Source organism: Choloepus didactylus, chromosome 5 (assembly GCF_015220235.1).
Source record: "Choloepus didactylus isolate mChoDid1 chromosome 5, mChoDid1.pri, whole genome shotgun sequence".
Classification (NCBI taxonomy): Eukaryota; Metazoa; Chordata; class Mammalia; order Pilosa; family Megalonychidae; genus Choloepus; species Choloepus didactylus.
The window spans coordinates 162235203-162379381 of record NC_051311.1 but is presented as its reverse complement, the minus strand read 5'-3'; the positions used below and the strand labels follow the sequence as shown (position 1 = coordinate 162379381).

Sequence of the window (144179 nt, the reverse complement as noted above, 5' to 3'; positions counted from 1 at the left end):
ATCACTGATTTAAGGAACTCCATAACAAGCATTCACTCATTCCATTGATACTTAACTATAACCTACTAAATGCCAAGTGGTAAAGAAAGATTTAATTGTCCTTAAGGGTCTTAAAATCACATAGAGGAGAGAGCCACAGGTCAAAATAATTAATCATAAATAAAGCAAGGCATTTTGGGAATTTATTGAAGAGAGGTAAGATACAGCTCAGGTGATTGGGGGAAGATAAAATGGAAGACACTGATTTGAGCTGGTGCTGTCCATTTGTTTAGGCATCTGGTAGAGTGTTTCTGGGGCAGAATTCTTTATTACATATGTGTTTTAGTTTCCAAGGCTGCTGCAGCAAATACCATGACATGGGTTGGCTTCAACTGTGGGAATTTATTAGCTTACAGTTTTGAGGCCAAGAAAATGTCCAACTAAAGTCATTGTCAAGGTGATGCTTTCTTCCTGAAGATGCCTGCCGGTGATCCTTGGCTGCTCTGCCACATGGCAGGGCACATGACAGTGCCTTCTGGTCTCTCTCTTCTCTTCCGGGTTTCATTGCTTTCAGTTTTTTGTTTCCATAGCTTTTTTCTCTGTATGTGTGTGTGTGTGCATGTATTCATTCCATTTATAAAGGACTCCAGTAATAGGATTAAGACCCATCCTTAATGAGGTGGGTCATGCCTTAATTGATGTAGGTTCATCAAAAGGTCCTACTTAAAATGGGTCTGCACTCACAGGAATGGATCCTGCTTAAGAACATTTTTTTGTGGGGTACATCATACAGCTTCAAACAACCACACTATGTGTCAAGTATCTTTCAATAAACTATAGAATGTCTTGGCATCTTGAACTGTATCCCATTTATATCTATATTCTGTTTTGAAGGCAGTACTTGTCAAAGAGTGGAACACATTAAATTTAGATGAAGGAAGGAAGGAAAGAAGGAAGGAAGGAAGGAAGAAAGGAAGGGCAGTGGGTTCCTAGTAGAGGGACTGGCATTAGCAAAAGGAAACACAGCCTAGATCCAGTCCAAGTAATGAAAATAAAAGAGTATAATGTGAGTAGAGCATGGGATGCCTGTTCTTCATACACAAGAAAAAAAGGAAGAAAACTAAACCGAGGCAAAATACATTGGTCTTAGAATGTACATATAAAGAATCTGGATTTTATTATGGTACCAGAAAGGTACTTTTACATAATTTTAGATGGCTAAGACCTAATTAAGTATATACTTTGTTCAACTTTGAGTTAGTGAAACGCTTGTTCCCAGAACATGTATTTTATCCAAGTAGAAGAGCATATTGTGATTGCTGGCAGGGCTTAAGACATAGAAGCAATGCACATACATGACATGAATGGGTTTGTAACTAACACAGTCTGACTCTAACATCAGTGCAGCAGTTGGAAAAGATCAGGCAACTTGACCACTGGTGTAGCCTATTGCTCTACAACAAAGCGTGAAAACACAAGTGGTAAAAGGGTAGAACAACTGCCCATGACCCACATGGTCACACACTATAAAAGTCATCATGATGCAAGGAAGGAGTCTCAGAGACAAAGGGTTTTATAAATTTGCACAGTTTGGAAGCTGTTAAAAAAAAAACCAAAAAAAAAACACTGACAAATGGTTTGTGTAAAAATGATCAAATTTTGGAAGGGGAGAGCAATCACAGTTCATCCAATAGATGTCATTGTGTATGATTTCAGTATTGGGACCCTAGCAAATCACCTAGTTCCCTAGCATTCTTTTAATTTTCCTTTAATTTTTTAATAGTGAGATTCATAAATAAATTAAAGAATGAAACACATACACTTCTTATAATTCACCGTCTCTTCCTTACTCCAATGTGTTTACAATATGACGTTCAACAAATTTTCTTCAGCAGATGTGAAGAGAGTAAATAAACCAATACCATGCAAGAAATCATTCATGACAACATAGTCACTGTTGTAATACAATAATAATAACAATGCTTCAAGAGGTCTTTAAATTCATATCCAAGCCACAGCATCAGTTCTTTGATAACTTCTCAATGCTATCTTGTGGTTCAAGTTGAAAGGTTTACTTTCCTGATTTCACTCCTACATATGTGCAAGGCAAATTCCTTGCATGTTCCAGCAAGCAAAATTTCTTTGGTACCTGCTTGCAGTTAGCTTGTCTTGCACCTCTTGCTGGCAGATGGTTTGTCAACCCACTTATTTTAGTTTATCTTGTTGATATTGACACAAGAGTAGGGATTTTATCATTATTGCAAATCAGTTTTACACACTGATTAAACTTCAGAAGTGTCCCTATAGGGGCTCAAACATATGGAGAACATCAGCATGCCCAAGGTTGCTCCTTGGGAATCAGTGTGGTAACTGATAAACAGGAACATGAGCTGAATATCCAAGGTAAAACTGTAGAGTTTCTCAATCACATTTTCCAGGAACAAGAAAGTAATTAAATGGTCCTAGACCTCCCAGATAGCAAGAGTGAAAACAACTATGATATGTATTTACTCTTGTTTTCAATATAAGAAGACCTTTTTCTGGCAGCTAGTTAAAATTATTTAACTCCTTGGCCTAGTCTAAAGTGAAGATTCCACTTGTATCTTTCCTTACCTTTGATGGTATAAATACTGAACTATTAAATAAAACATTTTAAAATAATGTAACAAAAAATATATTCTTCATCAAAGATTAGTGTGATTCTCTACAGCGCAAGAATTTTATTATGGAAACAAATCTTTTCATGTGAAAAAATTGGGATGGAAATTTGTACCTTGCTTGATAATAATGCAACAATACACACAGCAGTGGTTGACACACAAGCACATTTCAAGTAGTATGTGCACCTGCACATTGCTCAAATTAAGCTGGATTTTAAATTTGAGTCTGGGTGGAGGTCAGGTGTGACACAATGGGAAACCAAGACAATAATGCATGAGAAAAGATAACTTGTTAGTCACAGGTACCATGGCGGGGGTGCCATAAGTGGTTGATGGGCAGTGCCATTAGCTCGGGGCAGCAAAGGGGGTGGCTCAACCAATAGATGAGAAGCAAACAATAAAATGAGAGGGATCCAGGGCTTGTGCCTTTAACGTGGTCCAAGGGTGGAGGTTTGCAGATTTCCCACAGGAGTCAAGGACTGGTTAGCTTAAAGCAAATGTGTCTGAAAAGGCAAAGGGGATGGGAATCCGAGGGCAGTGGAGATGGTGAGAGAATCATTTGGGACCAGCTGTCAGTTTGGGGTGAGGTGTGGGGATGGTGTTGGTGGTAGCTCCAAAGGCAGGCTTGGGTTTGGGCTCTGGGCCCCTGGTTGGGAAAGCGGCTTAGTAACTAGGCCAGAGATCAGTGTTGAAGCAAGTGGCTCAGCTGAAATAAGATGGATGCTGAGGCACACACAAAATATTTTTGTTTGTTTGCCTTTTGTCTTTTTTAATTTAATACGTTTACAGAAAAATCATGAATATAGAGTTCCCATATACTGCTCTGTTTTTAAAACCTTGCATTAATTTCATTCCTTTGTCACAATTCATGAAATAACATTTTTATAATTGTGCTATTAACTATAGTCCATTGTTTACAATAGGGTTCAAGGTTTGTGTTGTACAGTCCTATTTTTTGTTTAAATTTTTATTCTAGTAACATATATACAAGCTAAGATTTCCCCTTTGAATCCATTCACATATATAATTCAGTGCCATTAATTATGTTCACAGTATTGTGCTACTATCACTACCATCTATGATGAAAACTTTATGACCAACCCAACTAAAAACTGTACAATTTAAGCATTAATTCTGCATTCCCTACCCCCATTCCATCTCTAGTAACCTATTGCGGTGGTTTTCAGTGTACGTACCCAGAAAATTATGTTCTTAAATTTGATCATTCTTGTGGGTGTGAACCATTATAAGTAAACTTTTTGATGAGTTTACTTCAGTTAAGGCATGGCCCAGGGTGGGTCTTTCTTTTTTGAGTGCAAAGCATTATTTATTATTCCTTTGGCTTTTTAAAACACAATTTTATTGAGATATATTCACATACCATCAAGCATCCAAAGTGTACAATCAGTTGCTCACATTATCATCATATAGGTGTGCATTCATCACCACATTCAATTTCTGAACATTTTCATTACTCCAAAAAATAAAAAAATAAAAATAAAAGTAAAAAAGAACAACCAAAACATCCCATACACCCATACTTCCCTATTATTCATTTAATTTTTGTCCCCATTTTTCTACTCATCTGTCCATACACTGGATAAAGGGAGTGTGAGCCATAAGGTTTTCACAATCACACAGTCACACTCTATAAGTTACATAGTTATACAGACATCTTCAAGAATCAAGGCACTGGATTACAGTTCAACAGTTTCAGGTTCTTCTGACTACATTAAAAACTAAAAAGGGATATCTATATAATGCATAAGAATAACCATTAGAATGACCTCTCGACTCCATTTGAAATCTCTCAGCCACTGAAACTTTATTTTGTTTCATTTCTCTTCTCTCTTTTGGTCAAGAAGACTTTCTCAATCCCATGATGCCAGGTCCAGGCTCATCCCCAGGAGTCATGTTCCACGTTGCCTGGGAGATTTGCACCCCTGGGAGTCATGTCTCACGTAGCAGGGAGAGCAGTGAGTTTTACCTGCAGAGTTGATTTAGAGAGAGAGGTCACATCTGAGCAACAAAAGAGGTTCTCTGTGGGTGACTCTTAGGCACCATTATAAGTAGGCTTAGCTGCTCCTTTGAAGTAACAAACCGGATAAGGGCAAGCCCCAAGATTGAGGGCTTGGCCTACTAAACTGGCAGTCTCCAGTGCTCATGAGAATGTCAGGAATTTCCCAGCTGTGGAAGTTTTAATATTTCCACATTTTCCCCCAGTCCCTCAAATGGGCTTTGCAAATATTTTTTTTTAATTCTCTGCCCAAATTACTCTGAGATATATTGGGGCTTCACACTAACCTGTACAGACCAACCAGATCTCACTCCCTATTCAACGTTCCATGTAAGTATGGTTTTTGAATAAACTGACCATGCAAGTTAAATTATATAGTGTGCTACAGAAACTAAGGATTTTCTACCAAATAAACATCTCTACCTTTGGTCTCACACAGAAGTTGAAGTTTTAAAATAGTCAATATCATCCTTTACCAGGGTGGATCTTAATCCTCTTACTGTAGTCCTTTATAAAGAGGATGAATACAGAAGAAGAAAAAAGAAAAAGCCACCAAATCAGGAAGCTGAAAGAAACGAAACCTAGAAGAGAAAAGAGAGAATGATAGCTGGACAAAGTAAAGGTAAGCTGCCCAATGCAGTCAATGATCAGTCCCAGGACACCAGGATTTCAAAGAGAGAAAGAACTTTTTATTGTGATGTGCCATGCAAGGAGAAAAGAAGGTGAAAACCTCAGGTCTGTCTCTCCAAACTACAGTATCTTGAGAGTTTTATAGTATTCAAACAAAGGCAGGCAGATTTAGGATAATGAATGTAATGGCAGGAGATGATGAAATGATAGTCTAATTATTGGGCATGCGCAGATTGCTTACATGGTTAGTCATAGAACATATGTAAGGACATGACGGCCTTAACATTGTGGGCATGATTTTTAGTATTATGAGGTATAGGTCACCTATATATTAAGGTTTAAGCTACTGCAATGTCAGGGGGCCAATTCCAGCTGGAACCAGCTTTTCCTAGTAAGATAGCTTGGGAATTGAAGTGGCTTAGCTCTGGGCTGACACAAATTTCTTCATTAAGGTGTTGTCTCCATGATCACAAGACTTCAAAGTTGTAAAACAAGATAAGGGGGCACCTGCAGAGCCAGTCACAATTTATCATGAGGCTTTACAGTTACAAGGAAGAGATTATAAGGTCACACAATAAGGCATTGTGATCAAAGCATCGAGGCATCTGGGTTACAGTTCAGTGAGTTGTAACAGTTGCAGGTATTTGCTTTTGACTGCTTCAAAAGGTTAACAGACATCAAGACTATAGTTCAGTGGTTAACGACAGTTACAAGTATTTGCCTTCTGGCTACATCAAAAGGTTAGCATTTATCTGGCTTACAGTTAGAATTCAGCAATTTTTAGTAGTTTAGCTATTCTACTATATGCTGGAAAGTAAAAAGCATCTGTGTAATAATTCAGTGATGAAAATTATTTGTTAATTCTTAATTCTCAGTTACGAGACCAGCAAATGCTGCCATGTGCCTTGCCATGTGTCAGAGGAGTCCAGGGTTGTTGGCAACCATCTTCAGGGAGGAAGCATTGCCTTGATTTGGACATTTTTCTCAGCCTAAAGCCCATAAGCTTGTGTAATAATAAATTACCTTGTTAAAGCCAACACATTTCATAGCACTGCTTTGAGCAGCTTAGCAAACTAAAACACCTCTATTCCAGAATCTAACTCTGTGAGTTTGCTTATTCTAATTATTTCATAGCAGTAAGGTCATACAATATTTGAACTTTCGTGTCTGGCTTCTTTCATTCAACATGTCTTCAAAGTTCATCCATGTTGTTACATGTATCAGCACACAAAAGTGTTGATAGTTTGACACATGCAGTTTTTGAAAGAGTTTTAATGGGAAATTTATGAAGAGTGCTTCATACTTATCCAGTACATTTATAGTCATATTGCGCCAAGGAGACAGGCTCTACAGAGCTAAATTTGTCTTTTGGTAGCCTTTAATGCTATTGACCTACACACCAGTTCTTGTTCTTTCAGGATGTATAGGACTGTACTTCCCTGCTTCTTTGACTATAGCCATATGACCTGCTTTGATCAATAACTGTGGTCTGTAAGAAGGTGTTTCCCTCTTCTGGGCAGAAATCTTTCAGAACTGGTGCTCAATTCACCATGCTCGCCCCCTGGCACAGAGACCACTCCACTCCAGACTGTGAAAGCTCTGACAGTGCGGATCTCTGCACCAACATACTATGATACAGAGACTCCAAGTGATGTGGAATTAAAATATAGTAAGAGTAAGAACCAGATCCTTATTGTTTAAATCCACTGAGGGATTTTGGGGATGTTAATCACTATAGCATAATCTGGTCTGTCCTAACTAAAAATAAAATGGTACCCAAAGCTTGGCTTAATAAAGTCACAAAACATATGTGGGTGGCCTAACAGAGGAAGGATTGTCAACCCCATGGGGAGGGCTTGAAATTTTCCCTGTTCCCCAACATCCAACTCCTCTGGTCACTTTTCCTGTGAGCTATGGACATGGGAGGGAAAGGCAAGGAGCTTGGGCATCAGGTGACCTGGAAACAAAGTTGACTTCCCTCATGCACTGACATTGCGACTGGTCATCGAGCTCTGTATCTAGTTCTCATCTGTAAACTGAGGATAATAATATCCAACTGATATGGTTGCTCTGAAGATTAACTGATGCAGCATGCAAACGCACCACGTAGCCACTGGCTGCTCTTTCTCCTAGTTGGGATATTGGGGGGAGCAGGTGCAAAGACAATTGACCGAGTGGAATAGACCACTGCTGAGGGCCAGGTGGTGGCTGGGTAATTTAGGCATGGATACTTCCCCATATTGCCCTTGGCATGGTGTGTACATGGGTGTGTGTGTTGGGTGGTGGGGGAGTGGTTCCAAGGACAGTAAGACTCCAGGACAGCAGGGCCAGGGCAGGTATAGCTGAGGGCATTGAAAAGCCAGCAAGAATCACACCTGTGGACAAGATGGTTTTGGTCCCAATTTTATGTTGCAAGTTTTCTTACTGAGAGGAGAAAGGAAAACACAGAGATCACCAGGAGTAAAGCAGATTCATTTCCAGGTGTGCTCGTAGGGCATGATGCTCTCTGTTTTTTGCCAAGGTTCTGTGATACAGAACTTAGGTATTTCCTATGACAGAGGGAAGTTCCAGAATCTTTCCAATTGTGGAATGTGATCTGTTTAAGATCTGTGTGCTTGGAAAACCAGCTGTCAGAAAATCTGCCCATCTCCCTGCTGTACAGGAAAACCGGAGCACATAGATTTGCCTAAAAGTTAAGGTTTGAAAATGTTTGTAATTTTTTTACCAATAAGTATGTAGACACCATCAAAAGTAGCACTTTTGTCCTGGAAATACAACTACAGGAATATGAATTTGTGACATGCATGCAAAATGATTTTATACTGCACAGATCTTAAACAGGAAATGAATATTGCCCTGGAACTAAATTTGAGGTATTCATTTTAATAAATGACTGAAGGAGTAAAAGACAAACAACAAAAGAAATCTACTTCATGCTCCATGATTGATGAGGGAATGATAATCACTCCCAGGTCAAGGTTTTTCCAATGAACTTCCGTGGAATCCTTTACATGCACTCCATCAATTGCCCCAAGCAATTGTCATTAGCTCATCTGGCACTTATTTTTCTCTGCCAGTTGTTTCTGAAGATGAGTCTCTGGCTAAGCCAACCCTCTTTTCCATGTACCTGGTAGGAAAAATAGAAGACTCACACTTCATGTATAGCTCCCACTTGCTCTGTGTGATGGTTAGGTTCATGTATCAACTTGGCCAGGTGATGGAACCCAGCTGTCTGGTCAAGCAAGCACTGGCCTAACCATTGCTGCGAAGACATTTGTGACTGGTTAATAAACCAACAGGCTGGTTTATTAAATCATCAGTCAATTGACTGCAGCTGTGACTGACGACTCACCGAAGGGCGTGTCTTCCACAATGAGAGAATGCAATTGGCTGGATTTAATCCAATTAATCAGTTGAAGACTTATAAGCAAGACAGATAGGAGACCATCACTTCTTCAGCTGCCCAGTGAAGCGTTTCCTGAAGAGTTCGGGGAAGTCGCCGTTTTCATTTCCTGAGGAGTTCATCGGACATCTTCCTTGGAGTTGACAGTTTGTTGACGGCTCTACAGAATTTGGGCTCATGCATACCCATAGTTGCGTAAGTCAGTTTTATAAATTTTATAGTCATAGACACCTCTCACTGATTCTGTTTCCCTAGAGAATCCTCACTAATACACTCTGAAATCCACATCTGAACTGGGTAGGAACTGGTGTTTCACATGAGAGAAACACTTACATAAGGCCAAGTATCCAACTTTACCAGCAAGCAAAAAAGCAGATTAAAATAACCGTTTCATTTCACATTTACATGCCAAATTAGTAAGGTTTTTAAAAGAGCTAATACTTCCCCCAAAAAGGGGCGGCTATAGTTAAAGAGGCATTTCCAGACATTTGCCATCAGCCGTTCTAAAAGTGATTTTTCCTAAATTAATTTGGTGAAATATAGCAAAAGCTCTAAATTGTTCATAATCCCATTCTTGGAAATCTTCTCTAAGCAGGTAATAATATATATGTAGAAAAGCTGGTCACAGAAAAGCAAAATCAGGTATAGATGTCCATTACTATGTTTATTTATAAGAGAACACATTTAGATAGAATCCAAATTATGAAAATCATTTAGAAGTTAGGTGAACAAGTTCACAGCTATGAACTATCAAAATGATCATTTCAGCAACTCTGTAATAAGATGGAAATCTGTTTTAATGCTATGGCATGATAGGATATAAAATCACATACCCAGTGTTAATGAAACTATGATTAAAAATATACATCAATAAATAGAAAAATAAAATGAATGATAATTTTGTTAGAGTGATGAGGCTGGAGTAAATATTTTTTTTCTGCCTAAAAAGTCTAACTAACAAATATGTCTTATTTTTGTACCAAATAGACCTAAACTTAAAGCATTGAAACCTGTTAAGATATCCTTTCTGATTTCATAAATGAGGATCACTGAATATCAGACATGGGCTAAAAACCTACCTCTTTATGCTCCTCACTTCTGAAAATCTTTTTTGAGAAGATCTTTATATACAAAGGATTCTAGAGTTCATATCCAGGCAACAAATTTCCCATTCTTCTCGCAATTCTGTATCATATTAGGAAAATAACTGCATTTGTGTTATTTAGAACTCCACCAAAAATTTTACAAAAACACAACTTAACGCCATATTTTGGGTTTTATTAAGAGCTTGTACATATGAAATACTTATTCTTTTAACATTCAAAACATAATGTCCAATTAAACTTGTCAAAATGACTTCTGCTTTCCTTGGTTATATTTCACCAAGCATTTGGCAAATTCTCACTACAGGTAGAATAGAAAGCACAAAGTGAGCGGACAAATGGACTATACTAGAGTAACAAGAACTCTTACTATCATGTTGTAAAAGTTAATTAACTTTCAAATAAGATACATGTAAAGAGTTTAGACTGCAAATTATAAACCAAAGCTACATTTCTCACCTAATCCCTATTCAGTTGGGTTTGCAACAGACTTAAAGCAAGCAGTAAAGACCAAGAGAAGAAAGAAAAGGAAATGGAAGGTGATAGCATTCCTATTCATTCCATTTTATTTCTTCTTCCAAAATTGTTGGCTTGCATCCTGGTTAAAATGCATTTACTGGAAAGAAGACTTCTCCGCTTCTTCCTGGTTTCCTAGGACTGCCCAATCCTGTTTCTGTCAGTCTCTTTCTCCAGCTGTACTTTCACCGAATATAAAAGCACCCTAATATGTACAAGCAAAGAAGAATATTAGTGGAAGTGGTAGAAGTCATGCTGGCTTTTATGATTACTAAGGTAACATACCAAGGTTGTATTGATACAATGCTAATTACAATGTTTAATATTTATGAATCCTTAGCACATGTCAAGCGTTTGCCATGCATTGTTATTTTATTCTCATAAAACCCTAGATGAAGGTACTATTATCATGACCATTTTACAGAAGAGAAAACTAAGGTTTATGGAGGTTAAATACAAGATTACAAAGCTAATGAGTGACAGCCTCAAGCTGCTAGAAACCTCTCCCCCACCGCCCATCTTCTGAAACCATAATTGCAGGGAAGCACCTGGGCATTGTATTTTGAAAAATCTATACTGGTAGTTTTAAAGTATTCCCTAGTTAATGAACTTTTGCCTGATCAGAGGAATTATCTGGGAGTCACATTTCTCATCCCTCGCCTAAAGATGATTCTGATTTAAGTTTGTTTATAAGCATTCCACTGATGATTATGAAAGGCAAGGCTAGAGAATATTGTCTAGAGCAGTGGTTCTCAAAATTGAGTATATAATAGAAGACTCTTGAAAGTGTGTTAGAATGCAGTTTGCTGAGCCTCATCCCCAAAGTTTGATTTTGTAGTTCTGGAGTGGGACTGAAAATTTGTTGATATTGCTGGTCCAGGGACATCTTAAGAGCCACCCTATTAGAAGGATAATATGTCTTCTCTTCCCCAGTATGCCAAGTCCCTCAGTCTTGCACATCCCTTGGGATAAGAATTGGGCTTCATTGTTTGAGACTGACACTCCCAAAGGGCAACGCGTTTACAGTGAGAATGATGTCCCTGGAGTACAGGAACGCAGTGGCTGGTTATTTCTTCTCTGATGGATTCTGTTGACATGGATAATACATTTTCATTGGCATTATTTTGCTCACTTTGGGTACCAATAAAGCAGCTCTGTGTTCCTCTTGATTCCAGAGGCAGAAGGCTCAGCATCCCCTACCCTATCACCCTCTACTGTGGACCTATACTACACCAGGATGTTTTTAAATTCTACATAAACCTTTCTCAACCAGAATTAAAAATCACAATTTTATCTTATGGCCTTGATCTACTTTCCGAAGTCATCCTCCCTCAAACTTCCCACATGTCCCTTGATCCAATAACCACCCAGTATTCGGCTCCCAGGAGCCTGCAGCTTGCTTGGTGGAATGACTTGTTCTCTCCTCCCAGCACAGCTCTCTCCTTCTCCCAGGCCAACTCATCCTCAAGACCCAGCCTAAATGCCATCCCTTCCCCAGGTCTCCCTCTTTGTCCAGAGCCAGCAGCAGCCTTTCCCTGGTGGCCCTAGAACTTCATCCACACAGTCCTGGTAGCGCACTCACATGGGATGCTACATTTATGGCTATGATCACTCCATCCCTTACCAGGCTCTGTGTGTGTTCTTTTTAATGAATTAACTTGTTTGAGCAGCTGTCAGTTTTCTGCACAAAGAAAAATCATGCAGAAAGTACGGACGTCCCATATAGCCCACTTTCACACATACAGTTTCCTCCATTACCAGTATTTCACATGTGTGTGGCATTTTTGTTACAATCGATCAAACAATATTATAATTATGGTATAAACATTAGTCCATTACATATATCAGGCTTCATTTGTTGTGTGCATGTGTGTGTGGTAACTTATATACAGCCTAAAATTTCCCTTTTTATCCCTTTTAAAATACACAGTTCCAGTGGTGTTAATTACATTCACAATGTTTTGCCGCCATTACCATCATCCATTGCCAATTTTTTTTCCATCACACCAAGTAGAAACTGCATACTAATAAAATATTAGATTCTGATTCCTATCCCCTACCTGGTCCCTGGTAAGATGGATTCTATTTTATAAATATTCTGCTTACATCATATAACTGATACTATATAGAATGTATTCTTTTGAGTCTTGCTTATTTCTCTCAATATGATGCTTCAAGGCTCATTCATGTTGTACATTTTGTAAGTAAAATAGTACTTATAATTGTACTATTAACTAAATAAATTATAATTAAATGATGTAACTTAGGTTCACTGTGTAGTGTAGTTCCAAGGATTTTTTTAAATTTGTATTCCGCTAACATATATACAATCTAACATTTTCCTTATTAATCACACTCAGATATATATTTCAGCCCTGTTACTTGTGTTCATAATGTTGTACTAGCATCTACCGTCTATTACCAAAACATTTACATCATTGCAAACTGTATCTCTTTGTATTTTCAGCCTTAGCTTCCCATTTCTTATCCCAACCCTGCCCCTGGTAACCTATAATTTAGATTCTAAATCTCTAAGTTTGCTTCTTCTAATTGTTTCAAGTCAGTGAAATCACACAAACTTTGTTCTTTTGTGTCTGAATTATTTCACTCAACAAGATGTCTTCAAGTTTCATCCATGTTGTTGTATGTATCAGGACTTCATTCCCTTTTACAGCTGAACAATATTCCATTGTACGGATTCACCCCATTTTACTTATCCATTCATTGGTTGATGGACACTTGGGTTGCATACATCTTTTGGCAATTGTGAATAATGCCACTAATAGCTATAGTACTAATAACTATTCAAGTCTCTCCTTTCAATTCCTTTGGATATATACTGAGTAGTGGGATTGTTTGGTCATACGGTAGTTCTATACCTAGCTTTCTGAGGAACTACCAAACTGTGTTCTGCAGCAACTGCACCATTTTACACTGCCACCAACAATGAATGAGTGTTCCTATTTCTTTATGGCAGGGACAGAAACTGAGAAATGACTGGAATTGAAAAAGGAACAGGATTCCAGGTAAAAGATTCATTTTGAGGAGAAGGCATCACTCGTGGCAAATATCTCAGTTTCCATGAGAGATTTGAATGGATGAGGATGAAACTTAGCATCCTTGTAAATATCCTAGAATGGGAGCTGTGTGCTAAGATGGTGTTAGAATACTGTACCCAGCAAGAAAATGAAAATATGGCATGTCCTTGTCCACCTTACTCAGTCTAGTGGGACAACCTTGGATTGGGTATATAAATATGCCTCTATTTTTTCAATAATTTATAGAAATCTAAATTATGCCCTATTTATTTATTCTTTAAATGGTTGGTGAATGAACTACCCTCTACATGTCAGGCATTGCTCTAAGTGATGACAGTTCAATGATAAACCACACAGGAAAGACCTGGTCTTCTTGGATTACACATTCCTAAGGGCAAGGCATTAGAAAAAAAATTAACACATCTATAAATAAAATATTTCAAATTTTGATGTGCATAGATTTTGGAGGTAGACTTGAAAGGATGGTAGATGGTTTATATCTAGGGGTTAAAGAAAAACTGTTCAAAGATGTCCCCCCAGCTCCCAGTTTGAACAAGTTGGTGGTATTGGTACCATTTTTTGAGGTGTAGGAAATTTATTTAGAAGGGAGTAATATAAGGAGATTTATTTGGACACTGTGAGGTTGATAGTTCAAAAATACATAAATCAATTATGATGGCCTGAAAGTCATATATCTTCATTTATTTAAACCTTCATAACTAGGGTAAGAAACTGTACCCATATAGGAAATACTACATCATGTTCTGTTTCAACGGGATTGCACAAGTATTCCTTCCAATGAATCCCTCAGAGCAGCCCTCGAATTTAGGCATCATTATCTTCACTTTCCAAATGAGAAAACTTTTTTATGCAGCTAATAAATGCCAGAGCATCAAAGCCAAGTACAAATGGAATTGTTTGTTTCTCCAAGATTTAATTCATGGGTGGTTCATCCTCTGGTTTGGAGCCTCCACCACCATCAGGAGGCCTTGGCTTGGCTATTCAGATGGAGTTCTTTGGTCCAAATGGACTCCCCAAAGTCAGTGCATGTAGCACTAAATCGCAAAGCCATTCAGTGGAATTATGACCTAGCTTTAATATGATCAGGTGACAAAATAAAAGGAGGCATGCAAAAGTGCTTATAAACTGCAAAGGAGCATAAAAATGTAAGGGGATTATTATTTCTGGTTCCAAGAAAGAATGGGAACATTCTTTCAGAACAGAGTAATATTCTCAAATTGTCACCATGACCTTCCCTCTCAAATGAAAATGCTTTTTTATTTTTCTTTTAATGGGAAAACCACACAACCTTTCCAAAACTACTCTGAACCATTTTAGTTGTATAATCACGAATCGTGCACAGGAAAGATTTGGTCACACACTCTGCCAGTGCTGTGAGCTGATGCCAGAGGAGTATCATAAACAAAGGTCCCCAGGCCGAGTTAGCCTGCATAAACTTCTGAAATTTCAGTTTCCTAGGAAGCCAACTCAAAGCCTACTTGGGAAGCCATGTCCTCACAGCAAAGCTCTTTCCAAGAACAAGTGGTCTTAGCTAACCAGAACGCTCCCTGAGTCTCTTGAGATCCATATCAAGTGTTCCCTTACTCATAATTAAGTCGATACAACTTAATCTGGCATCAGAATTCATTTAATTTCACCCGAGTTCAAAATGAGCCCACAGAGGTACCATGTTCTTTCTCTTAGATCATACCCCATCAAGTGGATCAGCTGCCCAAGTTGTAAGAATAATGAGAACCAGGCATCTGGTTTTGTTTTTTAAACTGCAATAATGATACTTTGAAAACTTATAAAATGTTTTTTTCTACTCCTATCGCCTCCCTCAGCTCCCTCAAAATTTTGGAACACCTGACACGTGTGTATGAGAGTACCTGATATGGCTCATTCAGGTTGGGGAAAACAAGGAAACTGAAAGGTGGCCCACTTGCAAGGGATTTTTTTTAAGTCACCAATTCATTTTGATGGTCCCAAGACAGCCAGCTTAGGGAGTAATTATTTCAGCATGCTGAGCCCCTGAATTAGCTCAAAGAATGCATGCTTCTACGAAAAAGGCAGTTTCAGACCATGGGCTCTAGGGCAGCTTAGGACTTTGCCAATGAACCTGATTAAACATTCACCAGCCCTGTGATCTGGGTTAACCTACAGGATCCCTCTGAGTCTGTTTCTTCAATTGCAAAATGGAGATAATGACAGTATTTAGCACATTGCTGAAGAATATGAAGAGCTCAGCACCCTAAATGGCCCAATAGTGAGCACTGAATAAACAATTGTAATGACTATTACTTTTTGTTATTGCCAATATTGGTATTTTCTGGGATGCCCAAACTCTTTTCTTCCTCCTCCACCCAGTTTCAACTACACCAAGCATTACATGTGAAATGGATTTTTGCACGAAGGAAATAAGAATGGAAACCGGTCGGAACAAAAACTCATTCTTCAGTAAATGTTCCCGTGGGCCAGGCAAATGTGTCTCATGCTGATTTCATAGTTATTGATAAGCCACATTCCTGCTTCCCTCCACTGATGTTTCTTATTTGGAAACAGACAGGGTTGCTGACTGCTTCTTAATTCCACATGGAAATATTCTGATTCCAAAGATCTCCGATTGCTGCGCTTGTCTTCTAATCATCATCATCATCATCTTTCAGAAGAGTAGCACAAATGAAAAAAAAATATATATGTATATATATAACATCATGAATGTTTTACCCATTGAATAGTGATGGGAACTGATCTAGTTTTAAGGATCTAGAGAAGGTGGTGTATCTTTCACTCAACCCGATGATATACTTGAGTTAGATTAAACAGATAACAACTATCTAATGACTTAAAAACACTCAAGAATTGTTTAGAGTACTGTATGTTAAAAGCATCTATTTTGAATAATAACCAGATGACATCCAAAATCACTGATTATTTTTCCATGCCCTAATGATTAGGTTTTATGTAAGTTGGAAATCAACATGGGAAATTTTTCGTGCAGCAAATACCTTATGTGGTATTTCTAGGGTTTTGTTTGTTTGTTTGTTTTGTTCCAAAAAATCCCCAACAGTTCTTTTTCTTGTAAACTCGAATCCATTTATATTTCAAAATAAATCTAATCCATATGTTTTTTATTTATTTACACTTACTGTAATCCATCAAAGTGCTATTTAACAAGCTATTTAATATCCAAAGAGACTTTGTTACAAGAATTTTGTTTTTTAGCCTTTCATCTTGTGTACTAGGAAGCTTTGCTATTCTTTGAAACAAGGTTCTAAGTTTGGAAAAATGTGACCTTCCATTCATATTGTGAAAAGTTACTAGGCTTGTAAATTAAGCTAAGAGAAGTGTAGACTTGAGCAGTGGTAAAGTTGACCAATTCTCCCTAAAACTGGGTTCAATACAGTCCCTGCAAACTCTATATGCAAGACCTTATCCAATATCTATGAAATATTATTTTGACTTGTTTTTAATCATGCAGTATAATCACAAAGCATCATCTTCAATAACTGGGAAAATTATTTTGTGTGTACATGACCGTGCATGTGTGTATGCACATGTGTGTGTGTATTGTAGAGCTGTTTTTTATAATGTATCTGCTTTGGTTACTATAGACAATGCATTTTAAGGATAACAAAACCGCAAACTCATTTTCCCTCAAGTGCTTTGTTGATCACTCCACTAGAATCTTAGCTGAAGAGTTGTATTTCAAACCTTTTGGCCCAATGTGGCTTTTGGTCCAGAAGCCCTTCTCTCTCATGGAGCAGAATCCTCTTGACCACCACAAAAGAAGATGTCAAGAATAAAGTTCATGTGGTGTATGCATACAAAGGAATATTGAGTGGCTGCAAGAAGGAATGAAGTTGCGAGGCATACAACTGGGTTAATGAACCTTGAGGACAGAATGTTGAGTGAAATAAGCTGGAAATGAAAGGACAAATATTTTATGGTCTCACTAATATAAACTAACCATAATGAGCAAACACTGATAATTGAATTTGAGGGCATAGTTTATCAGGGGATAGAACATGGCCAGAGAGTGGGCATTAAATGATTAAGGAGAACAGAATATTCAATACGGCTCATTGTAAAGGTTCCTAGACTGTAAGCTTTTACAGCTTGAACTGTTATTTCTAAATTCTGAGATGTTGAGCTCTTCGGGTATAGCCTGGTAGTTCTCCAGAACTTTGGGTATCTGAGTGAAACGTGAGACCCAGCGTGAAGCCCTGAAAGTCAGCATTACTCCATCCAGCAACTGCTAAAGAAGCTGAATAACAGGTCAGACTTCAGTAAGAGATATGAATGTAAAGGACTTAGTTATGACCAAGGTAAATTAGAATACAGGGTAACAGATGATACTGACTGTGTTTTAAAACTTCACCTTCTGGGTGAGACCAAAGGAAGAGATGCTTATTTGGTACAAAATTTAAATTTTCTGTAGCATGCTATTTAATTTAACCTGTGTAGTCAGTGTATTTAAACAACATAATTACATGGAAGCTAGAATGGGGAATGAGATCTTGTGATTCTGTACAGGTTAATGTAATACCCCAATACATTCCAGAATATTTGGGGCAGAAAATAAAAAATTATTTGCAAAGTCCCCTTGAGGAACTGGGGAAAAATGTGGAAATATTAAACTTCCCCACTTAGGGAAATCCTGAGATTCTCTCAAGCATTAGGGACTCCCTGTAAGCCAAGCCCTTGATCTTGGGGCTTGCCCTTTTGAAACTTATTCTTGAAAAGGAGAAGATAAGCCTATACTTATAATTATGCCTAAGAGTCTCCCCCAGAGAACCTCTTTTGTCACTCAGATGTAGCCTCTCTAAGACAATTCGGCAGGTAAACTCACTACTCTGCCCCCTACGTGGGACATGTCTCCCAGGGGTGTAAATCTCCCTGGCAACGTGGGACATGACTCCTGGGGATGAGCCTGGCCCTGGCATTGTGGGTTTGAGAAAGCCGTCTTGACCAAAAGAGGGAAAAGAAGTGAAGCAAAATAAAAGTTTCAGTGGCTAATAGATTTCAAATAGAATTAAGAGATCATTCTGGAGATTGTACTTATGCACTATATAGGTATTCCTTTTTCATTTCAAATGTATTAGAATAGATAGAAGGAAATACCTGAAACTGCTGAACTGTAGTCTAGTAGCCTTGATTGTTAGTGATGATTGTATAATTAGATAGCTTTTATGTTATGAACATTTTATTGTGAAAACCTTGTGACTGACATTCCCTTTATACAGTGTATGGACAGGTGAGTAATAAAATCAAGACACAAATAAATAAATAAATAAATAAATAAATAAATAAATAAATAATAGGGAGTGATAAGGGGCATGGGATATTTTGGGTTTTCTTTTTCACTTTTATTTTTATTTTTGGAATATTGAACGTGCTCTAAAATTGTGGTGATGAATGCACAATTCTATGATGATACTGGGAGACACTGATGATATTCTTTGGATGGATTATATGGCGTGTGAATGTATTACAATAAAAATGCATTGAAAAAGGAACCAAGTTCAAATGATATCATCGAGACAGAGTTTTCATTGAATTGCACTGTCTGTACTTTAGGAAAACCTGTTTTAAAAAACAAAAAAAAATCGCGGTTCCATTGTGAATTTTTCTAAGGTGAGCACCAATTTTCTGGGCCATCTGCAACCCCCAGCTGACCCAATGGCTCTGTCCCAAAGGAGCAAGTGTGTTCAGTTTTATACATTGATTTCTTTCCTTTGTTAATTCAGTAAATATTTGTGGAAAGCCTAGGTGGCTGGCTAGCGATGCATATAAAAAAGAAGCAACCTGAATTGCCCCACTGCTGAAGAGGGATTTATTTATACAATAGGTAAATTTTTGAACAAAAGTATATTCTACCAAGCTACAGAAAGTGTTAGGCAATTTCAGTTTCATTATCTTGTTTAGTTTTTGTAACAACCCTTTGGAGCAAGGTCAAGACCTGTGGTTCAGCAAGGTTAACTAAGTTGCCCAAACCATGCAGATATTTGCAAATAAGCTGGAAAATAAACCCAGATCTCTATGACAACAAAACTCATTCTACCTTATCTCACTACCACAAAGTCCATGAGATTTCAGAAGAAGAAGGGATTGGTTGGGGTTTCGAATATCCTGAAATTGAGCTGTCTCTCCAAAACCACTTGGTCCATAAAACTCTTATTGTAGGGGAGTAACTATATCCCTGGAGCCAAGCCCCCCTTGATCTTCTTGAGACCGCTTGTCCATGAGCCTGGAGATAATTATGGTGACTTTCGGGGTGGGGAGAAGTTGGCATCTGTGCCAACCTGGTTACTGGTAGAGTCCTGGTCAATGAAGGCTAGTGAATCTGAAGGCTGGAACACATTAGAGATAGTGGAAAAGATCTTGTGCCTTGGAGCCCCAGAGACTTTTATTTAAATCTTGGCTCCATCATTGGTTATCTGTGTGACTTTTGGTAAGTCACATACATTCACTGATCCTTAGTTTCCTCATCTATAAGTAGATAGTAGCACCTCCACATCACGGGGTTACTGTGTGGACTGAATGTGTAGAACTGGCTGACCCTTACAGACAACCAATGGTTATTTTCCCCTCTCTGACTCTGTGTCCCTAATCCAGAGCCGTAGACTCTGTGTTCTCTTGTCATGGGGATGGCAGACCCCTCTGAGCTCAACCCTAACCTGGGAAATATGACTTTGCTGTCCTCAGAGCATCTGCATCTGAAGATCTTTGATAGATGGGCTGAGGATGGTCCAGAGAAGAAGCTGAGCTTGCAAAGCTGACTGGGCCTAAACTGGAGACTAGGACTGGGGAAATATGGGTCAATCTCCTAGAGAATGGAGAAGTCCAAAGTTGCCAACCATAGGGTTAGAATCATGGAAGAGAAATATTCGTTTGGGCATGTGGCACTGCATACGGCTCTGGGAGTTAAGGATAATGTCTGGGATAGTGTTAGAAGTGTGGTTTTCGTTAATTTCTCTAACAAAATTGGGTGACTATCCCATACTCCAGGCATCGTGCTAGACATCTCACATATATATATTATGAATCCACACAGATACCCATTGAAGGAAGGGGTGGAGACTTGATGAGCGACCAGGTGACCTGCTAGGGACTGTACCACCAAGGAAGAGTGGGATGAGAGGTGTCCTGTGCATGGCTTGAAGCCCACATTCTCTCCACTGCATTTCTCACTCATGATAAGTGAGCAGCCCTGCAGATACACGTGGGTGCTGAACACTGTCAGTCATTTTTGTAATAAATCCTACATCCAAATGCACTGTTTCGCCTTTTGGAGCAGTTGTCTGGGAACTCCCTTGGCTCCTGAATAGCTTAGGAACTCACTTACCCCTCTCATTCACTTCCTGCTTTATTCTCCTGCACTTGCTCATGATGATGCTACAAATAAACTCATATCAGATGCTCAGACCTAGATAATGACTTGGAGTGTGATGGCAGTGGACAGAGAGCTTGGGGAGGAACTAAGGAGCCCAGGCCAGGGAGATGGGAGTCAACATTGTCTGCACTGATTTTTGTTTTTTTAATTCAGTTTTATTGAGATATGTTCACATACCCTATAGTCATTCACAGCGTACAATAAATTATTCACAGTACCATCATATAGTTGTGCATTCATCACCAAAATCAATTTTTGAACATTTCCTTTATTCCAAAATAAATAAATAAAAAGAGTAAAAAAACAAGTAAAGAAGAATACCCAAAACATCCCATCCCCCATCCCCCATCCCCCCTATTATTTATTTACTTTTTATTCCCAGTTTTCTACTCGTCTGTCCATACACTGGATAAAGGGAGTGTGAGCCACAAGGTTTTCACAATCATACAATCATACTGTGTAAGCTACAATCATCTTCAAAAATCAAGGCTATTTGGTTGCAGTTCAACAGTTTCAGGAATTTCCTTCTAGCTATTCCAATACACTAAAAACTGAAAAGGGGTATTTATATAATGCATAAGAATAAATTCCAGAATGACCTTTCAACTCTATTTGAAATCTCTCAGCCACTGAAACTTTATTTTGTTTCGTTTCTCTTCCCCCTTTTGGTAAAGAAGTCTTTCTCATTCCCACAATACCAGGTCCAGGTTCATCCCCAGGAGTCATGTCCCATGTTGCCAGGGAGATTTATACCCCTGGGAGTCAGGTGCCATATAGGGGGAGGGCAGTGTGTTCACCTGCCAAGTTGGCTTAGAGAGAGAGGTCACATCTGGGCAACAAAAGAGATTTTCTGGGGGTGACTCTTAGGCACCATTATAAATAGGCTTAGCCTCTCCTTTGCAGTAATGAGCTTCATAAGGGAAGCCCCAAGATCGAGGGCTTGGCCTACTACAATGGTCGTCCCCAGTGCTTGTGAGAATATGAATAATTCCCGAAGTTGGGAAGTTTAATATTTCTACATTTTTCACAAGCCCCTCAGAAGGGCTTTGCAAATACATTTTTATTCTCTGCCAAAATTACTTTGGTATGTATGAGAGTTTCACACTAACCTGTGCAAACCAACTAGATCTCACTCCCTATTCAAAATTCCATGTATTTATGGTGTTTGAGTAAACTGACTGTCCAAGTTAAATTATCTGGTGTGCTACAGAAAATACAGATTTTGCACCAAATAAACATATCTTCCTTTGTTCTCACACAAAATTTGAAGTTTTTTTTTTTTTTTTTTTTTTAAGACTTTTGTCTGATTTGCCTTAGTCCTAACCAGATCCGCTTCATTTGTATCTCTAATTGAATTCTGAACTCTTTTCCAGCTTCTTTTAACATTTGCTGTATGGGATAGTACTGACATGCATAGTTGTCAAACTCTATTTCTGAGTCTCAGGTGTCACATAGGTACTCGAAGTTCTAGGGTCAGACCAGGTTATACACAAAGAGCTCAGCATCTCAGAATTTAGAGATAACCATTACAACTCAGGAATAGATGTGACTGCTGTAATACAGGGACCGTTACAATAAGCCTTCCCATGATAACTTGTGCTTTAAGATTCAATTCTCAGAGTTTACACATTACAGTTAATCCATGTTAGTGAGGTGTTACAATGTTTGTCTTTTCATTTCTGGCACATTCATTCAAAATGCTGTCCTCAAGATCCAGTCACCTTGCTGCGTGTCTCACAACTTCATTCCTTCTTGCAGCTGCTCAGTATTCTATTGTGTGCATGCACCACAGTTCACCATTCTGTTCATCAGTTGATGTACCTGTAGGCCACCTCCAGCCATTCTGCTGTGACTTTTGAAATTAGTAAACCTTTCCTGATTGTGGGATAGGAACAGGGGCTGCAGCCAGAGAAGTATTCATATCATTTAATCTGGTAATTCTATTCCTAGGAAACTGTCAAGAGAAATAATTCAGCAGCAACTGAAAAGTGTACATATGAAGATTTCTCCCTAAGTGTAATTTAAAATGAGAAAAAATGAACATATTTAACATAATGGAAAATGTACAATAAGTTAAGCATAGCTAAAAGTCGGACTATTAAATACATATTAAAAGTGGAAAATAGGAAGCTATATAAATATTTTGATTAAGGATTAAATGAAAAGTGAAAAATATCAAATAACTTTAATTCTAAATGTATAAAATAATTGGGGACAAAGTAATATGTAGATAATTATTTTCTGTTAAGATAGTATTCTGGGGATTTTGTGAATTTATTAATTTTTAAGGTTAAGAAATTACTTCAATAAAAATAAAAAAATAAGACTTTGGCAAATGCTTAATATAAAATAGATTGTACATTACAATAAATTTCCTGATTCACTAAAATATATTGTTTTCCCTTGAAGCATTGACTTTTTTTCAAGCAATGCCACCATTTGGGTAATTTTCTCCTTGGAATGTTAGATACCTTCTTTTCTGATACTGATTTCTCCTTTGTGACTCATGGGATTATGGGCACTTTACTAGCTTTAAGATAATGAGAAAAGATGGTTTCTTTTAAAAATAAAATGTTAATATTAATATGACATATTTTATTTATATTTTTATAAAATAATTTTCAATATAAACATTGCAATATAAACATATTTCAATAAAAGAATGGACTTCTGGAAAAAGTTAAGATGTGCATAACAGCAACTTCTATGAACATTTTAAAGGCCCATTTTTACATGCATCCAATTTTTCTGATTTATGGACTGCTAGCCTTGGAAGGCAGCAGTGGGATTCAGTAACAAAGGCTGCAGAGATGTAGCTGTTGTTGGGTAGCATATTTAGGAGTCAGAGAAGGACTTCAGACACTAAATTAGAAATTCCAGTTGAGCTTCCAGCAAAAGACTTGCTCTGGAGATCAGAAACCCAGCTGCATTTCCAGTCAAGACAAGTTGACTCGTCATGTTCTCTGCAAGAACGAGGAAGTATATATCACCCCGACATGCAAGATGAACTACGTGACAGGATGCTGGTTGCAAACTATCAGGGAAAATAATCCTTTGAAAAGAGATGTTGAGTGTTGTCACTTGGTTTTCTTTGAAGGCTTGCTCAAAATCTAATCATATGATCTCTTTTACCTTAAGCAGTTTGGCCTTTGGAAATTTGTGCTATTTTCCTGCAACCAGATTCATCTCATGAAAAGGTCTTTGCAAGTTAGTTATAAGGACAACTGGAAGATATTTCCCCACTCTACTTCCAATCTCAAAACAACCAAACAACTTCCAACACAGAAGAAATAAATATGAGAGAAGAGAAGATAATAACCCAACAACTATTTATTTTTTTAATGTATAAAAAATCTTTAATGCTCATGAGATAATCAATGACCATAAAATATTTGGGAGGCTTTAGTTTGTCATCTAATTATTGATACACAGATTAAATGAAAATATTTTTTCTATGTAGTTCATCTTAAAACCACAAGTAACTCATATCATCTTTAAATTTATATCAGAGCAAGTGATGAGACTTGGATAAACAGAGCACTGTCATTAACTACAGATATGTGCAAATTGCAGAATGTACACAGCGCCTTTGATGGAGCTGCATGCCATATATATACATATATATGTTTATATACTTATATAGGATATGTTAGGCACAGGTATATTAGGTACAGTTACTCAGCAAATCACTTAACATCACAAATCTTCACAAAATGTCACAAATCTTCAACTGCTTCATCTGTAAAAACTAAAAATGAAAGAAGTTTAAAAAGGTGCTCAGATAATCCAAGTCTCAGATGTTTTCTGAGCTATCCAATTCCAGCACACTATCTCCCCAGCCCATGATTCAGAGAGCCTGCGTAGTGTATAATGGTGTTTCCATTCACCTTCTAGATTTGGTTTCAGAGTCAGGGCTCATAAAAGCTCTGGTCATGGTCATAGAAAGGTTAACTGAGAGAAATGTGCATGGTTTCCTGATTATTTATGCTTTATAAAATATAAAACACTTAAGACTGAGAGGAAACATTAATTATTATTTTCCCAAAGTCATTAAACACTACTTAAAATGGCCTATATAGAAATGTGAACTACTACATATAAAAGATTTATTTTTCTTCTGCTTTTTGCTTCAATCAGAATTTGTATTTTTATATATCTCCTCTATGGATATACTCAGGGCAGTAACATATCAAAAGCCCTGAGAACCTAGAAGATGGTGGCTAGGAGAGACAGGGCTAAGGAACACCTCCGTGGAAAACACTAGATAAGGACCAGAGAGTGACACAGAATACCGGTTACAGCGATGTGCCAGCTGGATGAGATCTGCTAGTTCCCAGCGGCTGTATACTTGGTGAAACTGAGAGTCTGCATTCTGAAACAAGTGAGTAAACTGGCTGAAAGTCCCACAGCCGCGCGGCAATCTGGGGAAACCAGGGTTTGGCATCTGGAGACCAACGGGCTCTTTTAATTAAAAAAAAAAAGAAAAAAGGGGAAAAGCCAGGAGCGGCTGCAGGTGCGATCGGCTACAGGTGCGATCATGGGAAACACGCAGTAAAACAGCAAGAGGGGGCTGGGCCGGCTTCTGGGTGTCTGGCCTGGAAGATAGCCCGCTGCAGATATCCCTGGGGCCGGGGGAACGGAGCGGAGAGCCACAAGCTGAAAGAATCCCCGCGGCTAGCAGCTCGCTCCTGGGAGGGCTGGATAAACTCCTGCCTGTGGCCGTGCCCACAGCCCAGAGCCCCGCCAGTTGTCCCGGAGCTGGCAAGGAGGAACTGTGCGAGGGGGAGGGTGAGGAGATGCCCCGTTCGGCCATTTTTGCGTAAGGCTGGAAGCGAGCCAGCTCGGCCTGGCGGCCCGGGGCTTCCCTTGAGGGACAGTGTGTGCTGATGACGTAGCACAGCATTACCTCGGCAGAGGTCCTGGAGTATCGCGGCTGGGCGGGGTGACCCGCTCGGAGATCCCAGGGACACTACGCCAAGTCCGGTGCTTTGTGGGACAGTGAGAGAGAGCGGCTGGGGCTGAAATGAAATGAAGGCTTGGACTCTTGCGGTGGCCTTGAATCTCCGGGAACTGGGTGGATTTGAATATTGAGGCTGTCCCTCCTCCCTGACCACCCGTACAAGCGCCCCACATTCAGGGCGGACAGCTCCAGCAACACACCCAGGCTGAGTTCTCCGGCTGGACCCCACAAGAATCATTTCCCCATATAACGCAGGGACAAGGTGGAGAACCGACTTGAGAACTTGAGAGGTACAGGTGACTCACAGACGCCATCTGCTGGTTAGTTAGAGAAAGTGTATGTCACCAAACAGTGTTTCTGAAAAATTAGATGTTTTTTTTTTTTTTTTTTTTTTTTTTTTACAAATTAAAAGAACCCTGTCGAGCAGAGCAAATGCCAAGAGGCCAAAAATAACAGAAAATCTCAATGCATATGATAAAACCAGACGATATGGAGAACCCAACTCCAAACACACAAATCAAGTTATCAGAAGAAACGAAATTCCTCACAGAATTAATCAAAGAAACACAATCGAGGAATGAAAGCATGGCAAAGGATTTAAAGGACATCAAGAAGACCATGGCCCAGGATATAAGCTACATAAAAAAGACCCTAGAAGAGCATAAAGAAGACATTGCAAGGCTAAATAAAAAAATAGAAGATCTTATGGAAATAAAAGAAACTGTTGGCCAAATTAAAAAGATTCTGGATATTCACAATACAAGATTAGAGGAAGCTGAACAACATCTCAGTGTCCTAGAAGTCCACAGAACAGAAAATGAAAGAACAAAAGAAAGAATGGACAAAAAAATAAAAAAAATAAAAATGGATCTCAAGGAAACGATAGATAAAATAAAATGTCCAAACTTAAGACTCATTGGTGTCCCAGAAGGGGAAGAGAAGGGTAAAGGTCTAGAAAGAGTATTCAAAGAATGCGGTCGCAGTTGATTCGTCTGGGGGAGGGTGGCGGCCGGTTGCTAAATCCTAGGCTCCCAGGATTGCTCCGAGGGTACCGGCGGCGGGGGCTCTTTCCCGGAGGCGAGGGCGAGGCGGGGGACTTGGCCAGGTCCCCGGCGGGAGGCGTGCAAGTATGGAGGGCGGCGAGAAAGGAACAGGCGGGACACGTTTCTTTTAGGATGATGAAAACCAAGAGAGAGAGAGAGAGAGCTTTATTAGGGGAGAGTACAAGTTTATATCGGGCATTTAGAGGGCGGGGTAGCTGCAAGGGTTAAAGGCTTGGATTGGTTCTGAGAGGGCGCAGAGGTTGATTGAAAAGGGGCGGGAGTTGCTCCCGTAACGGTGTCCGGCAACAATGTATGCGCACCGGTGGTGATGGGAGTTGCGCTGGCAACGGGGAGTGTCCGGGCAAGATAAGGGGGTGGGGAAAAGGCGGTTCCCTCCGGCAAGCCTCTCCTAATATTGGTATATTTTGGGTGAGGAAATGGGGCCTGCCTCCGGCCTCACTTTCCCAGGCCCGGGGGGCTGTAGAGGGCGCACTCACCCGTACCCACTACCCTCCCCAGGGGTGGATCCGGTCCCCCAGCCCAGGCCCGCCAAGTTAAGGCACGTAATCAGTGTCCCGCAAAAGAAATTGTTGGGAAAACTTCCCCAACCTTCTACACAATATAAATACACAAAGCATAAATGCCCAGCAAACTCCAAATAGAATAAATCCAAATAAACCCACTCCAAGACATATTCTGATCAGACTCTCAAATACTGAAGAGAAGGAGCAAGATCTGAAAGCAGCAAGAGAAAAGCAGTTCACCACATACAAAGGAAACAACATAAGACTAAGTTGTGACTACTCAGTGGCCACTATGGAGGCGAGAAGGCAGTGGCATGACATATTTAAAATACTGAGAGAGAAAAACTTTCAACCAAGAATACTTTATCCAGCAAAACTCTCCTTCAAATTTGAGGGAGAGCTTAAATTTTTTGCAGACAAACAAATGCTGAGAGACTTTGCTGATGAAAGAACTGCCCTACTTCAGATTCTGAGGGGAGCCCTACTGGCGGAGAGATAGGGAAAGGAGAAAGAGATATAGAGAATTTTAACAGACATATATAGTACCTTACATCCCAAAGCACCAGGACACTCATTTTTCTCTAGTGATCACGGATCTTTCTCCAGAAGGGACCATAAGCTGGGACATAAAACAACCCTCAATAAATTTAAAAAAAAAAAAAAAATTGAATATACTCAAAGCACATTCTCCAACCACAATGGAATACAAATAGAAGCCAATAATTTTTGAACTGTAACTCCACTATTTACTTCCTACATGATATAAATTACACAAACCCTAATGACAAATCAGTGGTTTTGAACTCAATGTAAAATATATGATTTTAGACAACTATATAAAGGTAGGGGAATGGAGGAGTATAGGAACATAGTTTATGTGTCCTATTGAAGTGGAGGTGGTATCAAAGAAAAACAAGATTGTTATGGATATAAGAGGTTAATTTTAACCCCCACAGCAAACACAAAGAAACTATCAGAGAATGTAACCATAGAGATGAATTGTAGAGTTCAGGTTAAGAGAAATGGGGGAAGGGGCAATGGAGAGTTAAGAAATGAGGGTGGAGTTGCTGTTTGAGGTGAAGGGAAATTTCTAGTAATGGATGGTGGGAAAGAGCATTACAACATTCTAAATGTGATTAATCCCACTAATGGAAGGCTAGGGAGGGGGTGGAATGGGAAGATTTAGGCTGTAGATATGTTTTCACAACTGAAAAAAAAAAAAAGACAGTCTAAATAGATGATGATTGAATGCCAAGGATGAACTTAGATGGAATTAGAGGATAGAGGACAGGTGGCTCAAAGGGACACAGTTGAGACATAAGGTAAAGGAAATATAGAATGTAAGCTTTGTATCATTGTTGAACCTGTTGTACTTCTTAGCTGCGCTTAATGGGATTGCATAAAAGAATATTCTTCTTCATGGGAAGTGTATACGTGAATTATAGTGTATGTTCAAGGATGTGTGTAGCTAGCTCTCATATGTTCAGAAGACAGCAATAGATGATGGATGATAGGGAGGGAGGGAGGGAAAGAAATAGCATGTTAAAGTTGGATTGAGCTATCGGGGGAGGGGGGTCAGGGTATGATGGAATTCTTTGTATGGGGTTAGTATTGTTTTTGCAACTGTTCCGATAACTTTGAATTTATTTCAAAATAAAAAATTAAATTAAAAAAAAAAGCCCTTTGGCACACATTTCTCTTTTGCCTCCTCTCACTTATCAAAATGACTTAAATGTCAGTATCTATTTGTCCTGATCTTCAGTCAGAGTTGACAATGAGGATGGTTGAACTGGCTTTTTATTCAATATGTGGAAATCTCACTCTGCTTTCTTTCTCTCCATTAGTTGGAAATTGATTCTCAAAAGACAGGAGAAAGCAAAAAACGTAAAAGCAAGTTTTTGCCTACTGAAAGAAATTGGAGAGAGAGAGGTAGTTGTGATAGATAATGCTTACACTTTAACCCAGGGAGACCAAGAGAAATACCTTCAACAAATTGGATTTGGTGAAAGGACTGCACTCTCCAGTTATTGAACTCAGAACAAGGTATAACAAACACACAATTGCAGGGCTATCTATTTTTAACCAGCATGTCTCATAATTGAGCTTTCTGTCTGGAAATAATGACTCACTTGATCTTAATATAACCTGATGGTCCTAAGTATAAGCTTCAGAGTGATATGGAACTGGTTCAAGTCCAAACTCAGCCCTTGGTTCTATTAACTTTTTGAAAACCACTAATCCTATCCTCATGTTTAAAATGAGAATAGCATCTCACATATGGCAACTTTGTTGGGAATAAATGAAATGGTATGTGTTAAATGTTAACCCCACTGACTGGCATATAATAAGGAACAAATAGCATACATTTGGCTTATGATATATACCATTTTAATAATTCATCCTTAAGATTTAAAAACCTGAGGTTAATTGACTTTGTAGAACTATTTTCTTGGATAAACGTGAGCAAGGCCTCATGGAGAAAGGTCTAGATAGATTATCTTCATTGCTAGACTACTCAGTTCTATGCTAGACTAAGTATGCCCAAAGCTAAACGAGCCTACGGTAAAGAACTACCAAAAAAGAGGATGAAAACATGGTGTGAGATGATAGTCATAACTCTGCAAACGTTTTCAGTAGGAATCTGGAAAGAGCACTGGGTCAGTCGTTTTTATGGTTGCTTGGTTTTAAGTATACAGAAGACTTGCTTTAATTAATCCATCTCTCATACTCCTAACAAGTACCTCAAGATAAAAGTGGTTATTAAGATTTTCTGTGATTATGAATGTAAAATTATTTCCTTTTATGCTTTTGCTTTTCTAGTTTTCTCCTTGAAGTTCACCAGCCCAGTTCACTAGCCTCAACCTCAGAAATATCTGCATGCGAGGTCATCTGAAACACAAGTGTGAGTTTGTTGTTTCTTGTTTTATACTCCTTGCTTCCTACTAAAATACAATTTTAGTATTTCTTTTGCTGAAGGCCTTTGGAAAATTAAACACCCTCAGTTACAATGTATGGGAGACATCCTCATTCCATGCTCTCATCTAAATTATAGATTGGTAAGATATATGTATATTTTTCCTGAGCACTTTTTAAGATGTTATTCCACCATCATTGGCCTTTTTTAACTTATGAAGACAAATGACAACAACAACAAAAGTCTGGTGTCATTCTAAATAGAAATGTGTGATATGCTTTTAAATAAGGAATATGTTTCTCCCCCTGGTAGATTTCTGGATTTTTCTCTTTGTTTCTGATAATGCAACACCCCATTCCACTATGTCTAGATGTGACTATGAGTTGTTTGTTTTATTGTCACCCCCTTAGGACTCAGGGTAGTCTTTTAATTTGAAAAATTCTTGCCTTTCTTTATGTAATGGAAAATTCTCCTTGAGTACGTACAGCTCTTCATGTTCTACATCTGCATTTTCTATTAGCTATATTGTACCTTCTTATTCTTTCTGCTGTGAAAATAGCATTAACCTGGACCATGTAAATCTGCCCAGCCATTCGTTAGGTTGAAATAAAAAACATAGAGAAATCCAGCCTCAAAGTTAGCAGGAGACAATATTTCCTGCAAGGGCATGGTAATTTTGGATTATACTTTGTTAATAATTCAGGTTTTTGATACTCAATGTTACACCTTCTAAATAATTATATGTATGCATTTATTTTCTGTATCTGTTATCTCAATACCTGTCATCTTTGAAAATCTGATTCTGCTTTTCTTTTTTTTTTTCTGTTGAATCTCACTCATGGTGGCTTGATACCTCATGTGCTTTAAACCCACTTGTTATTGATGAATTATTTTGCTTGGACATTCCCTGGTAACTGTTGTTTTATACCTCCTTTAGCCTCTTTATTAGTCAGTGTTCTCCAGAGAAACAGAACCAAAAGGACATATGGGTTGGGTTGTGTGTGTGTGTGTATGAGTGTGTGTGTATGTATGAGATTTATTATAAGGAATTGGCTCATGCAACCATAAGGGTTGGCAAGTATTAATCTTCATGGAAGGCAACAAACTGGAAAGTCTTATAAAGGTGATGCTGAGGTCCGTAGTCCAAATTCCCCAGGGGCAGCTGGCTGGCTGGAAATTCTGGCAAGAGCCAATGCTGGTGTTGAGGCAGAAATTCTTCTTTTGACCTTTGAAATCCTCATTTCTGCCTTTTAAGACCTCCAGCTGGTTGGATGAGGAGACTCCATACATTGTTAAGGGCAATCTCCTTTGCTGATCAAGATGCAATCAACTGATTATACATGTAAATCTCATGTTGAAATACACTCACAGGAACTAGCAGGCCAGTGCTTCTCCAAAGAGCTGGACATCCAACCTTAGCTATGTTGACACATGCAATTAACCCTCATGGTCTGTATTCACTAAAGAGCATGTGCATATACTTTGACAGATGTTTGGGACTTAGGATAACTACAGTACACATTTTCTGCTTGTTTTGTTTGCTTGTTTCTTTAAGGAAGAAAAAGTGTGAATTCTTGCCTCAAGTGTGAGTGAGGGCAGGCTTGCAATACAAATCTCAGTGAAGAGTGTTTTTCTTCTATTCAAAGGCAATGCTCAGAAAGATCATTGGTCCCTCCACTTCCCTTGCAGTGTGTGCTTTTGCCTGGCCGACCCACTGAGCGCGATGGTGTTGGTTTCATGCAGGAGCAGCTTCCTTGACTTTCCTCCCTGCACAGGCTCCTGCTGCTGCTTTCTGTCCCCAGGGCATGGTCCATGCAAACTAAAACTCAGGATCACCACAGATTACACACACTTCCATGGCAGCAGGCAGCCTCCATGCCCTTGCTCCCCTTTCGGGTTCTATTTTTCTCACTTGGGACATCTGAAAATTTCCCCTGTTGTCCTGACCATTCACTTTTGCATTCATTTTTGCATTTTAGCCATTGTTTTCAGATTTTCCATGCTGTAAAATATTAGGGGTCAGATCTAGTTTGCAATGTTGTCAGAAAGTGATGCTTCAAGTCCCTCTTCAGATACATCCCATACCAGAGTCATGTCATCTATGGAGATTGAAGATGAATTTCTTTTAATTATATGAGTATTTTCTTCCTGTCTGATATTATTTCTCCCTTAAGTTAGACACACACACATACATGCAACTGGAAGAATGGAGCATGAGCTCTATTGCTGCAAATCTGCAGTCCCTCCCGTTGCAGCCCGTGGCTCTGCAGAATCAGCATTATGTGTTCTGCTAAGTCAGAATCCACAGAGGTGAGGCCAACAGCCTGTGCTTTAACAAGCTCTGCAGGGAACTCGGGATGCTAGGGGACACTGCTCTGCCACCCCAGAATTCTCACCATGGCGGCTCCTAGCTCTCAAATCACAAGGTCCTCCATAGAGTCTTTTTTTAAACTAACCTGAGTCGTGTGCTTTCTGTGTCTCAGACACATCAACTCTCTAATGGTAATAGCCGAGATTTTTAGAGTGCAATTGTTAACCATAATTCATTAAAACAGGTTTCAAATTCTCCTGTCCTTCTTACATCTAATGGCTTCAAAATGTTCCCTCCCATTTCCCTTGAAACATCCATGAGAAGATAGACCAAACAGAAGAACTCTCAAAACAAACCAAAAGATTTAGCATTGCTTCTTAAATGCTTGCTATTTTGCTATTTCACTTGATCTCTGACTAAGATCCTAAATGCCCATGTGTCTTTTCTAAGTCTACCAAAGTGACCATAAATATTGTGTTTTATAATGGATAAAGCTATATAGCATACAGATCCTCATGCTGAAATGTGTTTTTCAATTGTAGATATTTTATTATTATTATCATTTCAGATACCGTAGAATCAGTAAATCAGAGTATTTGAAAGGAGTCAGACAAAAAATCCAAAACAAAACACAAAACCTGTTCCAATTCCAAAGCAGATCAGGGGTTGAAATAAAACATAACTGTTTTTTACTCCTAGTCATCCTTTGCTTGTATGCCAGACACAGAAAATAGAAGCACTTAAATTGAGGGAGTCTAGGTTTTCAACCTTCTTGGAATTATAAACTTGTTATATTCCTGAGAGATACTTATTAACAAGGCTTGGAAAAATGTCTCTAAAATGTGACTGCCAGAATCACTTTTTTTAATCCATTGGCCAAACCGGCTCTTAAAGCCACTGCAGCTGGGACTGTCATTCTCCAAGCAGACGGCCCCTCTACACTCATTCCCAGACATGTGCCAAGAGGGTAAGAGAATTGCCTCATTCTGAAATTCACTGATGGATTCCCTTTAGCCAAAATAGTTATTAACAATCTTTAAAGAGATATTATGGAAAACTGTTGAATTTCAAACCAAGAAGAGAGAGAATGGAGTAGTAGAAAAAGCATTGTGGCCCAGTAAAGAGAAGATCCATTTGCAATGTGAACATTTTCTATTGCACCAGTCCAATCATGAGATTCAGGGAACGTCACACATTCTGTTGGCTTCATTTTCTTCCCCAATAAAATTAAGGGGTTAAACTATGCTACTAATAGGGTACTTTTGGCTCTATCATCTTATGATGCAAAGTTATCCAGATTTTACAAAAAATAAAAAGAACAAAACTATGAATCTCCAGACAAAGCCGAGGACATGAGTGATGAGGCTTCTCTTTTAGGTATATGGAAGAGTGTGAGAGAAACACCTGGGTCTGAATCAGAGGGACTCCAACCTGGATCAAGTAGCAAGACAAACGAGACAATCCCTTCCCATACTGGCAAATGATTCTTTACCCATAAAACCATAAAAACCAACAGGTGCATTATGAGAAGTCTTCGGACAGCTGGATCAACATAACCCGGACAGTTTTTCATGCTACTTGATAGCTCTTTCCAATCAGCCAACACTGCACGTTGGTGTTTTTGCTGAACCAAAAATATTAATTAGATGTTGCTCCTTCCAAAGTTCTGCTGCCTCTGGAAGGTCTTTTCATACCTCTCCCTCCCACCTCCAGTTTAAGGAAAGTCATCCTTCTCAGGAACTCTAAAGGTACTTTCAATACACAATTGACTCTCCAAATGTGGTGGATGAAGAAAAGAATGACAAAGGGGTGGTAACTCAGTCTGGTAAGAGACTGTCAGAACCCAAGCAGACATGGTGACCATTCTTCTAAGGGCCCTGCCTTTTCGTTTAATCAAGCAGATGTCCAGAGAAGAGAAATAATGAGTCCCAAGTCTTTTATGGTACAACGAGTAGTATGCAAAACCAAAGCTCAGAAACAAGCTTTTGTGACCATGCTCTTCCCTTTTTCCATGGAACTACGTGGCTCCTTCAGAAGTCTTAAGTAGAGACAGACATGCAAGTAAATAATTTCAATATAGTATGAGAAGTCATTTACCAGAAGAGTGCATGCAATTGAAGGAATATAAAGAAAGAGATGGTCAGGGAAGGGATTGGCTAGGTAGAAGACTGAATGGCGGAGGGGAAGAGAAGGGGAGGAGAGGGAAGGAGATTCCCAATTCCATGTGGCTAGAAACTGTGTTAACATATGGAGACAGGCAACAAGGGCATGTTTATGAAAGAGCTGGTTGTTTAGTAAGATTGAAAAGTAAGATGCGTAGAGGAGGAAGGATGAACGTACAAAATCATCTGAGACCAAATTACAAAGTGTTCAAATAGAAGGGAATGGAGCTGAAACTTGCTCACATTGACAATGGGTAGCCCTGATATTATTTTAAGAAAGTACTTGCATTTTAGAAAGATCCCTGAAACCCCAGTTCAGAGGTAAGCTGAAAAAAGGAGATCCAGAGACACAGATTTGTTGCAAAGATTTGTACATGAAGAAGATAGATTCTGGGCACTTTGCTGGGAACCACACTCCAGTGCCCACTGGCATGGAGATCCTCCAAGGCATAAGATTTGCTGTTCTGCCCTCCCTCAGCAGCAGGCTCATCTGAAAATAAAAATACCTGCTAGCTTGACCCGTGCAGAAATCGATTCCATATTCAGATATTCAGGAACTTTCAAACATTCAATAAGAGAAAATCTGCTATTAGAGCTTCACCACTGGGGGGTTGCAATTCAGTGGTAAGCACGGCCTACAGCTGTTTCCAACAGAAAATATGCATTGAAGCTGTCTCCTTCCTGTGGGCAGTATAGCAGGAAAAAGCCTTGGAACGAGTAGTACTGAGTTAGTATAAAAGCAGTGCCAGTTACTGGCTGCAAGATTTTGGACAAGTTTCCCTAGGTATAAAATGGGATTATAAAACGAAGCCCATGTGAGGTTGCAAGGATTAAATTTAAAAAATACACCCTACATTCAGTGATTGCACCAGTGCCTGGCTCCCAAAAGCATTTGCCCCCTTTCCCTTGTATTCTTTTCTATGATAGCATCCCCGAACTTAAACTTCCTTGCAGGTGTTTCTGAGTTTATCTCCTTACCTGTGTGCACACAGGTCCTCTGCCTCCTACCCTCTGGATCACTCTTGTTTCTTGCCCCCTCTGCATCTCTCAAGATGAGGTCATCTCTTCTAAGAAGTTATCCCTACACTCTATTTAAATGGGCATGGTCTCCTCTTATTATCTATTACATGTCCTGTACTTTCCCTTTGATGACATTCATGATAACATATAATTTTACATTTACCTGTTTCTTTTCTCAGGTACACCGTACTTCTACAATAAGGTCAATTGCCATGAACCAGTGACAGCCTACCACCTAGTATCTGCTGGGCACAGAGTAAGTAGTTGCTCAATAAATGTTTTAAATAAATAGTGAATGTGTCCTTAGGACTATATAATGACATGATGGACATTTGCCATTCTTGTTTTCAGCTTTTTTCATACTGGTTCAGTACCTCAAATATTTGTCTATGTTGGAGAATTACCCACTTCGTACTAAAAAGCTGAGCTTGGTAGGGTTAGTCTTAGGAACCTGGGTTTGATCAAGCAGACACAGCAACCCCAAACTGGAAATGGATTTGGGGGATGGACAGCAGAAAGGCAGCTACATGCAGTTTATAGCAACAGCAAAGACCACTATTCTGATAACAGTAAGAAGTGCCCACGTTCCTGGTGGCCCTAGCTGTGACATCAGGCCCAGGAATGGCACAGTGGTGTCTCCAAAGAGTAGATGCAGTCTGGGGAGCTGTCCCGGGGAACATAGCCTTAAACCTGCTTATCTAAACCCCTACAATTACGGCGAGACTCTCCATACATTTTAAGGCATTCTTTTGCTCTTTAGGGAATCTACACATGGGTTCTGCTGCTTACCCTTGAACGACAAAACTGGCTACATTCATAGACCGATGTTTCCAATGAGTGCATATGAGGGTGTAATTTGCCTCTTGCACATCCTGGGGCCAGCTGACAGGGTTACTCCAGAGTCTGACCAGGTAGATTTCAGCTCGGGTCACTTCTCAAGCTGTCTGTGTTTGGAGAAGTTGCCACGTCCTCCCTGAGCTTCCATTTCCTAACGTGTAAATGGAGACGATAATACCAACCTTATCAGCTTCTCAGTGTGAGAGGCGTGTTCCTTTGGATATGCCAGGAGATTGGTGTTCAGACATGGGTGCATAGTGGGAGATCAATTATTTTTTGTGGGGGTGGAGGGTGCAGAAGTGCTTCTGCATTTATAAACCAGAGACCTTTCCCTTCTCTGTGCAGAGCTGCCTTCAGCTGTCCTGAGGGTATCCAGGTGGACTGGTAATTTCCAGGACAGGGTGAGGAGGTGGTGGGATGTCTGAGCCCTGCAGCTGTTCTGCAGACCCCAGGTCCAGCTACAGCCAGCTTTTCTGCAGGACTCCTTTCAGCTAATCTCCCTCCTCAAATTTCTGTGAGACTTTTGCTTTGCAGGCAAGCTTTGGTGTGATTAAAAGCACCATCTACTACCCCAAATGTGGGTAGGGAATGAAGAAGAAAGAATAGGAAGAAAAAAAAAAAAGCTACTTAGACCAGAGCACAAGATCTTTTCACTGTGAGTGGAATTTAGCCTTTGACCTCTCACTTCCTCTTCACCCTGACATCACAAAGCCATTAATTAGGTCTTTTAAGTCAAGACTTTTAACAAAAAGCAAATATAAAAAGCATATGGCCATTGAAATGTTTGAAGACTCTAATGTCCTGCTAACTACAAACTTCCATTCCCACCCATCACATGAAAACAGTAAACTAATTCACTTCTAAATGGGGAAAAAAAAAAATTGGAAGAAATGTTTACCAATCTGTTTCTAAATAAGGACTTGCAGAGGCAGCAAGGGCTGTGGACATGGCCCCTCTGCCTGGGAATTTCACCTTCCGTGGGCAGACGCAGCAACTGTGGAGTCTTCCAGAACCTTCCATGTGCAGAGGGTGTCAGTTTCCCCGGAGGCCAAACATTCTGCACAAAGTGAGCGTCTGTGTTTTTTTTTAAAAATCATTTATTGTGGACAAATATTGGTTCTTTTGCTTTCTTGAAATTGCCTTGCTTTATCTTTACACCAACCCTTTGCTAATAATTATAGTGAATATTCACTGCAAACACAATGACCCATTGAGACAGGCATTATACACACCACCTACGAGATGAGGAAAACTAGATTCACAGGGGTAAATGCTTAGAGTGCCCTAGGGTGGTGCAGAGAACTGCAGCTCAAAAGAAAAAAAATCACTACGCAAGTTATTGGTTGAGTTACAACAACTTCTACCACAATCAGAAGGAGAAAATGCTAGTTATTTCAGAAACAGTTGTTTTATATTGAGTTGTCCTAAAAAGAATTGGTAATTCTCTGAACCAACTAGATTGCCTTTGGTATAATTGAGTATCCAGGGCCTCTTCTCTGGAAGGGGTTTGGGGACCACTTGCTCCTCAATGAATGTTAGACACCTAATATTGGGAGGATAATCATTCCATTTTACATGTAATTATGGGTTTCCTATGTATTCTGTAATTTCAGTATCACTGGGAGTCAGTAATCCTGGGTTCCAATCTCACTGGCCCCTCTATGGATCCCTTTCTTTCTCTCACTGTCTTGGGTGTCTCATTTCAATGGGTCTCTTTGTCCATGCTTCTCTGTCTTTCTTGCTGGAGCTTCTCCATGTCCCTATATTTCTCCAAGTTCCTCTGTTTTTTAATGCCTCTTAGCTTATCTCCTTTTCTCCATCTCAGAACTTGGAATTTCCTGAAGTCCTCAAGAATTTTGAAGAGCAGGAATGCTTGTCCAGCGCTCCGTGTCATTGGCCCCTTGCTCAGGTCAAGTTCTCCATGTGAAGTGACACTGGAAACTGAGGCTCAAAGAGACAATGGTTATGTCAGATTAATTTGAATAGACTATCATTAACCTATTTTCTCTCTCTTATGCACTGAACACTTACAGAACATCTTCTACATGCCAAAGATTGTGTAATCCACTGGGGACATAAGGACGGATGCGATGATATCTCTGCTCTTGAGGAATTCTTAGTCTAAGATAGAGAAAAGTTATTTACATACAAACAGGGCATACGGTGTGCTATAGAAAGAATAGCAAAAGTCTTTAGGGCATGAATAGGAGCTCCAGGATGGAAGGGGTCTCAGTGACTTATGAAAGGCAAGAAAAGAAAGGATGCTGATCAGAGTCCTGAGGATGGAGGACTTTCCACCACATCCACAAGATCAGTAATGGGAAGATGCCACATGTCAGATGAAAGGTTATGGTAAACAACAACCCAAAGTGATGGAAAGCATGAGAATTTAGGGGTAGTGTTAGGAGTTCAATATGACTGAATACACTACCATGTGTCAGCTTTTGAGTGGGGTGCACAGAGGGTTGGGTTGGATTCATAGACAGGAGAAAGTCTGTGGTCAACCTGATGAACGGCCCCAATTCATTGGTATTTTTCTTCAGGTAATGGGGAGTCACTGAAAGGCCAGTCAGGAGTTAAGATAGACCAACGGCAGTTAACAGAAGTTCATTTTAAAGATAACTTTGGAAGCACAAGGAATAGATTTGAAAATGACAAGGCCAAAGCCATGAGCCTGACAGAAGGCTGGAGAAAATAAGGGCTTAGGAGAATCAGCACATGGGGGAGCGAGGGAGGAGTCAGACATCTCTCTGTTGGTGGTGAAGGACTGGGGTGGGAGCCAAGGATATTGAGGAAGGAGTCTTAAGACAGTGGGACAGGAATGCCACTGACAGAGGAGTAGCCTCCAGGATAGTAACATTCTGATAAATGAGGCATGAGAATATGTGTAAACAGCATCCTCACGTGAGACTGTTCTAGATACCAGCCCAAGAAGGTCATGACTGATGGACAGGACTCCTCTTGGGATTTTACTGACTCTGCGATTAAATTGCTCCCCTTCTAATGAAACTCTTTATCTCTCCTGGGACATAGAGTCAGACCACACTCTGAATTCAATTATGATAAGAAAATGTTACCTTTCTCCAAAATCAGAAATTATTCATTGCTGGTTAAACACTGAGGGGACATGACTGTTGTGGTGGTGGTTGGGAGCTCTGTACCCCAGAGCAACCTGTTCTTAAACTTAATCCATTCTTATGAGTGTGAACCCTTGTAAATAGGATGTAAATAAGACATTTTGATGCGGTCACTTCAGATAAGGTGGGGCCCAGGAGGGATCTTAGTCCTTTTTCTGAAGGCTCTATAAGGAAAGTCGCAGAGGTAAAAAGCCACAGAGGGAGCAGACAGTAGCTGAAAGTCAACGGGAACCCAGGAAGAGAAGGGAGAGGCCAGGCAAGGCCGCCATGTGCATTTCCATGTGACAGGAGCCCAGGACCAAGGATCACCAGCAGCCAGACCCAGAACCCCACAGTCTTCTGGGAGAAAGCATCACCTTGATGACACCTTGATTTGGATTTCCTCTAGCCACAAAACTGTGAGCCAATAAACTCCCATCATTTAAGCCAGTCCATTGCATGGTATTTGCTTGAACAATGAGGAAACTATCTTATTAAACAGGTGTTAATAAAAGAAAGGTATGGAGAGTGAGAGATGCCCTCCTCAGGGAGAAGACCTGCTTGGCTCCTTTTTCCTTCTGTCTTTTTCTTCCTTCCTTCCTGCTTCAATCAGCACAGGGCAGTATTTTGCTTCCCTCGGGGCACAATTCACTACTGGAATTTTATGACGTATTTGCACAGTTACTGGATTCTTTTCTCCTTTCTGAGGCATAAACCTCAAGAGGAAACTTTTGTCTTCTTAAATCCTCAGTGGCTAGAAGAGTTTCTGCACACACTACAGCTGATTCTTGTTGCTCCTATAACCAATCACCTAAAATTCAGTGGCTAAAAACAATAAAGTTTTGTTATTATGTAGTTATGTAGTTATGTAGGTCAGGAATTCAGATTCAGATTCCCAGGGCTAAAATTCAAGGTGTTGGCAGGGCTGCATTCCTTTCTGGAGGCCCTAGGGGACCATCTATTTCTCTGTCTTCTCCAGCTTCTGGAGATCCCCTGCATTCCTTGGCTCGTGGCCTCTTCCTCCTCTTCAAAGGCAGCAGTGACAGGTTGAGGCGTTCTCACATTGCATTGCTCTGACCTTTTCCATAGAAAAATTTCCTCTACCACCCTCTTCCATTTTTCAGGACTCTTGTGATAACACTGTGTGTACCTATCTAGGATAATCTCTCTATTTTAAATTCAACTGACCAGCAAATGTAATTCCATCTACAACTGTAATTTGCCTTTGCCATGTAATGTAGCATAGCCACACAATTCAGGGATTAGGACGTAGACATATTTGGGTGTCATTTTTTGTGTGTGTGTGTGTGTGAGCCATACTATTTGAATGGTCAGAGCCCCAAAACTGACATGTCTGAGCAGTAGTTTTAAAAAAGAACTTTGTAGTTTTTCATGTTCAAGGGAAAGCAAGCAAGATTAAATTTGGATGAGAGAAAATCCATTTTTCCCAACAGAAAAATTATATGCCTATGTTTTGTGAGAAAAGAAGACAAATGGGACTAGAAAACTCATTATTTGCAGATCTTCCGCAGATGTTAGGTTATATCTAACAAAACCTCTTTGTGAGAAGCTGGGCACACCCCTTTGCCACTAATGTCACTGTGTGGGATATTTCAGGCTAACCAAGAGCACAAGGGTTAAAACAAAGCACACCTTCCAGTTGCTACTGGGCAAGACCAGACAAGGGAGGATGCGTGCATCAGCTGGGATCTCATTGGCAAAAAAAGAGAGAACCCACATCACACTGTTCAACAGGAGAATCTGAACATGGGGAACTAGTTAACATGGGCGTGGGAAGACCTCAAAGGAAGCAGAGAAGATTCTGGGAGGAATACTTGGTATCAAGCTGTTTTTTCTGTCTCCCAACGGACAAACCAAGCTGGAAGTCTTTTTTCAGGGCACCCCTGCAAAGATATAAGGGGTCTAATCATCATTGGTGCTTTCCCCCAAGCATCTCAAGGACACTTGGCATTACCCCATGAACACATGTGGTGTGTTGCTTCTAGGGAACAGGTTCATGGGCTCTTGGGTGACTTGTGAACCTATATCTCTACGCCAGGAGAGTAAGCAGAGTTCCAGACACTGCCATTCCTTCAGATCGTGTTTGAGAGTGCAAATGGCGAAACAGAGCCCCCACCCCACCCATAGTGGGCATGACCTTGAGCAAAATATAAACATGGGATGTTTCAGGTCAGTGGGGTTTGTGTCTGTCCTGAGTCCTCTGTAAAAATAACAACCAGTTGGTCAACAAAGGATAGTTTTCATATTGAAATCTCTTTTAAAAGATAAACTTTTTGCCAAAGTTTAAGAAAACATGCATATTCATGCTTTAAGTGGAATAAATCAAAATGGTAACATTGCTGATGATAATGTCATGAGTAATTTTATTTTTAAACTTTCCTCTAGTGGGCCTCTATTGTTTTTAAAGCAAATCCAAAGCAAGTATCATTTAACAAAAGGCTTATATTTGTAGAATATATCAGGAACAGAACAAAGGAGTTTGTATACAGTAATTCCTTTAACAATTATAACTGTGTGAGGTGATTTATTGTTCCTGAAGTACATGAAGTAAAATAACATAAAGAACTCACAATAAATGAAACAATGAAAATATGGGCAAACATTTTTATAAATACAGATGTGACAATAAGAAATGAAAATATCAGTGATTTGAATTAAACTGCATGTTTCAATAGTAATTGTCACCATCAGGTAGAGTTTCAATTAGGAAAGAAAAGGTGATTTTTATATTGATACACCATTTCAATGATTGATTTTTTAAAATAAGAAGGAATTTGAAATATCTTGATATCTAGTTGTCATTAAAATGTATTTAACCTGGAATCTGATTAGGAATGTCTGTCATAAAGCAACAGCCAACATCATACTTAAATGTGAAACAGTTAAGACATCTTTACTGTAATCAGAAAAAGTTATTTGCATGGATACTTATCTCCATTTAGTTTTATTCTGGAAGTCCTAGCATATGCATTAAGTTTGGAAAAGAAATATTGCAAAGAAACAGAAAATATTATCATCATTTGCAGATTATATGATGGTGTACTTAAAACACTCAAGTACTATTTGATTTCTAAAAGGAGTAGGATATAGTGATGGCATATTTCTTGAAAGAAAACAGCTCCCATGTATACCATGTATACCAGGAATAATTATGAAGATATTAAAATGGAAACAAATGGCATTCCTTATAGCAACATCACAGAAAATGGGTGTTATGGAATCACTTTCAATAGGAGAGTATCGGGCTCACTTGGCGAGTAGGGTTGGAGAAATTGCTAAAATTAAAATTATTCTAATGTTTATGTGGCAAATAAATAGTGTGCAAGTTTAAAAATATTTATAATGGTGCTATGCTAGATATTAAACTGCTCTATAAAGATATAAATACTCCAATTTTCAACAAGAAAAGAGAGAGATATTTATACAATGGAAGCCAAGCAATAGATCCTGAATATAAATGAACTTCAGTAAACATGACAAAAGAATCAGTGAAAAAGCGGAGTATTTATAATAGTTTCAGGAGAGTTGGCTAGCTAATAGTACATTAATTTAGAGATTCAACATCTACCATGCCCCAACAATAAGTTAATTTTAAAATGCAACAATTAAAAACAATGTTCTAAAAGAAAACAGGAATGAATATGTATTTATTCTTTGGTTGGAGAAACTTTTCAAGTTTAAAGCCAGGGAAAAATACAAAAATATTCAAAAATAAAATATGCACATAGCATATTCAACTAAATTTCAATAAATATTTTAGTTCAAGCATGTATCAATATTCTTAAGACATAAACATAGTTAAAATAAATAAGAGGGCAATGAACACCCCCAAAATGGGGGCACAAAAGAATAAACAAAAATGGCCAATAAATATGTGAATAACTTTAAGCTCACCAGAATTCAAAATTCAAAATTATATTCACTATAAAATTAACACTCATTGCTAGTGAGGAACAGACTGCCGCATGAATCAAGTGTCTTAAAAATTATGTCCTTTAGGCTCAATGAATCCACTTCTAGTTACTTCAGCTAAGTTAATAGGGAGAAATTTTAAAAGTATATAGAAGCATATCAAAGAGTTATTCTTAGTAATCAAAAATTGTAAAATCCCTAAAATCCAGTAACAGGAGAATGAAGGGCAAATTAATTGGTAGTTCATTTCTGTGAGGGGAGGTGGGAGTGTGATTCTTTCACTCAAAAATAACAAACTGACTCCTTTACATATTATTTCCATGTCACTATATGTTTTTCACCTGACTGTAGACAATGTGACTCTGTTTTGATGATTTCAAGATCATATGTGGCAGAAGCCAGATTCTTGAACTTGCTAAATTCACTAAAGTAAAAACATTTTAAAATTCATGTTAATAAAATTAATAATGGCCACTATTCATTGAGACCCAAATGTACATAGCAGACACTTTGCAAACATCCTATAATTTGATCTTTACATTATGACTGTTTCTCCCTCTATAATTCCCATGACTTGCAAATATCACTTGGAAGTGTCTTCTCTCTATCCAATTATTTCTCTCCCTCCCTCTTTCAGGCTGCTTCCTGGAGCTCTAGGTACATCATTCACACAGATGGATTTATAGTCTCCCATAACACTAAATACTGTTAAAGGGATTTAAAAAAAAAAACAAAAAACTGTATGAGTCAGTGAAAGATAAGCAGTTTGATGAGGTTGGAGGTGATGTATGCTGAGTACATTCAGAGGACAACCTGTTCTCCTGATTCCAAAAAGACCCAAGGAAGGAAATGTGGTGGAAGACAGTCGCTTCTTGAATCATAGGTAGGACTGGAAAGGATGGCATTTCTAATAGAGAGAACACAATGAGTAGAAGGGGGTAGGTAGAAAATGTATGAAGCCCAGCTATCCATTATTTTTCAAAAGCACCTATGATAGTCATAAAGGACTCCATTTAGCTGTGCTCTAAAAAGTGCACTCACTTAACTAATTCACAGTTATGAGAGTATTGGTAATAGCTAACATCAGGTACTCACTGTTCAAAAAATGCAAAATAGTCCCTGCCTCCCTGCATGCCCCTACTCTAGTTAGAGAGCTCCTGAAATTGCTCTAGACATTCAAAGCCAAGGAAAAACCAAGCCAAGAATGAGCTGTCCTTGAGATCATGCCAATTCAAATTTATTTATCCCCAATAATTACAGTAATTTTCACATCATAACTTTACTTGACATGCCCATTGTTTTGTTCTTTATATAATCCTGATAACACCTTTGAAGATGACCTTCCTCCACTACTTATTCATTCTCTGAGCACTTAACTCATGAACAAACTATGCATGCATCAAGTATTAAACACAGTCAACATGACTGCATAAATCATTTAACTAGGAAAAATCACAAACATATCAGTCCCTCTAGGGCACAGTTTGTGATAGAATTTTTCATCAGCCTCACAAATCTTCAAAATGCAAATCCAAAGATGGGTTTTCCAAAAAAGGAATGATCATCCCAGAAATAATTAATGCAAGAACCAAGGGGCTGAAAAAGAAAAAGAAAAAAAAAAAAAAAGAAAACCTTCTTTTCTTTAGGAGCCTTATTATATTTTGTTTTAATTTAAGATTGGATATTTGAACCTAAAATGCTTACCATATATGTGTGTGGAATGATGAAACAATGGGTCTGACTCTGGCTTTCTGGATCTAGCTCAAATGAGTGAATTAAAAGAACATCCCTTCGATGTCCAGATAAATTAATGGATTTCTTTTCTTCAAATTATTGCACCAATAAATGTGAATAAATACAAAACTATACCCGACCAATGTACCATAAAGTTAGAATGTGCTATGATGGTTATAAAGAGGCACTAAGAACCCTCAATCTAGGGATTCCAGAAAAGTCTTCCTTGAGGAACTGTCATGTATTAGATCTTGTCCTGAAAGAACAAATGGTGTCAAGTAGCTGATGAGAGGATGAGGGGGTGGACTGGAGAGAGGTGTGTTTGAGGAGGAGGAAAAAAACACATGAAGGCCTGGAATGAGAGCATGAAGAAGGTACACAGGGAACAAAAGGTGAGCAATGTCTCTGGAAGTCCGTAGAATGGAGAAGTGGAACAGCATCTTGTGGGACATTGCAAGAACTGTCTTCTTTGTCCTAAAGCTATGTAAAGTGATAGATGAGCTTATAGGGGGACTATAGCACACTTTGATTTGTACTAAAATGTTAAGAGCTACAATAAAGAGAAGGAATTGAAGAGGGAAATAGTCTATGTAAGGAAACTATTTAAGAAACAATTGCAATCTTAGAAGAGTGACTTAGTGACCTGAATGAAAGATAAGCTTTTGAAGAGTGAATAACATAGGCATGTTGGGTAGATAACCTAGGAGTCGAGTTTTTAGTACTTGAGAAGAGAGGTAATGTTAGGGAATGAGGGAAAGAAAGGTGTGGGCATCACTTTTGAAAGGTTTTCCATGTGCATGGTTGTTTGAATACTGTTGCCTTTCCTTAGGGAAAGAGATGTGAATAGGAGGGCCTGTGCTTTTATTGACAGTAGTATTATTGCAGGGAAGGTGTGTTGGAGCAAGATTTCAAACCCAGTTTCCAGCATACTGAGTCTTGAGATGATTGTGAGTCATCCATGTGAGTGGTATGAACTAGCATATAATTTTGTGAATTGTGCCTTCATCTGGAGTAATTGAAGCCATGGACAGGGATGCGAGTTAAAAGCTGTGAGAAATGCAAACATTTAATGGGCCCATGGAATAGTCTGAGCTTTCAAAGGAGAGTAAAATGGATCAGTCAGAAAGTTGTGAGTGTAAGGAGGAAGAGTGTGTGTGTGTAGGAAAGGGGAAATGGGATAGTTCAGAGATGTCACAAAAACAAAGGGAAGCTAGCATTTGAAGCAAGATCTAGGCCAAAGGTCAATGATGATAAAGACTGACAAAAATCCAATTGATTTATTATTATTATTAAGTTTATTGTTGACCCTAGAAGGTTCCTTTAAGGGTCTTTAAAATGTGTGTGTGTGTATGTGTGTGTTTGTCATGTTAAAATTTTGACAGTGTGGTAAAGTCTGTGAATCCCTTCAAGGAATAATATTTTTAAATATATAAAAAGAAACACACATAAGATTACAAGAGAAAACAATTACATCGTAATTGCATTTCAGTTATAGGCATTTTAAATTGTGATATGGTGATATTGCTTCTTCTTTATTAACATATTAAATCAAAAGATCTATTGGTAGGGCTAATAAGTAATCATAATGTGGGCACAATGGTGAGTGTAAGTGATATTTTGAGGCATTTGCAATAACTGTAAATGTGATACAAAGGCATCTATAATTTATACTGATGACAAAAGCACAGGTAATGCTAATAACCACTGTTTCATTCCCCATCTCCCTAATTGAAAGATGCACTACATTTGAATTGGAGGTTAATGAAAATAAAGGTCTGATTTTCTCCACCAAGTTCATGGACTCCTCAAACTCTTTCCATGGATTCCTGGAATCTGTGGACTTAGGGTTAAGAATAGTTACCTTAGAGCGAGTCATTTTTGTGGAATAATGCTGGTAGCTAAGTTGAATTTGGGTGGGTAACAGAGGGCATGGAAGGCAAGAAGTCAGAGACAGTGACTATGAAGAGCTTGGGCAGGAGTTTGATTATGAGGGGAAGAAGAGAAATGGGGAGGGTTCTAAGAGGATGTGTAGTTGAGTGAGTGTTTTACTTTATAATCAGGAAAAAATGAGCATATTTGAAAGCCATTAGAAACAATCTCATTGGGAGTTAGATGCATGGATAGTCTGTGGTACCTGAGAAGACAGAAAGAGTGGCTTCCAAATCTTGGGTGAAAAGCCCATCTCCTGGAATAGAGGAGAAGAAATGATAGGTTGTGAGTTTTACATGTTGCATTAGAAAAATGAGGGATTATCATTTTCTCTGGGCAGTGGGAGGTAAGGTCATGCATTGAAAATGAGGGGTAGATGAGGTATTAAGGCTTTGACAAGAATGAAGGAGGTTTAAAATGGTCATTGTGGAGTGGACTCAAGAGGCACCAAAATTTTTTAGGTGATGCTTGTAGCCAAGGAGACCAATCTGCTCTGCATCCAGCTTTCCGCATCATCCATTAACATCTCAGGTAAAGCACAGAGAAAGCATATAGTTGAGTTGATTTGGTTTTTTGAAGTATCAAAATGATGCAATAGAAAGAAGTATAAAGGAGTTGGGCTATTAACCATAGATTTATTTAAATTATGAGATACGGCATCCAAATCAATTCCCCTAGAAAATAAGGAAAGTAAAGAAAGAAGGAGGCTTATAGACAGTAAAAACAAAAGATGTGTCAGTGGACCATGGTGCCTGATGATATTGAATATATTAATAAAATGAGTAGGTGAATAAGTCAGCTGGAAGGAGATAAGATTGTGACTTACAAAGCCTATGTTTGCATTACTAACACCAGAGATGAAGCAGCTCTAGGTGGTGACAATATCTAAGAGGTGACCAATGGGCAATTGAATAGGAGTGACTGAGAGGTTCCTTGGAGGTGAAGATTTCAAGGACCTCAGAAATCAGAGTCCTGGATGGGCTATCTGTATATGTGTTAGACTCTCCCCAAGAGATGGCAGGACATATGCAGGGGCTAAAGTCATCAATGAAGGAGGGGGCATGACATTTTAGGAGTTGGGGATTCAAGGGGAAGGAGGGCACAGTGTAGTCAAAAGGCATTCATGTCAAGAATTTTTATTTTAAGAGGGTGGGATGAAGAGGCTCAACCTGACCCCACTTTCTGACCCTGAGATATGTTGGATATAAATTAAAGCCTTCTCTTGAGAGGGCTGAGGGTGTAACAGCGTCCTCAAGAGAGAGTCACTTTTCTGATAAAACAAGGGCTTGGAGGAAGGCTGAAATTTGAGGATGTTGACAAAGAGGAGGTTCTGATGAGATCTGGGTGGTATCAGTGGGTTGAGTGGACGGTTTTCAGAAGAGAATAAGTAAGACAAGGATAAGCAGAGTATTTGGGGGTTCTGGGCTGAAGAAGAGAAGTTACTATTTGGGAACTGATATTGAAGAAAAACATGAGAGCATCCTGGACATTCACCTTTAGAAGAAAAGTCTTCCAGAACCAGGGACCAGGATAGTTTTGCAAGTGGTGAAGTTTCCATGAGCTGTGACTTCTACCTTCTCTGAGAACTGTTGTAAACATTTGGGGAAGTAGATGCTGATAAGTTATTCTAAGAACACGAATTCTTCAGCAACTAACATTTATGTTTTTTTTTTCCTTTATTGATTTGTGCTCAATTGCAAGCTTTTTTTTAATGCAATTTTATTGAGATATATTCACATAACATATGATCCTTCAAAGTGTACAGTTGTTCACAGTATCATCATATAGTTGTGCATTCATCACCACAATCTTTGAACATTTTCATTAATCCAAAAGATAAAATAAAAATTAAAATAAAAAAGAACATCCAAAACATTCCATTCCCCTCTTGCCCCCATTGTTGATTTACTTTTTTTAAAATTAAATTCTGTTTCATCGAGATGTATTCACATACCATATAATCATCTATAGTGTACAATCAACTGTTCACAGTAACATCATATAGTTATGCCTTCATCACCCTAATTTATTTTTGAACATTTTCCTTACACCAGAAAGAGTCAGAATAAGAAATAAAAGTAAAAAAGAACACCCAAATCATCCTCTGCATCCCACAATATTTTTCATTCAGTCTTTGTCCCCATTCTTCTACTCATCCATCCATACACTAGATAAAGGGGATATGATCCAGAAGGTTTTCACAATCACACTGTCACCCCTTGTAAGCTACATCATTACACAATCATCTTCAAGAGTCAAGGCTACTGGGTTGGAGTTTGATAATTTTGGGTATTTACTTCTAGCTATTCCAATACATTAAAACTTGAAAAGTGTTATCTATATAGTATGTAAGAGTGTCCACCATAGTGACCTCTTGACTCCATTTGAAATCTCTCAGCCACTGGTTTTCTTTTGTTTCATTTTTCACATCCACCTTTTGGTCAAGAAGATGTTCTCAATCCCATGATGCCAGGTCCAGATTCATAACCATGAGTCATATCCCATGTTGCCAGGGAGATTTACAGCCCTGGGAGTCAGGTTCCACATAGCGGGAAGGGCAGTGAGATCACCTGCCATGGTGGCTTAGTTAGAGAGAGAGAGAGGGCCACATCTGAGCAACAAAGAAGCCCTCAGGGGGAGACTCTTAGGCACAATTATAAGCATTTCCCTGTTAGGCTGTGCTCTAAGATTCAATTCTGAGTTTACACATTGTAGTTAATCCATATTGGTGAGGCATTATAGTGTTTGCCTTGGTTTCTACCATACTTTACTTGAAATGTTGTCTATAGGAATATTTATGATTTTTACACAAAATCCTTTCTAATTTTTTCCTACCTTCACTGTGCTTTTCTTGTCTATCCTGACTTGGGTCTTTATTGTTCCACCCAGACCATTGTATTTTCAACTGGTCTCATCATGGCTTATCTTTTCTTGTCCACATCGTTCATACTCTCTGGCACTTTATTACTCTCCATGAAGTATGGCTCTGATCACATTTCTCCCCTCATTAAATTCCTTCTAGGTCAATTTGGATTTCCCTTTCAACCATTATGTCCACTTTTAATTATTTAGCAATTTTGTTCATGAAGAAAGGATAGAACAAATGATGTGAGTGGGTAACTACTTCTAACATAATGATGAAGGTGGTTAGGAAACAAGATTGAGTCCAGGTCATACATGTGTTTTGTGTGGTTAGATCATGTTTTGAAAACACATACTAGCAGTTCCTTTAAAGAGAAGTAAGCACTGCTGTTGGCTCACACTGACCACCTTTTGTATTTACATTAATTCTGGTGGCAATTAAATGTACCACTCCTGTTAAGAAAGCACGTGTATTAAAGTAGGGGAGTTTGGCAGAAAGAGATATCAACTGAAACTAAAATATTCAGGGAAGTCCTTTTGGAAAAATATTAAATTGTGTCCCAAGTTGGGAAATATTTGAATGTGTATTTGTGGATGAAATAGATATTCCAAAGAAAAGAAATGATTAGGAACAGTCTTTTTTGAGGAAATAGACTAGTTTGTCAAAGAAAGAAAGTTATACTTGGGAGAGTACCAAAGGTTGACAAAGGCTATAGAGCTATTCTTTTCATGCAGTCAGTAGAAAGTAACTGACTCTTCTGAGAAGGCAAGGACAGCACAGTTGGGGGAAACAGAAACATGTTATACATGTTTTGTGTGGTTAGTTTACCAGCATACCTCATTTTATTGCACCTAACTTAGTTGTGCTTCACAGATAATTGAATTTTTTACAATTTGATGGTGAGTGGCAACCCTGAGTTGAACAAGTCTATTGCCACTATCTGTCCAACAATACATGCTCACTTCAGGTCTCTGTGTCACATTTTGGTAATTCTCACAATATTTCAAACTTTCCATTATTATTATATCTATTATGGTGATCTGTGATCAGTGATCTTTGATGTTGCTGTAGTAATTGTTTTAGGGTACAACAGAAAACACCCATATAAGAGAGCAAACAATAGGTAAATGTTGTGTGTGTTCTGACTGCTCTACTGACCAGCCATTCCCCATCTCTCTCCCCTTCTTGGGGACTTTGTCTTCCCTGAGATGGAACAATATTGAAATTAGGCCAATAAATAACCCTACAATGGCCACTAAGTGTTCAAATGAAAGAAAGAGTGACATGTCTCTCAGTTTAAATGAAGAGATAGAAATAATTAAGCTTGGTAAGGAAGACATGTTCAAAGCCAAGATAGGATAAAAACTGGGCCTCTTGTGCCAAGTAGTTAACCAAGCTGAGAATGCAAAGGAAAAGTTCTTGAAAGAAATTAAAAATGCTAATCCAGTGAACACATGAATAATAAATAGAGTGAGAAAGCCTTATTGCTGATATGGAGAAAGTTGTAGTGTTCTGCATAGAAGATCCAACTGGCCACATCATTCTCTTAAGCAAAGCTTAACCCAGAGCAAGGTCCTAACTCTCTGCAATTCTACGAAGGCTGAGAGAAAGTGAGGAAGCTGCAAAAGAAAAGTTTTAATGTAGCAGAGGTTGTTTTATGAGGTTTAAGGAAAGAAGCTGTCTCTATAACATAGCATCCTAGTACAAGGGGAAGCAGCAAGTGGTGATATAGATGCTGCAGTAAGTTATCCTGAAGATTTAGCTAAGAAAATTGATGAAGGTGGCGGTGCTGAACAGCAGATTTTCCATGAAGATGGAGCAGCTTTTTATTGGAAGAAGATGCCATCTAGGACTTTCATAGCTAGTGAGGAGAAGTCAATGCCTGGCTTCAAAGCTTCAAAGCACAGGCTAATTCTCTTTTTAGGAGCTAGTGCAACTGGTGACTTGAAGTTGTAGCCAATGCTCATTTACTACTCTGAAAATCCTAGGGCCCTTATGAATTATGCTAAATCTACTTTGCCTGTGCTCTATAACTAAAAAAAAAAAAGCCCAAATGAGAGCACATCTGTTTACAACATGGTTTACTGACTATTTTAAGTCCATCATTGAGACCTACTGCTCAGAAAAAAAAGATTTTCCTTTCAATATTTGACTGCTCATTGACAATTCATTTGGTCACCCAAGAGTTCTGTTGGAGATATACAGTGAGAGGAATGTTGTTTTCACACATGCTAACACAACATCCATTCTGGAGCCCATGGATCAAAGAGTCAATTCAACTTTCAGGTCTTATTATTGAAGAAATACATTTCATAAGGCAATAGCTGTGATACATAGTGATTCCTCTGATGGCTCTGGACAAAGTAAATTGAAAATCTTCTGAAAGGAACTCACCATTCTAGATGCCAACAAGAATATCCATGATTCATGGGAGGGGGCCAAAATATTAATATCAACAGGAATTTGGAGGAAGTTGATTCCAGTCCTCATGGATGACTATCAGGAGTTCAAGACATCACTGGAGGAAGTAACTGCAGATGTAGTGGAAATAACAAGAGAACTAGAATTAGAAGTGGAGCCTGAAGATATGGCTGAATTGCTACAATCTCAGGATAAAACTTTAATGCTTGAGGAGTTGCTTCTTATGAATGAGAAGAGAAAGTGGTTTCTTAAGATGGAACTGCTACTGGTGAAGACACTGTGAACATTGTTGAAATGACAACAAAGCATTTAGAATATTAAATCAGCTTAGTTCATAAAGCAGTGGCAAGGTTTGAAAGGATTGATTTTAATTTTGAAAGAAGTTCTACTGTGGGTAAAATGCTATCAAACAGCATTGCATGCTACAGAGAAATCTTTCATGAAAGGAAGAGTCAATCTGATGAGAGAATTTTTCTTGCTGTCTTATTTTAAGAAATTGGCACAACTATTCCAACCTTCAGCAACCACCACCCTGATCAAACAGCAGCCATCAACATCAAGTCAGACCCTCCACCAGCAAAAAGATTATGACTTGTTGAAGGCTCAGATGATGGTTAGCATGTTTTAGCAATCAAGTATTTTTAAATTAAGGCACATACACTGTTTCTTTAGACATAATGCTATTGTGTGCTTAATAGACTCAGTATAGCGTAAACATAACTTTTATGTGCACTGGGAATCAAAAAAATTCATGTGACTCACTTCATTGCAATATTAGCTTTATTGAGGTGGTCTGGAACCAAACCTGCAATATCTTGGAGGGAAGCCTGTATGCTAAGCAAGATCCCCATTTCTTTTTATCCATCAACATGACTTTCTAGAAACAGCTTTCATGTTATGGAATGAGTATTGAAAACGTTTGGCAGAAGATGTGTGTGGGTAGTTTTTCTTTCTCTTCGATTCTGGATGACTTGTACTTGCCAAATCTCTCCAAATTTCAGTTTTCTCTGGTTAAAATGGGGATAATTTCCTACCCACTTCTTAGAGTTCTAATGAGATTGAAAAATATATATATATATAGATGTATATATATGTATATATGTGTATATATATGTGTGTGTGTATATATATATATATATACACATATATATATGAAAGGCTTTGCCAGCTAAACAATTGGAAGGGTGTGTTATCAATACTGATGTTAGAAGGAATATTTTAGGAGATCAGTTATTTTGGATCTCCACTTTCCCATGGGAAGTGTCAGAATCAATGGCATTTAACAGCTTGCTACTCCTACAAGATGCTTGCTAGATAGACTCATAGTGCCACTTGGGGAAATTAAGACCTGTGTGTGTACGTGTGTGTGTGTGCATGTGTGTGTGGAGAACATGCCACCTTTGAGGAACTCAGTTTAGGCTTTACCCTAAGAGCAAGGTAAAATATTGGCAGCTCTCAAAGAGGTAATGACATAATATGACTCAAGGTTTTCAAAGGTCATGCTTGCTGTTTGAGGGAAGGGATTGTCAGGGAAGGCCTGTGGGTCCTTAGAAGCTGACGATGGAAGATGACAGAGCCGGAGATCTTTGTGCTCTTCTGCCCTGACTAGCCCTCTCACTCTGGAGATTTTCTTTGCCTCTGGATTCTCACATCCTGCCAAGAGGGCTGAGTATTGCTAGGGTTTGGCTGGTTGGGGAAACCTGAGTCAGCCCTAATGAGCTGATCCACAGGCTGCTAAGTGACCTACAAACATGTAGTCTGACACGTTCCCAGAAACTTCTTCTGGGAACATGAGATGAAGAGAACCAATAGAAGCTGCTAGATCACAAAGAGTCAGGGTCCAGAGGGAGAACCTTGTACCCTGAGGTGAAAATAGAGTGCAGACTCCAGGGGACAGTTCCCCGTTGGAAGGAAAAGGAGATGACCATCAATTGTAGAAAGAGTTACATAGCATCTATGATTTAGATAGCAGATGCAAACTTAAATTATTTAGAACAATCATTCTTTTCCATTCACTGGAGCAATTGCTTAACAGGAGCAGTACATAGATTTATCCTGCTTTTGCAAATTAGCAGAAAAAAGTGGAAATGCAGAGTAGAAAAGAGCACCAAGGAATATCAGATTTTTCTTTAAGCTTCACCATATTCCAACTAGTTGGTCAAATCACATCCACTTCCTCTGCCTTAGTTTTACAATCTGAAGACTCAGAGGGGAAATAATGCTGTCTAAAGCCAGTCCTGCTCCACGAAGATGCTATTATTTCTTGCTAATGATTGAGATTAGTAATTGTTACCAAGTTGATAGTAGGGTCACTGCAGACTTTAAGGAAGGAGATGCTTATGGAGCAGTTAGGGAGTGAGAGCTGTAGCCCAGAGTCTCAGCTGAAAACTTAAGAAGAGATGAACCTCTGGAGCCATTCGTTTCAGGTCAGAGAAGAGATGAGCAATTCAGAAGCTGAGTACAAGAACCTCAGATGCCTGACAGCAGGACTTAGGTAACCCCCAATCTAGGGACTACAAGGAGTAAGAATATTTAACAACGGTACCCCAAAACAGTTTTTGGGGGTCAGGATCAAAACATGATTTTGTTTTTCAAAAGAGTATTTCTGAAATATGCATTTATTGAGCAACAAACATGAACCACATGCAATGGAGACAGAGGCTCTGCTTTTGTGAGCCTCAGTATCTGGTAGGGAAGATGCACAATCATTAGATAAATAAATGTAAGCAGTGGTATGTCTGCATACATTTTATGAAGAAAAAGTAGTAAACCAGGTAGAGGGTGGTGTCAGACCTGGGATTGCTCATTTGGAAATACGGATTGGGAATTCTTTGTAGAAAAGGTGGTATTTGGGAGACCTGGAGAAATGAGGAAGGAGCCACGTGGGGTTCTGGGGGAGGAGCACAGCCTGGACAGAGAGCATAGCATAGACAAAGTACTGAGCTAGGAGAAAGCACATGTGGCACAAACAAAGCCACGAGTCCGGTCTGGCTGAAGGAGGGCAAGTTCTGCAAAGGCAGCCAAAGGCCTTAGAGTTCTTGAACATTGTTCTAAGGGACAGGGAAAGCCTTTGAAGATTTTTAGCCAGGCAGCAACATGATCTGATTTTTATGTCTAAACACTCCATCTGCCTGGGGTGTGGAGGACAGACACAAGGAGGCAAGGCTGGAGACGGGGTGCTCTCTAGGAGGAGACCACAGTGGCCTGAACAACAGATGGTGCAGCGTGGACTAAGCTATAGTGAAGACAGAATGAGAACAATCAAATCGGAGATACATTTTGAAGGTGGAGCTAAGAGGCTTGGTGAATATATGTGGATATGCAAGGAGGTGATTTCAGGAAGCCAAAGAAGACATTTTCAACAGGATGAGATATCCTTCAAAAAAGCCCACATTCTATCACTGGAATTATGAACACACTGAACACTTTATCAAGTCATAACCAGTTTTACTGTGAAAGGACCACGCATGCCTCCATGCTGCTCTGGTGCCTTAGAAGCAGAGCTCCTCTAGGGCCCTTCACCCACAGATATGTGCATAGAAAGGAGCAGGAGATGTCCCCCTTCCTCCTCATCAGGCCCTGTCATTGCACATTGCACCTTTAGGGAGGTCGGTCTCCAAGTTTAGCTACGGTCACCAGAGGGAAGGGTGGGACAACCTAAGAAAAAGAGATGTATAAATAGTTCTTACTAGGAAGAGCACACACTGCAGCCCCGGGTTTAAAGCATGCCTTTAAGATTAAGGAGGTGAAGGTCAAGGCTTGCCTCTTCTGGGAAGCCCCTCCTGTCCACGCTGGGCTCTCAGGCATGGTTGAATATCCCCAGTCCCTTTGGGGACAGAACACAAGCCTGGAGGCTGAGCTCAGGGAGAGGAGGCAAGTCCACAGCAGGGCTGAAAAAAAGGAAACCCTAAGGTTGATTCCTCACTCCCTTCTTCTCAACCAACCCAAACATATCAATGTTTGCTGGGAAGTGCTTGTTGCTACATCCCTTCTTGGCAGCAAGGGAGGCTCCACCCTGGTCAGAGCTTAGATGAGAGAAAATCTGCTTCTGTCCAAAGCGAGGGAGTCCAGGAAGGCTGGGCAGAGGCAGAAGAGAGACATTCCCTCCTGCTGACCTAAGGAATTACCATGTGGTTTTGTTATTTATGTGGTTTGTATAAACGTATTGCTGCTTTTTGATTTGTCATTTTGCACATCCATAATATATGGAGTATGTATGTATGTTAACATAATATACAATGTGTAACACAAAATATGCAATATATAATGCACACTGCATAATACACAATACATAATACATTAATACATAATAGAGTATATATAATGCATAACGTATAATACATAATACACAATATAATATATAATGTAATTATACTGCCATATCATGTATGTATACATAATGGAATTATTATATGTTTATGCATGTGTGTGTGTGTTGTCAGAACACACACTACCTTGACAAACTTGGAAGGTCTTAGCATCACAAGTTGCTTCATCCCACTTCCGTTCCCACCCTTGTCTTATGCTTAAGCCCTTCGCACATATGACTTCATAAGGATGTCTGTGGTGGCCCGTAGGATGACTAGGATGCTGGGATGGGGACTGGCTCACCTTGGCAACTCCCCTGAGGCTACGGGCAATGGGCAACAGACCAAGAACACAGGAAGAGAGGCATCTGTAGCGGGAGATGCATCGCTAATTGCCCTGTGAGCTCAGGATCTCCAGCTCAGGAGAGTGGAGTCTTAACTCCACGGGAGTCTGTGTGTCTGGAAGAGGTTGACATCCAGGAATGTGATCACCAAACTGCAGGTCAAGGAGTTGCTTTACATTTTCTGTCTTAATATTATATCTAAAACTCTCACCCTTTACACTCCCGCAAATGTTCAAGAAGCCATCCAATCATACCATTTTCTAGACCCAGAATAAAACTTAAAACTTTTGCTTCAGCTTGAACTTTATTTTGTTGGCCAACATTCTTACCCTAAAGATAGACTATCTGGATTATTCCAAAGAAATGTCCCTTTTGTTCTCGCCTTTCGGCCTCTCCCTGTCCAATCTACTCTCTGTCCTGAAATGGAATGCTGAGCAGATTATTCTTTTCTTATACCTGAGAATAATCCCCCTAATGCCAAAAGGACAAATCAGCATCCACCACAGCTTCCATGGCTCCCTGTCTCCCAGTCCCAGCTCTGGTCACCCAGATACCCTTGGCTCCATCCTCAGGAGAGCCATTTGATAAGCTGCCACCTAGTCTACAGCTGTGTCATTGCCTGGAAAGGCCTTTCTTCTTTGATGCCCTCCAGGCTGTTCTTCAACCAGCAGCTCAAATGTCAACTTCCCTCTGCAGCTCCTTTGCTCTGTGCTATGACCCCTATCAGATGGAAATGTGAAAAGTGCCTGGAACACAGAATGCATCAGTTTTGTTGTTTTCACTAGATGAAGACTGTTTAGCCATTGAAAAAGAGAAGTGTTTAAAGCAAAGAAGGTAACAAATTTGATATAGCTTATAGCATGAGAGATGACAAATACAATCATCAAATTTCATTTGAGAAAGTTTATTTTCATGTGCACATTCTCATTTTTAGCTTGAACTCATACACTCTGCTACAGAATCTTAAAAATACTCTATCACGGTTTTGCAACCATCAACTAATAATTAACGTAAGCAATAACTGCAAATGGATGCTAAAACCAGGCATGGGACATTGTTGAGAACAGTCTGTACACAGGGTCTCAATGGTTCACTAACATTGTTTATTAATTGCAAAGGAAATTTATAATAAAGAAAACTGGTAGACACTGTTGGAATTAGGAGATTATAATTATTTTACCAAATAATGGGACAAACAAGCCTTATACGCTTGCTGATGTGATACAATATAAAAGACACAACATCTCCTATGAGGTTTTCTTGTCAACAGTTTTTAGCCTTGATCAAATCATAAGGAGACAATCATTCCAGATACTGGGGTATTCTACAAGAAACCTGGATTGAACCCTTTGGAAATTTCAATGTCACAAAAATTCATTTGTCTGGATGGGTCTCATGAGGCATTTCAGAACACGAATTGAGATTTTGAAAGCAATAAGGGAAACAGAAAGTCATTATTTCAAAAGACAAAAAGAATAAGTGAGAGGTGTTTTCAGTGGATGGTGTCCATTTGAGGTTCTTGAGAATCAACTCTAAAAATCTTAATTTCTGCTCCATGGGTCTTGGCTTCCACTTCCCCAAAGCAGAGAGGATAAAACCAACCTTACAAATTTATGTGAGGCTTAAACATTAGCACCTAGCTCTGTGCCTGATCTACCACTGGGACATGCAAGCTGTGCCCCCAGAAGACCATGACCTGACGCTTCTGTCTCCAGGGCTGTTGAAGAGCCCTGTGCTCTGATGGACATTCCTGGAACACCCTTGGGTCTTCAGGCTGTGCTCACCACATCCAGCAGGTTAGATTTCTTGGTTAGATTTTTTGGAGAAGAGTCAGTTCCTAGGAAATCTTGCACAACACACTGATTCAAGGAATGATGAGTAATGAATCTTTTTTTTTCTCCCAGAGAGTTAAACGAACGTCCTCTTCGTCCCTCTTCAGGGCCCTCCATCCCCCATTCTATGGCCTCAACAATATTATGAAGATACTACTTGTAGCAGCATGTTCTCCTACATATGTCTGACAGATGCCCTCGCAAATGTCATAGTTGTTCTGCAGTTTGAATCATTTGTTTGACTTTTCCAACAATGCAAGAGGGCAAGAGATGACTCAAGGGGTCTGAAAATGCTTTATCCTGTGTCCAGTCTTTTCTGTCTTCTAATTAAAGCTCCATGATGTAGGTTTTCACCAAGTTTAATTTTTTTACTGAACTAGGAAAAAATAAAATTTAAAAGAGCAAAACAAAAATGTCAATTCAAATCCTAAAACCTTCACTTACTGGATGGGTGTCCTTGGGCACTCTTTAGAAATAACATGATTAATTTGTCAGAGCCCCATCTAGGTGCTGGGAACTGTTTTAGGCATTCCCTGCAGTTGTTCAGTCTTACAAACAGCTCTGTGAGGTGGGTGTTATTCCTTCCAAATTGTTGGGCTCTGGAGTGTTACGGTTTTTGATATTTTTTTTGCACATGACTTAGAGAACAGATCCTCTCAGACAATTCTTAAGATTTATGATAAATGGGTCATCTGGAATCTAAGACAGTACAGAGATGCTGCAAGAACCACTCCAGTATCTTGCTGGTAATTTCCACAGGCCAAACCCAATGAGAGGACAGAGGGCAAGGGAAATGGGTGATGTGTTCCAGTGAGGTTTGCCACATGAAACAAGAACAAGGCAGAGAAAGGCAAAGAACAGATGAGGTGGGCAAACTGAGAATGGTCATTGCAATGCTACGGAGTTTTTTATATAAATGAATGGGCATAGAATCTGTCGGGCCCCTGTCCAATAAGGCAAATCCCATAGTCCTTCTCTTGTTCATACATTCCTTACCTATAGACCTGAGCCCACTTTAGATTTTTTTCTTTTTTTTTTTTAACAGGCAAGAGCACAAACACAGTCCCTCACTACCACAAATTATGCAGTCGAATTTCCCACATTTGGGGAAATCGCAGGGGTCAGCACATCTGGATTGCAATGGATAAGCCTCGCCCTGGGAAAACTACCCTCGTGATCATGGTATCTCCCCTGCTAGGTAAGTATTTAGATTTTTTTAAGTAAACTTTTGTATGAGAAAATTGAAGATTCACCATCAGTGTTAAGAAATAATACAGAAAGATGCCATGTGCTCTTTACCTGTTTCTCCCAATGGTGACATCTGTAAAACAATACTGCAATATCACATCTGGATCTTGAGATTAATATGGTCAAAATATAGCACATTTCCAACACCCAAAGGATCCCTCACATTGCTATTTAATAGTTACACCCACTTCCCTCCCAACATCACCCCCATCTTGTCCTTAACTATCAATATGTTCCCCATATCTGTAATATTGCCATTTCAATGATGTTATCTAAGTGGAATCTACAGTATATAGTCCTTTTAGGATTGGCTTTTCTCATTCAGTGTAAGTTTCTGGAGACCCACCCAAATTGTTTTGTGTTAATAGCTTTTTCCTTTTTTTGATGAGTAGTATTCCAAGGTAAGGATGTTTCACAGCTCATTTAATCATTCACCCATTGAAGGGTATCTGGGTTATTTCCAGTTTGGGGCTATTATGAATAGGTCTGCTATGAGCTTTTGTGTACAGATTTTTTGTGAACGTCAGATTTTTATTTCTCTGGGATAAATGCCCAGTAGGGCAATTGCTGATTCTTATGGTAGAAGCATATTTGGTTTTTTAAGAAACCATCAACATGTTTCCCAGAAAGGCTGTACCATTTAATTTCTCACTAGCAATGCATGTAGTGATCCTGTCTATATTTCCACAGCCCTGAGTCAACATTTGTTGTTTTTCACAATTTTGCACTTCTGACATCCTGATAGTTGCATAATGGTATCTCATAGTAGTTTTAAATTGCATTTTCCTAATAACTAATGATTTTGAGCATGTTTTCATGTGTATTTTTGTTATCTGTATAGCCACATCAGTTGGGGATATACAGGTAACATGAAGCACCTGTCCATGTCTTTTGCCAATTTTCCCACTGGATAGGTTAGATTTTTACTGTTGAGTTTTGAGAAATCTTTGTATATTCTATATACTAGTCTTGTGTCAGATGTCTGGTTTGCAAATATTCTTTCCCAGTCTGTAGCTTGTATTTTCATCATCTTAACAGTCTTTGAAGAACAAAAGTATTTAATTGTGATAAAGTCCAATTTATCTTTTCTTCCTTTTATGTAGCATGCTTTTGATTTAAGTCTAAAAACTCTTTGTCTAGCTCAAGATCCCATAGATTTTCTCCCGTGCTTTGGCTAAAAGTTTTACAGTTTTATGTTTTACACTTAAGCCAGTGATCTTTGTCAAGTTATTTTTTGCATAAGTTGTGAAGTTTGGGTCGAATTTCTTTTTTTTTTTTTTTTTTGCCTGTAGATGTCTACTTGCTCTAGCACCCATTTGTTGAAAAGGTTACCCTCCTCCACAGAACTGCTTTCACACTTTTGTGAAAAATCATTTAGGCATATTTCTGTGGGTCTACTTCTAGGTTGTCCATTTTTCTCCACTGATATTTGTGCCTCCCCCTCTACTAAAATCACACTGCTTGATTATTGTTTCTATATTTTAAGTCCTGAAATTTGGTAATCTAATTTTTCTTACTTTATGCTTCTTTCTTAAAGCTGTTTATAATGATTTGGTTCCTTTCCATATAAGTTTTCTAATAATCTTGTCTATAAGTACAAAAAAATTCTTGCTTGGATTTTGATAAGAATTTTGTTAAATATGTGTATTAACTTGGGGGGAATTTATATATTTACTATGTGTAGTCTTCCAATCTATGATCACAATCTCCATTTACTTAGAGTTTCTTTTATTTATTTCATTGCCATTTCGCAACTTTCTGCATACAGGTATTGACAGGTTTTCTTATGTATGCACTTAAATATTTCTTTGCTTTAATGACTAAAAGTGGAATTTTATTTAATAGCTCTGTGTCCACTTATTTGTTGCTAGGAGATAGAAATGCAATTTATATTTTATGTTCATTTTATATCCTGTAACCTTGCTGAATTCACTTATTGGTCTATAAAGTTCTTTGTAGATTCCTTGGAATTTCCCACACAATAATATAATGATCAAATAGGTACAATTTTTTTCATATTTCTAGATACTTAATACAACCATTTCGTTATGTACATTTCAAAACACTTCCATGATTTTTATACTTAAAAAAGGTTATATCATATGGTACATACTGTTTTTTAACCTGCTTTTTCAGTGGAATAATATTTAGAAACATGTTTATAATGTTCAGAAAAAAAAAAAAAACACTCCATGTAGTGATATTTTTTCCAGTTTAGGTCACGAACCAGCTCAGAACAGCACACTCTGAAACAACCAGTATGTCAAAGAGGACGTCACTAGGGAAAATAGGCTATATCTTGAAGCACAGAAAATTAAAACACAACATACCAAAATTATGGGATGCAGCAAAGGGAGTTTTGAGAGGAAAATTTATAGTTCTCAATGCCTACATTAAAAAAGAAGAAAGATCTCAAATCTAGAGCAACTAGAGAAAGAAGAGCTAACCAAACCAAAAGCAAAAAGAATGAAGGAAATTATAAAGATTATAATAGAGATATATGAAATAGAGAGCCAAAAAAAAAAAAAAAAGCAAATAGAGAATAAATGGAATCAGAAGTTGGTTTTTAAAAAGGATCAATAAAATCGACAACCCTAGAGTTAGACTGACAAAGTAAAATAGAGAGAAAAAACAAATAACTAAATCAGAAATGAAAGGGGAACATTACTGAAGACCCCACAGACATAAAGGATCATAAGAGGATGCTACAAACAATTGTATGTCAATGAATTAGATAACCTAGATGAAATGGAAAATTCCTAGAAACACACAAACTACCTACACCGACTCAAGAAGAAATTGAAGATCTCAAAGAGATTGAATCAGTAATCAAAAATCTATCAAGAGAGAAAAGCCTAGGACTAGATGTTTTCACTGTGAGTTCTACACAACATTCCAAGAAGAATTAATACCAGTTCTGCTCAAAGTCTTCCAAAGAACTGAGGAGAAGGGAAAGCTACTTCACTCATTCTATGAGGCCCATGTCACCCTAATACTAAAAGCCAGATAAAGATACTACAAGAAAAGAAAACTATAGACCAATATGCCCTATGATTATAGATGCAAATGTCTTCAACGCAACACTGGCAAACACAATCCAACAGCACACTAAAAGAACAATATACCATGATTGAGTGGGATTTATCGCAGGTACACAAGGGTGGTTCAACATAAGAAAATCAATTAATGCAATACACCACATTAACAGAATGAAGGAAAGAAGAAAAAAGATCATTTTGACACAGAAAAGGCATTTGACAAAATCTAGCACCCCTTCTTGATAAAAATAATAAGAAAACTTGAGACAGAAGGAAACTTCCTTACCATGTAAGAGGCACGTATGAAAAATCCACAGTTAATATCATCATACTCATTGGTGAAAGCTTAAAAGCTTTCCATCTGAGATCAGGAAAAGACAAAAGTGCCCACTGTCACCATTGTTATTCAACATTATACTGGAAGGTCCAGCAAGAACAATTAAGCAAGAAAAAAAAATAAAAGACATCCAAACTGGAAGGAAGAAGTAAAACTCTTTCTGCTTGCAGGTGATATGATCTGCAGATGATATAGAAAATCCTGAAAAATTCACAACAAATCTCCTAAAGCTAATAAATGAATTCAGCAAAATGGAAGGTTCAAGATCAACATGCAAACATCAGTGGTGTTTCAATACACTAAAAATGGACAGTTTGAAGAGGAAATCAAGAAAAAATTCCATTTACAATAACAACTAAAAGAATCAAATAGCGAGGAATAAAATTAACTAAGTATGTAAAAGATTTGTACATGGAAAGCTATAAAACATTGCTGAGAGAAATCAGAAAAGAAGTAAATAAATGGAAAGACATTCTGTGCCCAGGGATTGAAAGACTAAATATTGTTAAGATGTCAATTCTACCCAAAGCAATCTACAGATTCAACACAATCCCAATCAAAATTCCAACAGTGTTCTTTCATAAATGGAAAGTCCAATTGTCAATTTCAAATGGAAGGTAAAGGGCCACGAGTAGCCAAAATCATATTTAAAAAGAAAAACGCAGTTGGAGGACTCACACTTTCTGTTTTTAAAATTTGTTACAAAGCTACAGTAATAAAAAAGTGTGCTATTGGCACAAAGGCAGACATATAGACCAATGGAATCTAATTAAAAGTTCAGAAATAAACCCTCACATATGGCCAGCTGATTTTTTAAATTTAGTTTTATTGTGATACATTCACATAGCATACAGTCATCCATGGTGTACAATCAGCTGTTCACAGTACCATCATATAGTTGTGCATTCATCACCCCAATCTGTTTTTGAGCATTTTCCTTACACCAGAAACAATCAGAATAAGAATAAAAAAATAAAAAGAAAAAAGAACACCTAAATCATCTCCCCCATCTCACCCTATTTTTCATTTAATTTTTGTCCCCATTTTTCTACTTATCTGTCTGTACACTGGAGAAAGGGAGTGTGATCCACAAGGTTTTCACAATCACACTGTCACCCCTTGTAATCTACACTGTTATACAATCATCTTCAAGAGTCATGGCTACTGGGCTGGAGTTTGGTAATTTCACTATTTACTTCTAGCTATTCCTATATATTAAAACCTAAAAACCTATGTAGTATGTAAGAATGTTCACCAGAGTGACTGAACTCTCAACTTCATTTGAAATCTCAGCCTTCAAAGCTTTATTTCGTTTCATTTCACATCCGCCTTTTGGTCAAGAAGATGTTCTCAACCCCATGATGCTGGGTCCAGATTCATCCCCAGGAGTCTGTTGCCAGGGAGATTTACACCCCTGGGAGTCAAGTCCCACGTAGCGGGGAAGGAAGTGAGATCACCTGCCAAGGTTGGCCAACGGATTTTTGACAGGGATGCCAAGTTCAATCAAGGGGGAAAATAGTTTCTTTAACACAGAGTGCTTGGAAAACTGGATCTCTATTTGCAAAAGAAAGAAGGTAGATCTCACACTACATACAAACATTAACTCAAAATGAATCAAAGATCTAAATGTAAGAACCAAAACTCTAAAACTCCTAGAAGAAAACATAGGGGAGCATGTTCAGGACCTTGTATTAGGCAAGTGGTTTCTTAGATTTTACACCAAAACTGTACACAACAGGAGAAAAAATAGATAAATGGGACTTCATCAACATTTTACAACTTTTGTGCATCAAAGAACTTCATCAAAAGTAAAAAAGACTAATTATAGAAAGAGAGAAAGTATCTGGAAACCACTTATCTTGTAAGGGTTTAATATCCAGTGTCTATTAAAAAAAAACACTTAAACTCAATAACAAGAAGATAAACAACTTGATTAAAAATTAAAAAAGGGCAAAAGACTTGAATAGACATTTCTCCAAAGAAGGTATACAAATGGCCAATAAGCACATGAAGAGACATTCAAAATAATTAGCCCTTAGGGAAATGCAAGTCAAAACCATAATCAGATATACTTTCACACCCTCTGGAATGGCTAATGCAAAAGAAAAATAAAGTAACAAGTGTCAGAGAGGATGCAGAGAGATAGGAATATTCCGTCATTTTTGGTGGGAATGTAAAATGGTGCAACTGCTGTAGAAACGTTTGGCAGTTTTTCAGAAAACTGAGTATATAGTTACCATATGACCCAGCAATTCCACTTCTAGGTATATACACAAAACGATTAAAGGCAGGGACTCAAACAGGCATTTATACACAGATGCCTACAGTAGAGTTTTTTGTATTTGCCAAAAGATGGAAACAACCCATATCAATCAGCTGATGCATAGATGAAGAAAATGTGATACATACATAAAATGGAATATTATTCAGCTGTAAAAAGGAATGAAGTTCTGATACATGTGACATCATGGATGAACCTTGAAGACATCATGTTGAATGAAATAAGCCAGACCTTGAAAGACAATTATTGTGTCATCTTACTTAAGTTAAAAAATTAGAATATGCAAATTCACAGGGTCAGAGACTAGAATACAAGTTACCGAGGTCTTGGGTGGGGATAGGTCATTGGATGGTAATGCTTAATCGGTACACAGTATAACAAAAAAGTCTACAAATTCCTCAGGATTAAAAATCAGTCTACTTAGAAAGGAATGGATGTTAGTGTGACTTAAGATCTCTCCAAAGAAACACTGGAAAGAAACATCATTGTGTCCACAGTTTTGAATTTTTGAGGGGAAATTATCATGAGCCTAGAATTCAACATTAGTTAGCTCTTCAACATTCTTCTTCATTTCTATTTAATAATGAAGTGGCTATATTTGAAATGCACAAGCCTAACTCAGAAAATTGAAATATTAAAGGCAATGGAAAATGGCTACGTTGGTACATACACATGGACACACAAACATGCATGAACACCCACACACTGACAGGCATGCACCCATTTATACACTTGTTAATTGATTCATTTCTGTTAAAGTCATTTCTGAAGGCATTAGGTATCCAAAACACTTTGTTAACACCTGAGGATGATATAGAAATGGAGAAAATCCAATGCTTGCCCTCACAAATGTTAAAGTTTAGTAAAAGGACAGGCTAAACCCACAAACATCTATAATAACAAGGGAGATCAGCTATTACACAAAAGGGAAAGTAAGATGTTTTTGCAGCTCAAAGACAGAAGAATATTACATCATACTGATTTCTGAAGGTCAAAGACGCTATTTCTTTTTAGAATGGTGGGATCAAACATTTAATCATTTAGTCATTCATTTAACCACCAAAGCATTTAATCATTTTGTGGAATGAAATTGTGTTCATGTCAGTAGGGCCAAATGCCCGTGCCACTGCAGAAACGGGGGAAATGGGATTTGAAAGTTAGAAGACAATTCATCCTCCTTGTTTTATAGCCTATTTAACCTGTGACTTTTGGCAAGTCTACTTTTCTCTGTAAATGGAAATGGCAAAACTACTTCCTGGGATTTTGAGGATTTCCATGGCATTTGGTGAGGTGTTATCCAGATGGCCGTTACAGATCTAATAATGGCTGGCCTGGAGGGAAAGGGACAATGATTGAGGATGGATCACTTTGTGTCCAGATCCCATCAGCTGCTACAAACACAGCTCTCACCATTATAGAGAGGAGAGGGCCTCACTCATTTTATCTGATTTACTAGAGCTTTCCCAGGATGCTTTCCCAATTTTTGCTCTTGATGGTATAAATTCCCAATAACACATTTCTGTGGTGTCACGTGCATTGTCTATGCTTACAAATTGCTGAAGGGTCTTTGAGATTGAAAGATATATCAGTGTCAATGCATGGAAATTTAGCATCATAATTGAGGAAGAACAAATTGAGAGAGTTGGAAAATAACATGGGTAATGTTAGTGTATTTGAGAGAGACAAAATTTATTTTTCATCAAGCTATCCTAGAAATGCCAATGTAATTAGAATATTAACCTTTTAATAAAATTATAGGATTTGTTTAAATTAAGCCTTGATTTGGAGAGTGTCCTCACAACTTTGCCACAGGTAACTTACATGCTGGTATTTTTACATTTACGCAATTTTATTTCATGGCATTATCTCAGGAAAAAAAAAAAGCTTCCTTGGTCCCCATTCTGGTAAATGAAATCTTACAGAATCCACAATTTAATTTTTAAATTCAACCTAACAAATATGAAATATTGCATTAAGCCATAAGTGATATTTCCTAACTTGTAATGACTTGCCTTTTTTTTAAGAAAAAAGGCTAACTTCTTTTTCATATTAGTAGTATTCTATTCTCCACTATTCTGAACCTGTCCCATAAATAAAGACACAAGAGCATCAGATATTTAAGGTGAACCTGAACTCCAAAGATTTTGTCCATTCTGTTCTTTTATATGTGTTGTGTGTCTTCATGCACACACACACAGTCTTTAAGTATATAGAGAGACAAAAAGAAGCTTTAATTATGCTCCTACTAAATCTTATTATTTTGAGAATAATTCATATTTCCAGAACCCTATTTGTCCCAAATAGAATGTACTAACTTTTTCTCTCATCCTTGACAACTTGCTCACCTGTCACATACATAAATCATAAAATCCTCTCAATTCTATCACTTACACTTCACATATCTGTCCCTTCAGTTCTTAACTTCATGCCCAACCAGCTGGTCTACCATGAACCTCCACCCTTTCCCATGAAGCTACCTAGTTTTCCACACCCTATGTATGCTGTCCTGGGGTAGAAAACAGAGTGAAGATCTGAACAGCCCAACAGATTCAATCATGTCTTTCCCGGGCTCAAAATGTTTACCAGTTGCCTACTACATAAACCACTTGAAGAGAGTAAGTTCCTAAAGTAGGAGCCTTTTTATGAATGGGGCTGAGAGTGGAATATTACATAATGGGAAAAGCCCTCTCCAGTAGAAAGAAAACTGGGGAGATGCTGTGATGCAAAGAGCATGGTGGAGTGGTTGAAATTTTAGATGTAGCTGGTTAGTTCAGATTGCCAGAGAAGTAAGGGGAAAGAAGGCCACACTTGGGTCAGACAAACCCACCAATGGACTGATTCTAGGCATAGAAGCTGAACCAGGAGTGATCCCCTCCCAAACCCTCCAAGGAAGATTTGAGGAGATGCTGCTAATAGCCAAGGGCAAAATGAGAAGGTCAAAGAAAGATCAGATAGTATAACCTCTGTGTAGACAAATACCAACTGTGGACAGCTTCATCTGGGTCCAGTTTTGTTTTCTTTCAATTGAAATAATATATAGAGAGGCAAATATATAGAGATTTATAAATACATGGAAATATAAAAATAGAATTAATTCTCTGCATAGTTTGATTTAACATTATATCATAAATATGTCTTTATGTCATTAACTATTTACTCTGTAAAAATCAGTGTTACAGATTTTTCATGTCCAACGTGTTTCTTTTTCAATGTAACGTGACTTATTTCTCCATAGCCTCATAAATTGATATTATGTTTGTTTGTTTTTATGTTGATTCCTCACTTTTGTAAACATATATGTGCAACTGGCTTATTGAACTGAGTGATCCAACAGACAAGAAGGAATTTAACAAAGGATTATGAATCCTAAATCTCTGTATTATTTTCGCCTACTTATTTGCTAGGGTATTAGAATAACTAGAGGGAAGGAATTGAAGTGATAGAACTGTAACCCTTGGCACTCTTTGAAATTTGTTCTACAGCTTCTTGTTAAATTGTAATTTGAAGGTTATCACCTTTTTGCATGTATGTTATATTTCACAAGAAGGAACCAACTGAAACTATGGTACTGTAACTCATAACATTTTTGGAAATTTCCTGTATAACTACTTGTTAAATCATACTTTGAAAGATACCTACCTTTCTGCATGTATATTTCACAGTAAGGAAATAACTGAAACTGTGGAACTGTAACTTATAGCATTCTTTGGAATTTGCTCTCTACTTATTTGAATTGCACTTGGAAAGTTATCACTTCTAATGTATATGTTATATTCCACAATTTAAAAATAGATTAAATAAAAAAATAAAATGAAATAAATCCCATCCCCCTGCCTCTGACTTGCTCTTTCACTGTCTCCTATCGCCTTGCAGGGGTGGCAAGCACAGCTTTGTAGGGTTCCTCATCCTTTTAACTCATTTATTGCTGGGCGTGGAAGGAGAGTCTAGGAAGAGCAGTTCCAGCCCCCTGCGGCCAGTCCCTCCCAGTGAGCACTCGGGAGAGCTATGAAAGCCCGCTCTGCATAAAATCTCACCTGGTGAGCCCTGAAGGCTGAGGTAGGGCCCATTGGGCTGGGGCCATTTTGTTTATTCTTTGCAAAACATGTCACCTGTGCTATTCTCAGTAGCTTTGTAAGTGTATGGACAGCTTAACATTGCTTTTCCCCTGCTTTCCCTGGTTTCATGCTAAGTCCACGGAGAGATAAAGGGCCGAAATAAAACCATGAGTAGAAAAAAGATTAGGATAACACTTGTGAAGATAATTGAAGCATTTTTAGGATTGTGGGTGGTTTTGATTTTCTTCCTTCTATCATATTTTTCACATTTTTTATGGAGTGTGTTTATAATCAGATAAAAATTTTATTTAAAAAGATTAGTAGACGTCCCATCCCAGACCAGACAGAACTCTATTCCTCTTGCTAATTGCAACCAAAACCCTGGACAGAATGTCAGACAACTAACATAAGATTCTGCAAAATGGGCCAGTGATCTTGGGACTTGAGGAAACAAGGGAGTTCCCTGGGTTTTGCTTTGCTTTGTATTGTTTTGTTCCATTTTCTTTCATTCTGCCTCTATATATCACAGCCTGGGTGCTAGAGAAGCCTGCAACCTGGACTTGCCAACAGGCACAGACTAAAAACATTTCCCCCCAAAGCGCACTCTCACTACCCAAAGCACCGGGAAGGGCCACACCCCCAACTTCCGGCAACATCCTAGGCTCCCCAGTTTCTCTTCATAGATGCTGTGGCCACGGAGACTGTAGCTACACTTTGCTTTCATTTTTCTATAATTGGATTTGATTTGTACTTTGATGTTCTATTTCTTTCCAGTGGTGGCAGAAACCCAATCTTTTGATTTGCCCCCTTGCTCAGCTAAGGGTCGGTTTCCCCAGGAATCCTGGGTGTGCCCCACCCCCACTCCATGTTGAGGATACAAATCCTGGTGTGTGGTGCAGAGAGGGGCCACACCCAGCTATCAGCTACACCTTGGCCATCTTCTCTCCACCCAGCGTCTGATGAGATGCACATTTCCTCCTTTAGTCCGTGGGCACTGTCCCGCATGTCAGTGTCTTTGGAGAGGTTTGCGTTCCCACTGCACCTATCACATAGGCTAACGAGTCTGCTAAGAATGAGCCAATCCAATGAGCTTTTGGGTCCGGGGGAATGGGAAACTGCTGTGAAGTGACCCCACTCCAGCTCCTGTCCTGGGTTTATCTGCTCTTGGCCTCAACATCCCACAGTACCCACTTGCATCCTCGGTGGTGCAGCAACCTTGCAAGACTGGAGTAATCTCCTAGACCTCTAGATGGAAGAAGGGGGCCCAGTGGTCTCTACTCTCAGACCCCAAAGCTTCTGGGTCTCTGTTCAGGTGTGACACCCACTCCCTTCGGTGCAGAACTTGAATATCCATGTCTCAGCCTCCAGGAAAGGCACCCAAGACTCAGCAGTGGAGGGAGAGGAACAATCAGACAATAATTCAAAATGTTATCTCACAACAGTTCTGCCTGCTGGCCCCACATTAGGCATTATTTTGTCCCAATGTTCATTGATTCTAATATGTTCCAAATATTTCTAAAGTTAAGTATCATAATTTCTACTTTACTTTCCTATTCCTGTGGTTGTGTGATAGCCTGGTTTCCTGGAATCTATTAAATTTATGAAATATATGACAAATGTTAATATATGCTTTTCAATTAAAAAAAATAAAGTGCTTTTGGTGAGACTGCATTTCCCCAAGTCTTGATTCCAAAATGTGGTAACTCAGTATAATAAATTAATTTTCCTAATTTGAAAATATCTGACAGGTGCCTGAGAAATTTGTGGATATGTCTAAATACTTCTGATTGTGGTGTGGTTTGTCAAAATTGTGTGACTTATAAATATGATTCATTTTATTAAACAAGCAGTTAAAACACATTTCCATACATGGAAACTCTTTAAATGATTTAGTGGTCAAAATTCTTGAGTGAAAATACTGTCCAAAAATTCCACAAAATTGTGATGCCACTTGGGACTGGTTTATTTTATTTAATTAAATAATTTTAAAGTCTGTGGAATAGCAAGAAGAATAAAAATAGCGTCATGTAATATGCAACATTTAATGTGATTGACATTCTTGGTCACTCTTTTTTAGTTGACTTTTTTACTTTATTACTGCCTTGTGGCATGTACAACCATAAAAACATATATACACATATGAATTCCCCAGTTTGTGATCAACCAAAGTACAAACAGCCCTAGAACAAAGTACAAACATATAAGAACAGCCTGTTGTTTGGCTGTTTCTATGGACTAAGTGAGGTTGTCCTCTCTGTACCTCCCCCTACACTCTGCAGAGCTATTGAGCCATCTTAGGCCTTTTGTATCATCTTTGTCCAATGTGCCAGCCAACCTCCTCCCTTGCAATCAAACCACGTTTCCTGTAGGAGTAGCCTGACATACATCCTTACCCAAACTTAACATCCTGGTCATAGTTGAATGGCTCAGAAGTGAAAACCTGTTCCAAGCTTAGCCATTTACTAAATGATTCTTTCAGAATTTACCCCAAATTTTTAAAATAAAAATTGGGCTGAAGAGTTTGGTCTACTGTAGGTTTTCGTCCTGTAGGAGTGATGCGCAGAAGATAGAGGTAGCAGTATCACCCAGTTTGTCCTCACCTTGACTGCAGTAAGAGAGGATTTTGCCGCAGACAGAGAGTGGGGAAAAGGATCTAGTGTTGGGTCCCTGGGTCATTGTTTCTGAAACTTGGTGCTGTCTTTGCCCTCCACATATATGGATACTTCAACCCCTGCCTGAATGAAATGAAACTCCTCACTGTCTCTCTGATGAATTCTCTTTTCTGCATAAGCTGCTTTGTGATGGATTTCTGTCACTTACAACCCTGGGAACTTTATCTGTTTAGTATTGAAAAGTTCAAGTTCTCACATTACACCCTCCAAGCTTTGATTCCGGCTCTACTACTTATAAAATGTGCTACAGTAATCAGTTTTCTGAACATGTAAGTGTCCTCATCTTTAGAATAAGAAAAACAAGGCTATGTCACTCGTGAGAGTATTAAATGAGATGATGTAAGTAAAGAAGTTACCAGTGTCGTAGCTCAAGAACAGAGGCCATCAGATCCCCAGGGATTGGCTGTGTATAAACTGCCCTTAAATTTCATATCTTCAAATACATACATTAATCATTCAGCTAGAAGGAAAGCAAGAATGCTCACCTTTAGAGTAGATACCAACTCATAGATTTAGAAGGAATGGTAGACTGTGAAATTCACCATTTTGCAATCATCATAGTAATACCTGATTCAAGAGTATTCATCAATGGATGCTAAAACTAATGGAAGAAAGTTTGAAGATGAATAGGATACTTGCATCATCTGCAAGTATCCCCTCACAGATTACTTCTGAATACCATGGTAAAATTTACAGTGCAGAGACTTGGTAGACACCATCAGAGCCTCAAAGCAGACAAACTCAAAGAAACATCAGACAAACTCAAACAGGGGCTCATTCTATAAAATAAATGGGCCTCACCCTTTTGAAATTTTAATCCCATAAAATATAAAGGCTGGTGTCCTGTTACAGATTAAAGGAAACTAGAGAGGGGGAATCTGTGATTCTTGGTTAAATCCTGGTCGAGTTAAAAAAATGCTCTAAAGGATATTAGTGGGACAGATGTCAACTTTTGAATAAGATCTGTAGAATAAAAGTATTCTGTCAATGTTAAATTTCTTGATTTTAGTCATTGTACCGTTGTTGTCCTTGTTTGTAAGAAATACTGAACTATTTAGAGGTCAAGTGGCATGATGACTCCAGTCAGCCCACACTGATTCTGACTAAAAATAATATACATATATGGAAATTTGTATAGTTGTCTACGTATGGGGAAAAGCAAGAAAGATATACTAAGTGGGGCAAAATATAAATAAGTATTGAATCTGGGTAAAGTGCAGAAAAAATTTATACAAATCTTGCCATTTTTTCTTTTTGAGACTATATCAAAATTTAAAGTTACAAAAATGTTACTACATATAGATATACAGAGAATGAAATAATAACCAACATGTTGGAAAAGATCAACAAAGACATACGAGAATCCTTTGTATTCTTTTTGTATCCTTTCTGCAAATTTGAAATTATTTCAAAATAGCTACAGGTATTTAAAACACACTTTGAAAATAAAATTCATTTCTCCCTACAACAAAGATTTCCACAATAGAGGGTGAAATGGCATAACTTCTCTGAATCCAAGGATTTCGTCATCTAGGTGAGGACACTCTGGCAATGAAGTTTCACTGTGCACATTATTCTGGGATCTGGAGGTCCTGTCGGAGCTGAGGCGTGGAGCCCGGGGAGAAGGTGACAAAGTGAGAAAGGGAACGGAAAACAGCTTACACCATGGGCTAAGGACAAAAAAGAGCAAGACACCTGGGCACAAATGCCAGTTGTTCCTTAAGACTGAAAAATAATGTTGAACATTGCCCTTAACCTCAATTAGCAGTTCTTGAAATGCAGATTAAGTTTGACTGCAAGAATTGGAAATGCATTTAAAACTAATTTAAGTAACTTCTATAAAATAAAATTAGGTTTTGCAAAATAATTCCAGCAAATATAAAAAAGTATAATATCTTTATTATTTAAAGAGTTCATGGAGGTGTAAAAGAAATATCAAGCCCCAACAGGTAAAAAAGCATCCATCCCCCTGACACAAAAAAAAGGTGCAAACCGTGAGAAAACTAATAAGAAGTATCCTAATTCTGGTATTTATTTTTTAATACTTTATTCATCACTTTCTGAATTCAACCTGAAGGTCAAGAACATAGCTCAAAAAAGGCCTCTATGCTTTAAAAGTGGAAGGCAAAGATTATGTTATAAATATAATTAGAAAAAAATATATAAAATTGCATTTAGGTGGCTAAAAACTTGGGGAAAAGAAATTAAAAATGTTAGTAGTCACCACTGTGTGGTAAATTATTATTTTGATTATAATTTTTCTGCTTTTCTCTGTTTCCCAAAATCTCAACCAAACTTATACATAACATTTAAAACAAAGAAAAGGTAATGATTGGTTTTAATATTCTTTGCTTTTGAATTGCTCCTTTTGTTCTAATTCTATAACCAGCACAGGAATTTACCTTGTAAAGGAACTTTCATTACTAACATAAAATTCAAATTTTTACTGAATCTTCCACAATAATAACACATTTAGAAAAACAGCTTACTTCAAGAACACAAATACTTATATTTTTAAGAAACTGAGATATGGGTTTAAAATTAGTTTCTTTTAGGGTAACAGCTACATAAAACATTTTGGGATAAATACATTTATTCAAGGATAACTCCTTCACAGCTCCTTCAGCCCTTAACTGTGCTTTATCCCTAAGGACTAACTCTTAAATATATCACTATGAGGGATATGAATCAAAGTTCCAGAAAAAGGTGCATGCTATTTAATGCAGGAATCATTCAACCTCTGTGGGTTGTATAGCTGTTTCAGTTGCAGGGCAGACTGTGGCCTTCTGGTTCCAATCTAAAGCAAGAAGTATTTAAATTCCTGGCAACGGAAGGAAGCCCTGTTCCTAAAAGACATGCCCAAGTCTGAACCACTGATCCTGTCAGAGACAGGGTCTTTGAAGATATGATTAGTAAGATGAGGCCAAACTGCAGTAGGGTGGGCCCTAATCCAGTGTGGCAAGGTTCTTTTTTTAATTCATTTTATTGAGATATATTCACATACCACACAGTCATACAAAACAAATCGTACATTTGATTGTTCACAGTACCAGTACATAGTTGTACATTCATTACCAAAATCAATCCCCAACACCCTCATTACCACACACACAAAAATAACCAGAATAATAATTAAAGTGAAAAAGAGCAACTACAGTAAAAAAGAACACTGGGCGCCCTTGTCTGTCTGTTTGTTTGTTTGTTTCCTTCCCCCACCTTTCCACTCATCCATCCACAAACTAGACAAACGGGAGTGTGATCCCTATGGCCCCCCCAATCCCACTGTCCCCCCTCATAAGCCACATTTTTATACAACTGTCTTTAAGATTCACGGGTTCTGGGTTGTAGTTTGATAGTTTCAGGTATCCACCACCAGCTACCCCAATTCTTTAGAACCTAAAAAGGGTTGTCTAAAGTGTGCGTAAGAGTGCCCACCAGAGTGACCTCTCGGCTCCTGTTGGAATCTCTCTGCCACTGAAGCTTATTTCATTTCCTTTCACATCCCCCTTTTGGTCAAGAAGATGTTCTCCATCCCACGATGCCAGGTCTACATTCCTCCCCGGGAGTCATATTCCACGTTGCCAGGGAGATTCACTCCCCTGGGTGTCTGATCCCACGTAGAGGGGAGGGCAGTGATTTCACCTTTCAAGTTGGCTTAGCTAGAGAGAGAGGGCCACATCTGATCAACAAAGAGGCATTCGGGAGGAGGCACTTAGGCACAATTATAGGGAGGCCTAGCCTCTCCTTTGCAGCAACAGTCTTCCCAAGGGTAAAACCTGTGGTAGAGGGCTCAACCCATCAAACCACCAGTCCCCTATGTCTGTGGTCATGTTAGCAACCATGGAGGTGGGGTAGGCGAATACCCCTGCATTCTCCACAGGCTCCTCAAGGGGGCACTACATATTTTTTTCCTTGTTTTTCTTTTTTTTTTTTTTAACTTTCCCTTCTTTTTTAAATCAACTGTATGAAAAAAAAGTTAAAAAGAAAACAAACATACAATAAAAGAACATTTCAAAGAGACCATAACAAGGGAGTAAGAAAAAGACAACTAACCTAAGATAACTGCTTAACTTCCAACATGTTCCTACTTTACCCCAAGAAAGTTACCTAATATAGCAACATTTCTGTGAACTTGGTCCTACTATACCCATCAGAAGTTAACAGACCAGAGTCATTCCTGGGCATTCCCAGAACATTAAATTTACCCATGATAGCTTATCTGTTCTTCTTGGATTATTGTTCCCCCTTCCTTAATTGCTCTCTATCGCTAGTTCCCCTACATTCTACATTATAAACCATTTGTTTTACATTTTTCAAAGTTCACATTAGTGGTAGCATATATTTCTCTTTTTGTGCCTGGCTTATTTCGCTCAGCATTATGTCTTCAAGGTTCATCCATGTTGTCATATGTTTCACAACATCGTTCCTTCTTACTGCCGCGTAGTATTCCATCGTGTGTATATACCACATTTTATTGATCCACTCATCTGTTGAAGGACATTTGGGTTGTTTCCATCTCTTGGCAATTGTGAATAATGCTGCTATGAACATTGGCGTGCAGATATCTGTTCGCGTCACTGCTCTCCAATCTTCCGGGTATATACCAAGAAGTGCAATAGCTGGATCGAAGGGTATCTCTATATCTAGTTTTCTAAGGAACTGTGTGGCAAGGTTCTTAAAGAAAAGGGTATTTGGATGGATAAATGGGGAGAAGGCCATCAAGTGCCAAGGACTGCTGGCAAAAACCAGAAACTAGACGAAAGGAGGAAAGATTCTCTCTACAGATTTCAAAAAAGCATAGCCTTGACACCACCTTGATTTCAGACTTCTGAATCAAGCTAGACTGAAATGAAACCATAAATTTCTGTTGCTGGAAGCCCTCCAGCTGGTGGTACTTTCCTACAGCAGTCTTAGAAAACTAATACAGGCACAAAGCTGAAGGCAACGACAGTGCCAGCACTTAGCAACTGTCAATAGATGTCTATTAGTGCAATGAATGAATACCGAAGAAAAGTGGTTTTCTTATTGCATTTTGGCAAAAGGAGTCATATTAAAGAAAGAACATTAATTCAGAGGTGTTTAGTGCTTATATCAGGGGTCCACAAGCAACAGTACTGGGTCAAATCCACCTGCTGCCTGCTTTGGTAAATAAAGTTTTATTGAAACACAAGCATGCCCATTCCTTTACATATGGTTCATGGCTTTTTTGTGCTACGACAGCAGAGTTAGTAGTTACAACAGTGACCCTATGTCCCAAAAAGCCTAAAATATTTACTATCCAGCACTTTTCAGAAGAAGTTGGCCAACCCTGCACTAGCCAACCTTCCCAGGTGCCTCTCTTTAACTTCATGATGTTTTTACTTTTGTTCTTACTGGAAACGTTTGTGGTTGACATCAACAACAGAAACAAAATTAAGGGCTTCATGGAAGCTTTTGTCCTAACAAGTTTATAACCAGCCCAGAAATTTACCTTTGGTATAGGAAATGAAATTCAGACTTACCGCAAATTTCAGAAAAAGATTACATTGAGCCATTAGGATACTGCAACTTTATTTACACAGACATTGGGAAGCCTTCCTGTGCGTACGCTCTGTATAGAAAACAAGAGCATAATTGCAGTGATATCGTGATTCATACCAAACCAAGTAAAACTTATGGTCTGAGAAAATGCTGTCTCTAGGAAGTCAATGTTATGAAACAGGTCCGCGATCCACAGCAACGTGCCTGCTGCCAGATTTCTTTGTTTTTCTTCATTTTCTTTTCTTCTAAGAAGGTCAGAGCTCCTGGAAAAAAGTTCCAGAAAATAATGCCAAAAGAACCTGGGAGGTGGAAAGAAGCTACTGCATGGAGAGCGGGAGTGGTAGTGGCATTTTTGTGGATGCCAAACTCTCCATCTCAGCTCTTGTTGTATTGTTACGGGCTGGTTTGGATCTTTACAGACCCCAGAAAAGTATGTTCTTAAGTTAATCCATTCCTGCAGGTGCAGACCTATTGTGGGTGGGACCTTATGATTAGGTTATTTCAATTGAGGTATGACCCTCCCAATTCAAGGTTAGTCTTAATCCTCTTACTGGAGTCCTTTATAAGAGGATAAAAGAGAAAGAGAGACAGAAAAAGCCCCAGAAGAGCTGAGAGAGGGAGCCACTGAAGCCAGAAGCTGGAAGCAATGAAACCCAGGAGAGAAGGACCAGCAGACGTCGCCATGTGCCTTGCTATCTGACAGAGGAGGCAAAGCTTGCAGGAAGCTGATCTTCAAAGTCCGGGAATCGTCCTACTGATGACCTGATTTGGACATTTTCATAGCCTCAGAACTGTAAACTAGTACGCTAATAAATACCCATTGTAAAAGCCAACCCATTTCTGGTATATTACATTTTGTCAGCTTTAGCAAACCAAAACACAGGCTCATGAAAGGATCTGTTTACACAGCAACCTTCCCAGATTAGAAGGGCATATATGACTATGGACACTTCAGTGAAAATGAAATTCACCCTTCATTTTCTCCCACTCCCTCCAACCCCATGTCACCGTCCATAATCATCACGCCAAGTCACTCTGAACCTCAACAGGAAATAGTTAATGGATAATGTCAACAACTCACTAGACTTTATCCACTAACACAGGGAGCCATTTCCCCAGGTTATAAATGGATTAGAAGACCCTATACCAAACTCAGGCTGTGCCCCAAACCAGCTCATCTCTTAGAACTTCTATAGGGACATCACCCTCCTGCTTACTGGATCCCAATATGTGTTATCCTGAGATTGGACCCAGGCATCCCTTGAACTCAACTTCTGTTGCATTGCTGGGTTACAGGTCTGGAGTTTTACCCCTTCCTATACCTGGTTTTTGTGTGCTGCTGTTGTCTTACCAGAGGCAGTGTGTCCTTTTTTTGTGATGTAAGTTTGGAAACATTTTAGACTCACTGCTTATGAAATAGACTTACATCTGTACTAGGTTTTTATAGATGTGTAATATCACTAAATAGTGTATATAGTCCCCAGGTTTTTTTTTTCCTCTATGTGAAATAACATTAGGGGATTGGGCACACATCTATTTTGATTGAAGGAAGATGATGATATACTACGTAAGGAACTTTTCCCAGGGCACACTCTCATGAAATACTAACTGGAGGAATAACTAGTATGGCAAACAAGGATCTACATCATGGAGGTAGGAACTGATTGGGTGATGGGAAAGAAAGTGGGGTGAAGATCAGAGTGGGAAAAGAGAAGGCACTGAAACCTATTAAATCAAGTGATCCTTTTTCCCACCTGGAAGTAGGAAATCCCCAACACCACCCACCATGACCCTGGAAAATTGAGATCAACAGAAGGAAATGGGTTCCCCTATGTTCACACAGGGATGAGGGACTGATATGGGTGCCATGTCACTTTCCCATTGTTGGGGTGCAGGCTAGTATGATGAATAGAGAGGGCTTGGCTCTTGAAAGTCCATCTCTGCCATATCACCATTCCAAGACTTTAGACAATTCTTAGGGCCTCTTGGTTTTAATGACTTCACCTGTAAAATATATGAAAAAGGTATCATGTATAAGCAATGAGATGATATGAAGAGAAATCAGCTAACTCAGAAGTATTATTTCCCATTTCTCTCTCCTTTCCCATTAAAGGTAGCCCAACTCAAATGCATGGAACTTGTAGCCCATGTTCAAATTCAACGTCAACCTATCCAAAAATTGACTATGTCTGAAAATATCAGAGTTCAGTCATTCCACTGACGTTTTCTCCATTGAGGGTGGATTTTCCATGAAACTAATGAAGCTGAAGCTCCAGGTCCTATCACTTGGCCCAATCCATATCAAGGCCCTGGGAAGAGACCCAAGAAAAGTGTTCATACCGTCTTGTGTGTATTGTAAAACTTGCACCAGTAAGTTATTTTAATCACAATTGGATGAGGCTATTGTCTCTTTCCTCTCTGACTTTGACATCACATTTGCCCTACTGTAGGTTGGCACTGGGGTTAGCTTTGGGATAAGGCTAATGAGAAGCTGAGTCACCTTCAGTTTGGGGTTAGTGAGATATTAAACCCTTCTATAGCCATAAATAATTTATTGTTAGCTCTTCTAGTGTCCAAATAACTTCTAGAAACACTCCTTCCTTCCACAGTGCCAATTCACCTGCCATTGTGACTCATATGTGTAGCATGGTGTTTTGTTTTGATAAGATTGTGTTCCATGACACCCAGCACTGGAAGCATGGGGATAGTAGAAAGGAAACTGTTATTTTAATTGGGCACTACCAGAATCTTGTCAGAGGAAAATCCTTCCAATCATCAAGTGTATAGTGGTGAGCAGAGGACTTGACTCTCATCAAATCCAAGGAAGCTCTCTCCTGACATGTATAGACTCAATGATTAAGCCTTCATGTTTATAAATGCATGAAGATTATTTTTTCTTTGTGTTGGGAATTCACACAAAATAGAATTTATCATAAATCCTGTGTCTGTTGAGCACAAACCTATACAGATGTAGGTCTCTGTGCTTGAGCATTTCATGTTTTGTATGCATCTAACAGGTCAGATCTAAAGCATTTAGTCGTGAATACATCTGAGGATTTGACATGAAAAGGCATGCAAAATTTGCTTCCAACATAGCCAAACAGTCTGAAGAAACAAATATTCCAGGAATGAAACTTTTACATATTTTCATTGTAAATTTGATGCACATATTAGAATAATATATGCATTTTGATAATAATTTGATTATACAACAATAACAAAACTTGTGGTAAAGAAGTTTGAATTGTTCTGGTTAATCAGAGTAATCAATGAAAGATTATTTAAAATCAATCATTGCACAAAGAAATCAATAATTCTGTAAAATCCTACTACTCATCTAGAAAATAATTGATAAACATTTTCCCATGTTTGACAACAATAATAAGCACTTGTGAAGCTAAAATACTTCTAAGCTATTCAATAATAGAAAACAAGCATTGATCAAGTCTGGTTGATGAAAGCCCCAGTTGCGTTTCTATGCTCTCTGTGGAAAAGTAATGTCATATGAATAGGTGGTGAAAGAGTATGCAACCATAAATGAAAGAAAATAGTATTCTAATGCTATGTCAGGAGTCATGTTAAGTTATTTTCTGTGCTTTGTGATGTTTGTGGCATTCTTCAGCTTTAAAAATACATATTTGTAGTGATCTTTCCCCTATTGTAAGTAAATATTTACTTTCTTACATAATTTTATATTTGCAATTGTATGGTCTTTTTCTTAATGAACAACTTCAACTGAATGAGCCTCAGGCCCCACACCACCCCATCAGTCCTTGTTATCAAATCGTTTTTGATCAAGATGGAAAGAACATTTTTTCCACTGAAGATTCATTTTTTATTATTCTCTGGATGAAATAAAACGGGGTGAAACAATCAGAAATCTGATGTCTTTATAGTATAGTTGATGCATGACATATATAAGTAAAAATATATGTTTGAAGTGCTGTGTTTAATTCTTGTTTATTTTTTCTGGAATACTATGTGGCCCCTGGTGAAAGTAAGCGCTCATTGGACTGTTTATTAAACTGAAATATTGCCTTTGTTTTGGATATTTTACCTCCTTTATTATTAATGTGCATCTTAATAGTACAGTCATGCCTTGGCTATAAATTAACCAAAGTTGAGTTCAAGCATGTTTAGGATTTCTTCTCTAGTATTATAAAGCCTCCTCAAAATCAGTTGGATTATTTCAAGATAAATAGTTTGGGGAAGACAGTTTAAAATAACAAAAGAATCTATCAGCTTTGTAGAATGTTATCCTCAGAGGAGATTCCAGAAATCACTTGGTATAGCATCCTGTTTGACAGAGCATGAAAACTTGGGTTCGAAACAGGGAGAGACATGCTCAGCATCATACAGTTGGTGCTGGTTAACTCCAAGGGGAGAACTAGAATCTGAGAAGCCTGGCTGAGACATCAGTGCTCTTTCTGCAACACCCTGCCCTTTCTCCATTGCATTCAATTATTGGGTTCTGTTCTCACTATAAACAAACATGTCCTCTTAAGACAGCATGGTCTAATGTTTGGTCCAAAGAATATGTCCATTGTAGTAGTAACTGCAGAGAAAAGTAAAACAAACCATCACCTTACATGGTCTGTTTTAAACCAAGATATTCTAAAATGTTTGCCAGAAAATCCAGTAGATGGGCAATTCCAACCAATTTCACAGATCAGGAGATTTATGAAAAGTTGAGAAAATAAGTCAAATATTTATTTACTTCTCTAACCAAAGATTTTTGTTCCTGCTCTGCTAATGGTTTTCATGAGGTGGTGGCTCCTTTCAATTTAGTGGAAAGAATTAATGAAAAGCTTCTTGGTTTCTTCTGTTAAGATTAGAAGAGGTCTAAAACTGAATAAGTTATAAATCATCTTGAAATTGCTCCAGCACTGCCCAGTGCTTCCAAGTTGGACCTCCAAAGCCAAGTTATCCTTTCGGATTTCAATTTCAATTTTCTTTATTTAAATGTATATTTATTGAATGCCTTCTGGAAACTTCTGGACACTGGTATTCAAATAGAGAAGTTACATGCCTTCAAAGAGTCTGCAAACATGGAAGACATTGCAGGCAAATTTATTCTAGATCACATCAAATTATAAAAACTCCTTAACTGGTTTGCCCTCTTCCTTATTCTCTCCCTGGACCATGACTAAGATGATCTCCAGTGTCTGCCAAGATCTGAGATCAGCAGGCCTGGGAGACTGCTCAGCTTTCCCGTAGGGATAGGCGTTCTATCCAGGTGTATAAATGGATAGGTAGAAAATGTATTCACTTAATGGTATTTTTAAAAGCTTTGTTATTGAAAAATTCTGAAAATGAATAGGTCTGAAATCACATGCATTTCCATGAACCTCGAAAGGGGCTATATTGGAGTCTGATTGTATTAGGGTTGAAACCAACTTGAGTGAGCGTGACCTACACTGACGTCTCCCACTACTCCCCTCCCCCTGCCCCCCAATAGGCAATCCTCCTCCCCAGACAACCTTGATGGCCTGTTCTCAAAGACCCAAACACATCTCTCTTCCTTTAGGGGTTTTCTCATGCTTCTCTTGTTGCATTTGTAGGTGTTGTGTGGGATCCTGTTCAGGCAAAGAGAAAGGGGGAGACTGCTTGTACAAATGTCCTGGAGTGCAGATTGGCCTCAACACATACTGTTCTGTAGTACTTAACAATTACAAAACCCACAACATAGAGGAGGAAAAAGAGGATAAATTACTGTTGAAAGCTTTCCCCTTCTTTATGTATCAATTTTCCTCACCCCAGAGCAATGCCACCTTGAACTGTGATTCATCCATCCTTGAACTTTGAAGTTAAGCTCTTTCACAAGTGGTCAGCTCTTGCCTGGGAAAATCTCAAATAATCCCAAAGGGGCGAGGTAAATAACATTTGTTTTTCCCTGGGTCATGTGGTTTCCTCTGAATCTGTCTTTGATTTATTTAATGGTTCAGAAGATATCTTCAATCTAAGTTGCAATTGGGAGAGATTTGTTTCTGTTCCCTTCGATGCCAATAAAAAGCCCTAGTTTTGCACCTCCCTCAGTGTAAAACCATAAATTCCTGTTACGTGAGTATTATTTGAGACTGTTGACCTAGAAAAAAGTGGGTGCACCACAAACTGGACTGTTCCTTGAGCTGCAGTGTCCTGGGTCCTCAGCCAGAATCATGCTGGTAGAATACTTTGCCTTTCTTCTGTAGAATGTGGATGCCACAGGAAGCAGGGTCCTAAGAAGGTACCAGATCCAGAGTCACCTACCTGAGGAGCCATTTCAATGATGCCAGGTTTGGAATGGAGCCAAAGGGACTGAGAGCAGCAAAGGGGATGTGGGAGAGAGCTGGTGCAGAAAGACATAATGGGAGTCAGAGAGAAGTGGCTGCAGCAGGATTTTGTCAAGCATCCACAGTTGAGGGTCAGTGGTGAAAGCTGTTAAAAGAGCTGTCTTCACTATCTAATTTAGCCTGTCTGGTCAGTTTATTTAAACAATGTAATTACATGGAACTTAGAACAGAGAATGAGATCTTGTTACTCTGCACAGGCTAATGTAATACTCCAATACATCCCAGAATATTTGGGGCAGAAAACAAAAAAGTATTTGCAAAGTCCCCTTGAGGGACTGGGGAAAAATGTGGAACTATTAAACCTCCACAACTGAGGAATTCCTGCTATTCTCTTAAGCAATGGGGGCTCCCAGTTTAATAAGCCAAGCCCTTGATCTCGGAGCTTGCCGTTATGAAACTTACCTCTCCAATAGTGAAGCTATGCAAACTTACAACTATGCCTAAGAGGCACCCCCAGGGAACCTCTTTTATTGCTCAGATGTGGCCTGTCTCTCTCAGCCAACTCCGCAAATTAACTCACTACCCTCCCCACTCAGTGGGACATGACTCCCAGGGATGAGCCTGGACCCAGCATCGTGGGATTGAGAATGCCTTCTTGACTAAAAGGGGGAAAAATGTAACAAAAGTGAAGTTTCAGTGGCTAGGAGATTTCAAATAGAGTCAAGAGGCCATTCTGGAGGATATTCTTATGCATTATATAGCTACTCCTTTTTAGTTTCTAGTGTAATAGAATAGCTAGAAGGAAACACCTGAAACTGTTGAGCTGAAGCCCAGTAGCCTTGATTCTTGAAGATAAGTGTATAACTATATAGCTTATATGGTGTGACCATGTGATTATGGAAACCTTGTGGCTCCCACTCCCTTTATCCAGTGTATGGACAGATGAGTAGAAAGATAGGGACAAAAAGTAAGTGAATAATAGGAGATATGGGATGTTTGGGGTGTTCTTTTTTACTTTTATTTTATTATTTTGGGGGAGTAATGAAAGTGTTCTAAAAAATTGATTGTGTGATGAATGCACAACTATATGATGATATTGTGAGCTACTGATTGTATACTTTGGAAGGATTATATGGTGTGTGAATATATCTCAATAAAATTGCATTTAAAACAAACTGAGAATAAAAGAATACACAATTCACCAAAAATAATAAAGAACTGTATTTGAGGACTCAGATGGGTACAAGGGATGCAACCGCACACCAGTAATTAACATAATTTAGGATGAGGCTTAGGTGTGTAGGGTGGTCAAATCCCATGTTCCAGCAATTCTACCCTTAGGGATGTCTTCTAGAGAAAGCATTGCCAGTGTGCACCCAGAGACATGCATGGGAGTCACTCCAACAGTGTTGTCTTTAGTAGCAAAACAGGAAACCACATCAATGTCCACTAGCAGGATAATACATTGGTGTGTATACACATAGTACTGAAAGATGAATGAAGCACTGAAAACAATGCAAGGCTGGTACCTACATCTCCATAGTTATATCCAAAATACTTCATGCTAAAGGGTAAAAGTAGGCATGAAAGAAAACATACAATAAGACTTTATATAATAGTTAAAAATATTATTTGGAGATGTATACAATGAGGCAGCTATATTTAAAAAGCATAAAAATAATTAACACAAAATCAAAGACAATTAACAATTAACACAAAGTCCAAGATAATTAACTCCTGGGAGAGAGCCACCCAGAGGGCTCCCTATATCCCATCAGTGGATAAAGGTATATTGATGGTTTTTTAACTACACATATATGTTATATATGGTTAATATTTCACTGTAACATAAAGGAAAAAAAAAAGAAAAGAAACGAACACTGGGGAAGTATATCCCTGCCTAACACTCATGTCCAAAATGGACTTCTCCTGATATTAAAGAAGTAGGAACATTTAATTCCTCCAGTCCTATGTGTGCCACACATAAAAATGGAAGAAAAGTTAATTTTAAAAAGAAAAATATCAAGGTGTGAGGGTGCAACTTTAGCCCACAGTCCGCCATATTTCTCCCATTTGGGGGCTTTTTCAGCCTAAGCCCACCTCATTTCTTCTGTCTGTCCAAGCCTGGCACAGAGAGGGATGCCAGTTGGTGTTTTATTGAATAAATTATAGGACAGTAAAGAGAGAGAGCTTCATTCTTCCTAGGGGATTAAAGTTTTCCCCCAAAGAGGCCCGACTGACTACCAATTTAGAAGGCCAAGCCCTTGATCTTGGGCTTCCCTTTATGAAGCTTGTTGCTGTAAAGGAGAGGTTAAGCCTACTTATAATTTTGCCGAAGAGTCTCCCCCAGAGTACTTCTTTGTTGCTCAGATGTGTCCCTCTCTCTAGCTAAGCCAGCTCAGTGGGTGAACTCACTGCCTACCCTCCTACGTGGGACTTGACTCTCAGAGGTGTAAATCTCCCTGGCAATGCAGAATATGACTCCTAAGGATGAATCTGTACCAGACAACATGGGATTGAGAACATCTTCTTGACCAAAAGGGGGATTCAAAATGAAACGAATAAAGTTTCAGTGGCTGAAAGATCTCAAATGGAGTTGAGAGGTCATTCTGGAGGTTATTCTTCTGTGTTATATAGATAGCCCTTTGTAGTTTTAATGTATTGGAATAGCTAGAAGGAAATACCTGACACCATTGAACTGCAACCATTGATTCTTGAAGACAACTGTATAACTATGTAGCTTACATGGTGTGACAGTGTGATTGTGAAAACCTTGTAGCTCACACTCCCTTTATCCAGTGTATGGACACATGAGTAGAAAAATGGGGAAAAAAATTAATTGAAAAATAGTGTGGGATGGGGGGATGGGATGTTTTAGGTGTTCTTTTTTACTTTTATTATTTTTTTTTTTTTTGAGTATTGAAAATGTCTAAGAATTGATTATGGTGATGCATGCACAACTATATGATGGTACTGTGAACAACTGATTGTACACTTTGGATGAAAGTATGGTATGTGGATATATCTCACTAAAATTGAATTTGAAAGTTATGGTGGTGAATGCACAACTATATGATGATACTGTGAAAAATTGTACACTTTGGATGATTGTGTGGTATGTGATTATATCTCAATAAAATTCAATTTTTTAAAAAACAAGGCCCAATCGAGTCTTACTGGGGTATGATTTTGGAGTGAAGAGAAGACTGTGAGGGAATTTCAGACAGTGGGAGCAACAAGAGCAAAGACTTGGGACCCTGCCAGGGATCGGTGTGCTGGGAGTCTACTTAATATCCTGGGATTCCCTCAGAGCATCGCTCTGGCTCTGTCCCCGTTGCTTCTGAGTGAGAAGTTAGCTCCAAAATAGCAAACTCTCCAAGCATCAAAGCAAGTGCAGCAGCAGCCTTGGGAGCAGAGCTACGACTGAGACAGGGCAGGCATGGAGAAGTGCATTTTCCACACAGAGTAGATGGTGGTTTCACCATGATTCCAGGTATGGGGTGAGGGTGGGGAGTGTCACGCCTTAGGCTATTCAAGATCTGCAGGTTCTCCTCCATCACCAAAGACACTAGTTACACATAGTCCTTCTAAGGTTTATAATTTGGTCACAGAACATAGCCTTTGGAGGCAGATGGTACCATTTCCATCAGACAAGTCACAGCACTCGCTACTGCAACAAGCATTTTCTACCCAACCCCCAACTCTTCTACCTCCTATGGCTTGTGAATTTTTCTTTTATTTGGGGGAGGGAAAATAAGCTGTCTTAAACTCTTCAAAAACTTACACAGATGGAGGATAAACAATCAAAATTTGCTATGTTTCTTCTCTTGTTATGTCATAACAATTTCCTCCTCAAAAAAAGTATGCTTATTATGTAGTTAGGGGAAGGGCTCTAGGTACAAGAAAAGAAATTCAGTGAAGCATGGGGGGGGGGGCAGGAAAAAAAGAATACTTTGAATAATGCAACATGGAAACATGACAAATATTAGTATTCTGAGCTAGAATTAGGACTTGATCTCTATGTATGACAATTAGTTCCAGTTAGCTCTTTCCCAGCGTAGCGGGTGCTGGGCTTCTTACTGACCTTAAAGTTGATGTGGACGGGAAGGGAGATGTGTAGGGCAAGACATGAACATCACCCAGGCTAATGGTGGCACTTTCATTTTCCCATGAGACCCATGCATCTGGGCATTGAGAATCCCACACACTCACCTTACAACCCAAGTCATGAGTCCCAAGGCTTAGATGTGGAGAGCGTGCAAATCCCATGACCCAGGTACTCCACCCCTAGGGATATCTCCCAGAGAAAGCATTGTCCATGTGAACTGTTCCGGTTGCTAATGCTGCCATTGAGCAAAACACCAGAAATGGATTGGCTTTTATACAAGGGGTTTATTTTGCTACAAATTTACAGTTCTAAGGCCACAAAAATGCCCATATTAAGACATCAACAAGATGATACCTTTATTGAGAATGGCCTCTGTCAGCTGGGAAGCACATGGCTGGCATCTGCTGTTCCTCTGCTCTTGAGTTCTGGTTTCAAAATGGCACCCTCCAAAATCTCTCTGGGCTTGTCTCTCTCAGCTTCTCCAGAGAAAACTCTGGGCTAACATCTCCAAATGTCTCCAAGCATCTCAAAGGGTCAGCTCCCAAGTGTCTCTCCAAAAGTCTCTGTCAGCTCCTCTCTGTATGAGCTCCCTTTAAAGGACTTCAGTAAACTAATCAAGACTATCCTGAATAAGCAGGGTCAAGTCTCTATGGAAACATTCAATCAAGAGGTCACACCCTAATCAAAAAGATTAATAAGTCTGTCCCGACAAGACTGCATAAGAACATGGCTTTTGGGGGGACATAATATATCCAAACGGGTACATGCACCCAGAGACATGCATGGGAGTCACCCTTAGCATGGTGTCAGACCAAGGACCACGCAGGCATGCGATGGGGAGAAGCCAGGACCAAACACGCCAGAGCAGCTCTGTTCATCAGCTTTGTGGAGTTACACCCACATCCACCTTTGCTTGAATAAATAATTTTTTAGTTGAAGCTACTTTTGGAAACCACCAACCTCATAAATACTCTCAGCTGAAAACTGAGACCCAGTGAGGGCAAGGGATTCCCTCAAGATCAGAAACCAAGGACATTAACAGAAAGTTAGTGGCAGATGGCCATGGGCTTCCCGAGCCCTGGTGCAGGGCTCTTTTGACCATACCAGACCACCTACATATCCTATCAGCTGTGATCTTTCCAGCCCGCCTGATAAATGCCTGGGACCAGATGCAGTTGGTGTGTCAAAGCCTGCCACACTAGAAAGAGGAGGAGGAGTTTGGTTTAGCAGCAGGATATTTTAGTAATGGGATTTTCTGGGACCTGGCAAACCCCAAAATCTCTCTACCCCATAGAAACCCCATTGTCAGCTCCTCCTCAGATGCTCCTTGGACCAGCATTCTAATGCCCTGCTATCTTTTGGATACTGTGGCCAGATTGGGAACATTTGCCCTAGGATGTGGGGTGCAGTTGTTTCGCTAGACACCTCACACCCCTAAGGATTGATAAAGAGAAGTGTAGGTGGATGCAGCACTGCAGCTGAGAAACCCCAAACTCAGGGAACCCAAATCTTTTATAACGGTCAGGAAACAAACCTGCTTTCCATCCTGGAAGAAGTCACACTGTTTATTATACTGGACGATAAGCAACTCTGATCTTTGATTCAGAGGGAGATAGTGTCTGTATCTCCTAGACACCTTGAGGTTTGTATAGTGTTTTGTTGGGTCCCTTGACAAAAGCTGTCTGTTCAAGATGCACAGAAACATGAGTGACCTGGGGACAACTGTCTCCAGTAATCATGTCTGACTTTTCAAAGATTTAGCTTTGATCATTTTCATAATTTCCCCCACTCTGTGCCTGCATACTGACTCATCTCACAATTTCCAATGTATTAGCATCTCCATTACTGTTTGTCTTTTGCATCCAGAATCATCACAACTTTTATAGGGTATGGTTTGGATTTTAGGGGGAAACATCACTTTAGCTATGCTATGAGAAACATCTAACTTGTATCAAGTATTACAGACATAGCCACACATATCCTGTGCTCACTGGAATATTTAAGCTCAAAGTGAACTTGGTTATTTCAGTAACCACACATTCAAAGATCAAAAAATATCCTTGTGAATGAAAAGATTCCTAAACACAGATCAGCTTCAAAATTGCTGTTGTCAATCATTTAGCCTCAGCAAATTGCTCCAACATGCTTGATAATTTCAAGATTTTCCAGAAAAGCCCTATCTGATAATTCTTTTCTTGTCTGTTTGTCTTTGGGTTTGAGTAGAACACCCCAAAGGTTTACTATTCCTAAGTTCTTGACATTTTCCGGAAGGAAGGGCATGCAGTTGCTTAAGGTTGTTTTTGTGGCTGCCACTTATATATCAAAACAGAATGGGCAAACTTATTTCCTTTTATTTTTATTTTTTTTTTTTTTTTAAATTTTTGGGTAGGTTGAAAGGACAAAGGCTACAGACGTTTGTGAATACTGTGTGCCCAAATACTGTATGCCAAGCTGGAAAAGGATCAAATAATTCTGTTGCGGTTGATTTTTTTTCAGTTTGTTATAGGAAACAAACAAACAAAAAAATCACAGCAGACTTTGTGCTACATTTTTTTTTAAATCAAAAATAAAGTGCGTCTTTTCTCCTTTTATGGAAGCCATCTGCCGTACTGCATGTTTGGGAATGTGTTGCTTGTCAAAATTTCCCAGGGCGCATTGAAGAAAGAAAAACATGGTTTAAATGGAGCAAGAATACAAATATTCTAACATGGACCAACATGGGGTACTGTATGATTAACTTTCTTTTTCCTGTTTCTCATCTAGGACAGCAGTAACCAAGGCAAGTCAAGGCTGTAGACAAGGTGGGGCTCTATCCATGCAATTAAATCAGGTGGATAATGCTGTGAAAGGTCATTGTTCTAAATATCATCATGACTACATATATTTGGACTTGCATAGTTTCCAGCTCTCTCTGAGAGTGTGTGCTTTTATGGTGCAGCGATCTCCTGGTAGCATACATTGAGGTGCATGTGAAGCAAACGTCCTGCCTCACACCCTGACTTTGGGAACTTAAGTTTTCTGAAGGGCATGACCTTCTACTCCTCAGTCTGATTGCTAAAAATTCATTTTCTGCTGGTAGTTTTGGTCCAATCTATAATTCTAATCCTTTTTTCTGCCCTTTTAGTATGATACAGCAGGCAGTGTTTCAAAATTCATCTGCTTTGTTCAACCCTGTAAATGGGCATCCAACACAGTGCTTCACACAGAGTAGAATCGTAAAACAACAATTTGTAAAATTAATGGAAAGTATCATTCATTCCTATATTATTTTAAAATTTAGGGTGCACTTTAACATATTGATATTGTCTTTAATCTTCTTGACAAATCTGTGAGTGGGTTAGTATCAGTGCCATTTTGGAAGTGGGGAGAATGGCACATTGTAAATCCAAGTGAATCTCTTTGGGAGTAATGCCGTTAAAAATTTTGCATTTAAAAAAATCATATATTCTAAGAAAAATTTCTCTTTAAGGAGTCAATATTTCATTTGTTTCCAACAACAGCTAATGAAAAGCAGGGGACAACTTATTACCCCATATATGAGGGGGGATTAGGAGATTTCCGTTGCAAGGGACAGGAAACAAGACTCAAAGATGCTCAAGCAAAATAAGAAAATCATTAGTGCACAGTACAAAATAGCCTAGGGTAAAAATGACTTCAAATGAACCTTGATCCAGAGCTCAAAAAAGATGATTGGGACATAATATCTCCTTCTTCCATTCAAATTTTCTGTTCCTTCCTTCGGTGTTGAATGCATCTTAGGAAGGCTCTATCCTTGCCTTAGTTTCCTGGTTACTAAGCCAAATACTACTCAGTGGGTTGGCTTACTGGGAACATATTGTTTCAGGGTTTTGCAGGTTGGAAGGCTTGCTTCCTCCCAAGGTTGGTAGTCTTCTGGCTGACTGGAAATTTCCTTGGGATTCCTTGGCTTTATCACCACATGGTGATGCCCTCTCTCTTCTCTTCTGGGTTCCAGCTGACATTTGGCTTCTGGCTCCTCCCTATGGCCCTCTCTTTTTAGGTTCTCCAGTAATAGGATTAAGACCCATCCTGATTCAGTTGGCCACACTTTATCTAAAAATAACATCTTCTAAAGGTCCCATTTACAGTGGGTTCACTCACACAGGAATGGGAGTAAGATTAATATGGTTATAATATGGTTTCCAGGAGTTGCTGGACCTGAAGCCTGTGAGACTGATAGTGGAGATGGGGGTTAGGGCTCCTCCCACCTGGCAGTGCCAGTAAACCTCTAATTACCCTTCACTGATCTTCACTGGGCTCTGTGCCTGTATCCGAACATGTATCATGACCAAAAGCATGGGATGGACTGATTTACTTCAGCCGATTAAGTCTTACCCTGGAGCTGTGCTTGAAGTTGGTCCCAATCAGATCATAAACTCTAGAATAAGGAATTAATTGGTGCTTCCACCGAAGCAAAGCCTAGCTGATGTAACCATAAGGACGTAGAAGAGGTGCATTTCAGATAAAACAACCAACACCAATGACAAAAATGACCCAGTTTATATATTATCCTAAGGGTTTCCAGTATCCCTATTGCCTCCATCCCACCCAGAGAGAGCTGAAGAAGTCTCCAACCTACATCTGCTAATAGGTGTAGACAAGAAAAGATACCCCTTCCCCCACAAAAGCCCATTTTCCTTAGACAGAGGACCGGGAAAGTGGTGGCTTCACAACAGAAGACCCTTTGACAACATCTGCCTTACTCCAGCCAAACACCAATGGAGAAACCATAAATGTCCACCCCCTACCACCGGTGGTGATAGTGGCTCCAAGAAGACAAACTTCCATTGACCTTACCCCCTGTAGAAGCAGGTGGTGCCTCCCATATTGGAGGAGCTGATCTTCTGTACTCCCTACCTGGCAGAAGCTGGTGGTACTCGGATTCACCTGCCAGGGCTGTGTCTGTGGCTGTGTGGGAGATGGCCTTGCATTTCCTGCTCAAAAGAAGCACTGGCTAATTACATGGAACCTAGAGCAGGGAATGAGAGGTTGTTATTCTGTACACATTAAGGTAATACCCCAATGCATTCCAGAGTATTTTGGGCAGAAAATTAAAAAGTATTTGCAAAGTTCCCTTGAGGGAACTTAATAGTTGTGGAACTATTAAATATCCCCACCTGAGGAATTCCTGATATTGTCTCAAGCATTAGGGGCTTCCCAACTTAATAAGCCAAGCCTTGATCTTGAGGCTTGCCCTTACGAAACTTACCTCTGCAATGGGGAAGCTAAGCCTACTTATAACTATGGCTGAGTCAACCCCAGAGAACCTCTTTTGTTGCTCAGATGTGTCCTCTCTCTAAGCCAACTCTGCAAATAAACTCACTCCCCTCCCTCCTGTGTGGGACATGACTCCTAGGGGTGTAAATCTCCCTGGCAATGTGGGACATGACTCCCAGGGATGAGGCTGGCCCTGGCATCATGGGATTGAGAATGACTTCTTGACCAAAAGGGAGGAAAGAAATGAAACAAAATAAAGTTTCATGGGCTAAGAGATTTCAAATAGGGTCAAGAAGTCATTCTGGAGATTACTCTTAAGCAAGCTTCTGCCAGATATTGCAAATTGCCACACTTTGCCAAGCCCCAACCAACAGTATTCCTAAAAACCCTAAAGAATATCCTGGGCTCTATCTAAGACTCTATAAAAGTTTTCCTTAGTAAGTTTATTTTTTCAAAAACTTAAGGCCTCCAGATCATTCCTATGCCAGATAAGCCCTGAAACCCAGAGATACCAGTCTCTCCAAGAACATCAACCAGTTTCATTCCTCTACCCCATAAGGTCAACATCCCTTTCCATTATGAAGAAGTTTAAATGGTCATTGCCCAGATATCCATGAAGATTGAGAGAATTATTAAATGAGAGGGAGGAGGTAAAACTGAGAAATTAGGATTTAACAAATTATTATTACATAGATATTTCTTTTTAGTTTCCAGTGTATTAGAATAGCTAGAAGGTAATACTGGAAATTGTTGAGCTGTAATCCAATAGCACTGATCTTTGATAATGATTGCGTAGCTATAGAGCAAAAAAAAAATAATAATTTCAACGCTATGTGTTTAACAAAAATTTAACTATGTTTGCATCAAATAAATGTTTATTAATTAAAGCTATTTATCAATAAGAAATAACAAAGATGCCATCATTCAAAGATGTACACTAGAGGTGACAGGTGTAAAAGTGCCTACAGAGTTTTCTGTTTTAAAAAGAAGTAATAAGGAATAATACTAAAAAAGAAAAAAAAAAAGAAAAAGAAGCACTGAGAGATGTTTAATAAATGCTCATGGCAGCACTTTTTGCAATCTCAAAAAACACAAATGTGTTTGACAGAATGGATCAGTGAACTGTGGCATTCATAGAATGGAAATCTATGCAGCAGTACTTTAAGGAAGAAAATGACTGAATCTTACTAACATAAACCCTAATAATGAGTAAAAAAACTAAGGCCAATTTCTAGAATAGTGCAGGTATGTACTATTTTCTAATGTTCTAATGATCTGATTTTCAAAATCTCAAAAAACAAGTAGAACTAAGCAATATATTGTTTAAAGATACATACACATGTGATAACAACTTTTTTCTTTTTTTAGGCAAGAGAATGGAAGTGGGGATGGGCTAACTCTGTGGGGAAGTAGGTATAGATGTGGAGCAGAGCCTCTAACAAAGTCACTGTGTCTGTGATGTTCTATTTCTTGGATTGGATGGTGGGTTCATTAGTGCTTATTGTATTATGCTTTTTAGTTTGCATATTTTTATGTGTATGTGAGTTATGAAACTTGCAAATATCAAAGGAAAGCAGGTGAAGGGAAAAAGCTTCTCTTGCATCCTACTAAATCCTTTCTTTCATTCATTATATACTCTTTTTAGACAGAGTTAAGTCCTTTAAGTTGTCAACTCTTTGGACTAAAAAAGAATAATTTATATATATAAAGCCTGTCTAATTATAATTGAAATCTGAGGCTTTCAAAGCTATGGTATATGAATATACCTTGGGAATCAAAGACAAAACTTTGACTCACTGTTATCAGCTGTTCTTAGCCCTGTCTCCTTAATGGTTTATAAAGTTACTTGCTGTGACTAAAGCTGGGGGTGGGGATGGGGATAGATAACGGAAGCACAGGGCACAGCAGTAGTCTTGGCCAATATTTCAAAATATTATCTTATCTATCTAAATACATCGTCATGGATAACAACAATAAATTTATTCAGGTTGATTGGATCACAGATGACTGTGATTTTTGCATGTCTATTTTGTAATTCTCAATTTCCATATGGTAATCAACATGCACTTTGCATCTCCCTAAAGGAATATCTGGGGCTAGGGGTTGAAGGCTGTGTCAGTGCTAAGCTAGGTTAATCGCTCCCCTCCAAATTTTTCCACAAGCACTCGTGATCAAAGAGCTTGGGTGGGGACTGGAGGCGAAGGGCTGGCTCAGGAATGAGAAGTAGCTCTGCTCTCCAAAAGCACACAATCTAGTGCAGTTAGTTTTAATAAGAGTAATTATGGAAAGGGAACAGTGCTGTAAAAAAAATATGACATGTTCTAAGGGAGTCGCGGGATATTAAAAAAAAAAGTCATCTGGAATAAATGAATTCATAGAGACAGAAAGTAGTTTAGAGGTTATTAGGGACTTGGGTACAGGGAATTGGGAGTTACTCCTTTATGCATACAGAGTTTCTGTTTGGGGTGATGAAAAAGTTTTGGTAGATGATTGGTGGTGACGGTAGCACAACATTGTGAATGTAATGAATGCTGCTTAGTGATTTAAAAATAGTTAAAATGGAAATTTTTATCACATCTATTTTTATATATTAAATATGTGTATGTAATAATATATATGTGTGTGTGTGCGTGTGTGTGGGCGTGTATGTGTAACCACAATAAAACTCAAGTAAAGGAGGTATTACACAGAAGCTAGACTGGTAGTTACATGCATAACTGCCAGACAAACGTTGAAAACTTGCAGTTTGCAGAAATCTTAAAAGTTCTTCTTCTACATTCTGATCTAAAAAAGATGAACACCTTGGCTGGTTACAAATCAGACTCCAGACTGTCCGTCTGCTCTCCCCATTTTCCCCATGGAGTGAATTTTTCAAACCTGTTCCCTCTGCCATCTTTGGAGGCTCAGACAACTCCAAGTTGTAAAAGGGTCTCTGGCCAATTGGGATCCTGGCTGCAATAGAAGAGTGATGTGGGGCCATTTTTCTTAAACGTTTACCAACATTTCTGCAGGTGCTCACCAGAAAATGATATTTCCGAGGGCTTCTTCTGGTCCTTTGAATCCCACATATATGTGGCTATGGAAATTTTGTATGGATATTAATAGTGGTTGTTAAGAACTGTATCAGACTGCTCCACTTACATGCAGTTATTTTAGCAGAATTAAATTTGAACAGGTCTAATAACATACTAGAGGACATTAAACTTCAATTATAATGGGTAATTGATTGGGGACTGTCAGCGTAGCTTCCCACCACAGTTACATAAACATTGCATGCTTATGCTCAGACACACACACACACACACACACACACACAGGAACACAAATATTTTATTATAAGTGAGCAGCTGGTTCAACCATGATAAGCAAGAGATTAGATACACTAGCTTCTTAGAGAAAAAAAAACAATTATTTATACAAAAAAAATCTCTTGGGGGTCCTCTCCCAGGTTCAGGCAGGATACATTTGACCCACAGATCACAAACTGGATGGTCATGCTTTGTTACTTTACTTCGTTTGCCTCAAAATATTATCCCCATGTCAAGATAGAGCAATGGAAAACTATGGAATGGGAATATGTAACTATATCCACCTTGTCCATCTCAGCACAAAGAATTGCCTTCACACTTCTACAATCTATCACTGAGTCTCAGTTGTCAATCATGAGCTAAAAGAGAAATAAGTATGTGCATAGCATCTCTGCATTTTCCATAAAAGCTGAAGTGGGTATTGTCTATAGAGGGAGCTTTCTTTGCCTAAACAAAATGTAACTAAGCATCAAGAAGAATTTAACTCCTATTTTTTTTTTCTCTCTTTTGGCCTTGTTTGTTGGGAAGCTAAAGCTTAAAAATGTTTATGTTTAATTTCAAAAGCTTTTCTTCGCGTGGGATTCTTGTCATAATTATTCATCTAAAGAAAAATGATAGCTTGCCTTTGTTGACTGCTTAGTCTGCACCACGCTCTGAGCATCTGACCCTTTCAATGGCCCATGTTCTCGCCACTGTATCGATATGAAAAGCCACCCAGCGAGTGAGTGGGGGAAACCTGTTTTTGAATCTGCATTCTCAAGCTCTACTCCACTCCTTCCCCAACTTTTGTAACCAGGTGCTTATCCTGTTCAAGTTGCATTGCATATGCCTTTTTAAAAGAGTAATATATAAATTAGCTACCAAATAAAATCACATCTCAAATGGCCATGCTTTGAATATTATTTTTGTTTATTGTTGCTGTAATCATGCAGGAGAAATTTAACATCCCTGCAGTAATGCAGCAGAGAAATAAGACAATGGCGGAGTGGAAGATGGCGACCCTGAAAGGCGGCTGACCCATTCCAGGAGGGTAGTTTTGATCCTATAAGCAAGGGAAGCCCCAGTTCTTTAAGCAGAGGAATGAATGGTCCAATTTAAAATTTGCACAAAGCACTTTCAGATAGTCAGTGGAGGATGGTTTCATGGGCTCAAGTTTACAGGAATAGAGTCTAGTTTAACTGTTCTTCTAACAGTCAAAATGAAAGAAATCTGAAGGCAGTTGTATAGGAAGCAGGCTTTGAAAGTTAGGATGTAAAAGAATGTGAGGCTTGGTGTGTGCTGGAAACAGGTAAGGCAGGTTTCCCAGGACAGGATTTGATTGGCTGCTCTGAGACTCAGAGGGATCATGCAAGAAATCTTTTTCTATCCCCAGCCCCTGGGCCCAGGATATGGGAGGTAACTTCACACCAACCCTATGGCCAGAACTATCCCCAAAGCCTAAGATCATTTACAAAGCAGAATCTAATCAAACTTTGACCATACTCTAGAATAACAACAAAAAAATTCTTCTGTGAGTGCCAGTAGATTTTTCTATATTTCCATTCAAATCTAAATGCTAATTTCTATCACTGAGAAAGACCATGTAAAGAAATGTGGGAGCTTAGAGGAACATGTCCAACCTCTCTCTTTATGGATGGCATTCAGAGAGGGGGAGCTAATTTCCACCAACTTATAAATTGCCTTTGGAAAAAAGTCTCCCTTGAAGGGAAGGATGCTCATTGTGCAACTTGGAGAATATAGTGAAGACTGTGAATTTGTAATTGAGCAATGAAATGGAAATGGGAAATAAGACCATGTTGCTAAATTAAAAAGTCTGTTGGGAAAAATTGTCAGATTTGGTCCTGATTAACTTCCAAAATTGTTCTAAAACCATTCTTAAATATTCATGACTCAGCCTTCTTTTAGTTACAGTTGAACATCAAAATAAAATAAAATAAAATGAAATTCCCTCTAATATGTTTCAGACAGTTTCTTTTTTTGGTGGGGGGAGGAGGTGAGGAATGAGGTGGGTAATGCTACTGCAGACATTTTTAAACACTATAGATTATATAACAAATGCCTGGCCTCTGACCAGATAAGTAATTTGTTGTAAATAAGGCAAATGTTTAGAGAGTGGTTTAAGAATAGTAAACGTTGTGAACTTTATCTTGTTTACTGAGAACTCATGCTAACAAATTAGAACATGCATCCACTAAAGCACTATTTAAATGCTGGGCACAAGTTGGTTGATACATTTTTTAAGCATAGAATCTTAAAGCTCAAATATATCTATATATTTCTTTGATAGATTTCTACATTATGAGAATGGCCATGTGTTGCACAGGAAAACATGCAACTACTGAAGAGTATACCCAATATTTCAATTTTCTTTTAAACCCCTCTTGATGCCGCTTCTGCCTGTCCAGAAGGGAAAACTTTCTCCATTATCTACAGAAGATGTGTCCTTCTTTTCACTGTTCTGTTTCCTTCATGGTACCTGTGGCAGTTGAGTTGTATTATGTCCCCCAAAACACCATGTTCTTTAATGCAATCTTGTGGGGGCTGACATATTAGGGTTGATTAGGTTGGAATCTTTGGATTAGGTTGTTTCCATGGAGATGTGACACACCCAACTATGGGTAATCCCTTTGATTAGATTATTTCCATGGAAGTGTGGCCCTGCCCATTCAGTGTTGTTCTTTATTTAATCACTGGAGTCCTATAAAAGTGCTTACAAACAGAAAGAGCATAAGAGTATCTCAGAGAGACATTTTGGAGACAGCTGCTGAAAGCAGACTTTTGCTGACACTTTGGGGGTGCTAGCCCAGTGTTTGCTCCAGAGAAGCTAAGAGAGGACAAAATGCCCCAAGAGCAACATTTTGAAGAATGCACAGGAACTGAGAGAGGAGCTGGAACACAACCTGGGATCAGCAGACACCAGCCACATGCCTTCCCAGCTAACAGAGATTTTCTGGATGCCATTGGCCATTCTTCTGTGAAGGTACCCTATTGTTGATACCTTAGCTTGGACACTTTCATGGCCTTCAGACTGTAAATTTGTAACCAAATAAACCCCCTATATAAAAGCCAAACCATTTCTGGTATTTTGCATAATGGCAGCATTAGCAAACTGGAACAGTAACCCCCTTGCCCTCTGTCTCTCTCTTTCTGATATCTGGCACCATTTCTGACTAATCAATCCTTCCTGCCTCCATTTTCAATATATTCCAGCATCTCTCCTCTTTCGTCCACCCCCAATAGCATTAACTATAATTATTGTTTCTGCCTAGATTATTTATAAAGTGTACAAATTCTTCTCTCCACCTCCAAATAGCCCTCTCCCCATTAATTTCAACATCGGTCTCTTCTCGCACATACTGAGGCTCATTGTCACTCCCATATCCAATATATTTTACAAGTCCAAGCCTCTTAGCATGAAATTCAAATACTTACATGCATAAATCCATTCTATGTTACCAACTTTGGTTCTTACCTGTAGCCTTTGTTCATCCTTTACTCCAGGCTATAGACATTCTCAGTTGTCTATAAAATTGAAATGAGACTGTCAGATGTACACCTAGAAACTCCATGTTTTCTTTCCTTTTCCATACATTTTCTTTAACTTAGAAGGCCCACTGTTTACCATCCTCTCCAAGCGTCTGAGTTCTCCCATCCTAAAGCCATCTCTTCAAAGTCTTCCCAGATTGTCATGGCTGTAGGTCATCTTTTCTTCCTCAGAAGCCCCAAAGGATTCATGCTTCCCCACCCCATGTACTGTGTCTTCTCAAATACATGTTGTATCTTTATTAGATTATAGTAAAGAATGGGAATAGTGAGTAAGCAATTTCCAACCCCTTAGTATCAAACCCTGCTTATTTGGATGATGGTCAATGATTTTTCTAGACTATTACTTTAAGCATATCTTTGTAACCATATTTTTGAGGCTCCATATGTGAAGTCAAGTCTAGAAGGGAAAAAGGAGAGGAGAGAAGGAAAGACAGGGGGTCTCTCTTCTCTCCTAATGAGGCTGACTGCACCCCTTCCCTTGCCAAGTGGGCTGTTCCTACAACACACTAAATCTAAGCCCCCATCCAATGACCCATATCTTCATTCATTCATGCATGCAACAGATATTTCCCAAGAGCTTAAAATATACCGGGTACTGAAAGTCAGGAAATGTTCATTATGTATCCACAAGGTACCAGGTAGGAGTCTAGATGCACAGTGATCCCTGGCTTTACTAGTTGAGGAGAGGAATGATAAAAGGTAAACAATTATGAAAATCCTAATAATGACACATTCTATAAGTGCAACAAAGAAAGAAGTAGAGTTCTGTGATAGCAAAAATTGGGGATGATGGGGTAGAAGAATTATGCTACTCAGAAAGATGGTCAGATCAAGGAAGGCTCATATGGAAGGGATAGTTAAACTGAAGCTTGAGGAAAGTGAAGGAGGCAGCCAATCAAAGAATCAGTGGAAAATTATTCAAGCAAGGAGTGATAGCATATGTCTTCTCCCTGACACAGATACTGCTTAGGGACTTTCTTACTGCCATGCCTCAAAGATTCATAGAAACAAGGTCACAAAATTGAAATGAGACTGTCAGATGTACACCAAGAAACTTCCAGGCCACTGTTTCAGATAGCACATGAAATTAATAACTTATTTGACATACATGACTAAAAGTGAAAGAATTTTAAATGTGGAAGGAATATTAATGAGGATCACCAAAATAGGCACCATTATGACAACTCACATCTACAGTGTTCTTTATGGATTTTTGAGTGCTGCTACCTGTGTTACATTGTTTGATCCTCCCAACAAGCATAGAAGTGCTTGCTATAATATTCACTTAAGATACAATTTACCAGAAACTCAGAGAAGTTAAGTAGCTTGCCCAAACAATTCAGGTAATTAGTGGTGGAACCAGATTTTAAATTCTGTTCTTTTCTTCCCGAGTCAATGCTGTTTTCTCCCAGGTAGTCAGGCCACTGAAGCATAATTGTCTGCCTTGGGAGATTGGGAATTTCCCATCCATGGAGAGGTTTCCACCAAGATGAACAGGCACTTCAAAGATGTGGATGGAATGAATGACTTGCATAGTTACTTTTTCCTTCAAAACCTGAGACAATGATTCTATCAATCCCTGGTGTTGATAGTGTCAACTGTGCCACTACTGCTTCACTCAATACATTTTTGTGCATCAACCACGAACCAGGTTTCATTGGATAAGATATGGGACGTGCCTTTGAGCATCTTATATACTAATGATGAGGACAAGCTGGTAAATGATTCATTAGAAAAAAAAATTATGATTTAGGGGTCTCAGTTTCTTTAAAGATAAACTAGAGTAATTAGAGGGCTTAGCGGAATTGATGTGTTTGCTCTCCCACAAATAGGCACCGTTTGTGTATTAACTGCCTCCAGACCAGACAGGTCTGATTTCAAAATCTGGATTTGCTTCCCAAACTATGTGAATTTAGTAATCTATTTAAGATCTCTTAGACTAAATTGTGCAAGGTCCTTATTAGGATTAAATAGGAATATGAATATGTGTAAATTTCCTAGCACAGTGCCCATTACAAACTAAATTTCCCCCAAATGGCATAGCTATTCCTTTTACTTACCCCTGGGAAAGCCTGAAGTAACTCTAGGTGGTCCTTGAGCTCACAGAAGATGGTTTTTCTCACTCTGTGCTTTTTGCAGAGCACTTCAAAAAGATGTTGGAAGATGGTCTAACAAAAAAAAAAAAAAATTCCATGGTCAAATGACTTTGGGAAATTCTGAGGTAAACAAATTCCAACAGGGTTCTAAACACAGCATGCATTATGAGTCTCTAAGAGGGTGATAAAATCTAAATATTCCAGTGCAGAGTGCCAGAATGATCTTCCTCAGTCTTCGGAGAACAGGGCATACACATTCCCACAGAAGACATTACGGGGAAAGCTGGTAGAGGCTTTGGATTCTGCATTTGAGCAATACAGATGGGAAGAGGGCATTTAAGAAAGCATCTCAGAAAGGAGATAGTAAGAGTGACATTTGCTTTGAATTTGTTCCAATATATTGAAATGCAAATAAATTGAACTTTGTATGTTATCAATTATGGTAACCAATTAATTCTGGTGGACAAAGTTGTTCACTGACAATGGGCTACTGTCTGAATGATTCAGCACCACCTCTTCGCAGAGCAAAAATGAGTTGAGAGGGAAAAAAGGAAAGGAGCTAATCAAAGGATCTACCTATGGAACAAAGGAATTCCTAATTGAAAAGAAGGCTGGTTTCTATTTCATTTCTCTTTTCTTACTCCCTAACCCAAGGTAGCTTTGATACCAAATTAAAGACAGGGTAGGCTGATGGACTCTGGCTCATTTCAGTCTCTCTCAGTCGTCAAGGCTGGTGGCTGCTTTCCCACAAATGCAGCGACTGGTAAAGGTTGATGAGCTTTGTCCAGCAGTCATTATGTAACAACCAAATCAGAAGTTTCTAGGAAACCTCTCTCTCTCCATATGTGTCCCCAGCTGCCACCAGGGACCCTGAAACAAAGGCCAAACCTAAAAATCAATCCTGCAACTCTTCCTTGACTCTGGTGATGTCTTTTTGTAATCAAAAAGCAGAGTAAGAGACCAGAGTTTCATCCCTGCCCCTGACCCCATTAGCAGGTACCCTGGGCAAGGAGTCTCCCCTCAAAACTCGGCTGGTTCTTGTCTTGAACTGTTGATGATGTTGCCTGTCTCTTCCTGTTGTTAAAAACCCTACAGTTTATACACAGGTCCATGCTCTTATATATATTTCGTTACTCGTGAATTTGTTTTTCATTCTTAAGGTATAGCAACTCAAAAAGCTGAAGTGAAGACAGGCGTTAAAGTTCACCAAGTAAATGACAAGCATATATAATATAGATCTGAGTTCAATTTCTAAAAATCATGTCCTAAAAACACAGAAAGAAATTCCTTAAAAACTAAGCTAAAAAGTCTATGCAAATAATTAATATCCTTTTTTGTTAATATTATTTTAACCCTGTCTTTTCTTTTTCTGTATAAAATACTGTATATGATTAGACAGCCTTCCTGTGAAAGAGACATTTAAGCCATAGCCAAAAAATCTTTTTTTTCCATCGGTTTATCGTACTAATACATATACAGGGATTTTTTTTCTCCTTATCTGAATTTTTACCACTATGTTTATTCACTCCGTCGTGTCCTGTTTTTTTTGTGCAATGGACTCTGTTAGTCTGGGAAGCCTAGGGATGTTTCTCCCAATAAGGTTTTAAGTACACAAAACAAAACACATAGTTTTATGATGGAAATGAATTATATTGGAATAAAATAATCATTTAGAAATTGTTGTTGCGTATTAAACAAATATATGTGCAAAATAACTTGATTTAGCAGCTGGTCTAAAAATGCCACCAATTTCAAAGTAGATGATGACAGGTAATTTCAAAGTAGCAACTTGTGTCGTTGAAATCTTAGCAGCGAGACTCATCAGATTAAAAATATTTGTAATTTCAATTGTGAGAAAGTCACTGGCATGGCTGAAGCTTTTGCATTTTTCTTTTGTCTATATTTAAAATGAAATGACATGTAAAATCTCAATATGAAATTAGTGAAATTAACAATGAAATGTTTTCCCCATCCAATTTTAGAGACATGGCATTCTCCCTTTCCACCTAAAATGCAACCCACCATCTCCAGTTAAGAAGCCCTGAATTAAACACTTGAAAAACATGATGCTTAAAAAGGAAAAAAAAATCATAGAAAGATTTTCTCCATTTTGATCTTAACCAAGCCTACTGCCCCTCCCCCCAAGTGGAACTAAGCAAGCATTTTGACAGAAACAAAGATAAGGAAAGACCGGGATATTAAAATAACTTACAAATGCATTTGCCATATTTTAATTTCAAACCAGCTGCAAGGGAGGAAACAACCACAAGAAATCCATTTCAAAGATTTCTCTCAGAGGTATTTATAGATAAAAGGAAAATGGTACATACAGGAATGTTTGCCTAAAGATTATGAGGAGAGTCAAGAGGGTATTTAAAGCAGACAGTGCTTCCAATATCTTTTCCAAGTACTGAAGTTCCTAAGACGCCTGGCAGTGCGGCTAAGGGGACAAATCTATTTCCCAGAAGGGGATTTTAATCTTATCAAATTCTATCAGTAAATTGCTCAAGCATTTTATCAGGAATTTTAGTTACTTCCTAGAAGGGAGTGTAAATTACATCATGAACAAAGGTTTGGGATCATTTTCTTCCTCTGGTAGGAAAAAAGAAGGGAATGAAATCTAACCAACTAACCAGAGGAAAGGAGGAACGAACAAGGCGTGGGAAACATTGATTAATGTTTTTCACCTGTTCCAACAGAACACAGACGTTAAAAGAGAGCTGGGCTGGCACTTCTATGCCAGTCAGGCAAGTTGCTAAACCTTTGTAAACATCACTTTTATAATAGAGCTGCTTTTAGTATTAAATGTTGCATCTCATATCAAATTATTTGTTCAGTGCCTGGCACAAAAGTAAAGACTCAAAAGGGCTAAATCATATTTTCTACTGGATTGTTGAAATTCCAAGAAGCTTACCCACAGTTGCATCAGTAGCATGGAGCACATTATCTGGCACACAACTGACAAGGAATAAATGTTTGCTAAATAAATGAAGGTCAAAGAGACATCTGCAGCTCCATTTCTCATGCCCCCCCCCCATTCATGTCAAACACTTTCAATGCTATTTAAAGCCACTTCTACATACTCACCCCTAAGTCTGTTTTCCAAGAAGTGGATATTATATTGTAATGGAATTGAACTTTCTTCTTACCCACACATATCCTACCACAAATATACCTTTACTTTTCATACCAATAGCCCCCTGCTTAATACCTAAGCTTCTACTCTTCTGTTCAAACCCAAATAAAAGGAAATTACTATAAAATGCCTGTATATAGACACTCCTTATACCATCATGCTTGAGATTCATGTCATGAGTTGGTATTAAAATGTGGAATTCTTGTTATTTCAGGGTTTCAGATCCCAGGATAAATGTCTCAGTGATGACCTGGTTCTCACCTAGCTCTGTCGACTCCATTCCACAAGGCACCATTATCAGTTGCTCTTTCTCCATAAGTTTTCTGAGTTTCGTGATCTACCCTGCTGTTTGGAGTTTCTCCCATTCCAGAAAAGCACCTCCATTTTTACTGCACCTAAATATAAGTTCAAGATTCTTTTAGAATAAGGTTTATATTGCTGTAATTCTTGCTGGGCTATAGACTGGTCTATACAGAAGAGGAAAGAGGGAGTGACACTAGGTGCTTGACAAATGGGTCTGGATCTTCTAGAATACTCAGAGGCAAGAGTTCCCATCCGTGGCTGGCTCCATCTCTAAGGTAATATCCAGAAGTCTCTCTCACCCCTTCTTTCCTCCAGAATTCCTGGAGGTAGAGCTAAAAAACATCTCCTGCCCTACTCACCCTAACCACGTTCCTTCACAGAAAAGCCTTTCTCATCATTAAGGTCAGGAGACACAGCTAAGAGAGACCAAGAACTGTGAATAACTGGAAAGTTTACATGGCTCATCCCCAATCCCCTTAATGGGTTACTTGCATATCCTCGTATTCTAGCCAGTGCAATTATACGGATCTTACGGTGACCCTTTGTCTCCTTTAAAGCAACTGTTTGGCTAGAGACACAGGGGATCTCTAGGACTTCCCAGTCACCCAGATCAGGTTGTATTCCCTGATGCAACTCAACTCATGCTGGGGTAGGGAGTGGGGGGTGGTACTTTCCTCCCACATGTCCTTGTTTCTAGTTGGTAGTTGTACCATATCAGTGGTTTCAGAACACCAATTCTCTGAAAGAATTCTTCAGAATTAGTGTTATTCAGAGGTGCTGTGGGAGTCACCCCAGGGGAATGAAAAAAAGGCAAGGGAAGAAGATTCATGTCCCCACTGCCAACCTTTAGCCACAGTCCCACTATTTGGGGGCTTCTTGGATTTTAATGAAAGAAAGCGTTTCCATAATTTAAATAAAAATCAAAGAATAAAAAACTTGGAAACTATTGTATTCTACCATTCTGCAAGGGTCCTTTTAGCTCTACTATCTACTTTTGTTAAACAGTTGTCTCATGACTAATCAACTTCTCTTGGAAAATATAATGGTATCTAATCAGGTCATTGAAATTTTTTTCTCCCCTCCTTCCTTCTTTCCTTCCTTCCTACCTTTCTCCCCTGTTTCCCTCCTTCCTTCCTTCTTTCCTTTCTTCTAATTTCTTCCTTTCTTCTTTTGGATTTGATGGGTTTGAAGTGTTTTCTAGAAATTAGTATCTTTATTTCCATAAATTATTATAGATTTGCTTTCAGAAATGTTTCACCCATTCCATTGACCTGAGGATAATGCAAATATATAGATATACATAAAGACAGATATGTGTATCCTATTTAAACAATATTTTTAAATAAATTTTGTTTCTCCTCTGATCAGAGAAGCTCAACCAAGAGTAAGTTGTCCTGGAAACATGTGTCTTGCACAGGATATCATTCAGAAATCACCAGAGCTTTCTAAAAGACATAGTGTATTATGTATTATAGAGGGGCGAGCCACCCACAGGCATCACACAACCAAAATTGAGGACCTGACACAGCACGGAAGCTGTAGAGCTATACTCTCTGTGTTTTAATCTGCCTCTACTACTTGTTTTTTGGACTTTGGCCTTGTCATCAATAAAATAGGAATATTAACATTTTCAGTAATTGGTGTTCAGATGGGTTTTCTCATCTCTGAAACGATTTTGTTAGGAAGACACATGCAAAGCTCTTAGAACAGTGCCTGAGTTCAGATTCATACGCATGTCAACTATTAGTATTAATTCACCACAAGATGATTATTTTGGAGCAAATCACTTCACTGGTGTGAGGTTCAGTCTTGTGTTTTGTGAAATATGATATTAATACACCCCCTGCCTTTGCCTCATATGTCCAATAACCTGAGTCCAGGGAAACTTGACTAAGTGTGATGTTAGACAATGAATTGTTCTGGATAGTGGCATCTAAGTTAATTGATTACAGAACCCTAGACTGTGAGCACATTTTGGGGCCATGAAATTCAACTTTCTAGTCCTTGAGGATTCTTTTCTAGAAGGCTCCTTAAAGGTAGTCTTGCAATGGTCAATTTGAAGACCCACCCCACATAATAATTCGAGAGTCAATGACATTCAGGTTTTGAGTAGTTTTAATGATTTTGAAGTTTAATTTTTATTAAGTTATGAACTAATTTTCCATCTGTGGAGTTATATAGAGATATTAAATGCCCTAGTTCTGCAGTAACAGTTTCAAATATTAGAAGACGGATATTTGTGCACTCAGACTTGAGCCCCTCTCCTCTCCATTAAGGCTCAAAATATCTTCATTCCTTCATGTTCCTTCATATGACAAACTGACACATGGCTTTGTCGTCTCTCTCCCATCTGGCTCCGTGTGTGTGTGTGTGTATGTGTGTGTGTGTAAATAAAGACATGTGCCTTTCTGAAATTTTGTTTTGGAATGACTTTTTTAGGATATTATGAGAACATTATACTGAGATATCATACTATCATGTGAATATTATAAACAGCAGCCATTGTTTTTGTTGTTTTTTTTTTTTAATCAGTGTAACTGAAGGAAAATATTTGAAGTGAGAAATATATATCAGGATCTGTGTCAAATGACAAATAAATAAATCATCTGGAAAGAAATAAGTCACAAGAACCTTAACCTGTACTTCTTTGTAATCTTCTGACAATGTTTGCATAACTGTTCTTTAGTGTTTTAAATACTCATGCTCCTTGTCCTTCCTTGGCAAGCAGACATGCCAAAATAACAAAACCAGTGATTCTTGTGTTGTCTCCCATTTAAATAAAAAAAAGACACTGTACAATAAAATTGAACTCTTCTTCCCAATCTGCAATCCTGAATTTCAGAAATGGAGATTTAATTAACCACCTTTAGGTTTTATGATCTAATCTTTTTATTATCTTCTCCTTGTGCTGGAAAGGTGGACTGGGACCTGGATGTGAATAACTTTGCCCACAAGCTAAAATCTTGTATTCCTGGGGCCCTGGAAGGTAAGAGATAGCGAGAAAATAAGCAGGCAGTGCCAGCTTAAGACTCACTTTAGGAAATCTACTCTGGTGGCAGGGTCAGGATTGGCTGCAGTAAGGATGAGAGTTACACAAGGTTAAGGTTGGGGAGCTATAAAATAGCTCAGTAGAGGGGAGCAGAGGCCAGGGTTTGCGAGCACTTGTGGGGAGGTTTGGAGGAACAGCAGAAGGGGAAGCTGCCAAGTACAGGCTTGAGTGCACCAAGTTAGAGGATCATGCTATGTGGGCAGTAGGGACACTAAAAATGCTAGTTCCTCTTCTGCATTGCAACCCTGATCAAATGTCATCACCTGAAACACCTTCGGTGTCTTTTGCTGGCACCCCACACACCCCCATGCCCTATTCAGCAGTAATTGCAGCTGGGACATGAAATGTTGCAGTATGAACCCCATCCAATGGCAATTATGTAAATTCACGGCATGCCTTCACTACACAACAAACTCCTTAGGGATAGAGGAGATGATGCAGTTTGTCTTTGTATGTTCAATACCTGGCCCAGGGCCCATTACAAACCAGGGGCTCCATCAACATTTATTGAATGAATTGGTAATTAATGTGGGAAATTATGAATATCCAGGAAATTTGAGACTGTGCAAAAGGTGATCAAATCATTCAAATCCTCATTAGGTCTTGATACACAGTCCGAGATTAGTGTGCTTCCTCTTTGCATGCATTTGTGCCTGAATGATTCTGGACTTTCTTTGTCTTTGTAATCTCAGTGTTTCAATAATTGGAAATTAATAACTTGAGCTTAAATCAGCTGTAGGGTCCACAGTGTTCTGAAAACTTGAAAAGAAGCATCATGTTTGCCATCTCCACTACCACTTTTACATTTTTACCCAGACTTTTTATTACTTATCCTCCTGCACACACTCCCTAATATAACCAGGTAATTATCTTACTGGTTCCTATCCCTGGTTTTATGTAATTGTGGAAGCAATGGGTGAAGTGTTTTCCAGACTAGTGAGTCACAGCTCAGCTACTTCCAGGCTGCATCAGTCAAAGTGAGTTCCTAAGCTCTAGGAATCCAAGCAAATAAAAATGAGAATAATTACAGTAACTAATCATGGGTCATCTTTAAGATTCAAGAAGAGAGTATATCTTAAAGAATGTTATTTCTTACTTACACAAATAAAGTCTACTTACTGGGTAAAATTTAGAAAGTAAAGATAAGCAAATGAAGAAAACAAACCACCCACAGAGGTATCCACCGTCGGCATTTTGTAAATAACTCCCAAACTTAGAGGTTTTTTCTTTACTAAAATGATGTGTTTACTCAAAACCAGAGCTCAAGCGACTCTCTGTATCTGTAAATATAATTCAGCAGTGACATTTTACAATTGCTGTATAGGATTTCATTAAGCGCTTTTCTAATTCTACTTACATTACACTTACTCACCTTTATAAAGAGGTGCTGCAATGAACAGAGAAATAGCTAACACATATTCAGACTCCTGGCTTTCCAAGAATTTATTTACTGCTTCTCACAGCAATCTAATGAGGTAGATCTGACTATCACCCCATTTTAAGGTGGGGGAAACTGAGTCACGGAGTTCTCACAAAGAATAAGAGGCAGAATCAAGATTTGTACCCTGATGTTCTGCCTCGAGTAGGTTTTTCTAATTAATTTATTTACTCTTAATTAGTAGTAATTAATTTTACTATTAATTCCAAAAATTGAGAGTCTCTGTCTAAATAAATGCATTTCCTAAAGTTTTTAAATGCACTCCTAAATTGTTTTCTAGAATATCTTTATTAGTTTTCATTCCTACCGGTAGTGTAAAACAATGTCCACCTTTGCTTCTATGAAAATAATGAGGATCAGCTAGGTGGAGCACACACACACACAATTCATTAATTAGAATGTCATTAAAGGTCCTCTTAATTTGTTAAAGTTTGTATTTTTTTATTACTGGGGAGGTTGATTTTCTTTTCTTTTGTATTTTCTTTGTTGGTGGTGGTAAATTCTTTCTCCTTGGATGATTTGCAAATTCATAACCTTTGTTCAGTTTCCTTTGGAAGGACTCTTAAAAATCAGTAGTTCAGAAGAGCTCTTCATTTAAATAAATTAAAAATTTTAGATCATTTGTGTTCAACTGTTTTTCAACATTAGTCTATCCTTTCCTATTTATGTATGCATTTTGCAGTCATTCTTGGGTAGCTCTTTTTCACCTTGAAAATCTTTATGTCTATATTTGTTTATATTTTCCTTCAACCTTTTTTAGGATTGAATGTTTTCCAATTAAATTTTAATTATAATGTACCAAATTTATTTTAACAAATGGTAAGGCTGTTAGCTCACTAGTTTTTTGAATAGTCCATCCTTTCCTCATATATTTGGAACGCTGTCCTAATCTTATATTAGCATTGTAAAACCAGCACTAGTCAATTTCCTGAAAATCACTTATTTTCCAGTCATCTGCTGCTGTCCTGTCCCACATCTGCACCAGGCTTCTAATTATCATAATTTTATAACACATTTCATTATCTAATATGGGAAGTTCCCCAGCTGGCTTCTTTTAAAAATATTTTCTAGGATTGTTTCATATTATTTCTCCCAAATGAATTTTAGAATCATTTTATATAGTCAGTATTCCACTGGGGCTTGACTCTAAATAAATATGGATAATTTAGAGAGAATTAAAACCTCACCAACAAAAAATGTGGGGTTTGTCCCCATTTGTCCTCATGGCCTTTATTTATTGTCATTTTCCTACATATATATCCTACTTGACCCAATTTTTTTCCACCTTGTGATTGAGCTCATATCCTCAATCATACTATGTACCAACATTTTATACATAAATAATATAGCAATATACTGAATACCTATAAACTTATCATCCACCTTAAGAACTAAAAGTATTCCAATACCACTCCCTGTTTTAGCAATTAGAGGTAAGGACTACCTTGAATTTTGCATGTATCATTTCCTTGCTTCTCTTCTTCTAGTCTTAACAGCTTTATAAAATGTGGTATCGTAATGTACATTGACTACGATGACTTTTTTCATTATCAATTTAAATTGAATTTAAATTATAAACAGTGTTACTGTTAAGTACAGCTGTATTTCTGTTTTTTTCAATACTATATAATATTTTGTTATATGAATAAACCATAGTTCAATTTTCAGTTTCCTATTGATGGACATTTGAGTTATTTCCATTACTTTTGACTTCTGTCAGAAAAAATGTTGCTCTTACTCAAATGATGTCTGAGATTTACTGCAAAAGACTTCATCAAAAAATATATAAAAATATAAACAGAAAATCAAGGAAATGGAGACAGATGAAACATCTATCACTAACTTCATGTGGAAAAGTGATGATAAGAGTTGAATTTGGTTCATTATGCTAGTCTACCTATTCTTTTGGTTATATTTAAAAATTTTTAAATTTCAAACTTTGCAATTTGAAAAAGATTGATTAAAAAATGCTACTATGAAATTCTTCAGCAATTTACTGGTAGACACATGCAATATTTCTGTACCATATATACTCAAGAATAGAACTGCTGATTCATACAGAATGTGAATGCTAATCCATACACAACAGCATCACATTTTTTTCCAAAGTGGCTTTCCCAATGTAATCCTGACCATCTAGCAGAGCCTAAAGGTCTTTAGGTCCAACATGCTTCAACACATAGCATTATTTGACTTCCTAATTTTGGGGTTTGAATTTGAGTTTCTTTTCACATGTTTCTGCATCGTTTGTGATCCTTTAAGAGAAGTCCTTGTTCATTTGTTTTACCAATTTTAACAATATGGTTAGATGTCTCTTTTTTTCTTGCTAAATAAAAGGGGCTACTTACATATTCTGGATACCAAATTTCTGTGGCTTTTTCCTTCCCTTCCCTTCCCTTTCTTCACAGAGTCTTTTGAAGAACAATCATTCTTAATTGTAATGCAACCTTTTCTTTTATCCTCAGCAAAGGGTATTGCATGTATCATTTCCTTGCTTCTCTTCTTGTTTCTAGCAAGAAATATATTTTTGTATATTCTTTTTTGCATATATATTTTGTATATTCTTCTAGCAAAACATATTTCTGTATATTGTTTAACAAATTCTTCCCTGTCTTGTGGTCATAAAGATAGCCTCCTATATTTTCTTCTAATTGTTTTTGTTTTGCATTTTACATTTAAATAATTAATTCAACTGAATTTTAAAATTGTATTTTGTTTGGCAGGAATTTACTTCTAGTTTGTTCCATGTAAAAGTATTACCTTTAACAACAGTGGGAAGGAAAATTGGAGAAAGGGGGATATAAAAATGATTTGTTCTTCTTTTATAACAAAGTCTAAATATATCATTAAAACCAAGTGACAGTGTTATAAAAGTACTTCAAGGTATAAATTTAAAATTATATTTGGATGATATAGGGGAGGAGGGAGGGAATGCAGAAGAGCTATCCCTCATTCTTTCATTGTTGATACTAGTAAGTCAGTATATACTATGCAAGGAACTGGATAATAACACGTATCAGAAATGAGCCTCTAGAAAACAACTCAGGCCTTCCAAATTATCATTGAAGGACATAAAATTAAAACATTAAAAATGACAATACTGATAAACCTAGGGCCATGTAGTAAAAGATGATGTGAGCAGTAGGAACAAACATATCTATCATATCAATAAAGGGATCAAGGACACATGGGTGAAGTTCACCTATTAAATCCAGGATCACACAGCAAAACCAACATTCTACCATGTCCATGAAACACATGATAAACCAAATAACTAAAAACCATTAAATAGAAAATGAAGGGCAAAGGCTTACCAGGATTGGAGAGCAGGAGAAAGCTCATGCCTAAACAGAAGGCAAAGTTGAATTCAGCAAAAAAATTATCCTACAATAAAATAAAGAAAGGCACTGCTATTTATTGACATATAGTCAATAAGATTTTTTTTTTTTAAGTTTTCAGGGAGAAGAAGGTTTAGTCAACCTGATGATTTTTAGTTTCCTTCCACATATGTGATTCTAAGTCCATCCAAAGCAGTGCTTCCCAAACGAGGCTGGTCATCAATATCACTTAGGGACTTGCATGAATTCCAGGCCTTTAGTCAGATATTCAGAAGGGTTCTCAGATGTAAACTTCATCTTTGAAAGAAACTACCTTTTCAACTGACTAAACCTTCTATTTTTAATTGCCCTATGACTTCAAAATGTGTGCTCTTAAAGTAGAGCTATAAGAAAACTTACATGCCATTGTCATCTTAAAGAAATGGATCAATCCATATCATTTGAAAAGCTCCAGATACAAAAAAAATATTGCTCTCTTTCTGGCTTAATTATGAGAAATACAGGACAAAAAGGTTTATTTTCTCCTTTCAGAAGAGAAAGAAGGCTTGGTAATTGTTTATATACTTAGGAAGGAAGGTATAATTTGAGTTGAGTTTTCAAGGTTCAGGAGACTATGGTTGAAAGTTTCAGGAAAAAGCAGTACAAAATTAATGTTTTTGATATTCTATTAATAACATTAAGAAATGTCCATCCAAGGACTCGGAGTACTATAAATTACCTTGACAAAATATATGTGTTTTGTGTTCATTTGCCTGTTTAATAAAATTTCTGTCACTAGAAAACTTCAGCATAGGAAATTGGCTTTGAGGTCTTAGGAAACTAGATTCACAAGCCTATCTCTTCAATGTCTCTGATTTTCACTTTAATCATCTTTTAAAAATTCACATGACTGGATTTTCAGTATTAGAGATGATGTATATAAAAAGTCTATATAAAAAAGCCTGATACATGGATAGTGTTGGGTAAGTGATCTAAAGAAGACATTTCTCTCAGACTTTTTTGGATATGTCTTGAGCCAAGCAAAAGGTTACCTCTCAACGTTTCAAATCAGAAATCACATGTCAGCATCTCTGTTTTAATCTGGAAGCCAAGCTCTTGGTTCCACTTATGTAAATAAAACATCTTTCCTGAAAGAACTTACAGTGGATAATTCTCTCACAAAAATGATGCCTCTGAATTAAAAGCTGTTTATCTTTTACAAAGTTGTTTTCCTCTTAGAAGGTCAGCTCTAGACTGTGAGAAGCTCTTCCCTACTACCTTACAAGGAAGGAATTTTGGTTACAGAAAAGGAAGGGGACGTGAAGCCAGCATATTTTTTACAGAGTGAAATCAAATGAAGGATTTAACATTTGATTTACATGGTAATATTTAACTTTATAACCACACTACGTTTTGGTAAAATGAATACTAGAATGTCAACAGTAGCATATCGATGACGTATCAGACTGTGAAGCCTCAGAAAGTATTGACAGCTTGGGTGATGAAATAGAACATTGGGACATAGATTTGCAGAAAATTAGTCAATACTTAGATTATTTTCTAGATCTACTATTTTAATAGTTGGAAGGAACTCTAGGGAATATTTAGCTCAATTCTTACATTGTATTGGTGTGGAATTAGAAAGGTGATAAGTTAATCACGCCTGCTTAGGATCAACCTTTAGAGTAAGAAGTTTGATCCTCACTCTTGGTCCATGATGATTTCCACCTACTGCAGAGACTGTTTTCTCTTGTTCACACTGCTCTGCCTCCACTTATCAAACTTACATTTTTAAAGGGTTCAGGTGCAGAAAAACACAAATAGACACTTTCCTTTTAAACATACTAATGTCCTTTCATCCAGGGATGCTACCATTAGTTGTGTTTTTCTAATCTCAAGAAAGAGATGACATTTTCAGCATATAATTCTGAGCATTTGAGAGGAGCACTAGCTGTAAAGCCTCTGTTGTTTTTTTTTAAAAGCTTCCCAAGTAATTTTATTACATAACCAGAATTGAGAACCACTTTCCACAGCATCTAAAACACTTTTTCATACATTCCAAGCACTCAACAAATACCTATTGAATGAAACTAGTTTCAAACACAAAAAGTAAGCTAGGCATATTGTTTTTTTTTTTTTTTTTTTTAATATTTTTTAGCCTACAACTATATAAGTCAAATTATTCTGGACTCTAGTCATCTTCTTTGGTTTTGATGATATTTGGCAAAGCCTCTGTTTTTAGCAACTGTATCCATATTGCAAGGTTGTCTAAATATGCAGCCTTATATTTTTGTGACAGCTTTAATAAGGTGTCATTCACATATCATACAACTGACCCACTCAAAGTACGGAAATCAGTGGTTTATACCATGGAACAAGGAAAATATATTCACAGAATTGTGCAACCATTATCACGTCCAATTCTGGAAACTTTTCATCACTTCAGAAAGAGACCCTGTACCTGTTAGTGCCACTCTCCACTCCTCCATACCACCTCATCCTCTTCCCAGCTCTATGCAGTCAATAATCTACTTTCTGTCTCTACAGATTTGCTTATTCAGGACATTTTAAATAAATGGAATCAAGTATGGCATATTGCTACTGACATTTTTCACTTAACATAATATTTTCAAGATTCATCCATGTTGTAGCATGTATCAGTACTTCATTCCCTTTTATTGTGGAATAATATTAGATTTGTTGATATATCACATTTTATATTTCCATTTGTCAGTAGATGGACATTTGAGTTTTTTTCCACATTTTGGCTATTATGAATAAGGCTGCAATGGACATTCATGTACAAGTGTCTTTGTGAACATATATTTTCATTTCTCTTGGGTATATATCTATGAGTGAAGCTGCTAGGTCAAATGTTAATGCCAGGTTTCAACTTTTGAGGAAATGTCAGATTATTTTCCAAAATGGCTGTACCTTGTCATTGGATTCTGTGTTGGTTTGGGACTATGTATGCAGAAAATCATGTTTTTAAAGCTAATCCATTCTAGTGGGTGTGAACCCATTGTAAGTAGGATCTTTTGATGAGGCTACTTCTGTTAAAGTGTGACCCACCTCATTCAGGAAGGGTCTTAATTCTCTTACTGGAGTCCTTTACAAATGGAAAGAAGAGAGAAAAAGAGAGCGAGAGAGAGAGCACCACAGAGGCAAGAAGCTGAAGTCAACAAAACTGGGAAGAGAAAGGAGAAACCAGCACACCCATGTGCCTTGCCATGTGGCAGAGGAGCCAAGGATCACTGGCAGCCAGTCTTCAGGAAGAAAGCATCTCCTTGATGATGCCTTGACTTGGACCTTTTTTTCTCAGCCTAAAAACTGTAAACTAATAAATTTCCATTCTTAAGCCAACCCATTTCATGGTGTCTGCTTTCAGCAGCCTAGCAAACTAAAACAGATGTTTTCCTTAATTTCATTTTCGGATTTAGTTCATTGCAATTGTACAGAACCATAATTTATTTTTGTATGTTGATTTTGTATCCTAAAACATTGCAGAACATATTTATTAGTTGTAATAGTTTTTAACTGGATTCTTTAAGATTTTCTATATATGAGAACATGTCATCTGCAAATAGAGATAGTTTTGCTTCTTCCTTTCTAATATGGATTCTTTTTACTTCTTGCTTAATTGCCCTGGCTAGACCCTCCAATGAAATGTTGAATAGAAATGGTGAAAGTGAACACCTTTATCTTGCTCCTGATACTGGAGCAAAAGCATTCTGTCTTTTTACCAAGTATGATATTGTGACTTTTTTTATAATGCCCTTTATCAGATTGACGAGGTTCCCTTCTACTCATAGTTTGTTGTGTATTTTTTATAATGAAGTTATGTTGAATGTTGTCATATTCTTTTTTATTTTTTGCACCTATTGAGATGATTATATGTCTTTTTTCCCTTTAATGATATGATGTTTTGAGTTTTCAGATTTGTATTTGTGGGATAAATCCTACTTTGTTAAGGTACATGACATTTTTTGTACATTGCTCAATTAAAGAATATGTCCATTTCATACAGGTAATCTAATTTATTAGTATAAAGTTGTTCATAGTATCGTCTTATCTTTTTTATTTCTGTTAAGTTTGGTAGTAATGTCCTCCATTGCATTACTCATTTTAGTTATTTTTGTTCTCTCTCTCTCTTTTTAAAATTTGTCAGTCTAATTAAAAGTTTGTCAGTTTTGTTGATCTTTTCAAAGAATCAATTTTTGGTTTTGTTGATTCTATTGTTTTCTTTTTAAATTCTCTAATTTATCTCTACTCTAATGTTTTATTTCCTTCTGTTCACATTGGGTTTAGTTTGTTCTTCTTTTTCTATTTCCTCCAGCTGTAAAGATAGGTCTCTGATGTGAGATCTTTCTTCTTTTTTAATGTAAGCATTTATAGCTATAAACTTCCCTCTCAAATTTGAACTCCAGGTTTCAACTTTTGAGGAAATGCCAGATTATTTTCCAAATTGGCTGTACTTTGTCATTGGTTGCTGTGTTGGTTTGGGACTATGTACCCAGAAAATCATGTTTTTAAAGCTAATCCATTCTAGTGGGTGTGAACCCATTGTAAGTAAGATCTTTTGATGGGGCTATTCAGTTAAAGTATTAAACTTGCTGCATCTTCCAAGTTTTGTTATGCTGTGTTTCCATTTTGTCTCAAGATACTATAATTTCCCTGGTGATTTCTTCTTTGGCCCATTTGTTATTTAAAAGTACACTAAATTCCTATGCATTTGTAAATTTTCTAGTTATCTCTCTGTTATTGATTTCTAGCTTCATTCCACTGAAGTTAAAGAAGTTAAATTGTATGATTTCAATATTTTGTTTTTGTGACCTAACATATGGTCACATATAGTCTATCCTGTCGAATGATCCTTGTGTACTAGAGATGAATGTGTATTCTGATGCTATTGGGTGAAGTTTTCTCTATGTTTGTTAGGTCTAGTTGGTTTAGACTATTGTTCAAGTCTTGCCCTTCCTTACTGAACATCTGTCTAGATGTTGCATCCATTATTGAAAGTTGTGTATTGAAGTTTCCTACTATTAATGTAGAACTGTCTATTTTTCCCTTCAAATCTGTCAATATTTACTTCATGTATTTTTGCACTCTGCCATTAGGTGCATATATATTTATAGTTATTATATCTTCTTGTTTAACTGACCTCTTTATCAGTATATCATGACCTTCTTTGTCCCTCATAAAGGTTTTTGACTAAAAGTCTATCAAACTACAACCCAGAACCCATGAATCTTGAAGAAAATTGTATAAAAATGTAGCTTATGAGGGGTGACAATGGGATTGGGAAAGCCATAAGGACCACACTCCCCTTTGTCTAGTTTATGGATGGATGAGTAGAAAAATAGGGGAAGGAAACAAACAAACAAACAAACAAACAGACAAAGGCACCCAGTGTTCTTTTTTGTCCGGCGCTTCTCCGCCCCGCCTCGAGTCCTCGGTCGGCCGGCGATGGGGACCAGAGAGATAAGGGGAGAGAGGGTGCGGACAACGTCTTACCCGGAGCACTTGTGATCACTCAGGACTCGCGGTGGTAAAGCAGATAAACTTTTAATGGGACTAGGCAATCATCATCTTTACAGGTTCCACCCGGGGCGAGACACCTCGGGGGAGAACAACCTCGATGCGGCCGTCAGGTACGGCTCCTTGTGGGCTGTCTCCCCGAGCTTTGCCCGGGAACTTTCTTATAAACCTTGCGTGTATCCAATGGGCTAACGCCACGCACACAAGCATGATTGGTGAATACAGCGGGTGGTTACATACATCAGAAGCCGGAAGCAGGATGTGGGCGCCATCTTGGCACCACTCGATGGGCGGGGGGAACTCAAGGGCAGGCTGCAGCTTGTCTACTAGGCCAAATCCGGAAGGTGGCTGCTCACATCTCCCCCTTTTTTGTTTTTTATGCCCCAGTGTCTCCAGTGATGAATGTGCTCCCGTGGACCAAGATGGCCCACAACGTATTTTTTGGTGCTTTGGGGAGTCTGGACTAGGTCCCGGCCATACCAAGGTGGGACCTCTGGCACCGACCAGAATGCTCACTTCATATAGAGACCGGAGAACCCGTGAGCCGGAAACCACGTGGCCCTCCTTGCAGTACTCAGTCTCGCAACTGGGGGACAGGAGGATTAGGAGAAGGTAGCCAGTGCCGAGGGCGTCACTAGGAGCCTCTGTGCAAACGCCAAGGGTCCCGTCTGGCCACAACTAGGACTCTGTGTAAGAGGTCCACCTGAGACAAAAATTAGGGCCACTGGTACCGAATGTTTATATACGAGATTTTTTCATATACTTAGCTGCGAACCTTACCCCCGAATGCCCAGCTTCGAGTGGTTGGGATGGGTGCTGGGCAGAGGGACTATAGTTATCAGGAGGGTTACAGGCAGAGGACATGGCCATCATGGCGGTAACACGTAATTGCTGTTGTCTTTGAAACAAACGCTCCAGCAAACTCTTAACAATGATCAAACCTACTAATAACCCCACAGCAAGAAGAACCCAGTTGGTCAGATTAGGCCAAGAGAACCAGGAGGGAAAAAAGGTCAATATTCCTGGCCCTCTTCCCGGTCTGCTGGGGAGTGGTCGACACCGTCGACATCATTTGACCGCTCATCACGCGAGTTGAGGACTGGATCCAACAGGTCACGTTGGGGGTTTAACGACCCGTCAGGCTGCAGTTCTTTGGTGTTCTCAGGCGACTGCACGGTTCTCACCAATCTCTCCGGTACCCACACTGGTTGGCGTCCTGGTTCCTGGGGAAAGACACAAACAGAGCCTCTGGCCCAGCTGAGCACTGGGTCAGGACCTTTCCATTGCCCCGACAGAACATCCCTCCAACGGACCAGGCCTCTATGCGGAGGACCTGGGGTGGTATGTTGTAGGGCAGGCGTCATGGTTGATGCGTTTTCATTTAAATAATTGTATGTAAATAGGGCGGCAGACAATTGGGCCCTGGGGGACAGACCATGACCTATTCCCTCCTTTTGCTTTTGCAATAGTTCTTTAATGGTCCTATGCGCTCTCTCGATGACACCCTGCCCCTGAGGGTTGTATGGGATGCCGTGTTTTAGGTTAACTTCCATAACATCACAAAACTTTTGAAAAGCTTTGCTAACGTAAGCCGGGCCGTTGTCTGTCTTAAAGCAAATTTTGAGGCATCCTCAGGGTGAAGTGGGATAGAAAAGAAGCAATCTCTAATGTCTATGACAACAACAGGCCACCGCTCCGGCAGAGTTGAGAGAAGGGGCAACCCCATCTGGACAGGTCCTAGAGGCTCCATGCAACTATTTATGGCCCTCAAATCATGTAAAAGCCTCCACGCACCTGATTTCTTTTTGATGACGAAGATAGGGGTGTTCCAGGGTGACGTGGAAGGGACGATGTGCCCCCTCTCCAACTGATCTGACACCAAAGCATGCAATGCTGAAAGTTTTTCCTGAGGTAAGGGCCACTGAGGTACCCAGACTGGAGCCTTAACTTTCCATGTTAACTTTATAGGTGTAGGCGGGTATGCACCCTCAGTGGCCCCTAGGAAAAACCCAGGCCTTGTCTACCGGGGTTAGAGTCAGCCTGAATGGGCTTCACGCGCCCTTGCAAGGAGGCTCCCAGCCCCCTGCCCGGGACATATCCCATTCTATTCAGCAACTGTTTAGAAGTTGGAGAGTAACCAGTGGTTAAAGTCACGTCCATTTGAGCTAGAATATCTCTTCCCCATAACGAAACAGGCAGGGCCAGCACATAAGGCTGAAAACTGCCTTGATGCCCTTCCTCATCCTCCCAATGGAGAGTAATGGCGCTCACCATGGGCGCTGAGATTTGGCCGATCCCTCTGATGGTGTCTTCCGCTTGGTTCGTTGGCCAAGCGGGGGGCCAATCTTGCTGTCTTATAATCGACCTATCGGCTCCAGTATCTAACAGACCTAGGAAGGCTCGGCCTTGTACTTTAAGAGTCAGCATGGGTCGAGACTCTAGGGACATCTGAAGACCCTCAAAAACTTCTCCGGAGGACCCAAATCTTTTATTCCCCCTCTGTCCTGGCTTGCTTGGAAAGACTGAATGCAGGCTGGGCAAGAGCAGAAGCTGTGCCAACCTATCGCCCTCTGCAATGACCAGAGTGCCCTGCAGAGACTGCACCATAACCTGGACATTACCCGTGAAATCTGAGTCTACAACACCTGGCACAATTGTTAATCCTCTTAACGCTATGGATGCTCTCCCTAATATAAGCCCCACGGTTCCTACTGGAAGGGGCCCCCTGAAAGAGGTCCCCACCAATTGGACTCCCATAGCTGGGGTTAGCACGAGCCCGGAGGTGGCACGGAGGTCCAATCCTGCTGATCCGGGAGATGCGCGGGTCTGGATGGGGGCCGCATCGTCCGTTGGTGTGTTTGGGGGCCCACCGCAAGGGTGGACCCCCCCTGCCCGTTTTTTGAATCTTGCTCAGGACGACCAGAAAGGCGTACTCCTTGCGCATTGAAGACTGACTTACAGTCCTCGGCGCGGTGAGGCCCCTTGTGGCAGCGGCCACACAGCCTAGTGACTGCACGTGGCCCGCGGAGGTGCTGAACGGCAGGCGGTTGATCTTTATTGGGGCAGTCTCTCTTAAAATGCCCAGACTGGCCACAGCCATAGCATCTTTTTGGCTTTACCTCTAAAGCTCTGGGGTCCTTTGTGTTTACTTGTAAGGAGCTGGCTAACATAGCAGCCAGCCCCGCATTAGTTAACGGGCTGCCAGCGTCCCTGCAAAGCCGAACCCACTCTGTCAAGCTCTTTCCCTTATTCTGTGCCAGGATAACCTTGCACTCCTTATTGCATTGCTCAAAAATCATCTGCTTAACCACAGTTTCTGCAACCATTGGATCTGAGAAAATCCTCTCAGCCGCAGTCTGCATTTTCGCTACAAAATCTACAAAAGGTTCTGTGGGACCCTGGTGTATGCCGCTAAGCGAAGCCTGCGCCTCTCCTTCCCCTGTCAATTTTTTCCAAGCCCCTATGAAACAGCGAAAAATTTGGGCATAAACCTCCTGGGGGTATCCTGTCTGATTCTGGGCATGAGCACCTTTCCCTAAAAGCATATCCGCATTCCACCCGCCGTGCCTTGCCACAGCGTTTCTTGCGGCTTGTTCCTCAGCTAACTCCTCAAACCACGCCTTCCAATCGATAAACCTGCCAGGAGGCAAGCAAGAGCGAGCCAGCTGAAGGATATCTGCGGGTGTATGATTTAGGGCGGAGAGGTTTTCAACCATATTCAGGGTGTAAGGGGCGTTAGGGCCGTACTGATGGATGGCTTGCCTCAGCTCCTTCAAGAGCTTGTAATCATAGGGTTCATGATTACGAGCTTGCTGATTGATAATGACTGGGAACATCTCGGAGGCTGGTTCGGGTTCATTGAGCAGCGGTCGGTAGCCGCCAAGAACGCCAAAAGGTCTGAATGTGGTAAAAGGGCTCCACCTCCAAAAATGCCTCCTATTGGGTGAAGGGTGCGGAGGGTCCGCGTAGTCGGGTGGGGATTCTGGGCATTGCGCGGGAAGGTTAGGGTATGTACTCGGCATGTCCGCCAGAGGGAGCCCTCTATAAGGGCCCTTTACGGAACCGCTGAAACCATCCACCGGATGCAGGTGCATCCTCTGAGGCGCAGCAGCCGTTGCTGGTGGGACGGAGGGCCGCGTGGGTGAGACAGGAGGCCCCTCTAGGTCAATCAGCGGAGGCGCTTCCGGCCCTTCATCTGCCTCACTCTCAGATTCTGAGTCAGAATTATCAGAACTAGCACTCGACTCCGGCGGCTTGCCCTTATGGGAGCCCTCCGCAGATGAAACAGACTGAGCCTCTTGGAGTGCATGTCGCGCCTGCAACAAGGCGGTAGGCGTAGTTAGGCCTGTGGCTGATTCTAACTCAAGTACTGCACGAACAGTCTCCCATATAAGGACTAGAATCGGGTCCAAACAGACACCCGTTTGGCGCGCTCGGTCTATATCACGACCAAGTTTCATCCAAGAGGGCAGATTAAGGCTGCCAGAACAAGGAAACCAGGGGGCAAAAGTGGCCACATCATCAAAAAATCGCTGGAGAGAGCTTCTCTTAACTGAGATACCCCACTGTTTCAAAAGGGTCTTTAAGGGGGTTAGTAGGGGTGAACTCCCGGACTGCCCCATGCTTGCAGCCGGCACTGTCTTGTAATCACTCGGAGAGCTCTTCCGAGTCCCCGGGGCTACCTGAACGCCCACGGGCCCTAGTCCTCGTATGGAAAGGGGGTGCTTACCTTCTCGCGGTGATCAGTCGCGGAGGTCAAACCACGGATCCCGGGAGCACGTCTCCGTCGGGGCGAGGGGAACGCAAATGAGGTTGCGGGTTCGAAGTTCCCCGTACGGGCCACCACTTGTCTGGCGCTTCTCCGCCCCGCCTCGAGTCCTCGGTCGGCCGGCGATGGGGACCAGAGAGATAAGGGGAGAGAGGGTGCGGACAACGTCTTACCCGGAGCACTTGTGATCACTCAGGACTCGCGGTGGTAAAGCAGATAAACTTTTAATGGGACTAGGCAATCGTCATCTTTGCAGGTTCCACCCGGGGCGAGACACCTCGGGGGAGAACAACCTCGATGCGGCCGTCAGGTACGGCTCCTTGTGGGCTGTCTCCCCGAGCTTTGCCCGGGAACTTTCTTATAAACCTTGCGTGTATCCAATAGGCTAACGCCACGCACACAAGCATGATTGGTGAATACAGCGGGTGGTTACATACATCAGAAGCCGGAAGCAGGATGTGGGCGCCATCTTGGCACCACTCGATGGGCGGGGGGAACTCAAGGGCAGGCTGCAGCTTGTCTACTAGGCCAAATCCGGAAGGTGGCTGCTCACACTTTTTTACTTTAATGTCTCTTTTTCACTTTAATTATTATTCTTGTTATTTTTGTGTGTGTGCTAATGAAGGTGTCAGGGATTGATTTAGGTGATGAATGTACAACTATGTAATGGTACTGTAAACAATCGAAAGTACAATTTGTTTTGTATGACTGCGTGGTATACATCTCAATGAAATGAATATTAAAAAAAAAAAAAAGTCTATCTTACCTGAAGCCACCCCAGCTTTCTTTTGGTTGCTGTTTGTATGATATATACTTTTTCCACCCTTCAATTTTTCAACCTACTTTGTCTTTGATTTTAAGATGAGTCTCTTGTAAACAGCATATAGTTGGATCATGCTTTTTTATCCATTCCACCAATCTCTGTCTTTTGACTGGAGAGTTTAATCTATTTACATGATTCTTTTCTTCTGCCAGCTCCAATCTCTTGTTGGAAAACTCTAGGGAAATTTGCATTTCAATCATTGTGGTGTTCACCTGCAGAAATTCTGTTTGGTTCCCCTTGAAAATTTCTATTTCTTAATTGAGATTCTCACATGGTTTATTCATTGTTTTCCTCATCATTTAGTCCTTTCCCCATGTTTTCCTTTATCTTCTTGAGTATACTGAGGATCATCACTTTTAAAGTTTTTGTGCAGTAGGTACAAAGTCCAGTCCTCTTTCTTGATGTTCTCTGATTTTTATCTCTTTCCTTTGGATGGGCCACTATGCCCTGTTTCTTTGCACACTGAAAATTTTAAAAATTTATGTGTTAAGTCTGAGAATTAGTCCCTGAGCTGTGTGTTCTCTTAGTTTGTATCCTGCCCGTGATATGATAGAGATTTCCTTGAGTGTCAGAGGTAACAAAAACTAACAAATCAAAGCAAAAAGCACCTTTCACAGTCTCTGCAAATTGATCCTGCTTTGAGGGGTAGTTTCCTTCATTGCTTAGCCCTCCTATCAAGAAGATCAACCAGAGGTGAATTGGAAGTATAGGGTCCTCCCTGTCTTAATCTGAATCTGCATGAAGTCACAGCACTTGCTTCTTTTTCTGGGCTTGTGCTTTCTTCTGGCTTTAGGAGTTTGTTTGTTTATAGTTTACAGGAGTTTGAATGGCCCCTATAATCCCTTGGAATTAGACTGTCACCCCATCCTGGGTGCTCTACCATATGACAATGCAGACAATCCTTCGCCCCAGGCTGCTTTGATTTAATTGTCTCTTATGCTGCTTTAGCTGTCTGCAGGCTGCTTCTCTGCCTTTAGAAAAAATTCTGGGAATCCAAGACAAGTTTCCTGGCTCAGTCTTTGGGCTCCCCCTGAAAGATTTTTCACTGGTATGCTTGAACCCCAGTATGTGCATAGGTGTTACTCTGTTCCCTCTGGAATAGGGCCCAGGACCCAAAACTGGAGGACAGGCTTGCTCTTCTCTACACCATAGAAGAGCTAAGAAGAACACCATGAGCTTTAACTATTTTCTGGAGCTTTGAGGAAGATTGTTCTGCCAGTTTTTGCTAGTTGTTTAAAGATTCTGTGGGAGAACCATACCCTGGACATCTTATGCCACCATCTTGGGCGACCAGAAGTCTAGATATTGTTTGCTAGTTTTTTCTTGTGGATTTTTGTGTCTATTTTCATAAGAAATATTGACCAGAAGTAATCACTGTTTTGATGTTTGTGTTTTGGATATCAGGACAATTTTGATTTTATGGAATTAGTTTGGAAATGTTTTCATCTTCTGTTTCTGGAAGCATTTATGAAGAATAGGTATTATTCTTTAAATGTTTGGTAGAATTTACCAATGAAGTGATCTGGAACATTCCTCTGGTAGGTAGCTAGCTTTCTTTTTTTTTTTTTTTGAAAGTACTGATTTATACAAATTTGCTATTCTTTTTTTGACTCAGTTTTGGTAGTTTCTGCCTTTTCATGTATTTGTCCATTCCCTCTAGGTTATCTGATTTATTGGCATAAAGCTGTTCATAGTACTCTCCTACTACCTTATTTTATTTCTGTAAGGTAAGTAGTAATGTCCCTTCTTCCATTCCTAATTTTAGTAATTTGAATATTCTCTCTCTCTTTTTTTTTCTTGGTTGATATAGCTATTGATTTGTCAACTTTGTTGGTGTTTTCAAAGAACCACCTTTGGATTTGTTCATTTTTCTATTGTATTTCTATTCTGTATTCCATTAATGTCCAGTCTAATCTTTATTATTTCCTTTTATCTGTTTGTTTTAGTTTGCTTCACTTTTCCCAGTGTCTGAAGGTGGGTGATAATGGTACCAATTTGAGATCACTCATATTTTTTAATGTAGATATTTACAGCTATAATTTTCCCTTTAGGCACTGCTTTAGTACATCTTATAAGTTTTGGCATTTTGTGTTTTCATTTTCATTCCTCTCCATGTATTTCCAGTTTCCTTTGTGATTTCTTCATTGACTTCATTTAGGAGTGTGTTTAATTTCCACCTATTTTTAATCTCCTGAATTTCCCAAACTATTGGTTGATTTCTAATTTCATTCCGCTGCGGTTGGAGAACATACTTTATACAACTTTAAATCATCTACTCCATCCTGGAAGACTGGCTCTGCTCTCCTCCTCACTGTGACTTGAGATGCATTGCCTGCCTTATCCCCATTCAAAAACTTAACCTGAGAACGAGGTTGAGTACATAAAATAAACCATAACCTATCACAATTACAGCACATGTCAAGTTATCACACCTTTTGCAGTAACAATTTTAGATAATGTTGATTGTGGCTTATGCCACATTCTTTGGGGAGGAGGGAATCATGCAAGTAAATTTGACAGTGAACAGTGAAAAAGATGATGAATAACAGCACCCTTGGATATTGGATAGTATGAAAATCTGGAAAACACCAACATTTAATAGAATATTTGAAGAACTATGGCCAGCAGAGGAATGTCAGAATACAATTCCTGTACCTAACATTCACCTGGGACTTGCTCTATATGACATTGAGTCTCAGAGATTAAAGACAATCCATGAAAGGATTGAGGTCAAACCGATAAAAAGGTTTTATCTCCTTTGAAAGCTTTGATTATTTAAGCATGACAGCTTGAATAGTTTCATTGTGATGGATTCTGAAGTCATATTTGGAGACTCAGTGGGAAAGGATCCTATGAATGATTGGAAGCAACTTCACTGAGTGAGGAGTGGAAGCATGTTAGCTGCAACACCAGATAGTTGCAGCCTCTAATTTAGTAAGAAAAAAAAATTGCTAAAAATAAATTTCACAACTGATTTCACACTCTTGGGGAGTGAAAAAATTCACTCAAGGGGGATATTGCTTTTTATTTAGGAAAAAAATGTCTATCACAAAAGAGGGAAGGTGTTTAGCTAGAAAGAGTAAAGCAAAAGTTTAACCTCTTTAGAGACAGGGACTTAGAGAGATACTGTGAATTGAGTTGGGGGCTACTTCTGGCTGCAATCCAGAGAGTTTTAAGAATATTTGAGGATGGATAATGAGAAGAAGTAGAGGGGATTTCTCTCCATTGGTAGAGAGTGAGTCTGAACACATCAGGGCTAATTGTAATGGTTCCCAGCAGTTGGAATGGATCAGAAACTAGCAACTGCGATGTCTAACCTCAAGGTTGCAATGGCTCATTTTATTTATTTTTAAATAATGTCAGTGCTTTCCCCACATATTTTACTGAATGACTTTGTATTAGTGATAGCTTGGGAAATGAAGATAGACCACAACCATTTCCTCACTCAAAGCCAATCAAAGATCACTGAGCAGCCAGTATGTGCAGCAATCAACTAACACTAATTGAACATGGACTGAGTATTGAGAAGAAATGGGATCTCCAGGAGGATGCAATTATCTGACTTTGTCAGGAATCCTGAGAAATAATGAAGGTATTACTGGACATCCCAGGGATATGAGTTGGCAGGACTCAAGTGTTTTCATCTGAACACTGAAGAAGAGGTGGGCCCAGAAAACTGGAGAATTTGGAATGATTCATTTTTTTCTGTGTGTTTGCATATTAACATCACATTCACAATTATTTTGCTTTATATGTCAGTGTGAATTCCACTTTCAGGATCTTTCAATTAGGTACAAATTGTGTCATGTAAACATAACTCTGGCTTGAAATGTATAGGTACATACAGGCTGGCCAATTCTTAGAAAAAGGACACAAAATAACAAAAAAGTAAGTAACAGTCTTATCCTGATGTGTTTCACTTCAGAATAAAAGGTAGAGAAAATCTTCAGTCTGGCTTGTCTGAAAACCATGGTACTTTAAAGCTAAGAGGGCAGTAGAGCAAATAGCAATGCAACCAATAGCTTTTACAAAACCTCACAAATCAGATAATTTATATAGCTTTCAACATTGCTTTTTCATACAAAGATATCATATCATATGCCCATAAATGCCCTTACCAATCCTATCAAAGATATTCAAGAAAATAGAATTTTTGTTGACCATTTTGGATGTCATATTAGTAAATAGAATTTTTGTTGACCATTTTGGATGTCATATTAGTGTGCAGAGCTATTTTAATTGTTTTCAGATATGTATAGGAAACAGAGGGTAACTCCTTATTTCCACGGAGGTTTAGTGGTGAGATGAGAAAGATATGGAGCACATTCAGTATTATAAATTATTAACAGAGCCCTGGTTTAGTTACTTCAAAATGCTTAACTTTCCTGGAATTTGTGTTTCTCACTTATAAAATGAGAAAGTGAGGCTATGTTATCTCCAAAGTTATTTTTAACACAACCAGGACAAGAATAAAAAATGCTACTCTACTTTCAGCTTTGGAACCTCAAGGTCATACTGTAGAACTAGAAAGTAGGATAATGCAAAGTTGTCTTGGCTCTGTGCATGAAGGTCTAATTATTTAACCTCTGCAAAGTCATTAAAAGGTGACATTCCCGCAACTTAATAGGAATTCCTTGGAAATGGACCAATAAACAGGGGGCAAACTTCTACTGTATTTAGTATTTGAACATATGTCAAAAAGCTAAAGGTCTGATGCTTTTATTTTTGATTTTTGATTCTGTTTCTGTTTAATTTTTTTGCATCTTTTTTCATACAAACAATAATTATGGACTAATAGAATATAGCCTGAACAGAAGAAAATTCTGAATAGTTGTCTTGAAATAGTTTGACTCTGTCACATCAAAGAGATTGGTGCTGTGAAGCCCCAATAAGGACATCCAGAACCTGGTGGAGCATCTTGTTGGATTTTATAGGAAGACAGTATGAGTGAGAAGTTCCCTACTCTCTAGAGGTGGTGAGCTTGCCTATTGCTGGTGCTTTTGCCAAGACACGAGTAAACCAGGTGCTAGGATTCCATGGAGCACCCAATGAGGGTAACAAATGCCACTTTTCAACCTTGAGATCTTCAATGAGAAATGTCAATCTCTACCTTTCCACATTCTTTCATCCTACATATTTGAGAACTTACCAGGTTCTCAGGAACTGCTTTAAGCACTGATGCTACCAAGATGAAGAAAATAAAAGCAGTACCCTTGAGGAACTCCCAGCGGAAAGGGAGAGAGAGCCATGTCAACAAACAATGGCACTACATCGTAGTCGGAGCTGTGATATTTTCAGATCAGCCTTCCGTGATGCTCTGAAGCAGAAGGAAGACCCTTCTGTAGCTCCTTTGACATTCTGAATTTATCTTCTTATGCCACTTAGTACTCTGCATCTCAGTAATGAACTTAACTGCATCTCCATCAGACAGTATATTCTTTGTGGACAGAATCTTCATGTTGTTTGCAATACGACAACAGTGCCAGACACAATAAGAAGCACCCAACGATTAGTCATCTAATGATTGAATGAGAATACAGAGCAAGTAGTCACCAAGTGCTCAGGGCATTCAAAAATAAGTCTCTATAGAGGATACAATAGCTGTGGTAGGTCTTTGAAGGATCCCAAGTTTCCTAGAAGAGGATCTCCAAACAGAAGCAACTAGGGGGTAAGGCATGTGCAATTTTATGACAGTCTATAGGTTGTGTTTTCCATCTCTTTACATGAACTATCAAAGAGAAATTTTTTTTTAATTTTGGTGAGGACCAATTTACCATTTTCCCCCTATTATGGATTGTGTCTTTGGTGTCAAGTTTAATGCCTAGACTCAGATCTCGCATTTTTCTTACATATTTTTTTTGTAACAATCTTATAGTTTCACAACTTCCATTAAGTCTATGATCTATTTTATGTTAATTTTTGAATAAAGTGTGAAGGTTAGGTCAAGGTTCTTTTTTGTTTTTTCTCCCATGGGTATAGGATATCCAGAACCATTTGTTGAGGTTACTTTTCTTCCATTGGAGCGGTTTTGCACCTTGATCAAAAACACATGAGAACATTTGGGTGGATCTATTTCTGAGTCCTCTATTCTGTTCCATTGATAGGAGCTCAGCTACGCATCTGATCTTGTCTGCACCCTCCTTTCCTCCAGGTTTCTCTTCCAAACACCCCTCTCTCTCTGCTTTAGGCTTTCCAGCCTCTATCAAGAGTCCTCAGTCAGGGGTTTGTAATTGCTTTTGCCATTTCCTGAGCCATTTTTGTGTCAGAAGACTTAGTCTTTCCTCTTTGATGTCTGCTCAAATGTCACCTTAGAAATAAGTGTACCTTTGACAATCTAAATAAAACACCATCCCAGCACCCTGACTCGGCATTTCCTAACCCCTTCAACCTGTTCTTCTTTTAACCAGAGACTTTACCATCATCTGAAAAAATATATTTCCATTTAAAAAATTTATTTTCTGGCTATATCTCTATGTCCAAGAATAGTTTCTGGCTCATTGAAGGCATTCCATAAACGTCTCCTGAGTGAGTAAAGGAGTACGTTGCAAAGTACGTTGATAATTTCTGTTGTAGCTTATTTTATTCTTTCACATTCTCCTTCATTTTAAATCTTGGTTTGGACCTAACTAAATAGCATTAAGTCCCAAGTATTGTGAGCCCTAAGAGAGTCATATTCCTTCTATTTTATATTATGACTTTAATGTCCATCCAATTCCAGCTAAAAGTTTACAAACGGTACAAGAGCAATCCAGAAAATATGAAATAAACACAAGAAGGAATTTTAAATCTTAAAAGGGAGATATTATTACCATTTTCTTGCTCTCTCCAAAGCAAAAAATGACCATAGACAGACAGACACAGTGCCAGACAAACCAATCAAAATCCTCATCTTGAATAAAAAGTATTTTTAAAACCAACCTTTCAATGACCATCCAGAGCTGAAGTCTGTGTTGTTAACAGTCCCTTATCATGCTAATTCTTTCTGGGCTGGCTCACTGCAGCTTGGAAGGAGGAGAAGAGTCCAGGATTGTATCACTAAAGGCAGATATGCGGCATCCTCAGTTGAGAACTGGCTGGGGGTAGAGGGGTTGTTTAGGAAAGCACCTCCTTTTTTATTTGAACCACCAGGAGTTTGCATATAATTTTCATATCTATTTTCAAACAAATGATACTTTAATTGGTCTTCCAAATCTCTGCAAATTCTACAGTGTAGCCAAAGTGATCTTTCTAAAATGTCAGTCTGGCTATGGCTCTTCCCATCTCAAAGAAAAATCATTCCATAATTTTTCACTGCCTCTCCGAGTGGCTTCCAAATGAATTTCACTGGCACCTATGTGCTCAAGTGCATGCACACACACACACACACACACTCACACACACACTCACACATACTCTCTCTCTTGCACATGCATTCACGGAAACTGAAACAAGAATTTCAGAAAAAAAACTCAGGCTTACTATTTGCAAAGTACATTGATATTCTCTGTTCTAGCCTATTTTATTCTTTTACATTCTCTTTGATTTTAAATCTTGGTTTGGACCTAACTAAATTATTTTCATGACTCACCTGTGGGCCACAGCAAGCAATTGCACAATGCTGGTTTATAAAGTCAAGTCCAAACTTCTTTCTCAATTTGACCAAGTTGCCTTTCATTACATAAACTTTCCTCACCACAGAGAGCCATCCACTCCCCAAACACTCCCTGTACTTGTGCTTTCCTGCTCTGAAAGTTCTTCGGGTCATTCTTACTGTGGTCCCCTGTGTCATGGCCCTGTGGGCATGTCCCTCCATCTGACTGATGGCTGCACCCCCAGATCCAGCACTAGGACTCCCACCTGCAAAGCTGTCTCCAAGTCTTCCAAGCTGGATTAAAGGAGCTCTTTTTTGTTCCCGTGTGGATCAGTTTCATGATTGAAAATGTCCTTATTGCATAGCACGGCTGTTGCTCTATCTGCTCCCTTAAATTGGGGTCTTGCATTTCTCATCTAGTATTGTTAGTGCCCAACACAGTTACTAATACAGAGTTAGGAATCAGCTAACAGCAACTAACATTAATATTGTGAAGATTGTAATTACCACAATACAGGGCAAGACAGCCATAAAATTACCATAAAAGTCCATTCCTCAGACTCTCACTGACCTCAGTCCTGGGTGTTATTGATAATCTGATAAATCTCATTATCCTTAAGTAGTAAAAGGGGACAAGGGACACTTTCAAAATCCTTTTTTTCCTCCCGGCTTTGTTTCCTATGTCCTATAGGATAAATATTTGAAGTCTTAATGTGCTATTATATGGCTCTACACACTCAAAGTCTTATTTGCTTTGTCAATGACTTCCCTCATTCACTCTGTTCTACAAGCAACCACTTCTCCCTAAAGGCCCACATCCATTGCCTTACACGAACTCATCACAGTCTATCTCAAATGCACTTTTCCCACCCTTTCCGTGGTCAACTCTTGTTTGTATCTCAAGGTCCAGATCAATCATCTATTCCTTTCTCAAAGGTTGGAAGTTAATAAAATGAATAAGGCACAGACTGATTATTCTAGCCCACCCTCCAGGGGTGAAGGGAAATGAGAACAACCCCTGTCTTGTGCCCTGAGGCTCCATGCACCCATACCCAATGTGGAGGGTCTAAGCCACATTTCACAGGGGAGGGTGAGACCCAAATAGAAAAGGATCTCCCAACAGAGGGAAGAGGAGATAGGAATGAAGAGGCATCCAATTATATCACACAACTTGGTGATGGTAAAGCACATATTGCAATCAGGGGAGCTGGTTGAGATGGATTTGTATACTCACCAAATGCAAGTCCTGAAAGACCTTCAATATGTCACTAAAGAGTTTGGATTTTATCCTCATAATAATAGAGGTTAGAGGTTAAGGAGGAGTGATGGGTTTTATTAAAGAAACAACCTAGCTAGATATACAATATTGAAGGACAATCAGAACTTCCTTTTAAAGAAAAATATGCTGATCTTTCCCCCTTATTTCTTCCTACTCTCTCCCCATTCACTTCTTTTCTGAACAAAATATGAAAGAAATTACAAACACTGCCTTGTCATGGTTCATTTTCCTCGGAAATGTTAATGATTTCCTGGTATTTTAATTCAATTAGATGAAGAAAACAAATTCTGGGGGCTCCTTGGAAGGCATCTCAGCCTCTGCAGCTGAGGAGGCACTGTCTTTGGAGTCTGCCTTCATTGACACATGTAAACGTGAGGTTTGAGAACCAAAACCATGTTTCCCACCCAGCCTGCTCTCCTCACAAGCATGACCCTACCTTCTCCTGTCCTCATCAACATAACATTACTATTCCAGGAAACTCTTACCCAGGAACTATGGCAAATTATTTTATTTTTCATTCCAGGAACTTCCTGAAAGGCCTTGCTTTAATTAAAAGCATCCACTGACAGTTTATATTCAAGACTCTTTAATCCCCATCCTTCAAAATCCTCATCTTGCTGTGTCTCCCAATCCTGAACTATCATATTATGACTCAACCAATCCTAACCAAACCCTCACAAGAAAAAAAGGCTTAGCTTATACCAGATTTCCAAGACTCAATAAATATTGGCCCTCCCCCTCTGAGATGCTATCAAGACTTTGTTGAGATGGTGTTATCCTCATCCTGCCATAAGAATAAACTCAGCTTTGATTTATCCATGGCTATCTGGTAGTATTTTGGAGACCTAGCATTCAGGAGGCAGCAAAAATACATTTCACAGGATGTGTGTGTCCCTTACTGGAAAGCAGTGAAGAAAGGAGGAAAAGATGGTGGCCAGTGGAATGAAGGCTGTGGGTCAAGCCTTGTCCCGAGCCCCGGGGATAGAGAGGTTGTCTTAGTTTGTCAGAGCTGCTATGAAAAACATTACACACAGGGTTGGCTTAACAATAGGAACTTATTGTCTCCTGGTTTTGGAGGCTAGAAGTCCCAAATACAGGTGTTGGCAAGACTATGTTTCTCCGTGAAGTCTGTAGAGTTCGGGTACTGGCTTGGCACAATTCTTGCAGATCCTTGACTTGCATCTCTGTTTTCCATCACACAATGAAATCCTTGATCTCCTCCTGTGTCTGCTCTTCCCACTTCCATTGACTTCCACCTTTTTCCTGTGTGTCCTTCTCTGACTCCTGGTTTATGGCCTCTTCTCTTTATAAGCCTCCAATAATCTGAATTAGGACACATTGTCCACAGCTTGACTAATGGTACATCCTATTTACAAGTAAATTCATGCCCTCAGAAACATGGACTAAGATGAAAACATGTGTTTGTCGGGGTACATAATTCAATCTACCACAGGGTGTGCTGGTTTGAATGTATTATGTCCCCCAAAACGCCATTATCTTTGATGTAATCTTGTGTGGGCAGACATATCAGTGTTGATTAGATTGTAATTCTTTGAGTGTTTCCATGGAGATGCGCCCCACCCAACTGTGGGTGATGACTCTGATTGGATAATTTCCATGGAGGTGTTATCCCACCCATTCAGGGTGGGTCTAAATTAAATCACTGGAGCCATATAAATGAACAGACAAACAGAAGGAAGTCAGTGCAGCTGAGAGTTACATTTTGAAGAGGAACTGCAGCCTAGAGAGGAACATCCTGGGAGAAAGCTGTTTTGTAACCAGAAATCTGGAGCAGACGCCAGCCACGTGCCTTCCCAGCTAACAGGTTTTCCGGATACCATTGGCCATCCTCCAGTGAAGGTACCCGATTGCTGATGTGTTACCTTGGATGCTTTATGGCCTTAAGACTGTAACTGTGTAACCAAATAAACTCCCTTTTATAAAAGCCAATCCATCTCTGGTGTTTTGCATTCCAGCAGCATTAGCAAACTAGAACACAGGGGGATAAGACATATTTCTGCCATCTAGGAGTGCAAAGTCTTTTTTAGAGAATGACATGTGTATGCAGATACTTACACTGCAATGGATGTCATATAGGACAGGGAACAGTAAATTTTGTGATGGAAGGAGATAAAAGAAGGTTCGACAAAGTGTCATTGGCCTCATGTTAGCATAAGAGGAGACAGAGTGAGAGAGAATAAAAGGTTGATAGAGTGGAAAAAGGACTCAATGCCAATCTGTATGAATCTAATGTCTATGTACTTTCCCCAGCATCATGTGGCACAAGAAGACAAATTATGTATTTTGGGATATAATATATATTGCAGCTCTACTACTCCAGCTCCCAAGAAGGTCTTCTGTGACATCCAGGCAGGGAGAAATGCAAGGGACAATGCATGCAAATCCTTCACCCTGTGGACAGGAGACTGCCTACTGACCTCACATGGTCCCTGGCTGCTGTTGTTGTGGAGATGGCCCCCATGGAAGACTTTGGGAATCCAGTATGCAAGGTCCTGTCCTCTGCACTATTCCAGTGATGACTGAGGTTAAATCTGAACAAAAAACAACTTCTGGGAAGCTTACCCCAAACCAGATTCACAATCTTTATCCAGGTGCATTGAAAAACAGAAAGGCAATCTATGTAACACTAGGTGAAGAAAGGTTTATGGCATTCCCCCAGCTCTCTTATGAACACTTTCCAGAGCACTGCTCCCTTCTCTGAATGTCTCTTCTTAGATATACCTTTTCCCGTATTTCCCCACTCTGCCCTAAGCCATGGCACTGTGTCCTGAGAAAAGAGATAAAACAAAATGGAGTTACCATGGCTAAGAGATTTAAAATGGAGTTGGGAGGCCATTCAGGAAGTTACTCTTATGCACGTCTCAGCCAGACATCACAAAGTGCCAAGGTGTGTAAAACCAAAAGCAACAGCACCATCAACCAATTACAAGGCAAGGAAATCAGTGAACTAACTTGAAGGACCAATCATAATTCCTTACAAGCAATGTAATCTTTTTCTTTAAAATCTCTTACTTGGAAGCCCCACGAAGGGCCACAATTTGGGTTACTACCTGAATCTGTGCTCCCTGAATTGCAATTCTAAGACCCCAAATAAACGCTTTCGTTGCCTTGCAGCTCAGTTTGTTATTTCTCAGTCAACAGCCCCTTGAGAATATAGTTCTTTTGCTATTGCTGATTTCCTCAAGGAAATTGGTCCATTTTGACATCATCATCTCTATTTTCCCAGTCTCCAAAATAATAATCAGACTTGCTCAAAGAAGCGATTTGGTGAGCAAAATGTTTTGCAACGTTCATGAGCATGAAAAGCAAAAATAATCACTTGTCTAACAAAGTCAAAAACATTCTGGTAGAAAGAGTGAAGATGTGGGACATGCAACGAGGTGAAAGGATCCTGTACACAGTATTTGAGTGAAGTACACCAGAAATAAAGGCAAACGCTATAATGCCTCACCAATATGGACTAACTACAATGTGTAAACTCTGAATTGAATCTTAGAGCATAGCCTAACATGGACATGATTATTGTAATAGTCCCTAGATTGTAAGCTCTTATAGCAGTCAATTCTATTCCTGAATTGTAATGCCTAGCTCTAAACTTTGAGAAGCTTATCCCTTAGTATATAACCTGATCAGTCTCTGGAACGATGCATGTCTCTGAGACACCTGAAACTCAGAGCTAGAGCTCAGCAGATATGAATGTCAGCATTAGTGCATACAGCAACTGTTAAAAAAAAGATGAAAAAGAGCCCAGACTTCAATTAGTGATATGAATGAAGCAGATCTGGTTAAGACTAGGGCTATCCAGGCCAAAGGGTAAAGGTCAAAACTGACTGTGTTTTAAAACTTCAACTTCCATATGAGACCAAGGTAAGAGATGTCTATTGGGTGCAGGATCTATATTTTCTAAACAGTATAACTCTACAGTTGGTTTGCTCAAACACCACAATTACATGGAACTTTGAATAGGAAGTGAGATACGGTAGGTTACTGTAGGTTAAAGTGAAATAGTGACACGTCCCAAAGTAATTTGGGCAGAGAATAAAAAATATATTTACAGCTTCCCATCCCACCCTGAGGAGCTGGGAGAAGGTGCAGAAGTGTTGGACTTCCTCACCTGGACTGGTGTTGATATTGTCACAAACATTGGGACTGGCGGTTTGATGTGCTGAGCCCTCTATCATGGGACTTGCCCTTATGAAGCTCGTTACTGCAAAGGAGAGGCTAAACTTGCATATAATTGTGCCTAAGTGTCTCCCCCTGAGTGCCTCTTTGTTGCCCTCTCTCTCTCTAGGCCCTCATGGCAGGTGAACTCACTGCCCTCCCTGCTACGTGGGACTCGACTCTTAGGGGTGTAAATCTCCCTGGCAACGCAGGATATGACTCCCAGGGATGAATCTGGACCTGGCCTTATGGGATTGAGAATATCTTCTTGACCAAAAGGGGGATGCAAAATGAGATGAAATAGTTTCAGTGGCTGAGAGATTTCAAATGGAGTCGAGTGGTCACTCTGGTGGACATTCTTATGCGCTATATAGATAACACCTCTTAGATTTTAATGTATTGGAATAGCTAGAAGTAAATACCTGAAACTACCAAACTCCAACCCACTAGTCTGGACTCCTGAAGACGATTATATAATAATGTAGATTACAAGGGGTGACAGTGTTATTGTGAAAACCTTGTAGATCACACTCCCTTTATCTAGTGTATGGATGGATGAGTAGAAAAATGGGGATAAAAACTAAATGACAAATAGGGTGGGATGAGGGGGATGGTTTGGGTGCTCTTTTTTTACTTTTATCTTTTTTACTCTTGTTCTGATTCTTTCTGATGTAAGGAAAATGTTCAGAAATATATTGTGGTGATGAATGCATAACTATATGATTGTACTGTGAACAGTTGATTGTATACCATGGATGATTATATGGTATGTGAATATATTTCAATAAAACTGAATTTAAAAAAAAAACACTCTGGTAAGTGGGTGAAGGGAAAAGGTGAGAAAAATTATAGTCAAATAATGTCTGTGCTTTCTCATGTGGGTGGATTGTCCATGGGGAAAGCTGTAAGAAATTACAGGCAAGCTGTGTGAGTATTAGCATAGCATTGGCAGGTAAGTATAAAGTTCCAAGTGGAAAGATCCAGGGAACTGTATCATAACAGCCAGGTCTACCCCCAGAAATAATCAAGGGATATGGAGCCCTTGGTATAAAGAAGAAATATGTTTCTTGTTCATGCTATTCAGAACACTCAATAAATAGTTTGCTCGTTTACTCATTCAACAATAAGCATCTATTGACTATACCTTCAAGCTTGACTATTGTGCTGCTTTCCAGAAATGCAAAAATTAATAAGGCATGGATGCTGCCCACAAGGACCTCCCATACGCTACTCGGGGATGCCAGAAAACATATGTAAAAGAAAATGTTTGCCTTCCTGATCTCCACTGATGGCCAATTCCCCTGTACTGCAGCCCTTCTTTACTCAACAACGCAGCCAGAACTGCTCTATTTCTGAAACTTCCCTCTCTTTGACCACCATCTCAAATTCATTCACTTTTCTCTGTAAATAATTTCCACCTGATCTTCCGATTAATCCAGACTTCTAGCCCCTTAAAAGCTCCCTCTTTCCCTCTCTATCAGTCCTGTCCTCAAATTCCTACCTACCTGGTCAAGCTTAGATAAAGGCTGTCACTTCTGCAACTCTCTCACTAATTCTCAGTCCACCAGATTTTGTTATCTTTCCCTCTTATCCAAGTAAAGTCCTAGACCAAGTTAGCTGAGATTTCAAAATTGACATTTGAGCTGTTGCACGCCAGTGCCAGAACACACTCACATCAGTCAGTTCTCAAGTTAAGAAGCAATCCTATTCTGTGTTTGTGTGTGTGTGTGTGCGTGTGTGTGTATGTATATGTGTTTAACTCAACTCTTTTATTTCCTTCTTTAAAGCTATTTAAAATTAGCTCCATTTTCTTCAAAACCCTAAGTTTACCTCACCACCTTAGCCTTTGGCAAATGGCTGCCTTTTATTTCAGTAAAAGTAAAGGAGAAACTCAAATTTTTGTCAATGCAGCTATAAAGCTACAACATTCCATTTTACCCCTTCCCTACTATCACAATAGAGAAATAATAGCCCCTTTGCATCTAAGCTTCATTTCTTTATTTGGATCACCTTCTGCCTGACTCCTCAAGGACATGACTATTCCATTTATTGTTTTTTTTTCCTTCTGAATTTTCAAAGCATGCCTTCTAATGTGTCTTTCCACTGCCGTTTAAACATGTTTCTGTCTCCTTAAACCCACCCTAGTGCATACTCACTTCAGCTACCACTCATCATTCCTTTTCTTCAGAAACAATCTTGAATAACTGGACTTTCTGTGTCTCTGATTTCCCATTAGTCAATCTACCTCAATATGCCTTCTTCCCTCACTGCTCTACTCTAATTCTGCTTGATACAGTATTTTTAAATTTTTATTAATTTAATTTACACATGCTTCATGTCCACACCAAACATACACTCACTCTTATATAACTACCCATCCTCTGGTAACCTCTAATCTACTCTCCGTCTCTGTGAATTTGCTATTTCTAGACATCACTTATAAGCGGCATCATGAGATATTAGTCTTTATGAATCTGGCTTATATCACTAAGCATGTCGTCAAGGTTCTTCCGTGTTGCGGCATATCTCAGAACTTCATTCTTTCTAATGGCTGAATAATATTCCACTCTATGCATATACCACATCTTGTTTATCCCTTCATATATTGATGGACACTTGGGTTGTTTCCCCCTTTTGGCTGTTGTGAATAATGCTGCTATAACATACAATTTATATGAATATTTATGCACTTGATACAGTTCCTCTTAAGCTCTTAGCTGACTTGACTTGAATTTTTGACACTATAGCTCATTCCTGGTTTCTTTACATTCTTCCTTCCATAAACTAAGAGACTAGGCTCTCCTGCTTTCTCATATCTTTCAGGAACTACTTTTAATTCCATATGACAGCTTCTCTTCCTCTTCCTCAAAGAGTATTAATTCAGATTCTTTGCTATACCTTATTCTTTCCCTTTTTACAGATACTTGTTAGATATTTTATCCACTACCATAACTTTAATGTTCATCTGCTGACAACCAAGTACCTGTTTACAGCTCAGACCTCTCAAAGGCAGAATATATATTCTCTTGACACTTGATTCTATGTTCACTCACTTTACTTGCTTTGGCCAATATTTGCAAATGTATTGCAAGCAAAGGCTTGAAAAGTACATGTGTGTTTCTATTTTACTCTCGTGCAGCAGCCATCGTCATAAAAGAATATGCCCATGCTAGCCTGCTGTCTCAGAAGGAGCAGAGCCCATGGAGCAGAGTCATTCCAGCTGACTGCCCAAGTCAGCTAGGGTTGAAGCTGGCATTCCATCTGACACACAGCTGCATGAATGGGCTTAATGAAGATCAGCATTACTGTTCACCCTAAGTCAGCTCAGATCCACTGACTCCCAATCACACCTCAGATGGGCAAGTTGTAATAATAAATTATCATTGTTTCAATCCACTGCATTCCAGAAGTAGTTTGTTACATGGCAACAACAATTTATTCCCTATCTCACCCTGGATAAAGTACAGATTCATTAATATTCTTTCAAGGCTCTTATTTACTAATTGAATGAATGAAGAGGTAAATGAATGGTGTATCATAAGGTCTGCAAGCGTGCAGTGTGCAAGGAACATCTCATTCAAATTGGATGGTTTAAAGAAGGTTCCCAAGAGTGACAGTCTACAATGAATCTTGAAAGAGTAGGAGATATTTAGTCATATCAAGTGGAGAAAGATGGTACAGTTATGGGTGATGCTTGTACAAAAGCATAATGTTGAATGAGCATTATTTTAGGACACATCCATCAGGAATGTGTACAAGGGATAAGTACAAGGGTAGAAGGGGTCGGGATGGGAACCATAACTGAAATGGAATCAAAGCACAGGCCAATCAGGACTGTGGTGAAGCAGATTAATTTGAAAATGGTAACTGAGTCTGCCAGCCATATAGTAAAGTGTTGTAAAGGAGCAACGCACATTTCCACTGAACTCAGAAAAGAGAGGAGTAATTTATTTTACGCATTTTGGGGTGTCTATGATGTGTCTGAAACTGGTTGGAATACACTCAAGAGTAAATTATAAAATGTAAGGTACCATCCCTTCTTTCAAAGAACTTAAAACTAAATAGGGGTACATATATCCCAATAATGAAATACAATGTATTGCATGTAAAATGTCAAAAGAATAATATAAAATATGCATAACAGAGGAATACACTTGTTTAAGTTTGTTGGGTATCTCTTAGAACTGTCTCAGTGTGAATGATCTCATTTAATCTTTATATAACCTTAAGTTGTTAGGCAAAGAGAACATTATTTTTCAGATTAGAAAATCATGTCCTAGAAATGTCAAATAAGTTACCAACGCCATTTAGCTGGTAATTGAGTAGGCAAGTTTTTAACCTTTCCTTGAGCATCTGCTCTTTCTCTTAGGGGGAGATTTCTCCCTTACTTAAGTGAAAGCACAAGGATTAATAATGTAGCTAATACTAGAATCACAGGATAAGGTCACTGTGGCACATCTCTTTTAAAGTCCTGCTCACCCAGTTGGGGTTTAGGGGGTGAGGGATATTGCCTGCCACAGACTTTATAACAGGAGAAAGTCACACTGAAGTCAGAGAGACCTCAGTGATAACAGAAATCACAATTAGGGGTATGGAAATTCACTGTTGAGGTGCTAAGAACCAATGAATTTAGTACTAACTGATGAAATGTCATTGAGAGCATTAGCTAGAATAATGGGGAGCAGGTTGGTATGAGAAATGTGAGTGGAGAAGACAAGTGGTTCAAGGCTAAGGCTTGAATAAGACTACTGGATTCAGTGCTGAAGGCCCACTTTCAGATTATGTTTTAAGTTATGTTGCCTACCCATGACCCAGTTAATGACATAAAACTACTCTGTACCTTGGGTCTACCTGCTGGATGAAACTGTAGAGCAAAATCTTCAACATTCATCTGTGCCAGTTGGAATCTATTAAGTATCCCAGAAAAGGCCATGTTCTTTTAATCCAATCTTGTGGGTACAGACCTATTGTGGGTGGGATCTTTTGATCAGATTGTTTCCACGGATATGTGACCCACCCAGGTCAAGATGGGTCTTAATCTTTTACTGGAATCCCTTAAGAGATAAAGGTAAAATACCTATTATCACCATCATCCTGTCCTCAGTAAAGCAAGATTCTCAGAAGCATCTGAAGTCTGCGCTGGGCCATGGGAGGAAATAGATAAAAGAGAGGTATTATTCTATATACTGTATGTAAGTGAGATGATACTATATTTGTCTTCCTATGCCTGGCTTATTTAATTCAACATAATGTCTTCAAAGCTCATCCGTATTGTAGCAGAACTTCATTCCTTTCTCTGGTTGAGTAATACACCATTGTACATATGTACTACGTTTTGTTTATCCATTCATCTGTTGATGGGCAGTTGGGTTGCTTTGAGATTTGGCTATTGTGAACATATGATAGAAGAGATGAGAGGAAAGGCGTGTTATTACTTAATGGTGCACAGTTCCTGTTTGAGGTGATGAAATGTTTGGGTAATGGATATTGGTGATTGTAGCAAAAAATTATGACTGTAATTAACAACACTGAATTTTACAATTGGAAGTGTTTAAACTGGGAAATATTGAGTTCTATATATGTTACTACAATGCAAAGATAAAGAAAGAGATTAGATTTCAGAAGCCTGTATGTAGTTAAATAAAATTACATTAAAACATAAAAGGATTCAAAATTCAAACATAGAAGGTGGCAACTTTTTTGTTGTCATTGTTGCTTTTATTTCATGTGAAAGAAACAGAACCACAGTCCCTCCCCAGCCAGCTGGACATAATGATTTCATTGCATCTGACAGTGAGAAAGCTGATCCCATAGCTTCACTGCAGGGAACTCATCAGCTCAACCCTCCAGGACAAACATTTCCTGCACACAAATCTTGGTGTGGTAGATCCAACCCAGCCCTTATACTGAATCCCTCATTTTCAGAAAATCTATTGTTTTTGATATAATCATTGAAAACTAATGGAAAAGAATAATATTATTTTGTAGTTTAAGGGGAAAAAAATCAAGGACATCTGGAAATAACTTTGAATGTGAGAGAAACTGACCCTCAGAGACAACATGAAAGA

The 144179-nt window shown here is 39.0% G+C and overlaps 1 long non-coding RNA gene and 1 other non-coding gene across 2 annotated transcripts; both read right to left on the bottom strand.

Moving 5' to 3' along the window:
- Nucleotides 1-60032: 60032 nt before the first annotated feature.
- Nucleotides 60033-60198, bottom strand: LOC119535596. The gene has a single exon (XR_005217218.1). It is a non-coding gene; the product is annotated as a U1 spliceosomal RNA (small nuclear RNA).
- A 19877-nt stretch (nucleotides 60199-80075) lies between these two features.
- On the bottom strand, nucleotides 80076-132108 carry LOC119534404. The gene is made up of 4 exons (XR_005217019.1): nucleotides 131999-132108; nucleotides 102673-102780; nucleotides 100539-100588; nucleotides 80076-80147 (listed from the first exon to the last, which is right to left on the bottom strand). It is a non-coding gene; the product is annotated as an uncharacterized LOC119534404 (long non-coding RNA).
- Nucleotides 132109-144179: the final 12071 nt, after the last annotated feature.